The following is a 143,496-nucleotide window of genomic DNA, read 5'->3' on the forward strand; positions in this document are numbered from 1 at the left end:
AGTTGAAATCACCTCAAAGGAATTTAGGTGGGGGAGTGGCCCCATAAAGAGAGAGAGAGAGAGTCACCACTGCAGATGGACCACAGCACGGGTGGAGATGGGCCTGATGTGGCAGAGCAGAGAGGCCATGACAGTGCGCGCCCTGCGGAGACCCTGGGTCCTCACATCTGGGCTGACAGAAGGCAGAGGGAAATGAGCATCTCAAAGTGAGACCAACTAAACATGGCGCCTGCAGCAGAAAGCAGTGTCCTCTGCACCCCCACTCTCCAGGGAGAGGACAGAGAGCCCAGAAATGAGCCATGTGCCCATTGCCGGGGAAGAGAAGGTAGGCTGAGGAGGTGGCCTTTCCTAACACAAAAATTAACTAAGTGGGGAAAACCAGAGAACTAGGTGTTGGCATCCCAGGAAAAAAATAAAGTCTCCACATTTTGGTCTGTAGGGATCCTGCCCCATAATGGCTGGTTACCTCCTGCCTCAAGCTGCAGGGAAGCCAGGGCGTGGCATGGCCATGGCTTCTCCCTCAGAGAGGCCTCTGTGCACGACTTCAGTCACCCAACACTGACAGAACTTAGAACCCAAAAGCCCATTTCTCTCCTTCCATCCAGACCCTGTCTGCTGTTATCTGTAGGAAGACCACAGCCAACTGCTATCATGACCAAAGCTAAAATCCAATGAGGCAGAGAACAATAGTTGTACCCATCTCCTCCTTAGTCTCCAAGGCCAGCGGTGCATGCATTTGTGCATTCAACAATATTTGCCAAGCACTTACTGTATGTCAAGCACAGCAGTGGGTGCTGAGGACAGATGGGTAGAAAAAACAGTCCTGGCCCAGGTGGAGTGACAGGTAAGAAACAAGTAAGTAGCTAAAATAATGTTAGGTAGAAAAAAATAACAAGAATAAAAGCAAGGAAAAGGGAAGGGACCCTCACTTGTGTCTGATACAGCCATAATCTTCTGTATCGGCCATTGCTGTAACCAAAGCTTAACCACCTTTCTTAAGATATTGATCAACCAGATCATTGCAAATACTGTTAATTGATTCCTTTTTATGGCTGAGTAGTATTCCATTGTATATATATACACCACTTGTTGACTGATGGGCATTTGGGTTGGTTCCACGATTTTGCAGTTGTGAATTGTGCTGCTATAAACATGTGCGTGCAAGTATCTTTTTTTGAATAATGACTTCTTTTCCTCTGGGTAGATACCCAGTAATGGGATTGCTGGATCAAATGGTAGTTCTACTTTTAGTTCTAAGGAATTTCCACACTGTTTTCCATGGTGGCTCTAATAGTTTACATTCCCACCAGCAGTGTGGAAATGTTCCCTGATTGCCGCATGCATGCCAACATCTACTGTTTTTTGATTTTTTTGCTTATGGCCATTCTTGCAGGAGTAAGTGGGTATCGCACTGTGGTTTTTATTTGCATTTCCCTGATCATTAGTGATGTTGAGCATTTTTTCATACTTTGCTGGCCATTTGTATATCTTCTTTTGAGAATTGTCTATTCATGTCCTTAACCCACTTTTTGATGGGTTTATTTGTTTTTTTCTTACTGATTTGTTTGAGTTTGTTGTAGATTCTGGATATTAGTCCTTTGTCCGATGTATAGATTGTGAAGATTTTCTCCCACTCTGTGCGTTGTCTGTTTACTCTGCTGACTGTTGCTTTTACCATGCAAAAGCTCTTTAGTTTAATTAAGTCCCATCTATTTATCTTTGTTTTTATTGTTGGAAACTATTATTCTAAGTTAAGTAACTCAGGAATGGAAAACCAAACAACGTATGTTCTCATTGATATGTGGGAGCTAAGCTATGAGGACACAAAGGCATAAGAATGGTACAATGGACTTTGGGGACTTGGGGGGAAGGGCAAGGGGGGGGTGAGGAATAAAAGACAACATATATGGTATAGTATATACTGCTCAGGAGATGGGTGCACCAGGATCCACAAATCACCACTAAAGAATTTACTCAGGTAACCAAATACCACCTGTACCCCCAATAACTCATGGAAAAAAAAGATATTGATCAACCTATTCCAGGCCCTCTCTCCACCACTGAGCCTCCTGGGGACATAAAGAGCTGCCTGCCCTCCCCTGTTCCCCTTGCCTTCTTGCAGCAGGATTCCTGAAAATGTTGACTTACAGAGATACTTTTGAGATATGAACATTTGTTATTTCCTGGTGCTTAGGGAAGAAAATAATTGATGTTGTGAGTTGGGCGGGACTTTAGGGACTATGCTGAACAATCCACTGGCCACTGCAGGCTCCCATTTACGATCTTGGGCCAACAGCCACCAGCTTCTGTTCATGCAGTCTCACTGAGGGCAGTTACTTCTTTGGAGTGGCATGCCTCTGAGCAGATAATTCCAATAATCAATGTCAAACTAGATATTGAAACAGCCCAAGTGTCCTGGTAAAGCTAGCTGTTGATACTCCTGACTGTTGCATTATTTTGTTTTTTGTTTTGTTTTGTTTTGAGACGGAGTCTTGCTCTGTCACCCAGGCTGGAGTGCAATGGTGCGATCTTGGCTCACTGCAAGCTCTGCCTCCCGGGTTCAAACAATTCTTCTGCCTCAGCCTCCCGAGTAGCTGGGATTACAGGTGCATGCCACCATGCCCAGCTAATTTTGTATTTTTAGTAGAGACAGGGTTTCACCATGTTGTCCAGGCTGGTCTTGAACTCCTGACCTCAAGTGATCCGCCCACCTTGGCCTCCCAAGGTGCTGGGATTACAGGCGCAAGCCACAGCTCCCGGCCCAACTGTTGCGTTATTATTTGCAGATGTTGGCTATCCCTGCTGTTGTCTATATATCAATTTTGTCCACCCAACACAGCTGTAAACTTCTCAAGGTGAGGAGTGAGCCATCACTCTTTGCACCTCTTGCTGTGATTGACATGGTATACCTTAAGATATATGTTAATTCCTATGTCTTAATAAATATTGGCTTATGGAGAATTTGTTGGAGCAAGTACAGACCCTATGTTTAACTTCTTTTATTCAACAGAATTATAAAACTAGCTAGTTCTCTCAATAAAATAATACTTTCTTTTCTTTCTTAAAATCTAGCTGATCTGGTCTAAAATACACATGTGGGAGGCGGGATTGTAGAAATATCTCAAATTAATTAGCGTCTAGCTCTTTGTAAGGTAATTGACAGTCTGAGTTAGTTGCTTCCCCCACTGCAAAGCAGCAAAATCTGCTCTCAAAGGCTTCACATAGCTGGGAAAACTCCGTTCCCAATTCAGATCCTCTGGGGAGGGCATCAATTATTTCCTATTGTTTTTAGCACCGATTGTTCTGTCTAATTTGAAAGCATCCAAAAAAGGAAATGATACTTGGCATTAGTATCATTCTCCATCACTTTTGAAAGATATATGAAGGGAATGTTGGCACAATCAGTCTAGAAACATATTTCTCCCATAACAATAAGCCAGTTCTTTTTGCTTTGAATCAGAAATAGCTCCATCAGGCCCATGAAGGAAAGGGAAACAAAACTGAGTGCCAAGCATATGATAACATGCTCAGCATCATATCACATTAGGGGATTGCAAATTGAAATAACAATACCACCACACACCTATCAGAATGGCCAAAATCCAGAAGACTGACATCACCAATGCTAGTGAGAATGTGGAGCAACGGGAACTCTCATTCACTTCTGGTGGGGATGCAAAGTGGTGGAGCCACTTGGGAAGACAGTCTGGCAGATTCCTAAAAAGGTAAACATACTCTTACTAAACAATGTGGTAGATTTGCTCCTAGGTGTTTACCCAAAGGAGTTGAAAACATGTCCACACAGAAAACCTGCACATGAATGTTTATAGCAGCTTTACTCAAAATTGCCAGAAATTGGAAGCAACCAAGATGTCCTTCAATAGGTGGGTGGATAAAGAAATTGTATCCAATTCTATTTCTATGAGGAAAATCTATTCATACAATAGAATACTAGTGTCAGAGATTTTTTTTTAACAAAGAGCTATCAAGCCATCAAAAGATAAGGAAGAACTTTAATGCATATTGGTAAGTGAAAAAAGCCAGTTTGCAAAGGCTAGATACTATATGATCCCAACTGTATAACATTCTGAAAAAGGCACAACTATGGAGACAATAAAAAGATCAGAGTTTTGGATGAAGGGAGGGATGAACAGGCAGAATACAAACAAAGTTTAGGGCAGTGAAACTATTATTATGATACTTTATGGATATAGAATATTATGCATTTTTCAAAACACATAGAATATACAACATGAAGAATGAATGCTAATGTAAACTCTGGATTTTTATTAATAATATATTATTATTTAATTAAAATGATTTATTTTACTTATTTTCATTATTTAAAATGTTATTTAATTATTAAATTTAGATGCTACTTAATTTTTGCTTTATTATTATTATGTTAATATCATCAACTGTAACTAGTGTACAACACTAATGCAAGATGTTAATAGGGGAAATTGTGTTGGAGAGAGAGATATGTGAGAACTCTGTACTTTCTTTTCAATGTTTCTGTAAACATAAAGCTGCTCTAAAAAAATTAAATCTATTAATTAAAAAAGAAACTGAGTGGAAAAAGAGCGTTTTGCTCATTGGATGGACTTTTTGTCCTCCATGTGATGGAGTCAGCTGGCTGGGCGTAAACCTGCAGAAGGTGGGAGAAGGCTCTGCCAGCCTCGCCCCTGAGGTTTCCATCCTCCCGTGCTCTGATTCCTGGGGTTATGCTCTGTTGCCTCTGGTGAGAGGTGGTCAGTAACTCCATGAGCTGCTTCTGGTGCCTTTGTGCTAGACAGATTTTGCAAAGGCAGGTGTGTCAACTACAACCAGAGGCCAATTTCCCTGGAGTCAGATTTCAGACCACATGCTCCTCTCCTCCTCACAATGTAGTCTCCTCCCCAGGCTCAGCCCTGCCAGAGGGGAGAGTTAGGACTGGTGGGAAGGGCTTGCCCCCTTGGCTGCAGGAAGCTCAGGTGGCACCTTGGGGACAATCCTAAAAAGATGCTCTTCTTCAAGATACCTCACATCTACCTGTCAGAAAATTGTCACATTGTTCTGATGTTTCAGAAAACTCACTTTCATCTGCTAGAAAACTGTCTAGATAAATACAAGCTTGTGATGTCTGTACCTCTGATGACGTCCCGTAGACATGGTGTCCTCCTCCACCTATTGTCGGAAGGTGGCCCATCTGACCTCCTGGTGGCCAGTTCCCTCCATCCACTAGGACAGGCAGGCCGCTGGGAAGCGTCCTTCTCCACACCCACAGGCCCTGTCCTTGGGAGCCAGGAGACATCTCAGATGACGTACAGAATCCCTTCGTGCAGGCTCATCACGAGCCCTTTGTTCCTTAGAGTAATAGCAAACAAATGTGCTGTTGTTCCTCATTTCCATGTATTTCCATCAGTTAATTGGAAATGGTTCTGCCTGAATAGGAAATTTTTCTATCTTGGGCTTCTTGAATAGAGAAGCTTTGGGGCACAATCCTAAATCTTCAGAGGACAGAGAGCCCACATGCCACCCTTCCAGTACTGAATAGCAGCTTGGGTCCTGAGAATTTCCAGTACCCACATTTTAGAGACTTTTTGTCTACCAAAAGTAACAGTTTCATTCAGGACAAGAGGTTATTCAAAAATACATAATTAATGGCCTCTACTGAGGACTTACATTGTGTAGAGAATAATGCATTGGGAAATGCTAAACTACCTAGTGAACAGCAAGTATGGGGGCAGGGAGGAGGAACAGGCTTCCCTCTTCATTAAATGAAAAATAAAATAATGATGCTTTCATTTTTATTAGACAGTATGTCATATACAAAACCCCAATTTTTCTCTTACTAATAGAGAAACCCCATCTTGCTCTGTGGAGAGGACTGACTCTCTAGGTCCACTCTAAGCCTGTCCTCCTTCCTATCTCAGCATTTGCTCCACCAGCTCTCATTCAGCACAGAGTCTGGGGCACTGGTGCCATGAATACGGGAGAGATCTTAGCCTTAAGGGGCTCATGGCCTGATAAGTGCATAAACAAAAAATAATTTTTAATACAACACGGTAGGTGCTATGATACAAATTAGGTACAATACACATGTAAGCAGAGAGGGAAATGTCTGATTCTACATGGGGGTTCCAAAGAAATCAGGTGACACTTGAGATGGTCATGGTAGAGTAGGTAATTAGGCAGATATGAGCAGGGCAGCATAGCGCCCCAAAGAACATCAGGTGACTGTCAGGTTACTGTTGGGTGATTGTTGACAGCCAGGGAGCTGGCAATAGGGAGGGGAAATTTTCCTAACAAACAGGAGACATCTTGAGCTTGTGGGCAGCAACTTCCCAAGAAAAACTTAAAATGGTGAAGTTTGATCTTCCTCTGGGACATGTCTAAGCATGCACAGTAAGGGGCAAAATGGCAGCATTTGACCCGTATATGACCTTCCTCTGGGTGTGCTAGACCAGTAAGGGAAAATTGTCCTAAGACAGCATGCACATAGCTTCAACCACCAAATGACACACGTGGTCCCTCATACACTAGCAAGTCACTGTGCACTTGGCAATTAGCCAACAGCCCACCCAAAGGGAAAGATGAGGGGAGAAGATTGGGAGAAACTGGGAAATTATAAATAAGAGCCCTGAGCCAACAATCAGGCAAAGCATTCAAATGTTTTGTTGTCCGCTTGATCCCTTCCAAGTGTACTTCACTTTGCTTCAATAAACTGTCATGTCTGCTTTACATCTACCTCTGTCTCTTGGCTGAATTCTTTCTCCCAAGACAAGGATCAAGGACGAGGGGAGCCCATCCAGACTTGCCACCAGTTAACAGTCATGGCAGAAATAATCCAGAAATAGCTCTAATTATTGCCGATCATTTAATTCTCTTCCTGGACACTCAGGAGGATCACATTTACCCTTATACCCGAGTAGAGCCATGAAACTAATTCTCACCAAGGTGGATATTTGGGCAAATGTGATGTGTGACACTTCCAGGATATCCCATGAAATGTCTCTTACATGCAGTTCTTTCTCCTCCTGTGGCAAATGTGAAGCTACATGTTGGGGACTGCAGTATCCCAAGATGCAAAGAGCCTGGATCTCTGAGTCACTCCACTGCCTGGAGAAGGATGACTCAACTGGAACATCCTCATTAGACAACAGGTGGGTGAGAAATAAACTTTTATTTTGTTAAGTCACTAAAATTTGGAGGTCGTTTGCAACAACTGGCATGATTTATTTAATACTATGGAAATTGGTGTTCTGAAGTGGGTTGCTGCAGTAACAAAAATATCTGGCCATTTTCTTAGCAGTTGAACAAGAGGTGGGGTGGAAACAGCATGCTGGGTGACTGGACATCTATGTTACATAGTGACAAGACATCTGGCAAATGGTCATGTGCAGAAACTTGGAAGGCTGACTCCATCACTATAGGCTCATGGCAGTTATTGGATAATGGAATGTTAGAAATGTGTACAAATTGGAATTTATTCTCTTTGGAAAGGCAAGAAATACAAGAAAGAGATGAGCACAGATGTAATTGGCTATTTTGAAAACAGAAAACCAAAGGTAACAAGAGGTCAGAAATTTAGGGCCTTATAAGGTTGTAAGAGGTAACTGCTTTTGGTCCCCAGACAGTGAAACATGAAAATAAAAAATTATTTGAGCTGACAAAGATCTAGTGAACTTTCTAAGCTAATTAAAGTAACTCAGGGCAAATATGTGAGTAAGCGTATAGACTTCCCACTCAAGCCCAGTGACATGAAAGAAGCTGCCATTCCACTGAGTGGGAGGAACACCGTGGAGAAGAGGTGGGAACCAAAGGAGATTAGAGAACAATGTCCAGGAAAGGTCTTTAAATGTGGTTACTGATATATGAAATTGACTGGGAGCAAATAGATCAGAAGTCACTAAGATTTTGAGACAACTGCACTGCCAAAAAATACAATAACCCTGGACCAAAAAGTTCTTTGACTATTGGAGACTTAAAAAACAATCTTTGAGTACCCAGTCTTTCCTGAACAGAAAGTGACTTCCAAAAGCTGCACTGCCCCAAGCCAAACACATTGGCCAACGTCTATTCTTAGGTGACTGTGGATAATAATGTGGAAAGAAGAGCCCCCAGAGGGTGAATTCTGAAGACACAAGAACAGGATCTAATCAGAATTTTCCCAGCATTAAGAACAGGGAAACATCACCATGCAACATCTACAGGACTCAAGTACAACCGTGGGCTAGAGATGGACATGAGACTTCCATTCCTCCATTCCAAAGGGAAGAATTACACACAGTTCTGTTCTTGAACCATCACTGTCTATCGGAAAGCAGGGTGACAGATAGCACATCACTCAGATCATAGGCGCTCAGACCAACAGGAGCAAGAGCAGTTCAGTTTCTGGTGGAGAGTCCTGAATGGCTCAGGTATCCTGGGCTCCAACTACATACCATGACTGGGTGGGCACCTCTGCTCTCTCCCTTGGGCAGAGTGGGAGCAAGTTTTATCATATGGGAAGAGAAGCAAAACAATTGGTGACCAGAATGGTGGATAACTCTGCCTTCATTAAACTGTTCATTTTCCTCCCAGGCTCCAGAAGACCACATTCCCCAATCCTGTTGCATATGGATGAAGCTATGTGATTGACTTTGAGCAATGTCATATGGGTATTACAGCTGCTGGCGCCTGGCTAGGGCAAACAGGCAGGAAGATTGGTCCTCTTTGCTTTCTCTCTTTCTTCTGGAAAGAGACACTTTTCTCCTCTGGCCTTTGGACATCAGACTCCAGGTTCTCCAACTTTTGGACTCTGAACCTGGCACCAGCAGCCTGCTGGGAGCTCTTAGGGCTCAATGGGGTCTGCACTGTCAGCTTCCCTGGTTCTGAATCTTTGGACTTGGACTGAGCCACTGGCTTCTCTGGTTTTTCAGCTTGTAGTTGGACTATCATGGGACTTTGACTCTGATTATGTGAGCCAGTTCCCCCTAAAAAAAAAATCCCTTTTCATATATCCTGCTGGCTCTATCTCTCTGGGGGAACCCTGACTAAAATAGCCACTGAGACTTGGGAGTTATTATAGCTTCTAACATTACTTGCATGAATAGCATAGTATTGAATAATGATTGTGAGTTCACAAAGTAGACAAGGGGGAAGGAAGAAAAGTATTTCAGGTAAGAAAGGACAACAATGCTCAAACATATTTATTAGAGGGGGTTCAGGATAGTTTCTGGATGGCTGCAGGACTTGGTGATTCCAAAGGCCATGTGCAAAAGAGGAGGAAAGGGCCGGGCGCGGTGGCTCACGCCTGTAATCCCAGCACTTTGGGAGGCCGAGGCGGGCGGATCACGAGGTCAGGAGATCGAGACCATCCTAGCTAACACGGTGAAACCCTGTCTCTACTAAAAATAGAAAAAATTAGCCGGGCGTGGTGGCGGGCGCCTGTAGTCCCAGCTACTCGGGAGGCTGAGGCAGGAGAATGGCGTGAACCCAGGAGGCGGAGCTTGCAGTGAGCTGAGATCGGGCCACTGCACTCCAGCCTGGGTGAAAGAGCAAGACTCCGTCTCAAAAAAAAAAAAAAAAAAAAAGAGGAGGAAAGGACAGCAGGACCACATAATAAGGAGTCCTTATGTCCCGATGGCAAGTTGAAGATGTTATTCTGCAAGTGATACGGAAGCATGGATGTTAGGCCAGAAATACTATGACATAATGTTGTATTTAAAAATACTTCCCAGAACCCAAATGAAGAGGCATTCTAAAATACCTAACCAGTGTTCTTCAACTATGTCAAGGTCATGAAAGACAAGAAAAGAATGAGGAACTTTCACAGCCTGGAGAGGACTAGGGAGACAAGACAGCTAAACAAAATGTGGGATCCTGTATCATACCCTGGGGTAGAAAAATGACATTAATGGAAAAGCTGTCAAAACTTCAATAAGATCTGCAATTTAGTTAAAAGGGCAGTACCGTTGTCGATTTCCTGATTTGATAATTGCCCTAGGGATTTATGGGAACTCTGTACTATTTTGAAACTTTGATCATCTAAAACTATTACAAAATAAAAATAAAACAATAAAAAAATAAAATGCAAAGCATGGGATCCAACTGAAAATCTAAATAGCTATCAGGGAACTCCACCAAAAGACCCCCGGCAAGAGATGAGGGAGAAGGACCTGGTAAGACGAATAGGGAGATGAAGGTGACCAAGAGGATCCTAGCCATCAAGGGACCACACAGGTTGTTAGGGCAAAGCCTCCAACTCCAGGGCACCCAGATGTCCACGCACACATAGAGGGCATGAGTCAGACTCAAGCAAGTGGCAGGGGTGACTTTACACTCAGGCTCAGAGATTGGGCTGGTGCTTCTCCCATCCTTTATGTGTTCAGTCCAGAATCATCCTTGGAGCTGAGACATGGCTAAATCCAGAGATGGAGACCAGTGAGGTAAGTAGGAAAAAAGAGGCTGTCTCTGCCCACAAAAAGATTGAGATGGTCAACACTCAGAATTCTGAACACCTGGAACCTGTTTCTATGAAGCTGTCATGCGCTGGGGAGCCTGAGGGAGACAGATGCACAAGCTTGAGTACAGGACACTTTATGAGCAGCTGGAGTTTTGATCCCAAACCTGTGTGCGTAGGGCCCAGCATCGTGTCGCTTTCTTTCCCTCAGCCCATCCCTGCTTCATTCATTCAGAAATTATTCACAAGCCCGCTCTGTGTCTGGGTCTGTGCTAGGTTCTGAGAATCTCAGAGTGAGCTGAGCAGACATACCTCTGTGTTGACGGATCTTGGAGTCCAAGGGGGAAGACAATACTGTTACTGAACTACTAGGTATACAACTAAAGACCCTGCAATGCTGCCACGTATTTATTCTGTCAGTCTTTCTCCAAGCACTCTCCAAAGGACCAGTGTCCATTCAGTAGGACAAATGTGCAGTGGAGAAAAGGAAATTCTCAGAATTTGGAGAATTGCTAGATGATGGCTCTGAATTGATGCTAATTTCTGGGAATAATGATAACACTGAGCTTCACTAGTGAAAGGGAAGGCTTATGTTGTTTAAATGATAAATGGAGTTTTTGCCTAAGCTCCACAGTGGGTCCAGTTGGCCATGGGTCCACTTTGCTGTTATTTTCCAGTGCCTGCCAAGATTAGTTGGAATACATGCCATCAGAAATGGAAAGATTACACACGTTGCTTCTCTGATGTTTGGAATAAGAGCTAGTATGGGAGGCAAGAGCAGGTAGAATTCCTGAAACTTTTCCTTCCTTCTAGGACAATAAACCCAAAGTAATACCATATTCCTGAGTAGACTGCAGAGATTGGCATGACCCTCAAAGATATAAGAATGGTGGCCCTGGCAGTATTTCTGCAGTAAACTTTGACCAGGTTACTCTCTTTGAGTAACTTGAAAGACTATTACATCCCCATTTAGCTTACCTATTCAGCTTTTTCAGAAGGTATGGGCTGTGGATTACCATAAATTTAATTAGGCAGTGACTCCAAAAGCAGCTGCTCTTCCACGTTTATTGGAAAACATTATCACAGCTCCTGGTATTTGATAGGCAGCTATTGATCTGACAAATGCTTTCAATTTCTTTTCCAATTTGCAAGTACTGTATGCAAAGGGGTTTGTGCTTACCCAGCAGGGCCAACAATACACCTTCACAGTCCTGCCTCAGAGTCATGTTCACCTTTTTTCACTCTGCCATAACCTAGGCTGTGGGGAACTTGATTACTCTGACATCCTGGAAAATGTTTTACCAGCCCTCTATATGGCTGGAATTATGCAGGTTGAATTCGATGATCAGGAAGGAACTTTCGATACTATATTAGCTCAGGCTGCCATAACAAAATCACACACTGGGTAGCTGACACAACTGAAATGTATTTTCTCACAGTTCTGGAGGCTGGGGGTCCAAGATCAAGGTTCCAGCAGGGTTGGTTTCTGGTGAGGTCTCTCTTCCTGGCCTGTGTATGGCACCTTCTCACTGCATCCTCACCATAGCCTTTCCTCTGTGTGCTCAGAGAAAGAGTGGGCTCTGGTGTCTTCTCCTCTTCCTGAAGGACACCAGTCCTATTAGATGAGGGCCCCACCTTCATGGCCTTCTTTAACCCTGAGGGCCTCCTTAATGCTTCCGTCTGTAAATACAGTTACACTGGGGGCAGGGCTTCAATATAGGAACTTGGGGACACAGTTCCATCCATAACAGAGTTGGTGTGTGTGGTGGTGTGTGACTATATCTGTGGTGTATGTGTTTGTGTGTCACTATGTGTGTGTGTGTATGTGTGGTTTGTGTATGTATATCATGTGTGTACATGTGCTGTGTATCTGTGTACCTGTGCAGTGTGTGCATCTGTATGTGTGGTGTGTATGTGGTATGTGTGTGTATGTGTGTCTGTGTGTGCTGTGTGTGGTGTGTGTGTGTGTATGTGGTATGTATGTCTGTGTGGTGTATCTGTGTGGGGTGTGTGTGTATGTGCAGTGTGTATCGTGTGTGTGTGTGGGGGGTGTGTGTGTGTGTGTGTGTGTAGTCAACAAAAGCTGGCTACTACCACAGTGGGGAAATAAGCTTCTTTAACTTTCAACATGAAAAGTCCAGAATCAAGTAGCAAGTGGGTAGGAGCTACTGAAAGCCTGGAAGCCAAATTCAAGGGCTTGCTCAAATCCTCACAGGAGCAGGGCAGCCTCAGAGGAGCAGGGGCCAAGCAGCGGAGCTACAGGGGTGCAGCTAGAGGAGTAGAGCAAGAAGGGTCAGGTTAGGGATGGGGCTAGAGGAGTGGGGCTAGAGGATGGGGCCAGAGTGGCTGGAGCTAGAGGGGTGGGGCTAAAGGGGTGGGTTTGGGGTGGGGTCTAGAGGGGTGGGGTTAGACAAGTGAGGCTAGAAGTGTGGGGTTAGAGCAGTGGGACTACGGAGGTGGAGCTAGAGCGGTGGGGCCAGAGGGGCGGGGCTAGAGGGGTGGGGCTAGAGGGGTGGGTTTGGGGTGGGGTCTAGAGGGGTGGGGTTAGACAAGTGAGGCTAGAAGTGTGGGGTTAGAGCAGTGGGACTACGGAGGTGGAGCTAGAGCGGTGGGGCCAGAGGGGCGGGGCTAGAGGGGTGGGGCTAGAGAGGTGGAGATAGAAGGGCGGGACTAGAGGAATTGGGCTAGAGGGGTGACGCTAGGGCTCAGACCCCAGGACAGACAGAAGTGACGGGGATCGACAGGCTCTGGGAAGTCTCGTGCCTCGTCTGCCTCCCATGGCTGGCTCTGCTGCGCTGCTGGTGATTTGTGAAAGTGAAGATTTTACTTTGAAGTGCAAAAGCTGTTCCATTTGTTGGTCATAAAGACATTTTTAGACAAGTAAATAATAATTAATGACGTTTTGTTTTAATTTTTTAAGAGAATGATTCTATGCCTTACATTTGTATAAAGCAGTGGAAAAAAACGCCGTATCCCCCCCTTAAGAGAACCAATTCAAAAAAAATACAAATGTTTATGCAGTTCACATTTTTATTCATAACGAAAATGCTTTATTAAGTCACATGGAATAAAACGTAGATTCTTACAAATTAGATGACTTATTCAATGAATACAAGAGCATCATTGTCAAAATAAGCCGTGCAATGTTCCTTGTCTAGGGCAAATGAAAAGTTACTGCAGAAAAGCAGGTTTCCAATTTTTTGCCCTGTTGTGTTGCACAGCGTTTCATACACTATCCAGTGTGTGCTGTGTTCAGAAGTCGACACCCAGCACTGTCTTGAATGTTATGAGTCTATATTTCAACAAATAAAACTTACTAGAAATTAAGACAAATAAATTTTATACTCTAGCCAAAACTTAGTAATTTATTCTGTAATATACATAGTAATATAGCTTTTCTGTAACTGGCACAGAATAGCTTCACATTTCATACTTGATGTTGGCAATAAGTAATTATTTTATTTGAGATAAGTTAGCACACTGTGTTCCTTCCTTTCCTTCTACCTTTTGGACACAGAGCAGATGTCACTGGAGCTTTTGGCTTGGACTGTGGCTAGCTCCAGGCTGCCCACCTTGGGTTTGTCATTAACCCTGCACAGGGGTAAGCTTGCCTTGAGGCCTCAGTTCAGTGCACTCGACAAATGGTTATTTGCACCATATGCTGGGCACGTGTGGCCTAAGGACAGAGAGGCTCTGTGGGCTTGCGGAGAGCGGCCAGGCAGGCAGGCAGGTCCTGTGGCTCCTCATAGGTGGAGGTAGATGTGTGGGATGCGAGGTACCCACTCACAGCGGGTCTCACCTGCTTCTCTTGATTCTGCCTCGATTCACTCTCACAGAGGAGATTTATCCCCAGGTATTAGATCCCCTCTACAATAACAACAGCAGGATATTAATTTTCCCTGCAAAATGACACTATTCTGTAAAACAAGTAGTAATCAGATGTTTCATATGCATAGACAATGTAAAGTTAAATGTGATACATTAATACTGTTGTATATCAATAAGTTTCTATAAATAATCAAATCATAACATGTAGCTAAGTAACATTAATTACACATTAGTGATTTGATTTCATCTCAGATTCTTGAGACATAAGAAAAACAAAAATGACAGAAATTTCCCAATTGACTTCATTCAACTGATTGATACAGAAAGTCAACCAGATACCTCTATCAAAAAGCTTATACTTTATATGGGTGTGTTCGTCTATTCCTAATGCAGGTGTTTTGATACCTGTATTATATTTTAAATATGTACATGTATCAGTCAGAGTTTTCCAGAGAGATAGAATGGATAGATGGATAGATAAATATATTTATTTTAAGCATTACCTCACTGAGCTGTGGGGGCTGGCAAGTCTGGAATCTACAGGCCAGCAGGCTAGAAACCCGGGTGGGAGATGATGCTGCCGTCCTGAGGCAGAATTTCTTCTCTGGGAAACTTCAGTTTTTGCTCCTGTGACCTTCAACTGATTGGATGAGGCCCACCACATTATCCGGGGTAATCTCCTTTACTGACATCTACAGAATACCTTCACAGCAACACCTACATTAGTGTTTGACCAAACAAAGGGGCACTGTATCCTAGCCAAGTTGACACCTAAAATTTACCATCACAGTAACCTTTACAAGTTAGCGTCCTACCCTTTTCAGAAGACTTGGAACTGGAAAATATCACGACATACACAAAAAATTACTAATTTCAATGGAGAGTAATTCATAGAAAGGGTTTAAGACCCTCCTGGTTGGAGGCCAGCCTAGCCAACATGGCGAAATGCCGTCTCTACTAAAAATACAAAAATTAGCCGGGCGTGGTGGCTCGCGCTTGTAATACCAGCTACTCAGGAGGCTGAGGCAGGAGAATCACTTGAACTGGGGAGGCGGAGGTTGCAGTGAGCCGAGATCGTGCCACTGCACTCCAGCCTGGGCGACAGAGCAAGACTCCATCTCAAAAAGACCCTCCGGGGCAGGCAGAGACATAGACACTGTGCAGAGGCTGTTGCGGGTGGCCCTGGGGAACCAGACGTGCTTCTTCCCGCAGAGAAGACAGTGTGGGACGCACAGCCTGTGCCTGCTCCACTGTGTTCAGAGCATGACTCCAGGGCCAGGTGAACCTCACGGGTTCTTGGGTTTCCACCTGTGCCATGTGTTGGGGTGGGATAGGAGAGAAGCTGACAGTTCAGATGCTCGTGTTCCTGCCTCCAGGCCCCTGTGCCTGTGCTGCCCCTCCTTTCAAGGTGGATTCACTCCATCTTTGTGCATGCCACTCCTGCTGTGGGCCCTGGAGATGCGAGGATGAGGAAACTGTGGGTTCTACTCCAACAGAGCCCACAGTCTGAAGGGGGTGGCTGCCAGGAAAACCATGACTGAGGGTGGAGGGGTGATTGTGGAGATAGATTAGCCTGGAGGGAGGGCATTGGCAGCTCTGAGGTTGGCTTTTGGGGAGGAAGGAACGACCTTCCCACACTCCAGGAAAGTCAGGGAAGGCTTCTGGGAGGAGGTGACCCTTGGGCAATTTTGAGAATCCTTCAACAACTTCATAAATAAAGATCAAACCACACATGTCTCAAGGCTATTTGTGACAGTTTTGAACTGTTGCAAGTAGTCTCAGGAAAGATGAGTACTGATCCTGAAGACTTTTTCTATAGCATAGATTATAAAAATATGAATTTCTAACCCTGGCTGCTCACTCTTCTCCCCATTCCTGTGTTTCTGACAGGGTCATCAGAAATTATCTCCTGGGGTACCATAAAAACCTCTCCAAAACAAACACATTTAATAGGTAGTGTGATAAAGCACCTTAAAGTTGAGCATGTTAGGGGAAAGTCACTAAAACTCAAACAGGTAACAATGGCATTTCCCATTTCCTAAAGGGATGAAATTCCCATCACAAGTGTGAAGCAAGTCAGATGGCTGCCATGTGTGCCTTTGAAAAATCAGTCAAGATGTGTTCAGGAACCAGAAAACTGACTGACCCAACAGGAGTATTTTTGAGTGTACATTTACTGTCTGAGCCCTTATATCTGAAGGAAATTAACTGCCTCACCACCACGCTACAGTTATTTATGGAACCACTTGCTGGGTAGGCAGTGGAAGCCCCTATTGATGGGCAACTCCTAGATGAGAAAGCCAATGAGCCAGTACCCACAAAAACAAATGTGCAATTAGAATCCAATTCATGCACATGTGAACCTCATGGGGCACAGTGCTGGGAGGGACAGGGAGGCCAAAGAAGGCCTTTCCAAGAAGGTGACATCATAGCAAAGGTGAGGCAGGGCAGGTGAGAAAGGTGGGAAGGAGCCAATCCCTCCAGGGCTTCCAGATAGGAAATAATAGCCTGGTGCTCCAGGCAGGAGGAGCCTGGCCTTCTGGAGGCATTGACAGTGCTCCAAAGTTGAGGGTGGGAGAGGCAGCCACACCAGATCAGCGGGACCACTGTAAGGGGTCTGGGTCAAGCTAGATGGAAATGAAGGGAGGACTCGGTACAGTTTTAACCCATAAGTTTTTCTTACTTTCCTGGTACATATTTGCTATTATGTTTGGCAGAGTTGGGCACCTGGAATGTTCTCTTGGTCAAGTAATTTTGATGAGAGTTCCTTTCTGTCCTCAAGGTCAGCCAGATATGCTCCCTCTTCCCATTTTCCCCAACAGGTCTGCTGAACAAGTGCACTCAACTGCCTGGGTGCAAGTTTTCCCATGACATCAAATGTCTAGCTTGTGAGGGCTGCACTGTCTTGCAGGTGCTTCTATTTCTTGCTCTCAGCAGTACTGTAGCGGGGCCTGTATCTTGATAGAGGCAAGGAAACCTGCGTCCTGGGGCTCAGTGGTTCTTGACACTGGCTTTCCGGTAGGATCACCATGGACACTAGAATGTTTCTGTAAATGCCAGGACCCCCACTCAAACCTGCCTTTCTGGGCTGTCCTGGCCCCAACTGCCTTGTTCAGGTTTTCAGGCATTCAAAGAGAAGAGTCAAGGTCAACCAACATTTATGCCGGCAGATAATCAGATTTCTCTTAGGAGAGTAGGCATTTTCTTTTCTTTCCTGTAAGTCCCGAATTATAAGCTGAAAGTTGTTCCCTGCTGCTCACACACAGCCCCTCTGAAAAGCAGAAAAACTTTCTGAGGTTTGAGCGAGGTGTTTTAACACCATGGACAGCGCCCCTGGTTCTTCGACCCGGATGCGCTTCCTAATAAAACGGCATTCCAGGTTCTAGAAAGCATTTTGGTAAAACAGGCTCAGAAACACCAGATTCAAGAGAATAATCATTATATGCGAATACATTTAAAAATAGATCACACCCTCTAACAACTGAAATGTACAGAAAAGATGAAAGTGCATCCGTTAACGTTTAAATGCCCATTTCTACTGAGAGCATTCATCTGCACGCTCGGCACAGCGGAGCAGCTAACCTTTAGGACAGCGCCCGGGGCAGAGCCAGCTCGGAGCCAGCGCTGCACAGCTGTGAGGGGCCGGCTTTAGGCTCACACCGCCTGTATCTGAAACGCTGGGACGGGTATTTAACCCCCTGAACCTCGCTCCTCTTGCCTGTGAAATGTGGATGCTCCAGCCGGAGTTTCTGAAGATTGGCAGCTTGGCATGTAAAGGCCTTAGCAGAAAGCTGCCCTTGGTTTTAGGACCACTTAAATACGCAATCAGGTTTCCCTTCACCACTTTCATTAAAGCTTTTTAAAAAATATGATGCTTCTTCAATGGAGCTATTTCCTCCTTCTCTCCACACCCAAAATACAAACGAAAACACACCCACCCGCACACATTCGCACATGCACTCACACATTCACAAGCATTCACACACACTCATATCTATGCTCAATATCACTCACACTCAGTCACACCCACCTACACACTCTCTCACTCCCGACGCACATATTCATGCATACGTGCACACACACATTCACTCACGCACCCTCACACACGCACAGCAGGCTCAGATGAATAGGAGATGTCCCTCCAGCTCTCCCACATCTCAGGGATTACGCTCAGAGCTCCTGGCACTGACGTTTGGAAAATCTGAGAGACCTCTGCCTCTAGACCACATTATTATATTATTCATTTTATATTTCTTCTATATTTTTGTTTTATGTTTTTTATTAGAAAAAACATTTTATTAGCTGGGGGACGGGGGAGAGAGAGATTTAAATACTTCTCCTGACTTCAAATCTCTCACCTCTGAGGTAGCTGCTGGTTTGTTTATGTAGTTATTCCTAACTGTGGTCAACTGAAAAATAGCCCCAAATATGTCATTGTCCTAATCTCTGGCACCTGTGATTGTGACCTTACATGGCAAAAGAAATTTTGCAGCTATGATTAAATTAAGGATCTCGAGATTGGGGATTACTTTGGATTTTCCAGGAGGACCCGGTGTCATCTCAAGGGTCCTTTAAGAGGGAGGCAGGCAGGTTGGAGAGGAGAAGGTCACGTGATGCTGGACGCAGAGGACTAGGTGATGCGCTGTGAAGAGGGAGGAACAGGCCACAAGCCAAGGAATACAGGCCACACTGGAAGCTAAAAAAGGCAAGGAAAGGGACCCTCTCTTTAGAACCTTCAGAAGAAAGCAGCCCTACCAACACCTTCACTTTAGCCCAGTGAAACTCATTCTGGACTTCTGACCTCCAGAACTATAATGTAATAAATTTATGTGGTTTTAAGTCACTGAGTTTGAGGTAATTTTTTACAGCAGCAATAGAAAATTAATACACCAAATGTTCTCTATACTCTGTGTGTGTGTGTGTGTGTGTGCGTGTGTGTGTGTGTGTACTTCACTTTTTTGGCCAACTGAAATTATATAAAGTATGTATTTTTAAAAACTTGATCAGGAGGCTGAGGCAGGAGAATGGCATGAACCCGGGAGGCGGTGCTTGAAGTGAGCCAAGATCGCGCAACTGCACTCCAGCCTGGGCGATGGAGCAAGACTCCATCTAAAAAAAAAAAGATTGATATCAATAATTCCTATAACATTATCTTTTTAAAAAGTTTTATGGTAATCCTTTGTATGGGTGAACATATTGTATTTAGTCTATTATCAACATATGCATACTTATTATCTTTGCATTTCCACTACTAGAAATGATCAATGAATACTCATATCCATGTCGCTTTGGCCACATATGGCTGTGTTTCTGTAGGATAGACCCTCAGCGGTAGAAGGATGTCTAGGTTTCATAGACACTGTCGAATGCACTTCACACACAAGATGCTACCCACATCTTAGCAACAATAGATAACATCAAACTTTGCCCACTTTTTTCTACTGGAAATGTTCATTTTTTTCTTATCGATTTGATATAGATCTTTATATATTAAATATATTGCTTATATGTTGGATAAGTTGCAAATATTTTCTCTCTTTGTGTTTGTCTTTTAACTTTTTCCTTTCAGCAAGAAAATGTGCTCAGTATTTATGTCTTAGAAGTAGGAAAGGCTTTTTTAAACCCAAAAGTCTATCAGAAAAAGATTGCCTAATAAACACCCTCCTATAATTACATCTAAACTTTGTAGTTTCACTTTAAAATATCTAATCTCTAATACATCTGAAATTTGGGTGTGCATTGGGAAATAGAGATACAACTTTATTTCTTTTTTCTTAAAGAAAAGCCAATCATTTGTATTTTCCTCAGGTATTTGAAATACTACCTCTTTTCATCTACTAGGTTCCACGGCTATCTGGGTCTGTTTTAGTGTTCTCTGTGTGCTTATTAATTTACTATATATGAAGCCAGGCACGGTGGCTCACGACTTGGTAGGCTGAGGCAGGTGGCTCACCTAAGGTCAGGAGTTCGAGACCAGACTGTCCAACATGGTGAAACCCCATCTCTACTAAAAATACAAATTAGCTGGGCATGGTGGCACATGCCTGTAATCCCAGCTACTCAGGAGGCTAGGGTGGAGAATCGCTTGAACCCGGGAGGTGGAGGTTGCAGTGAGCTGAGATTGTGCCATTGCACTCCAGCCTGGGCGATAAGAGAAAAACTCCATCTCAATATAATCATGATAACAATAATAATAATTTACTAGATATAAGATTCTGGGAATACAACATTCTTACAGTATTTTTGGATCTCTAGAAGGTAAACTCTTCCCTAATTATTTTTCTTTTATTTTTAAAACTTTTTGACTGTTTTAATACACTTATTCTATTATTTTATGTTTTTAGTTTATTTCACTTTAATTTTTAGTCAATGGAAGCAGCCAAAACAACCCATAACAGACTCTGCCAATGTGTACTGAATACTCAAGTTTTCAGCAGAATGAGTTACATGAAAATGTGCTCCTACTGGCTGAGACAAAGCAAAAGCCAGCACTGAGAAAGACAAAGTTGTAGACAAGGCTGGGAGCGAGCACAAGACTGTTAGAATACAAAGAACAAAATTATTCTCAAAAGAGAAGATTTGGAATGTAAAATAAAATAACAGTGCAGTTAAATAACTGCATATGAGATGCCAGATTCTGTTAAACATGTGGAGAAGTGGCAAAGAGAAGACAATTAAAATCATTGTGGAGTATGTGTGTGTGTGTGCAGGTATACAACGGGCAATTGGGTGGATTGGGGCACTAGGTGGTAAATTTGTAAAAGCATTTGAATGTTAACTCTGAAAATTAAGGAAGACGCTTATATTTAAAAATCACCAATATAACCATTTCTAGAATTAAAAGCCAAGATGTATAACTTCAAAGTAGTAGAGAATATAAAGTGCCTCCTCAACACGCAAAAAAATTAATTAATTAAAAGACAAAGGATGAAACCATAAGGAAGTGGAAGATAAATCCAAAGAACAAGATAATAGAAGCAAGCAAAAATGTATCCATAAGATTTTTAAAAAATAGATGGTATAAGTATCCATGTAAGAAAGAAAACTTTCAGAAAGTTCCCTAAAACAAAGCACAAGCAAGTGGCTGGGAGCAGTGGCTCATGCCTGTAATCCCAGCATTTTGGGAGGCTGAGGCAGGAGGATTGCTTGAGTCCAGGAGTTTGAGACTGGTCTGGGTAACATGGCAAGACCCATCTCTACAAAAGCAAACAAACAAAAAAACACCACACACACACACACACACACACACACACACGCACACATACAGGCAAGTGCCATTTATGAGTCATGCCTACAAAAAACTGATACTAACAGGCTGGAAGTTGAAGGGACAGAGGTCCACAATTTTGTTCGTTTAATTCAAGATTCTCTTGGCTAATCTTAGCATTTTGCATTTCTATATGCATTTTAGAATCAGCTTGCTAATTTCCACAATAATAATGTGGGAATTTTACTTAGGACTGCATTTAACCCGTAGATCAATTTGAGGGAATTGCGGCGCCTGTAATCCCAGGTACTCAGGAGGCTGAGGCAGGAGAATCACTTGAACTCAGGAGGCAGAGGTTGCAGTGAGCCGAGATCATGTCACTGAACTCCAGCCTGGGCGACAGATTGCAATATTGGTTTTTCCAATCCATGGAGATGACGTATTCCTCCATTTACATAAATATTCTTTAATTTCTCTAAAGAGTTTTGCAGTTTTCAGTGTAAAAGTCCTATACATCTTTTGATATATCTATTTGTAGGTATTTTACTTTTATGATATTGTAAATAATATATTTTTAAAAATCAATTTTCTACTTATTTATTGTTAGTATGCAGAAATACAATTGATTGTTTTGTGTACTGACTTTGTATTCTGTACCCTTGCTAAATTTGCTTATTGATTTGAATACTGTGTAGATTTCTTTGGATTATCTATGCACACAATTATGTTATCAGCGAATAATGAGTTTTATTTATTTCTTTATAATTCTTTTGCCTTTATTTATTCATTTTTCTTGGCTTATCACACTGGATAGGACCTCCAATACAAGGGTGAATAGAAGTGTGATAATGGATATCTGTGTCTCATTTCTAATTTCATGAGAAAAAGTTTTAATATTTTATCATTAACAGGTTTACTTTGGTTTTTTTGCTAATTTTTAAATTAAATTACAGACGTACCATGCTATTTCTGATTTCCATTAGTTTTTTGTGTTTTCTTTTTAATCACAAATAGGTGTTAAATCTTATTTTTAAAACTTTTCTGTATCTACCTAGATGATAATATATTTTTCCCCTTTTTATGTTAATGTAGAAATTACATAGATCGACTTTCAAATATTAAACCCATCTTATATTGTCATAAACTCACATTAGACCTGATGTATCATCATTTTTATATATCGCTAGATTTAGCTTATATTTTATTTAGGATTTTTGCCTTGATAGTCCTAAAAGAGATTGGCCCATAATTTTCCTTTCTTGTAACATACTTGACAGATTTTGGTTCAAGGTTACATTGGCTTCAAATGTGACTTGGAAGCTGCCTCTTCTTCTTCATTCTCTGAAAGAGTTTGTGTAAGATGGATGGCTGTAGGATGTACAGTAATTTCCCTTTCTCTATTCCTGATGTTGGTTCCTTTTTTCTTTTTCTTGATCAATTTTATTGTATGTGTGTATTCATTTTCAAAGAATGAGCATTTTTTGCTTTGTTGATTATCTGTATTGTACATTTGCCTTCTATTTCATTGATTGCTGCCCTGGTTTTTTATTGCATTCTTTCTTCTATTTTTATTTATTTATTTTATATTTTTTGAGACAGAGTCTTGCACTGTCGCCTGGGCTGGAGTGCAGTGGCTTGATCTCGGCTCACTGCAATCTCCGCCCCCCAGTTTCAAGCAATTCTCGTGCCTCAGCCTCCCGAGCAGCTGGGATTACAGGCGCCCACCACCATGCCTAGGTAATTTTTTTTGTATTTTTAGTAGAGACGGGGTTTCACCATGTTGGCCAGGCTGGTCTCCAACTCCTAACCTTGTGATTCGCCTACCTTGGACTCCCAAAGTGCTGAGATTACAGGCATATGCCATCACGCCCAGCCTCTTCTATTTTTAAAAATTCGTTATTCTTTTTCCAGTTTCTCGAGGTTATGATAAAAACTAAGATTGACTTTTGGTCATTTTTTTTTTCATTGTAATATATGAATTTCAGGTTGTGCATTTTTATTTTAAGAATGGCTGTTTTAGTCCATTCTCACACTGCTATGAAGAAATATTTGAGACTGAGTAATTTATAAAGAAAAGAAGTTTAATTGACTCACAGTTCTGCATGGCTGGGGAGGCCTCAGGAAACTTACAATCATGGCAGAAAGCACCTCTTCATAGGGCAGCAGGAGAGATAAATGAGTGCCAGCAGGGAAATGCCAGAAGCTTATAAAACCATCAGATCTCATGAGACTCCCTCACTATCATGAGAACAGTATGGGGGAAACTGCCCCCATGATTCAATTACCTCCCACTAGGTGCCTCCCACAACACATGAGGATTGTGGGAACTACAACTCAAGATGAGATTTGGGTGGGGACACAACCAAACCTTATCAATGGCTTAAAATCTTTGCGACGTTTTCATATGTCATATAGTCTTTATCACTCAGTTCCAAATATTCTCTAATATTCTTTCTGATATCTTCTTTCACCCACAGGTTATTAGAACTGTATAGCTTAATTTTCAAACAAGTAGGGATTTTCCAGTTTCTTTTTTCCCAAGCTAACTTTCTGAGAAAATTATCTTCATTATTTAAATTTTTTGAAATTTTGGGAGCTTGATTTACTGACCAGCTGTAATCAATTCTGGTAAATGTTTCACATGCAATTAAAAAGAATGTGTATAATATGGATTTAGAGTGCAGTATTCTATAAATGATAATTAGGCCAACCTTGCTAATTGTATTATTCAAATTATCTGCTTTGAAATAAATGTGTTAAAATCTACCATTATGGCTGTGAATTTATTTACTTGTTCTTCATATTTTGTTAGTTTTGCTCTACATATATTTTGAAGTTCTGTTATTAGATTGATGCAGATTAAAATTTATGATATCTTCCTAGTGAACTGACCCCATTATAATTTTCAAATGTTTATCTTCAGTAACACTTCTTGCCTTAAAGTCAACTCTGTCCGATATTAGTATAAATATACTAGCTTTCTATGCCTATAATCCCAGCACTTTGGGAGGCCAAGGTGGCTAGATCACTTGATTCCAGGAGTTCTACACTAGGATGGACAACATGGCAAAACCCCTTTTCTACCAAAAATACAAAAAATTAGCAGAGTGTGGTGGTGCATGCCTGTGGCCCAGCTACTTGAGAGGCTGAGGTTGGAGGATTGCATGAGCCTGGGAGGCAGAGGTTGCAGTGACCTGAGATTGCACCACTGCACTCCAGCCTGGATGACAGAGTGAGAATTTGTCTCAAAAAAAAAAAAAAAAAAAAAAGAATATATATATATGTATATTTATACTAGCTTTGGTTTGGTTTTCCTGGCATACCTTTTCTCCTCATTTTACATTCAATCTTTTTGTGCCTGATATTTAAATTATTATCTCTTGGAAGCAGCATATAGCTGGTTTTAATAGCCTCAACTGACGATCTTAAGTCTTTTTCTTGGAGCATTTAGACCATTTATGTTTAACATAATTACTGATATATTTATATCTACCATGTTACTATTTTCTTTCTGTTTGATTCATCTGCTTTGTGTTCCTTTTTCCTCATTTCATGACTTCTTTTACATTAATCAAATATTTGTATCATTTTATTTTCCCTAAGGTAACATGCCAGCTGCTATATAAACTTGAAATCGCTGATGAAATAGACATTTTGTTATAAAGGTGCAAATAATTCAAATGGATTTTTTAAGAACTAGAACACCAGAAAGGGCTCTTGAAAATTTAAAATTTATCAAAAATCTGTCTTCAATGTTGGGATGGCCAGATAATTCTTACAAATAATCATGATGATACCTTTAAAAACAAATGCCATGATTTAAACTACAGGAGTATCACAGAAGTGAAACTTTTAATAAAATATTACTGTATATTGTCTAGCAGTATAGTCTAGTAATAATATAGCATGCCTAAACAGATTTTATTGCTTGAATGTGAATGTGATTTAACATAAATGAAGCCTCTCTATAATTCTTGAATGAATAAAAAGGTCAGGAGAGAAAGACTAGGATATTTTGATAAATATAATAAAGGTACTTGAGAGTATTTCTTTCTGAATTTTAAAAAGCTTCTAGAACTAGGGATAGAATATCATTTTCTTAATAACATAATAACCCACTGGAACCAGCAACTAAAGAATATTTAATAATTAAAGAATATAATTATTTTCATTAAAATCAAGAACAACAGAAAATGCCTACTATTACTCATATGGTTCATCATTGATTTGCATTTGCATTGTCTAATGATTTTAGATAATGCAATAAGACAAGAAAAATATGAAGCTGCATACTGCAAAGTAGGAAATGATACTATCTGTCTTTGCAGATGATTTGATTGCCTATCTGAAAAATCCAAGGGAATCAATTGATTAACACTACTTTAATTGATAACAAACTCTAATTGGATGGTTGGTTAGCAATCCAAGACACAGAAATCAATATTTTTCCAACATAGCAGAAATAACTTGAAAAGCTAAAAAAACTACATATTTTCATTTAAAAATATGTAAATACTAGCAATAAACTTAAAAAATGTGCAGAGTCACTGAAAAGTAATTAACACTTTACTTCAAGACATAAAATTTTTGAATAAGACAGCATTCTTCTGGATTGGAGACATGTATTCTTTTTTTTAATTATAGAACCACAAAATTTACGTAATAAAATATGATTTGAAGCCTCTCTCATGCTCCGCTCATCGGCAACTTCACATACTTTTAGTTGTACATTTACATCTAAACACAAACATATAATTTTCATAAAAATAGAATCATACTGAATATGCTATTCCCCAGGTTGCTTTCCATTCAAGAACACATTTAGGAGTTCTTTTTACGGTTGTATAGTTATATCTCATTTTTAACTCCTACATAGGATTTCATAGTATGGATATGCATGATTTATTTACATATTTCCTTTCTAATGGATTGTTTATAATCTTTTAATTTATTAAAGCTATTTACATATTATAGATATCAAACCTATGTCTATTTATTTTTTGAATTTATTTTGTGTTTTAACTTTAAATTTTTAATTTCAATAGCTTTAAGAGTCCAAGTGGTTTGGGGTTACACGGATGAACTGTATAGTGGTGAAGTCTGAGATTTTATTGTACCCATCACCCAAGTAGTGTATGTTGTACCTTATAGTTAGTTTTCTATCCCTCACGCTTACCCACCCTCCCCCCTTCTGAGTCTTCAACATCCACTATACCACTCTGTACGCCTTTGCATACCCATAGCTCAGCTTCCACTTATAAGTGAGAACATGTGATATTTGGTTTTCCATTCCATTCCTGAGTTACTTCACATTGGATAATGGCCTGTAGTTCAATCCAAGCTGTTGAAAAAGACATTATTTCATTTTTTTACGGCTAAGTAGTATTTCATGATATATATATATATGGTTATATATATGATATATATATCGTGTATATATATGGTGTATATATACATATCATATTTTCTATATCCATTCATTGTATGATGGGCACTTAGGTTGATTCCATATCTTTGCAATTGTGAATTGTGCTTTGATAAACATACATGTCCAGTTGACTTTTTGATTTAATGACTTCTTTTCCTTCAGGTAGATACACAATAGAGGGATTGCTGGGTTGAATGGTAGATTTACTTTTAGTTCTTTGAGAAATCTCCAAACTGTTTTCCATAGAGAATGTGTTAATTTACATCCCCACTAGCAATGTATGAATGTTCGCTTTTCATCACATCCATTCCAACATCTATTGTTTTTTGACTTTTTAATAATGGCCATTCTGGTTGGGGTAAGGTGGTATCTCACTCTAGTTTGAATTTGTATTTCCCTGATGATTAGTGATGTTGAGCATTTTTTCATATATTTGTTGGCTGCATGAATGTCTTCTTTTGAGAATTGTCTACTCATGGCACTTGTTCACTTCTTAATAAGATTATATTTTTTCTTGCTGATTTGTTTGAGTTCTTGTAGATTCTGGATATTAGTTCTTTGTCAGAGCCATACGTTGCAAATATTTTCTCCCATTGTGTAGGTTGTCTGTTTACTTTGTTATTTCTTTTGTTGTGGAGAAGCTTTTTAGTTTAATTACATCCCATTTATTTATTTTTGTTTTTGTTGCATTTGCTTTTGGGATCTCAGTCTTAAATTCTTTGCCCAGGCCAATGTCCAGAAGAGTTTTTTCTAGGTTTTCTTCTAGAATTTTTTTATGGTTTCAGGTCTTAGATTTAAGTCTTCAATCCTTGTAGAGTTAATTTTTGTATATGGTGAGAGACAGAGATCCAGCTTCATTCTTCCACATGCGGCTATCCGATTTTCCCGGCATCATTTATTGAATAGGGTGTCCTTTCACCAGTTTACGTTTTTGTGTTCTTTGTCAAAGATCAATTGATTGTAAGTATCTGGCTTTATTTATGGTTCTTTATTCTGTTCCATGGGTCTATGTATCTACTTTTATACCAATAACATGCTGTTTTGGTTACTACAGCCCTTGTCGTATAATTTGAACTCAGGTAATATGACGCCTCCAAATTTGCTCTTTTCATTTAGCATTGTTTTGGATATTCAGGCTCTTTTTTAGTTTCATGTGAATTTTAGGATTGTTTTTCTAATTCTATGAAAAATGATGTTGGTATATTAATAGGAATTGCATGGAATCTGTAGATTGCTTTGGGGGGTATGGCCATTTTCAGAATATTGATTTTTCTAATCTATAAGCATGGGATGTACTTCTATTTATTTGTACCATCTATTATTTCTTTTAGCAGTATTTTGTAGTTCTCCTTGTAGACATATTTCACCTTTGTGGTTAAGTATATTCCTAGCTTTTTTGTGGTTATTGTAAAAGGAATTGAGTTCTTAATTTCATTCTCAGCTTGGTCATTGTTGTTGTATAGCATTGCTATGGATTTCCCTACACTGATTTTATAACCTGAGAGTTTACTGAGTTTATTGATGAGATCTAGGAGTCTTTAGGGTTTTCTAGGTATATAATTATATCACCAACAAACAGATAGTTTTGATTTCCTCTTTTCCAATCTGAATGTCTTTTTGTTTCTTTCTTTTGCCTGATTGCTCTGGCTAGGACTTCCTGTATTAATTCTTCTATGTATTTAGCACAAGTTGATAAATTCCATTTATAGAATCTAAAAATGTAATATAATACATTTAAATTTATAGAACTCCGTTGGAGTTTTGTTCTTGAACTTACCAAAATTGTCCTGATTTATCTAGAACAATACATTTGCTTGAATATACAAGATTTTCTCAGTAAAATAACATTTAATTTTGGAGGAGAAGTATCCTCTTACTAGATAGTAAACATCAATTTACAGTCTAATAAGCAAAACAATTTTTTTTGGTCAACAAATAAATAGACCAATCACTGGAACTCAATAGAAACTTTAGAAATGTACTCAAGTTTCTGTAAGAATTTATGATATCATAATCTCAATAACTGGAGAAATAGTATATTGCAATGCATTATCATTTAGAAAAAAATAAATTTCCTATCTTATGTCTTACACAAAATAAATTCAAAATGCATTAAAGTTTTGTTTTGCTTTTTTTCCTCTAGAGACAAGGTCTCGCTCTATTGCCCAGGCTGGAGTACAGCAGTGTGATCATAGTTCACAGCAGTCTCAAACTCCTCAAGCAATCTCCCACTTCAGCCTCTGGAACAGCTGGAACTACAAGTGCATGCCACCACATCTGGCTAATTTTTAAATTTTTATTTTGTAAAGACGCAGTCTCGCTATGTTGCCCAGGCTGGTCTTGAACTCCTGGACTCAAGTGATCCTCCTGCCTCAGCCTCCCAAAGTGCTGAGATTACAGGCATGAGCCACTGCACCTAGCCTGAATTAACGTTTTAAATGTGAAATGTAAAGGCAGATGGTGAATATATGTATTTGATTGGGTAAGGAAATTCTAAGCATGACTCACAGTCAGAAAAAGTACTCTATGAATATTTTTCCCCTTCACAGTGGTTGGTCATTATTCTTAAAATATTATACTAACCCACTGAACCACTGCTTTATGTTTCATGATCCACTAGTTGGAAATTTTTTTGTCTTCACATCTTTCTCGCATAAAAAACTTACATATTTAGAAGATTTATCCAGTAATGGGCTTACATTTACCAAAAATATCATTTTTTTCTCCTGTGAAATTATAGGTCACATTTTAGACATCAGGAGACTTTCAGTCCTAAGAAGTTACAATTTGAAATTAAACTTATCTAGTTTTTAAAAACTTCTAAGCTAGCAGGATATAAATAATGTGCTAGTGTTGGCAATAACTGTTCATAGCTGTTTCAAAAATTTGAATTCTGGAAATGAATTCCCTCAGCAGCATGTTTTGTTTGCTTCAGGCATTTTGCAAATACAATACTTTCAGAACACAGCTTTCTATCTCCCCCATGAAGTAATTTGAGAACCACCTTTATGGTTTGTCATTTTATTGTTTAGACTTGAAATGGATTCATCTGTCTTACTAGTTAAGCCTTTAACTAATAATATAATTACAGCATTTATGCATGTATTTCTTATGACACTCCAATCTTCACAAACTCCTCCTTAGGAATTAGTGTAAAAGAAAGAGGTGAAATTTCTCCCATCTCCCTCCAATAGCTGTGTGCCTTCTGGCAAACACACGCTATGATCTGTGTCTCTAAAATATGCTGAGTGCTTTGTCCTGAAAAGAGTCTGCTTCTCTGGAAAAAAAGTTAGCCAAGATCCCTCTCTAACTTTATGATGAAAAGTATCATTCCAGTTGAGAAGCACAAGTCCCATTCAAAAGGAATGGAAGTGAATTTTACAAAGATTATGTGATTGACCTGAAGAGGAAGACAAAGCAAATTGAATATATCTTCTTGTACCATATGTGACAATTTCTTTGAAAGTTTTAGGGCCATGAATATGACTTTCCTAATAAAGCAACCCATTTCAATTTTTTTTTTTCCTTTTGAGATAAGGTCTCACTCTGTCACCCAGGCTGGAGTGCAGTGGTGCAAACGCAGCTCACTGCAGCCTTCACCTCCCAGGCTCAGGCCATCCTCCCCAGTAGCTGGGATTACAGGTGCACACTACCGTGCCTGGCTAATTTTTAAAAATGTTTTGTAGAGACAGGGTTTTGCTATATTGCCCAGGCTGTCTCAGCTTCCTGGCCTCAAGTGATCCTCCTGCTTCGGCCTCTCAAAGTGCTGGAATGAGCCACCACACCTAGCCAATCATCTTTTAATTTTTACTTAGTAACTGCTTACATTTTCAAGCAAATGTGCAAACCTAAGTCTTTTGTGCTCTACGTTGATCTCTTCCTGAATGTGGTTTGGCTCAGAGCTCAGCATGCTTGGCATTGACTCGGTTACTCCTTAAATATTTACCAGTCGTCAATACTTTTCTTGTCCTCAGCCTTACTCTTTTGCTGTTTGAAGCACTTGGAAGTGAATAATGTCTCTCTCAGTTTAGTTTGAGACTTTTGTGGAGAGTTTCTGCCCTGTGATGCTGGGGATGACTGTTGCAATGCCTGTTGCATTGCCCCTCCTGGGAAGCACAAAGGAGAGGAGAGGCAGGGGGGTGAATTCACACCACGCCAGCATGTGTTCACTGGGGGCTTCCTGTCTGCAGGCCACGGAGCTGGGTCCAGTGAAGGGCTCAGATTCCGGGGGGGTGGCAAGGCTCCTGCTGGGACAAAGCCTCTAGTCCACCGGGGATGCTGAGCAAAAGGGTGAAAATTAAAAAGTGGAAGAGCTAACGTAATTCAAGGCAATAAGAAAAGCCCTATTATTCATTTTCACAATCACCACAGTAATTTCCACAATTGTTACAAATTTCTCTCTCCTACGTTCATTACTTTAAGGTTGATGCGGCCAGGAAAGCTTTACAGAGGTCTTGGTTGGACCTGGGTCTGGAAGGCTGGCACTGCGCCGGGAGAGGCAAAGGTGATGTTAGGGGAGTGTCCAGGAAACACTGCACCCTGAGGCACAGGTCAGAGACAAGGTAGCCCGAGGCTTGCACAGGGGCTATGGGCAAACCAGCTCTGGTAGGTTCCAGGCTTCAGCAAGTGGGTGAGTGGCTAAAAATCAGGCTGGTATGAAGATGAGGGTCTAGGATTAGGGAGAGTCAGCGGCTTTGTTTTTATTCAGTCAACAACTATGCATTGGACACAGCTGTCTGCCAGGCCCTTTGCTGAGCTTTTCCATACAAGAGTGGACAGAGTTGGCATTGTCGCTGTCCCCAGGTACAGGCAGCTAACACAGGGACATAAGTGAGTAAACCTGCAATGAACTGACCATGTGTCAAAGGACCAGAGACACAAGAGAGGGCCTCCCCGAGGACAGCTGAGCCAGATTCCAGGGTTGACAGAAAGTTGGGGGCGGGGGGCTTCAGCGGCTCACGGACAGCTTTCCCAGACAGAGAGGGCAGTGCTCAGGCTCTGCAGCGTGGAAGCAGGCTGCAGCCGAGGGTCTGAAGGGGTTCAGGGTGGCCGGGGTAAGAGTGCCAGCAAGGTGGTGACAACACTAGAACCTAGAGAAGGAGTAGAGAGTGGAATCATGACAAATGGACCCAATGGAGGTGTCCAGGCGGGGGCTGGGCCACTGACGGTAAGGTAGAGGCTGTGGAAAATGCCCCTGAATGAGAAACTGTTTGTGCAATGCACATGACAATTTGTGTCAATGGTGCATCTTTTCCGCTGTTTCCAGTCTCTAGAAACTCTTTTATTACAGAACAATTGAGAAGAACACAAAGGCAGCCTCCCTCCGAGGTGACTCACATTCTACCCGCTGCTCATTCTGTCAGTAACACTGACGTTTTTTTACACAGAATATTGAACACTTGCCCTGAAAATCTTGCCTTTGTGCCTGCTTTCAGGTACAGGAATAACGCTGGGGCCGTGAGGGAGTCTGACCGTCAGTCCTGATTCTGAGCCCGTGACAGGAAGTGCCACGGGGCTGGGTTCCTGCCATCCATCGCTGGCCATGCACCCTGCGCCCACCACACGGGAAGAACCACAGGTAGAGTCATTGAATAACTGAATATTCAACGCACAAGGAGATGTGCGTTAAAGAACCAAGAGGGAGCTGGCCACAAAGACAGGGCAAAATTTTTGACAGTGTTGAAATGTTTTTTTCCTCTTGTTTCTGGACATCTTGAAGTCAGAATATCCAATGCTCTTTAAGCATTTTTATGATAAAAAGCAATCACCTTATTAGTGGCTGTGTTTAAAGCTAGCCAGACTGAGGCGGTAAACAGCACTCCATGTATTCGTGTAGGGGCTACGAACCTGAGCACCAACTGGGACCTCCATGCGTGGACTGGGCCATAGTGAGAGAGAGGCATGGGGCATAGTGCATGGGAGAGGTGTCCTTGGTCCAAAGGATGAGTGAGATGGTATTAGAACCTCCCATTCCTGCTGCATCAAGACATCAAAAAAAGAAGAAAAATAGAGCCTCCCATTTATTCTCAAGTGTTCTGTCTGTCCTCTTAGTCAGAGGCTCACACATCCCACCCTCACCACGTGGCTTGCAGGGCTCCCTGGCATTGCGTTGGCCAATGGTATGGAATTTGGCATGACATTGCTATACCCAGCAGAATCTTGAGGGCAAATGTGTAGTTTCGCCATGTCTCACCTTCCTTTGCCATTGACTGAGATGGGTTGCTACTCCAGCCTGGGTGCCCAAACACGGAAGACAAGATGTGGGGTACTGCCTGGGAGGAGAGCCACCACCAATGTGTGCCATGTCGTTCCTATGAGCCGCTGAGGTCCTGGGGATGTCTGTTACTGCAGCATAAATGAGCAAGAGCTAACTAATAAAGAGATTAACATTTAAACATATAAATATATATATATATAAATATATATAAAAAAACATAGAGTGGGCCAAACAAAGCACACCCTGGGCCAGCATGCTCTTTGACACATGATGATTACTTCCCAGCTTCCAGAGAGGCGCATGGGATCTTCTGCAATGCTAGGCAGGCTGCCCCTTTCCTTTCCTTTTTCCTTTCCTTTTTCCTTTCCTTTTTCCTTTCCTTTTTCCTTTCCTTTCCTTCCCCTCCTCCTCCCTCCCTCTCCCCGTCCCCTCTCACTTCCCTTCCCCTTCCCCCCCTCCTCCTCCCCTCCCCCTCCCCCCTCTTTTTCCAGACAGGGCCTTATTCTGTTGCCCAGGCTGGAGTGCAGCGGTGCCATCATAACTCACCGCAGCCTTGACCTCCTGGGCCCAAATGATTCTCCCACTGCAGCCTCCTGAGCCTGGGATCATAGGCGTGCACCATCACACCTGACAATTTTTTTTTTCTTTTTTTAATAGAGACGGGGTCTTCCTATGTTGTCCAGGCTGGTCTCCAACTCCTGGGAAACATAGGAAGACTCCATCTCTATTAAAAAAAAAAAAAAAGAAAGAAAGAAAATAAAAAGAGGCCGGGCGCAGTGGCTCACGCCTGTAATCCCAGCACTTTGGGAGGCTGAGGTGGGCAGATTACCTGAGGTCAGGAGTTTTGAGACCAGCCTGGCCAGCATGGTGAAACCCCGTCTCTACTAAAAATACAAAAAAAATTAGTCAGGAGTGGTGGTATGCACCTGTAATCCCAGCTACTCAGGAGGCTGAGGCAGGAAAATCACTTGAACCCGGGAGGCAGGGTTGCAGTGAGCCGAGATTGCGCCACTGCACTCCAGCCTGGGTGACAGAGTGCGACTCTGTCTCAAAACAAACAAACAAACGAAAAAAACAAAAAAAGAAAAAAGTGACCCCCCATCTCAGCCTCTGTGCCTGGCCTAAGACAGGTTGCCAAGATCACTACCAGTATGCGCTGTCCTTTCTCAAGGTGTCTTCAAGGAGAAGTAAGTACACTGTGGACAGCCCCCTGGCAGTAACACACCTCCTGCAAGCCTCTTTGTGTAGGAGGATTTGTTCTCCTGGCCCCTCCTTCCAATACCAACATCTTGAACTACAATTGTAAACCAGAGTCCGGACCCAGGGTTGAGGTCCTCAAATACTCCCATGGAAGAGACCACGTTCTCCCAGCTGCATGGAGGCATTTCACAGCTAAAACCACTCTTCCAATTCAAAGAAGTAAACGAATAGACAACAGCTGTGAATAGTGTCTTCTGTGTTTTTCCCTAAACATTGGTTTTGTGGTCATGTCTTCGCTGGTGTTGAAACACTTTTTCACAACCAATGATTATGTATGTGATTAAAACCTCGGAAATGGATTGCCGCGGTCATTCACTCGTTTTCAAGGATGCCACCACCATGTTTAGAATGTGGCTGTCCCACGCTTCTCCCCACCCTTGCCCCTGGCCTTTGTGCTTCTGTGCCCTTTGTGATTTTAGCTATCATCCGTGTAATGGCTAAAATTCAGAAGGAAAGTAAAATTACAAGCAGCATTTTTCTCAACAAACAGCCCACTGGTGACCTCGTGAGGGCACCAGCCATCGCCTATGCCTGTCCTTCTGGTGGCACAGAATTCACTGGAAAGGTCTCGGCCAGCCAGGCTCTGTGTCCAGCCTCTGTCTGTGTCTCTAAGGGGGGCCTGCACCTCCCGGGCTGCCTGGCAGGGCCTGTGAGGCCTCACTGTCATGAGAAAAGAATCCACAGGTCTGTAAACTTGCTATTTTTAGGCCTCAGTGGACTTGCGCCAGTTTCCTGAGTGTAGTAATTACCCAGATATTTTATTGAATAGGGCCTTGAAAACTTACAACACACACCTCAAACCTACTCAGAAATTTAAAGAGGTTTAAAATGCCATGCAGCGAATTCTCAAAGACAAATAACAAGCCCACGTCTCCATCCACCTCCCCCGACACCCTCAGGCTGCTCTTACCCTGCTTCTCTGCGCTTTCCACACCCGTCCCCGCCCGGGTGAGCTCACCCCATGCAGCTCTGCTACATGCCAGCCAGGCAGGGCTTGCTCCGTGACGGCCCTTTCCAGACTGGCTTGTCTTCTAAATGCAAGCCTCTGTGTCCAACTGTCTCCTGGGGATGTACGAGGGACATCTCCAACCTAGCATTTCCTAAAGAGGGAGGCTTCCTGCTCCACCCAGTGTCCCCCATCTCAGGAAATAAGACTTTCATCCATGGCTGAGGCCACCGACCCGAATGGATGCTTTGTTCACTCTTTGCCTCCCTCCCCACTAGCTCCCCATGGCTGGCTCTACTTCAAAATCCATGCTGCATCCAAATCCACGCTGCTCCCCATTCAACCCCCACCTCCAGAATCTCCTGCGGGACTGCCATAGCCCCCTGAGCCCCTGTCCCAGTGGGTCCCCTGCCCAGCACTGTTCCACACGGCATGTAATCTTCTAGAGTATGTCAATTTGACCTTGATTGCCTGACTCACCAATCTCCAAGTCTTCACCTTCTTACCATGGGGGAAGGAAAGCCTGGCCTGCGAAGAAGGCGCACAAGTCTGTGGGTGGTTTCCTTTCCGAGGCCCACGAGGCTGCACTTCCCTCTGGTTGTTAAGTGTGATGTAGAGAAGATAATGACTCAAGTGCCTGGATTAGCAATTGTGGGGACTAGCAATGCCCCCAGCCTACCCTCAAAGTCCAGGCTTGAACAATAGAACAAAACAGACACCCAGAGGGTTTGGCAGGGAATAGAGAATGATTAGAGAAATAGAAAAATTAATTAGTTCATTACAGCTGGGAGCAGGAGAGCCATTCTCTTCCATTAATGGGGAAGTTGGAGCCCGAACCAAGAGCAGAAAGCATGGAGCAGAAGCCATGGACTGATTCTTCCTTCAGTTAGAGGAAGCAACAGGAGAAGCAGAAGACTGAAAGAAAACTCCAGCTTCTTCAAGAGCCACGGAGAAGGAACAGTGGACGGGTAGGATGCACAGAATAGGTACATCGCGCTGGTCCCCCTTGTAAGCACTTCATGGACATGCCTGCTTTTCATCTTCACGTAATCCCAAGCATGAGTTACAACAATTTTCCCCATTCTGAGGCCAGTAAGTTTAATCAGTTTGCCTGAGGCCACATAGCTAGGAAATGGCAGAATGACGGCAAAGTCAGGCAAATTCGTTCCACAGTCCCTGTTCTTAACAAAAACAGAAATCTGAATTTGAGAATGGGCTGTATGACCTGTTGAAAGACTCTTAAAACAGAGAGAAAATCCAGCAAACTTACCCTGAGATGGATGGTCTGGGTTTCTTCCCATTTCCTAGAACTGCTTACCCGTGTGGAGCCATGCTTACTAACCTGCTGCCCTCGATGCCAGTGAGGCTTGGTGCTGGGCTGCCAATGACCTCAGTTATGGGGCACGGCAAACTTGGTGACTTTAGCTGCAGGCAGTGTCAGGGGCGGCGGTGCCTGCAGTCTGGTGTGCTGTAATGTAAACACCCAGGAAGGCTTCTGGTTGTTGCTTTAGGCCTAAGGCAGGTAGCCAGGAGAAATAGAGAAGGGAAGGGGTCTTCATTAGATGAGAAAGGAATATTGAAAAGTGAGGATTTTTCTGTTTCATTTTCATTTTATTTGACCTTTTACATTGTAAATTATATTCATTTAAAAAAATAAAGAAAAAGAAACATTTCTCCAATAAATGGAATGCAGGACACATGTTAAAACAGGCAGTGAATGTTAAGCTACACAGCGATTTTAAAATGAATGCACCATCTTCCTTGCTCAGGCAGTGGCTCCTGCGGTCACCGTCTAAGGCAACCTGTTCCGACCTCCCTGGTGGAAACCTGGAAGCTCTCTGAACTTTCCTCTCTCCTTCTTCCACGTTGAATCAATTACTGAGCCCCCAAAGATTTTACCTCCTAAACATGTTGTGGCAAAGTCAGTGTGCTGTGTTTGCCAGACCCAGTTCCTTTTTGTTCTGGGCTCTCAGCTGGACTATATATTCCAGCCTCCCTCAAGTTAGATGGGGCCACATGTCTGAGTTCTGGCCACCAAAATATGCATGTGAGTGATGTGCTGGCCACCCCCCAGACCTGGACCCTAAACCTCCTGCAGGATGCTCCATCCTATTTCTTCCCCTCACCCCTTTGCTGGTCCTCTGCAGAGAACTAGCTGAAAACTCCAGGGCCCAAGGGAATGGCAGAACTTCTGCCTGAAAGAGCCAGGATTCCTGAATGACTGTGTGGAGCAGAGTTCTCCTTCCCCATACCCCAGGCCCCATGCAGGCCCACAGTGGACTGGGAAGTGAATAAGAAATAAACTCTCAACATGTGATGCCACTCTGATTTGAGATCGCTTCTTATAGCAACTACAATAACTGACCCTAATTTATTTTCTCCTAAATAATCCTTTGCATACCTAATACTGTGCCCATTACTGATTTTCTATTTCTCTCAAAAGGCCATCCCCCCAACCTTTACCTCCATCTTCAATCTTGGCCTCTCATAATTCCATCTGTTAAGACAAAGTGAACTTTTCTTAAAACGCATGTTAGACCCTACCCCTCTTCGGGGTACATCTTTTAATGGTAACCCCAAAAGTGCTGACCATGGCACACCCTTCCTGTGCCTGGCTTTGGCCAACAGCCTCACATTGGATTTCTGCTGCCATGCTTGGCCCCTGGCCACTGAGAGCCCTGGGGAATTTCTGTCCTCAGGGCTGTGTCTCCAGACATTTCTCATCCTGGAATGTCCTTCCTCTGTCAGGCTAATACTCTGCATCTTCTAGGATCAGTCCAGCAACACCTCTGGGTTCCCTTGCCCTGTCTCCCACTAGTACCCTGCACATGTGTGTACATCACACACATCTCCGTTTATTGAGCCGAGAGCTTCTTTGGGCCCTCACTCAGAGACGGAATTTGTCACCTGTATGTGCTTGACGCTGGGGCCCAGCAACTACCCCTAGTCGTGACAATCCAAAGCGTCTCCAGACGTGGCCACATGTGCCCTGGGAGACACAGTCAGTTCTGGTTGACAATCCTGCTCTAGAGTGGTTGGAAAGAAGAGGCATTTCTTGTGGGTTGTATTCTCTTGGTGGGGCTACTCTATTCAAGGTCAAAAACTAGATTTCATCAGAACATTCAAGCCTCTGTAGCAGGCGAAAAAGTGTCCTCCCAAAATTCACATTCACCCAGAATCTCAGAACAAGACCTTGTTTGGAAATAGAGTCTTTGCAGGCTCTCAGAAACAGACTCGTATGGACTGAATTCAGAAGAGATTGCAGGTGGCAGACACTGGCAGGACATGAGACCCACTTCCTGCTTCTTTACTAACAGACCCAGTTTTTTTCAACATGGTCATAAGTCCAGCACAAACAATGGCTCACGATTGGTTTAGGTCATTCATGATCATTCTGTGTCTCATCATGTGTCTTAATTTCTCAGACTCTCTTGCAGTTGGGGTGGCCTTATAACTAGCTCTAATCAACAAGATTTGAGGACAAATCTAACGTGAGGTTTCTTGGAAAAAGTTTGCTTTTCTGATACAAAGGGTCACAGACAGCAGACACTGTCCTTCTTCCCCCACCTCCTTCCTGTGGACATGAGGGATGGACCCAGAGCAGCCTTTAGGTAAAGGCCAGGGGAATGTCAGACAGGTCAGCTCGGACATCCTGGGACACTGGGCCACCATGCCAATGGCCCTTTCTTGCTGGATTTCTTATTACGGGAGCAAAATAACTTTCTTGTTTTATTTAAGCCTCTGTAGTAGGTTGCAAGGTGGTCTTCCCAAAATTCTGGGTGAATTTTGGGAGGAGACTATGCAACCTCCTAGCGTCCACCCAGAATGTCAGAACAAGACCTTATTTGGAAATAGGGTCTTTGGAGGTATAATCAGTTAAGAATCTTCAGATGAAATCATCCTGGATTTAGAGTGGGCCCCAAATCCAATGACTGATGTCCTTACAAGAAGAGAAGGCATAGAGAGATACACAGGGGAGGATGCCATGTGATAACAGAAGTAGAGGTCAGCATAATTCATCCCCCATTCTCCCCCTTCCAGTGCCCCACACCGCTTGCAATATGATGCAGCTCCTTCCATCAAGAGGTGGAGGCTTCTTTCCCACTCCTTGACTTGTCAAGGCCTTGCCACTTGCTTTGTCTCACAGAATGGTAAGGAAGTGATGGCATGCCGGTTCTGAGCCTCGTGCCTGTCTGCTTGCACTCCTGAAACTCTGTTCAGCCACCTGAGAACAAGCCTGAGTCAGCCTGTTGGATAACAAGAGACTGATGGTCCTTGTCAACTCTGTCAACTCCAGTGCCCCAGCTGCCAGCCAGGCTACTCTAGCCCAGCCAGCCTTCAGCTGATTGGCCAGCTGAGTGGAGCAAGATCAGCTGTGTTTGACCCAGAGCAGCAAAACCACCTAGTTGATTTGTAGACTTGTGAGCAATACCAAACACTTATTTTAAGCCACTAAGCTTGGGGTGGCTTCTTACCCAGCAGTAGCTAATACCTACACACTTTCAGTTATTTGGCACCTGTGAGCAATTCAATTTGGGAACCTTGTTTTAGGTAGAGGTTTTCAGAGTTCACTGTGTTTTAGAATTACTCAGAAAATTTACTTAAAATAGAGATTCCTGGGCTTGCTCCTAGAGAGTTTCAGTAAATTGGGTGAGCTCTAGGTATCTGCATTTTGACCAGCATTGCTAATTCTGGCATGGGTAGTCCATGGAATACACTTTGTAAACCATTTTTTTCATGGGAACAAATCACTAAAATCATGGTGTAATCTCTAATATTATTCCTCCTCCAATATCCGAAGAGAGAGAGGAGAGGGTTTCAGCCCAAAACGGGAAAGGGCTGCACTTATCTGTAGAAATTGATAAAGAGAAAGATCTCCCTTGCCCAGCGTCTCAAAAACTGCATTTTACATTCAGTATTGTTTCTTGATTGCATTAAGAAATACACTGCAGCCGGGCACGGTGGCTCATGCCTGTGATCCCAGCACTTTGGGGGGCTGAGGTGGGTGGATCACTGGAGGTCAGGGGTTCAAGGCTAGCCTGGTCAACACAGTGAAACCCCATCTCTACTAAAAATACAAACATTAGCCGGATGAGGTGGCACACACCTGTAACCCCAGCTACTCAGGAGGCTGAGGCATGAGAATCACTTAAACTCTGGAGGCGGAAGTTGCAGTGAGCCAGGATTGCGTTACTGCACTCTAGCCTGGGTGACAGAGTGAGACTCTCTCTCTCTTTCTCTCTCTACACACACATATATATGTGTATATATACATATATATACTGCTTTTAATTTACATAAAAATATTTATGATCATATATAAATAACAAAACCTTGGTTTTAATTACAAAATGTTGTTTGGTGGCTGGTGGATCAAATTAACGAGGATTAGCTAGAGGCAAACTGCAAAGACAGAGTATGAGGCAATCAAGAAAAAGTTAAAATACCTAAACAATGACAACCTGTGTAACAGATCCTGGAAGCTGGACAAGGGCAACTGCCCGTGTCCATTCCTGCTGGGCCAATCAGCTGCCAGTCATTCTGCCAATGTTCACCAAGGACTCATGTGTCAGACAATCCTTGAGCTGGTGCACAGCAGGGACAGGCCATTCCTATCCTCTCTTCACGGAGCGTGCATTCTAATGGGGTGGGGGACACAAATGATAAATGAGATAAAATACATATGACGTGGTATAGTGTCCCCCAAAAAGATATGTTCAAGTCCCAACCCTGGGTGCCTGCGAATATGACCTTATTTGGAAACTCTTTGCAGATGTAATCAGGTTAGGAGGAAGACACTAGGGTGCCCTAATCCAATGCCACTGGTGTCTTTCTGAGAAGAGACATGGACACAGGGAAAATGCCATGCGATGAGGATGACAGAGAGTGGAGCGCTGCATCCACAAATCAAGGACACAGGGAAACGTCATGCGATGACGTGTCAGAGATTGGGGTGATGCACCAACAAGCCAAGGAATGCCACGGTTTGCCAGCAACACCAGAAGCTGAGAGGAGAGCATGGGGCAGACTCCCTTACAGCCTTCAGAGGATACACGGCCTTGCTGACAACTTGATTTTGGACGTTCAGCCTCTAGGACTGTGAGAGCATACATTTGTTGTTTTAAGCCACCCAGTTTGTGACATTTTGTTACTCAGCTCCAGGAAACTAAGGGAGAAAAAGCAAATGGGGAAGGGAAACGGGATGCTGAGGGTTATGTTTGCAGTTTAGACTAAAGAGCCACTTGGACGTCCTCACTAAGATGGGGAGGAGGGAACGCATGTCAGGCAGATGGAACAGCAAGTGCAAAGGCCCTGAGGCAGGAGTGTGCCAGCTGTGCTTTTGGCTGGTATTGTTTGGGTTAGGGAAAGCGCTGGGAGGTGAGGGCAGGGGAAGAGGGGAAGGACCAGGGGATAAGGGACTTGCAGGTCATAGCAAGGTTGTTCCATTTTGCTGAATGAGAAAGCCACTGGAGGGATTTGAGCAGAAGAGTGGCATGGACTGAATTTTTTAAAATGTCAACTTTAAATTCTGGGATACACGTGCAAGACGTGCAGGTTTGTTACATAGGTAAATGTGTGCCATGGTGGTTTGCTGCACTTGTGAACCCATCACCTAGGCATTAAGCCTTGCATGCATTAGCTATTTATCCTGCTCTCCCTTCCCCTAACCCCCAACAGGTCCCGGTGTGTGTTGTTCCCCTCCCTGTGTCGATGTGTTCTCATTGTTCAGCTCCCACTTATTACTGAGAACATGCGGTGTTTGGTTTTCTGTTCCTGTGTTAGTTTGCTGAGGATAGTGGCTTCCACCACCATTCATGTCCCCCCACAAAGGACATGAACTCATTCCTTTTTACAGCTGCATAGTATTCTAAGAGTGGCATGAGATGATTTTTAATAGTAACATCTTTTTTCTTTTTTAAAAAGGATCACACCAGCAGCTGTGCAGAATGTGGGAAACCAGCTAGAAGGCACTGCTTTAAAATGGACGGGTGGCGGGAAGGAGAGTAAAGAGGGGTGGAGGGAGGAGGAGGGGTAGCGGTTGGGTTCTGGATGTTTCGGGCAGTGGAGCCAAGAGGATGTGTTCATTGTGGACAGAGAGAGGAGCCAGGCATGACCAAGGATTTTGAACTGAGCCATTGGAAGCAAAGAGCTCCAGAATAACGGCTGTTTGACTTGTGTGTGATTTTCTGTAGTTTACTGAATGCACGTTCTAATCCTTGGTCATGATTTCCACGTGTACAATATGAAGGTGTTTGAAAACGTCTGAAACATTCATTTTTATTACTAAACACCACCACTTGCCCCAAAGCCTTTGTATGCAACACACGGACCTTTCCTGTTGGGGCGATGTTTGGAGGGTCAAGTGCTTAGTAATGTCTACTCATCTGTGCTGGAGACGAGGGGGTAGCATTTACAACACGCCTGTACGAAGGCCAGGTCCCGTTCTACTTAAAAGGCTTGGAGCCCGGGCGCCACTGGGCTAAGGCAGCTTCAGGGCCCTGGCGCGGGAGTGCATTTGCGGGGACTCCGCCTGAAGACAGGGCAGCAGCCGCGGGGCCTCACGTCCAGGCTCGCGGGGCACCGCGATGATCAACGACACTGGCGTTTGCTTTGGACCTCACAGGATGTGTGGTTGGCGCTGTATTCCAAACAGTGCCACTGTCAACCCGGCTTCCATCGCGCTCGGGACACCGGGATGGCAAACGGCAGGCTGGGGATGGCGGGCGGTTTCCCACTGACTCCTGCCCGCTCGGTGCAGCTGGAAAAACCGAAGCCGGGGGCCGGACGCGCCGCCCACCAGCCGTTCCTCGGCTAGCACTGCCCATTTTGCCCAGGGAATTAACTTGGAAGTTTTCACTTCACTTTTCGCATAGAAAATCATTTTAAAAAGCAAACCAAACGCCTGTAAGCAGACCCGCTAGGGAGCAGGACTCCGCCGCGCGTCCTTCCCGGCTCCGGAGCGGCGGAGCCAGCCACCCGGCACCGCACGCTGGCCGCTCACCCCGCGAGGTGCAGGGAGCACGTGGGCCGACGCGCGGACCCCAGAGAGCGCAGCGTGACCTGCTGCACGGACCCTCGGATGAGAGACCTGGGGTAGGATCTGCGACCGGGGCCCGCCCTTACGTCAGGAGGGAGGGCCGGCCGGCGGGGGAAGCGCCTGCGGTGGCGTCCGCTGCCCCCGCCCGGCTGCTCGGAAACTTCCACCGGCGGCGGTGACGGCCACGCTGCCCTGCGCACGCGCAGCGCGGCTCAGGCGGCAGCCCGGTGACACCGGCCCTAGCGCGCATGTCTGCACGCGGTGGTCTGCGCGCCGCGGCGGGCCGAGGGCGGCGTGCGGGCCTTCCAGCGGCTGCCTATTCCACCCAACGCCGGCCTAGTCAGTAAGGGCTCAACGCCACCGCCTCTCCCTCCAGCCCCTCCCAGTCGCGTAGCTTCTGACGCCGTCCTCACCCCGCCCGCGGCCGACGGGGCCCCAACGCGCAGGCGCGGTAACCACGGCGGCGGTGTCTAGTGAGGATTTGAAATCGGTCGCGCGTGCGCACCGGCGACACGGCCCGGCGACCGAGGCCGCGCTTCCTCCTGCCGCCCCCGTCCCCGCCCCCTCCCCCGCCCCTCATTGGAGCGGACGCGGCGGCGGCCCCCTCCTTCCCCCGCGCTGTCGCCGCCGAGAGTGTCTTTTCACCGCCGCCGCCGCCGCCGCAGGAGCGCCGAGCCAGCGGCGCGAGCGTGACTGAGGGCTAGCCGCACGGGCGGCGGCGCCTCCCGCGGGTCCTTCAGCCGCTCGGCGCCTGGGCCCGCCCCCTCGGCCCCGCCGCCAGCCCCTCTCCGATGGCCTCTCCCCGCGGCCCGAGTGGAACGCCGCCGCCGCCGCCGCGGCCCCCGCGCCCGCCCCGCGCCGCGTGAAGCGGGAGCCCGGAGACCGCAGCCGCCCGCTGGGACGCGCCAAGCGCCGGAGCCGCCTGCCGCGGCCTGCCCGGGCCCATCACCGCCGCCGCCGCCCCACGCCGGAGCCCGACGGGAGCGCGGCTCGAGCAGGAGGCCGGGGCTCGGCCAGCCCGCCGCCGCCTCCACCGGCCCAGGCCCGTCCGTCCGTCCGTGCGCGCGCGGCCGGGCCTCGGGGCGCGGCGGGGGCGGGGCCGCGTCGGGGCGGGCGGGCGCGCGGGCCCCGCGGGGGCGGCGCGTAGATGGATCCGCGCGTGGCCTGGATCCAGCCCGAGCAGAAGGGGCCGGCCAATGCCCTGTGGATGCAGATCTGGGAGACCTCGCAGGGCGTGGGCCGCGGCGGCTCGGGCTTCGCGTCCTATTTCTGCCTCAACTCGCCGGCGCTGGACACGGCGGCCGCGGCGGGGGCGGCCGGGCGGGGCGGTGGCGGCCTGGGCCCCGCGCTGCCCGCCGCGTCGCCCCCGCCGCCCGGCCCCGCCGCGCCCGCCGCGCTGCCCCCCGCGCTGCTGACGGCGCTGGGGCCCGCGGCCGAGGGCGCGCGGCGCTTGCACAAGTCGCCGTCGCTGTCGTCCTCGTCGTCGTCCTCCTCGTCCAACGCGGAGTCGGGCACCGAGAGCCCCGGCTGCTCGTCGTCGTCCTCCAGCAGCGCCTCGCTGGGCCGGCCGGGCGGCGGCCGCGGCGGCGCCTTCTTCAGCTTCGCCGACGGCGCGCCCAGCGCCCCTGGCACAGCCAACGGGCACGCCGGGCCGCGCGGCCCCGCGCCCGCCGGCTCCCCGTCGCAGCACCAGTTCCACCCGGGTCGCCGGAAACGCGAGAACAAGGCCAGCACCTACGGCCTCAACTACCTGCTGTCCGGCAGCCGCGCGGCCGCTCTCAGCGGAGGGGGCGGCCCCGGGGCCCAGGCGCCGCGGCCCGGCACCCCGTGGAAGAGCCGCGCGTACAGCCCGGGCATCCAGGGGTGAGTGCGCGGGGAGGCCGCGGGGGGGGCGGGGGCGGGGACCATGGTCCTGGCCGGCGCCCGCGGTGCAGACACCCGTCCCAGGCGCTCGGGCTTTTGGAGGATGGATGTTGAAGGCGAAGGCCAAGGCCCGACTCTGCACTGAAAGTTTTTTTTTTTTAAACCTCAGACTCATTTATCGTGGAGTGACTTGCCCAGATCCTACAAGTAACAGTCCAAGAAAGGGGCTGCTGGGTAGGACCTGCAGGTATTTGTCTTTTTTACTCTTGAGATTGGAAGGGGAAATCGACTCTCTACCCCTCCACCCCGCCTCCGGGCAAGTGAGGAACCCCTTGTCAAAGTGGGGCGTAGAAAAGTGTGGAGTTTCACGTAAGTTAAGTTGCAGAATAATTTAGCATTGCCAGGAACTCGAATCACGTCGAAGGTAAATATTAACCTTTTTAATTTCATTTTTTAAAAAAATTTAACTGTCAACTTAGAGGTGATTCATTTTTTGGGGGGTGTTGTGTCCTTTAATTTTGTGCTGCAATTACCATAAGCATCGCCTATGGTTTATAAACATTGGCTTAATTCAAAGAAAAAACCTGATTTGTCATATATGTCTATTCTTTGGAAGGTGCCATTTTTATTTTAAATATTTCTCCATCCGCCTAGAGGGAATTAGAGGCTCTACTTAAATTTAGTGCACTTACAGACGGCAAGGAATGAAACGAAAGGTGGTGTGTGTGTCGGGGTTGGAATTGTCCCAGGTGAGGCTGTTCAGGTGTGATGCTGTTGACGCAGCCCCTTTGCCATTTTGGGCTTTTCTGAGCGTCTGGAAGCAATTTATGTGTAGGTTGTATGTCAGTATTTTAAGACTTAAATGATAATTTTTCCTTGCACAATTTTTCCCCCCAATTTAAAAAACAATTAAGGATTTGCCGGGGTATGAGGGTTGTTGCATGCAGTAGAGTCCTACAAATAACCACAATTGCTAGGTGTTGAGAGTTCTTGTAGTAAACTTTTGCTTGTAACTCTGTTTCTCATTTGAAGTATGTTGGGAAACACGAGTTGATACTTCTTTAAAGCGTGTGATACACTGTAATAGCTGCATGTTCTGTAACTTATTTCACCTGGCTTGGGCTACAAGCGATACCTTCTAAATTTCCCGAAGTGTAAACATGCAGTGCAGACGCTGGCGGGAGCGCAGACTCCTCTCCTCTCCCTCCAGTTCTTACCTGTAGAACTTTCTGAAAGCAGGTGGTTGGGAGCAGTTTCTTCTTGATGAATAGCAATATATAGCTAAGGGCTCGCTTGGGGAGGACCTTTAGGTTTCCAGCCTGTTATGTAACTGGAATGGACTCCGTTTCTCTTAGCACTAGAAAAAACAGGAAGACACGTGGTCTCTGCCAGTCTTGGGTTGTACCTCTGCTCTTAGAAAGTGGTAGCGCATCAGGTCCCATGCACTTCACTTGGGCTCCCCGAGCTGTTTCCTCCAGGTAACTCTAGTCAGGCTCAGTAGGTAGTGTTGCTTTTGTTAGTGAATGAGCCCACTAGGACTAGGTGCTGTGCTAGGATCTGGGGATCTGGGGCAGGGACGGCATGGGAGACACAGTCTCATGATCTTGACCCACCCTGAAACCCGCCTGCAAGTGCCCCCTGCCTAGAGCACAAGAGTACCCTGCTCAGTTGTGCAGGTCCCCTCTCACGCTCTTCGTCACCCGCGTCCAGTCTCTCATCACATGCTGTTCGTTCGGCCCTTTTAATCTCTCCACACCTCATCCTCCCTCATGCAGGCTCTTGTTACTTCTGTGGAGATTGCTCAAGCAGCCGGAGGTGCCTTTGATGCACTCTGGTCCTGCTTGAGTCCTTTCCCATCACAGCTAATGGGGCAATCTTCTCTGCCAGCAGGTCTGGTCAGATTCCCCTTCACCCTGTGATGTCACCTCCCCCATCTCCAGTCCCCCACATTAAAGACTAAAGCCTAAAACTCAGCAACACCTCCAGGGCTCTGCTGCTCAGATGCCGCTGGGTCCTGGCTCCTGGCCCCACCCCTTGCCAACCTGTTAGAACCTAGCTGTAAGGCAGTATGGTGTAGGGCATGAGAGGGCTCTGAAGCCCACCAGGAGGTCTGGTTTGATACTGCAGTCATGCTCTTGGAACTTTCCTTTTCCCCTTTGCTGGAGACCTCTCCTTGCCTGTCTCTGGGTGGTGTGTACCATGCCTCCAGTATGGCCTTGGGTGCATCCGCTTCCTGCCGTCTCTGCCCAAAGGGGCCTGTGAGGACCACCTGCTCTGTGCCCAGAAGGGCACGGTGACCTCTGCTTGGGCTGCTATTCCAGCTACTCTTTCAGAAGCAAACCTAAGCTGTGGTAGAGTTGGGCCTGTGGCTAGAGGAGGTAAGGTCCCCCCGGTGATCATTTCCACATGGCCCGTTGGTCCTATATAAACTAACCTTTTTGTATCAAGAAATAGTTCTGTCTAGAACTTGCTTCTGGCCATCAGCTTACCCAGAGTGTTGAGAAAGGCCACCAAAAAGTCTTTCGGTTGTGGCTTAGCTAAGGAAATAACTGAGTTTTAAAAGCTCACCTGGGCTGGCCAATAGTAAAGGACCTTGTTGCTGAGAAGCTGCTTGGGGTTGTGATATAGTCCCAGGACATGCACTTCTGAAAATGCAGTGTGTATTCCTCATGGGAGGATGAGCCTGCTGTGGAGCATTGGCTGAACCCAGTTGGGTCTTTGCCTGGTAGCCCATGTGGCAACCCTCACTATTTGTCCTTTTCTGGGGAGGAGTTTTCTGCCCTTGGACACTTTGCCTGGTGGCTTGGCCTTGTGAGACTGCCAGTCTGCCTTCTGCTTCAAGTAGGATGAAGAAAAAGCAGGTGAAAGAGGACAGGGATTGGTGCAAGAACCTTCAGAGGAGAGGAGGTGAAATGCTTCTTTTGGCTCTGGTTCTTGAATCATTGTTTGATTGAAATCTCAAGCCTTTGTTTTGGGAGTGGTGTGCTTAGCGTGAGCTGTGCTATCTACCTGGGCTTCTGACCTAGAGATGTTGGGCAGGTGTTTGGACAGGCCCTGGGCCCTTTGCATCCCAGCCTCTGGCTGCTGTCACTTGCAAGTGCTCTCATCCCCTGACCCAGCAGGGCTTTGGGCTGTTGTTACTTTGTCATGGTCGTTTTAGCAGCTTTGGAAACCTCTTCAGGTTAAGAGTCTTGCATAAGTGAGAGTGGGAGCATGGCCCTCAGATATTTGGCCACATCCTTACTGGTGTGTTACAGAGACCCAGGAAGAATGTAGTTGAACGAGGACACATGCAGGTGTCCCGGGCCCTGAACAGCTTCTATTCAGAGTTTGGCCTTTCGAAGGCTGTGCCATCTCAGGTGTGCCTGCAGTGTGCAGCAGGTGTATGCAGCTTCCTCTTTGCAGGTTTCTTGGTATTTAATCTCATCTTTTAATATCTTCTATTAACTCAAAGGAAATTCTGTTCTTAGTTTGAAGTCTGAGAGAGACCGACGACTGTCGGCACAGGACATGGTCAGCCATGCCCCGCAAGGCGTCTGGTGAGAGTCGTTTCCAACTTGGTGCATGTTTTTCTCAATTCTTTCTTGCGAAGGAGTCACAGCTTGGAGGCGCAACCAGGTTCCCCCCTCTCCCTCTAGCCTGACCTCACTGACATAAAGTAGAGCAGGTGTGACCTGTCCGGAACATCCTTGTGATGCTCAGCAGGGCCTGCTGCAGAGCACGGGAGGCATCACTCTAGGGGCCTTTCCCTCCCGTACTTTCCTGTGAGTGTCCAGGATGCATGAGAGAGGTTGTTGTGAGACCTGCCTTAAAGGGTGGCAGTGGCACGTGTGGACCTTGCTTTCTGAGTTTCACTCTCTGAGTCCCAGAGGTATAAGCTTGTGAAGAGAAGCGTGTATGTATGATCACACTAAGCAGATACTTGCTCCTGCACTGTTGGAGGAGGAAGAGGAGTTAATTTCATCAATTAACTCTTCCAACACTCCTTGCATTTAGTAATAGCATCACTTGTTCCTGTCTTTTGTTCCATGGCCAAGCTCCACAAGGTGAAATTGAAAATCGAGTGCAAGACACTGGCTGTGCTGGAGTTGAGGAAAGTTTTGCCGGAGACCTGCTTGCACCATATGTCTGGTCACTGATAGATGAGGACTGGCCAGGTCAGGACAGCTGACACTTGGAGAAGGGGCTGCCCAGGAGGGCATGACAGACTCTGGAAAAGGAGGGTCGGAGTATTAAACTGGCTGGGAATGAGAGGCCTCCAATCTTTTCGCAGGAAAAAAAAAAAAAAGGCTTAATGCTTGTGCTGTGGAAGTCAGAATGGAGCAAAGTGGGTTCTGTCTGTCTTGCTGCTGTGAGCGTGTGATGGAACAACAGTGTCATTTGCTTTTTCTCAGAAATATTTAATGCATGTTTGTGACATAATTTTTCAAAGTAATTTTAAGTAAATATTTTAAAGTAAAAAGTTCTAAGATTTGTGTCTCAAGGTAAAGTCTCAAACGTTCTTTGGTCACTGTTTAATATGAGATTTTGTCCTCATTTTAAATGGATTCATGTAAGCGTCCTGTGGAAGAAGAGTTAATAGTTATCCTTGGAAAATAAGAACTTTTTATGCCTCAGTTAGGTCATATGGTTTAGGATCTGATTTTGTAGTTGTGGAGTAAAGGTTAAGAAAAAAAAAACAGCAAACCTTGATATTCAAATTCAGAAACTTGATTTTTGAGGATGCAACCTGAATTTGGACTAAAGGTACAGAGGGGTGGCAGAGTCAGACCACCCAGACTTGCAGAAGATTGAAGAAGCCGCAGTGCTGCCATGAAGAGGCCCTTTCTAGGAGGTGTGGCTGGCTTGTCAGTGCTTCCTCTTCTCTGCAGTGAATTGGATGGCAAGCCTCGCCCTCTTCGAAAGCTGCCACTCTGAACCTGCCTTGAGAAGCACCTCAGGGAGGGCAGTCAGGTGGTCTCAGTCAGCGCTGACAGGTGTCCAAGTTACCTGACCTGTTGCGAACATGTGCCTGAGTGAGGTGGCCGGGATGCCTTTTCTCCCAACACTGGGGATGCACACTCGTCAGCATCCTATTTTTGAGATTTCTATGTTGTGGTAGTTCTCTGTTGCTGTGTAGCAAATTAGCATAAACTCAGAGGCTTAGAAGAACACGCACTTATGGTCTTGCGGATTTTGTGTGTCAGATCAGGGATGGCGGGGCTGGGTTCTCTGCTTAGGCTTTTGCAAGGCTGAAGTCAAGGTGTTGGCCAGCTGTGTTCTCAGCTGGCACTCAGGGTCCTCTTACCAGCACATTCCTGTTATTGTCAGAATTCAGTTCCTTGCAGGATGGAAGTCCTTGATTGCTTGCTAGCTGCCAGCAGGGGAATTGGGTAGGGCGCTGTCAGCTTCTTAAGGCCACCTGCATTCCATCTGCAAAGCAAGGTACTTTGAATTTCTCTGACGTTTTCCGCCAGCTGGAGGAAGCCCCCTGTTTCTATGGGCTTGTGTGATTGAGTCAGGCTCCTGCAGGTAACCTGCCTACCTGAAGGTCACGTAGTAGTACAACATGATCATGGTGTGATAACCTCATCAGAGCCACAGGTTCCAAGGAGTAGGTGTAGGACCTTGAGGGGAGGAGGTTCTTTTGTGGGTAGACTTCCCCTGGCATGGAATCGGTTGATGAGCAGGTTGTGGTTCTTCTTGTCCAACACTTTTCCCCTGACTGGACTCCAGCCCATCGCAATGACTCTTGCAGATTGCCAGTTCCGTCCTCTGGCTTGGTCGTTACTGCTAAACTCAGGCAGCCACCATAACCAGGAGAACCTTTCTGTGCTGTACTCAGATGGACATTCTTTAAAATATGTCATTTAAGAAAAGTTTGCAGGACTACTCGGGAGGCAGAGGCAGGAGAATCCTTTGAACCGGGGAGTTGGAGGTTGCAGTGAGCCGAGATCGCACCACAGCACTCTAGCCTGGCGACAGAGCGAGACTCTGTCCCAAAATAAATAAATAAATAAATAAATAAATAAATAAATAAATAAAAGTTTGCAGGAAAGCCGTGTGAATATATGAAAATACAGTGATTGAGAAGTCCTGTTCACGAGGTGTCCTGCATTGGCTAGCTTAGGAAAGGGGTCTTTCCTATGCAGGTGGGGGTTGATGACTTACCCAAGAGTCACCTCTGGAACCCAGTTCTCTTAAGTTGATAGCAGTTTGTCTTTGCGTTGCAGAAGATGTGGGGAACACTTGTCCTGCAAGCCCAGGTTCGTAGCAATGTTGGCTTCCCCAGAACCTTGGCTTCAGAGCACCGTGCTTCCTTTAGGAGGCACAAGAAAACTCCCACACGGTTCTTCCCTCTGTCCCTTCCTGAGCCCCCTCTGAGTGTTTGGCTCTTGTGGAGTTGCTGCTATTACTAAGTTGACCCCACTGCCCTCCTGAGTCTCCTCAGGGAAGGAGGGGCTGTATTGTAGGCCGCATTCTTAGTGCCAAGCACACGGTAGCCACTAAGTAAGTATCTCCCAAGAAAGAAGAGCAGGAGGAGGATCTGCCAACTCAGGAGAGCAGGTGGGGGATGGCAAGTCTTCGGAGTGTTCATAAACCAAATGCTAAGGGAAACTTTTGTTGTTTGTCTTAGAATTTTAAAAAATAAAGTCTGTTGCAGTTTATCTGCTTTCCTTCCTGGAGAGTGGCTAAACTAGTGTTCTGTTTTATAATGTAGAATGCAAAAGCAGAAAACATTCAAGAAAATTCTATACTGTATTTGAAAAACATCACCATTTAGTTTTAACTGCTCTTTGTTTCTTATTATAAAAATTAATACCTAACTATGAAAAGTTAGAAAGCCTGGAGAAGTATGGAGATGAGTTGTCCACCATTGGGCCACTAGAGAGTGCCCTATGAGCCTGTCCCTGGTGTCCTGGACTCTGGTGGTGTGCACTGCATTTGCTGGCAGTGAGCCAGGGGGTGGGCCACATCTGGGCCTGGGCGGGGTGGATCTCTGCAGAAGTTTATCCATCTCTTGGCTGACAGGGTGGGCGAGATGGGAGCAGCTCTGAGGGTCCCTGTTGGCAGAGAATGTATTTGATTATCAACAACATGCCTTTTTGTTGTGGGCTTGTGATCCTTTTCTTTCCTAAATCAGCTGCTGTGCATAACCAGTTAGGCTCTCCTGTGGCTTCAGATTGGAGTTAGTTTCCCAAGTGCTAGGATGTGGGTGTTAGGTGATTTCTGTCTTTCGGTTTGAAAGAGATTTCAGATCATTGTAACATTTCTGGAATCCTGTCGATCTGAAGGAATGGCTAGGATGTAGTAGTTTAAGGGAAATGAAAAGTCGAATGTATTTTGATGTTTCTGCTTCAGACCTGCTCAGTGGAGTCCATTTCTCAGCTTCGGGAGCCACGTGCTTGGCTCTTGAGAGCCTAGCTCCATCAGCCCGTGTCACACACTCACAGGTCTGGCGTTAGCTGGTTTCGCCATGGTTTCTAACTTGAGCCTCAGTTTCCCCCCCTGTGAAGCAGAGCCTGTGGCACCCACCTCAGAGAGCACATGAAAGACTTGGAAGCACTGTGTGAGTTGTCATGCGAGAGATTAAAAAGGCCACCGCTGCCCTTTTCTCCTCTCTAAGGAAATTGAAACCAAAAATTAAGTCCTTCTTGTTGCCAGCTGGACAGGAAAAGCCTTTTTCTTGGTTTTTGAAAATACAACTTTCACTTTCAGACCAAAGTGAAAACTGCTAAAGACTGAATATTCTGAGTCTTGGGAGTGGGGGGGCTAGAGGGGTGTTGTGAATTGAAAGACACCTTTCTATTTTTAAAACATTTTAACAATGCCTTAATGATGAATAATGTCTGTTCTAGTTTTGCATTTGTTAGTTTTTTTTTTAATTTTTTTTTTAAACTGTTCTGAAGGTACATCAGCACTGTTCTACAGCTTTAAATAAGAATCTCATCTCCCCAGAGGCAAGGGTACTCTTGATGTATTTGCTCAGGGCTGTATGTGCTGCTCCGTGTAACTCATTTAAAGTTGGTTGAGGTTTTTTTATTTCGTGCACATAGTAGAAGGAGTGGATGAAGTGTTTTCTGAACTCTTTGCAGCTTCTAACATAGTGTTCTGTGTATAGTGAAGGAAAACAAAATTAAGGGCCAGGGAACATTAAGTAGGCAACTAGAACAGCACTGTCCAGTAGAACTTCCTGTGGAGATGGAATAATTCTATTTTTGCACTAATACAGTAGCCACTGGCCATATGTGACTTTTGAGCACTTGAAATGTGACAAATGCAACTGAGGAGCTGAATTTTAATTTTATTTACTTTTAATTAAAATTTAAATGGCCATGTATTTAGACAGCTCTGAACTGCGTAACTTTAGGCTCTATTTGAAACAGTGTTTGATTCAGTAACTGTTGCTGAAATAAATTGAAACTCATACAACAGTAAAAGCTGTGTTACTCAGCAAGTTACCACTGTGAAAGCTCTAGAAATTGTTTGAGTTTCCAATGCAAATCCTTTTCAAAAAGCTGCTGTTTTAATAGCGCATGAAGCATAAAATAGGTTCATAGCAGAGCGCAGCACAGAGCAACATGGAACAACTGTTATGACCTGGAGTGTCTCCAGTCCAGCATGCAGGTGATAGGTCTCAGCGTTTTTGCACGCAGGTTAATGATGGTGCAGACGGTCACTTCCTTCTCTCAACAGTCTTCCTGGTCACGAGCACCATTGTGGCTCATGTGTGTGGGGCTCTTTTGGCTTAGCTCTCTGCACGAGTTTGCTCCTTGAGTTCCCAGAGCTGACCCTTGAAATGAGTGATATTACTCCTGTTTTGTAGACAGAAAACTGAAGCCTTGACAGTCTGACGTGACCTGGCAAAAGGTGCTGCAGTTGGAAATGTGAATTCACGGCTGACATCTGGGCACTTTACTCCTAACAGTGTTCAGGGAACAAGATGTCGCTAACATGCGGGGGATGGAACCTAGCAACTCATTCTACAAACATGGTTCAAATATGTTGGTGCAGGGCCTTTTGCTTTGTTTTCCTAAAGAGATTAGATTCAGATGTGGTGGGGTGCTTTGACAGCCACCGCAGGACAAAGTTGACAGCTGTGGGGTTGGGGAGTGTTGAGGATTTCATAGGGAAGCCAGTCCTGCGCAGTAGTACGCTCAGGTTCGTGCTTTCTTGAGGTGTTCCAGAACTGGCCTGGAGGGAGGCTGCAGTGCGGAAGCGGGATTTCTGTCACCTGGAGTATTCTTAGAAGTTGCATTCTGTGAAGAGTGGAGCATCTGATGAGCTGTTTACTCGCTGTTTCATCTGACGGCAGTTCAAAGACAAGGCAGGACTGGCAGCGCAGCTGCCTCAGTCAGCACTGCTGCACTGGGGGCTTGACCTGCAGTCTGGCAATCCTGGACTATAACTCATTTTGAAGAGAGAAAAATTAAGCATTAAGTGATTCAAGCGTCTTGCCCAAGGCGCTAGTAGAAAATAAAGGCACTGGCGCCCAGATGCAGGTCTGCATGGTATGCAAGCCTGGGCTTCTTCCCACCTCCCCCACAGAGAGGGCACTGGTATGTTGGAGTGAAGAGCCACGCAAGACCTCTGTGAATGGGCAGAGATGGGCCTGTGATGCAACACAGTAAAGTGTATTTTGGTTATAGGCATCGTCTCTAAACTTATGTAAAACATTATTAAAAAATGGAAGGACAACGATGAAATGATGGCCAAAAATATAGAAAAGGATACCTTGCATGTCCTGTGAAATGCAAAGAAATTCTAAAGTGTCATTATGAGTTACCTCATGGAAGAAAGCAAAAGGTGAATCTATCTAGAGTTTGTGGTTCTGACTCACAAGAGACTGATGTTCATGCTGAAGGACGAGTGTGACAGGTGGAAGGATAGAGCACCGAGACCACACTCTAAAGGGTAGGAATCTATGGGAACTATTCAGGGAGATGAAAGCATGGAATGAACTGAAGCTTGCAGACTCGTTGAGTAAAAAGGGCGTTTTAGGATTGGTGTTAGAATAAAATAACAAGGCCTGTGGTTGGGGAAGATGACTTGCTGTTCACAGAGCCTCCCTTAATAGGTGGGGACCTCAGCTTTTCCTCTGCTGCCATCAGGTGAGTGGTGTACAGTCCTAGCCACAGTAGTAATCACCACTGGCCTGACTGAGCCCTCACCCTTTATACACTGTCTCCTGCCACCCTCCTCGGAGAGGCTGTTCTCGGCACAGCTGGCCTGGGGTCACACAGCTGGTAAGTGTAAAGCAGGCATTGGAGTCCAGGTAGTCTCATTCCGTAGCCTGTCTCTTTAGCCACTGGAAATGTAGAGCAAAGCGAGAATTGTCCAAAGAGGTAAGCTAATAAAGAGGAAAACAGGCTGGGTGCAATGGCTCATGCCTGTAATCCCAGCACTTTGGGAGGCCAAGGAGGGCGGATCACAAGTTCAGGAGATCGAGACCATCCTGGCTAACACAGTGAAACCCCGTCTCTACTAAAAATACAAAAAATTATCCGGGCGTGATGGCACGCACCCTGTAGTCCCAGCTACTAGGGAGGCTGAGGCAGGAGAATCTCTTGAACCCAGGAGGCGGAGGTTGCAGTGAGCCGAGATCACACTACTGCACTCCAGCCTGCGTGACAGAGCGAGACTCCGTCTCAAAAAAAGAAAAAAAAAAAGAAAACAATTATGCTGAGTTCCAGAGAAGTGATGTCTGTCTTCTCAGGAGAGATGCCGATGCTGTCTGAGGGCCTGCCCAGTCTCCACATGATTCAGAGACTCCAGAGATGGACAGCTAGTGCCCTGATTTTCCCAAGAGGATTCTGAGGGTGACTTCTGTCAACCAAACAGGAGGACCTGGTGCTGTCATCACCAGTTGTAGAGAGGCTGCTTTGTGAGGCTGGGGACCACCTGCTGTGTGTGCCATCTTACACTGCCATTTGCTGATTGCTTCAAAGCTAGAGGTTGTTTCTAAGAGTGCTTCGTGCTAACTAACTAAAACATAATGACATTGTTTTTGTAAAACTGATCCGTGGTTTGTTTTTTAAAGCAGAAAGCTCTAAAGTCACTCAATCCCACCACCCAGAAGCACAAGCAGGTGGCTGCCACTGTAGGACCTCTCTCTCTAGGCTCGTGTAGATGGACACATGGATTGGTCAGTAGAAATACTTTTATTAAAAGTCTTATCTTTACATAAATTTGCCAAATTATTAATTTTGCTTGAAAGGGAAAGGTGTCCAACTTCAGTTGGAAATACTAGTTTCTAAGAGATACTGCTGAGACTAAGAGCATAAAACATGATGAAAACCTTAAGTGGCTAAGTGCAGCAACGTCAGAGTAAAAGCTTTGATGAAGTCTTGGTTTGCTTGGGCTGTGTAGGTTGGAGGCTCAGCCTTTGTTTCTCCCTCCTCTGCTGCCCAGTGGTGGTGTTTCTGTGTCCATGAATTTTCAACCTCTGTAGTTTGTTTGTAGTTATGACCACTGTTGCACCGAGCCCTTACCGAGGGCCAGGCCCTGTGCTAAGCACTTGCCAGTGTGGATTTATTAAGTCCTCATAACAGCACCATGTAGGGGGAGCTGCGTCCCTGTGTTGTACTTGGGACGCGATCTGACCTCAGGCACTTCAGGCTCCTGAAGGGTCTGCAGTCTCGTCTCTGCCTGGGAAACCACGATTTGCAGCATATTCCACAGACCTCATGCTCATCACCAGGAGGCTTCCCGGGACTGCTGCCTGAGATTTCTAAGTTCCTAATGTGGTTCATGCTTCTGGTGAGTTTCTTTGAGGCGACGCCCCCTGCGTTGCCTCTGGTCAGCTCAGTCCTGTGGTCCTGCAGGGCATCCTACAGTGTCCTCTGTCTGTGACTTGTGCCGCGCCACCTTGACCTGGCATCCACTGTCCTCTACCGCGTTTGCAGATAGGAGCCACTGTTGGTGCCTTTTTGTCGTGTGTGTTGAATGGTCAGGGTCCCAAATAGCTGATTGGGAGCACACTCCTTGAATCTGCCATGTGCCTGGGTCTCAGGTGACTGGGCCCCTCCTTGCTTCAGAACCCACGTGTGTTGCCTGTCCTCTCTGGCTTGGAGGGTGGTGTGGAATCAGAGGTGAGACCCAGTCCCCAGGGATGGGCGGTTGCCTTTGATTGCCCAGCTGTCCTCAGCGCCCTCCCTCCTGCGCCCAACTGCTGTCTCAGTTGCTTGCTTGAGGATCCGGATATAGACTGAGGTCGGCCTTAGCGTGGCGGGGGGGTTTCTCTTGAGTCTTGGGTACTTTGTTACTGGTCCCATCTTCCTGTGGGTGGGAGTGTCTGTCTTGCTTGGCCCAGCCTCCCAGAGACCTTAGCTCTCTTAGTACATGGGCTCTGCCTACCTTGGTCCCCAGCTCACCACCCTAGTGCAGTTGCTTCTTCGCTCTTGTTCCACTCCTTGTCGCCGTCCACCCTGTGCTTTCTCGATGTGTCCTTACTCGGTGTTTCTGTGGAGCAGGGCATCCTGGGCTTCCTTTCTGATCCCTGGCTCCTGTGCTCTTCCGTGCTGGGCTCCCTCTTCCCTTCCCTTTTCCACTGTGTTGCCCTCACACAGCTGGCATGCCATGGATGTCGCTCACCCAAGCCCTTCCTAATGTTGCTCACCAAAACCCCTCCCACCTTGCCCCTGGGACCTTCTCCCCTTCCAGGCTGCATGCAGGCCGAGGGCCTGGCGTCTCAGCAGGGGGCAGTGGGGCCTTTGCTGGCACCTGGGCTCTGCATCCTGACCTTCTGAGGGCTGGTCCTTTAGGTCCATCTTGAATCTCCTCCAGGCTTCGGACTCTCTGCTCTGTAGCTGGCCCATGGGGACGGGTACACTCAGGCCTGGTCTTAGACTCCGCTGCTTGGGCTGTGCTGGTGCCTTTGGTGCCCTCTTAGTCCATCCCACCTGGGGGCCCCGTCCTGCTGTCCATTGTGCCAGAGTGCTGTCCCCTTGTCTTTCCGTAACTGGCTGCTCGTTACCTTTCCCATCTCAGCCTCAGTACCAGCCACTTGGTATCAGGGAGGCTCTCACTGACCAACCTAAAGTTCACAGCCATGGTTACCAGTTTAAATTTCTGCATAGCAACTTTTTGGTTTATTTTGGCTACTTATCTTCCCCATCATGCCCCCTGTCCCTCCCATATAAACTCAGTGAGAGGAGGGACCACATCTCATCATCCTGCCCACAGCTCTACTGTCTGGATCAGCCAGGGTGCGCTGCGCAGGGGCTCACGGTAAATAACTGCAGACCACGAATCCCATCTGCTTGCTGTGCTTTAATATTGGCTGACATCTTTGGATCCAGTGAGTTCTTTTCTCTGTCTCCCTCTCTCTCGCTCACTCATACTTACTTTGTGTAATTGGTGATTTCCAGCCTTTTGTATAGTCTTTTCTCGAATAGTTGTTTTCTGTCATCTTGGCGGGGGCCTCAAGGGGTTGACTGTACGGAGGGCAGGGGCTGCAGAGCTGCAGCTGCTGCCTGGGGTCTCACGGCGCCTGTGAGGTGTAGGCAGGTGCTTTGCCTCTGAGCCTTCTGTAGAATGGGGTGACGGTGGTTTCACCAGACTCAGTGAAGCGTGTCATACAGTGAGTGTCTGGTCACAGCAGGCAGATGGTGAATGTCAGCTAATGAGTATTCATCACCAATGAATAGGAACAGTTTTTTCTACTAAGGCTACGTATTGTAGCCTCAGAATCCCACTCAGCACAGCCCCCTGGCAGCGGTGCCTCTGAGAGCTGGCATGATGGAGAGAGCCTGGTTGGCCTTACTGGTGTGGTTGGGGCACTTGGGAGAACACCTTCCTCACAAAGCTCATCTGGAGGGTTTTCGGACTTGTAGGATAGCTTTTTCAGGGGCCTTGCCTTTGGCAGGGCAGGGACGTGTACTGCTGCAGTCTAGGGTATGGGATAACTTTCTAAACCAGACCCAGAACTTCATGGCCGAAGGGGCCTTTTAGCCATGCGGGGCTAGGAGCTGACACAGGGTCAGCAGCATGAGGGCCTGTGGTGCTGGGCGGCAGAGCCCGGAGGGAGCCCCTGCTGGTGTGACTTTAGTGTAAAGGCTGGGGGATACCAGATTCTTACAGAAGACTTAAGACGGGCACAGTGATGTCTACTCTTTGACCCTTGCAGTATGAATTAGTAAAACTGAAATTATTACATTTCCTTTATTAGGATTATAAAAGCAATGATGACTTATTGAAGAAAATTTGGAAAATTCAGAAACTACCTATAATTTTTCCATTGTTAACATTTGAGCATATTTCTTGTCACTTTTAATGGTGCTTTAAATATGTAGCAAATGTATCATTTCGTATTTAAAAAAACGCTAGGTAAGCATTTCCTCCTGTCCTTAAAAAGCTCTTTTAAACAACTTTAAAATATTGTATAGATAGATGTACACAATTTTCTGAATAACTGGAGTTATATTTACATCTTTTCACTCTTTAGGAGAGGACTGGCCTGTTTCTGTGTTGGGTTCCTTCCTGAGTGTGGCTTCCAGCTCAGTGGCTCAGACTCCAAGATGAAGACTTCAGTCCTGGTTGTGTATGGTCTTGGGCCAGTTACCATATGTCTAATGAATACTTAGTTTTGTCATCTATAAAATGAAAATAGTAATATTTGCCTCAAAGACTATTATTTGGGAGGATCTAGTGCGAATGTTAGTAATGTGGATATTGTGTAGTGTCCCAGGATATTAATGTTTTTAGCCTCTTGGCTTTTATTCTGTATTGTTGCCCCAAAAGATGATGCTCACTTATCTTTCATCCAGTGTAAGGATATCTGGAAAGACAACAGAAAGTGTAGCTGTTTTCATTTCAAAAGTGATCAGCTGCTTGAGCTAGCAAGCAAGGCTTGGACTAGCTTCCAGGCGCAGTCACGCAGTTTCACAGCAGGCAGGGTTCCCTCGGAGCACCCAGAGCTGCCCTGCAGTAGTCAGCAGTTGTGCTGTGGCTGCACTGCCAGGCTGGGTGGCAGGTGGATCGGAGCCAGCAGATGTGGCTCAGGAAGTGCCTTCTTGGCCTCTCCTTAATCTCTTTCAGAGTCTGTGGGCCCTTGATTGCACTGTGGGTTGTTTAAGACTCCAGTATTAGGAGACTGAACCCCTTGGTGGTTTTTTTTGTGTGTGTGCTGAGCTGGGTTGAGGACATGTTAAGCAGGTGGGGTGCCTCCCCTGGGTTTGCTCCGGGTGGTACCTGTGGTGTGGGGTGGTTCTGAGTAGTTCTGGCCCCACTGCTGGAGTATCTGCCCACTCAGTTTGTGAGATGGCAGGGCTTCATCCTGGTCTGGTGCCTCATTTTCTTCTTTAGCAGTGGGCTTAGAACCAATGCAGATTCCCAAGTTAAGTATTTTTTCTGTAGCTTAATTATTACAGGCTTCTGGTACCTAAGCCCTTTCTTACTTTCCATTCTGAGGGGAAGAGAAGATTATGTTGTTTCTCCGCCCCCGCCCCCCCACCCCAGAGTGGCCCCAGGACCTTTGCATGGCATTTGCAGCATTTGCAGTGTGCTTGGGTTTGCTTTACCAGGGTGAAAGTGTTGCACCCCCCAGCACCCACAAAGGCACCTCTGCTCACCCTCCGGTGAGGTTCTGACTGGCCCTGGGACATCACCTGCTCCAGGATCCTATGTGGCTCATCCCAGGAGAGATGTGGGAGGGAAGGGGAAAAAAGGCTTACGTTTGCTGAGTGGAATTCATGTAGATCTGAGTTCCGCATTGATTCCTAAGCTGCAGAGCCCTTACGCCTTGGCTGTTTTGTGAATGTAAGTCGGTCTTAACCTTTTTAACCGAGTTAGCATTGGCTGTCTCAGGAGGCTCACAGCTCCTGCTCCTCCTCCAGGGGAGTGCGTCCTCCTCCTCTGTCGGTAGCTGTCAGGTGCCCCTTTCCTCTGCAGCAGACTCTCCTGGGTCCTTGCCTGGCCTTCCCCTTACACGTGAGCCTGCAGCTTCGTTCACAGCCCCTGTGTAGAAAGATAGGCACATCGATAGGTCCCTCCCTGCCCAGAGTGGGCGGAACTGAGGCAGGCACTAAAAGCAGCTGACTGGCAGCCCTAGAAACATCAAGGGTTTCATTTATAGTTTCAGTCCTTTTCCTTCTTTCGAGCCTTAATTAAAAAAAAAAAAAAAAAAGCCTTGAAGTCCTGCTTCTGGGTTTTCTAATTTGTGCAGGTATTAGTTGCCTTGTAACATAATCAAAAATAAATAAAAATGATTTATAATTAGCTTATTAACTGTATCAGTAAATGGATGCTTTAAAGAGGATCATTGATCCCTCAAAATAGAAGCAATGCAGTCATTCCCTCATTATGCTTTACTTGTGATTTGCTTACAACCCACTCTTCCTAGTTAAAGTTAAATATTAATCCAGACCCTATCAGTGCGACGTAGTAGTGTCTGAATCAGTTGTTGTTTTGGTGTAATCGTATCAAAGCATGTTATAAAATCTACAAAATTGCAGGGTTAACTCCAAATATTTTCACTAAGGTATTGTTTTTTTTGGGCAAAAATGCATAGTGAACATTGTGGAGCTGAAGTGAGGGAACTTTGATTTCTGAGAAACCACTAGTTTTAAGGGTTTTGAAGGAAGAGTTGGAGGAGGAGAGGAAGAGAATAAATTCACAGTTAATGAGTTTCCAGTATTTTCTGTCGCATTTTACGTTGTAATGGAAAAGACTGGGAACTGAACTCACATGCAGTTTGTAAAATCACTTTTTCCCTAGCATTCAGGATTGATGAGATTAACGGGGTGTTAAAGGTAAACTGAGGCACATAATTAACATGGACAGAACTGTAGACCTGAGTGTTGAGAGTTGGGAAATTTCAGTGAGTTGGGAAGACTGGAAGCACCTGTTCTTCAGAGTGCAGCTCCTCATATTCAGTGGGTTTAAGGTGCTGAAACTTTTTTTTTTTTTTGAGATGGGGTCTTGCACTGTTGCCCAGACTAGAGTGCAGTGGTGTAATCACCACTCACTGTAGCTTCGAATCCTGGGCTGTCAGCCTATCCTCCCACATCAGCCTCCTGACTAGCTGGACTGCAGGCCTGGGCCAAAACTCCTGGCTTGAAACTTCTTGTAACCAGATTGGAGGAGGAGGGCATGTTCATTTTCGTGACGTTTCCTTTCCCTTAAACATCCAGTGAAATCTGACCTTTGACCATCACTTTGCTTAAAAGAAGCTACTGGATTTAAAGTCTAGGAGAATGTCCTAGACAAGCCCATAGTATGTTCCTGCATGTTCCCCACCCAGAGACCTGCGTTATGAAGTGTTTGGTGTGCTTCTTCCAGCCCCACTGTTCTTTCTAAAGTGTTTTATTTTACATACGCTGTCCTGGCTTCAGGGCTATGACCTTTGCCTTTTTTGCCCTTTAGTTCCTTTGCCCTTTACCTACTGCAGTGCAGCTGCCTGTCCTTGGGTTGACTACAAAGAAGTCACCTTTGAACAACTTAGAAATTGTGCCTTTTGGGGAAGGCAGGGCAGAGCCTTGGGGCTGAGATGGGGGAGGAGCCAGCTCTGCCCTGGGAGGGATACGAAGCGCCCGCCTGGGTGAGGCGGTGCACGGGTGGGGTTGCTTCACCTCTTTGGCCCCAGCTTCAAAACCAGCCAGTCCTCCCTGGCTTTGGCTTTAATTCAAATTTGTACAAACTTGAAAACCAGTTAATCCCATTAGCTCAGCTTCTAAAGCTGAAAATCGTCCCCTAAATGGGTCACCTGTTGTCATCAATAGCTTTATTAGCTATGGAATAATATAGTTTTGTTCTCTAACTGTAGGATCCTTCTTTTGCTCTTAAAATAGCTCAGTAAGTTGGGTCTCATAAATACATACAGCAAGCATATACCAGATACTAAAATACAAAAACATTGCTGATCTTGCTTTTCAGTACTAAAAGCAGAAAATCGGGAATTTACTAAATTGAGAAGTCAGTCATTACCTTTCGATGGGTTTGGACTCTTGCAAGGTAGTGATTGTAAACGAGAGTGATCTTTTGTTGTTTTTCAATGAACTTTAATTCTCTAATTTTTAGTAAAGCACACTAGGAAATAATGCTTCAGAATTCTGTTTTCGAGTAGTTTCCTGACTAAAATAAAAATTCACTAAAAAAAACCTCTGCTGTCACCATTTCCTTTTTTCTTAAGATAACTAGGAAATGAATCATTAAGAGTTTGCTCCGTGGCAATGGATCGGGAAGCTGCCCCTGCTCTGTGTGGGGCTGGAGCCTTGCTAATGTCCCAGGATTTCACTTCGCGGAGACAAGCATCAGAGGCTTGCTTCATTTATAGAATGAAACTTCTTTTCTACACCACAGCCAACTCAAAATGGTGACAGAATCTAAGACGAGGCTAGAAGTCACCATGGAGCAGTTGGAAGTTCTACTTCCGGTTCTGGGGGCAGTGTTCCTGGCGTTGTGTCCTTTGGCCCCACCTCAGTTTGTCCGTTTAGCTCCTTAGCTGAGAATGAGATGTGTATCATATAGGAGTTTCCTGGGCCACTCACAGCCCCAAGCTGGAGAGTGCCAGCCTAATGTGTCAGGAGTAGGGGGTGAGGCCAGAGGGCTGTGTGCCAACTCCTCCCTAAGAAGCCTCCTGGGAAAGCCCTCCCAGGCACTTCCCAGGTCTCACTGGCCGCCTGAGGCTGCAGGGGAGGATGGTCAGGCCGCCTCTTGGCTGGCACTGCTTCCCGGCGTGCCGCCAGCCTTTCTCATGGGGAGGGGAATGATGGCATGCCTGGGGGGCAGCAGGGCCCCAGGGCTGCCTAGGGCTGTCACTGTGTCCTGCTGGTTCTGAGATGCCACCTTTGTGATCCACTGTAGAGGGATTTATTCTATTATGATCGATGCATAGAAATTTCTTTGATTTGGAGACAACACTAGTGAGCAGAACTGAAATTGAGCTTTAAAAGATATTGATGACTGGTCTATGGATAGGAGACTTTAGTGTGGTTTTTATGCAGACGTCCTGCCAGCTGTAAATTCCCTGGAGGTTTGGTATGTGAGACCATAAGACTAAACTTATTTCCATTTTGTTGAGGAGAAATGATTAAAACTTTTCATTGATGTACTTCTGTGGCAGACTTTTGGAGAATTGAACCAGTGGGCATATTCAGTATTTGAAGTCATAGATGAGTAAAGGAGGTATGTTGTAGTTGGCGCTGGCGGCGTGGCCTGTGGTCGGCAGGGCTTATCTGTGAAGGTATGTGCACAGCTTCCTAAGGCAGTGAAAAGTCCTGGCAGTGTTAGTATTGAATGAGATAATCCAAAAAATGTAAAAATGTTTACATTTTTAAAGGGATAGTTGGCGATTTAAATGGTTTCTGCTAACAAATCAAATTATTCATTGCAGAGGTAAAATATTTTCAGAATGTTAATTTTAGATGTCATAGAGAGTGTACATCAGCAATGACAAGGTCAGCAAAATATCTTAGCAAAACTTGATTGATTGATTCCATGCACAGGCAAGCGCTGTTCTGGGCACCGGAGATGGAGCAGTGCGCCGTTGCGTCCATCCACAGATGGCCTCCAGAGTCATGCGGTTGCAGGGAGGCCGAGGGGCCAGGGAGGCCGCTGGGTGGGCACGGCTGGGTGGTGCCCTCACGTGGGTTTTGTTGGGCTACTCTTACTGCGCACTTTTTCTCAGTTTGGTCAGTGTTCCGCCTTGCTGCCCGGCCCCCAACCCTCGCCCTCTGAGGGCCTCACAAAGAGCCAAGCAGAAGGCAGGTTGGGGGCTTTTCAGGCCAGCCCAGAGGATGTAATGATGATGGTTGGCACTGTCCCACGGCCGCCACCAGTCTCACACTCTGCCTCGTGGGCAGTCCTGGAGTCGTGCGGCACCTTGCTGGTCCCTGCTCTCCTTGAAGAAGGGCCAGTGGGGCACTTCGCCAGAGCCTTCTTGTCTGACTCCCTCATCCAAGAGGCATGGATGGCCGGGCCCCCGGCAGTTTCCATTCTGTTCTGAGAAGGCAAAACAAAATTATTCCTGGCTCTTATTATCTAATATTTGTTCCAGCAGTTGCTCACTTTTAGGTGCATTTTATTACAGATTTCAGACAGGTGTGGTTATTAGTGCAGCTTATTGTTTGGACACAATGCCAAGGTCAGGAGGACAGTGTTCCCCTGAGCACCACTTCTGCTAGGAGCATGGGCAGGCCATGCCTCGCCATTAATCTCTCCTGATTTAGGGGAGGAATACCAGGCCACCCCCTCTTCTGCCTGTGCAAGGGAACAGACGTTTGACAAAAACGGATGCTGTGTTACACTGATTTTGTGTGTCTAAGGCAGACTGCAGCAGGTGTTATATCCGTGCTCTTCCTTTCCTGGAGTGTTGAGCATCTCTTGATAGTAGGGGATGCCCCTGAGGGTAGCAAATGTGGCTGCACAGGTCCTGAAAGCTATTTGATGTTGCTGTTACTTCAGGTAGAACTTAAAGTTGACAGTACATTCTACTCTGCAGGTGGAAACGTGGAGTGCCATTTTGACAAATTGGAATGCCCTGTTTACAGTATGCTTTAATGAGTTAAATCTGGGGGATGTGGATAGAATTTTAGCATCCTAGCTTTGGCATTCTTCCATGACTTTGGGCCAATTATTTAATAATTCCAAGCCTGCATCTTTGTTAGAATCTCTCTAAATTTCTCTACTCCTGTTATTATCTTCAGAACAGGCCTGTGAGGTACAGTAGGCCACGTGGTGTAGTGGTTTAGGTGGGCAGACTTCCCAGTGCTGTTCTCATGGATAGCCTAGGACTGTCCCTAGCTCTCTGCAGTGACAGTGATAGTGACTGGTGAAGGTGAAGGGATCCACCCAGACGTTCTTCCTGATGGAGAGAGGCTGGCTTGTGGCTCTTCCCTGGGGTGGATGTTAACCTGCTAACGTGGCATATCTAGTCCTGCTTACATTACTAAGTGGTAGGAAATTTTAGGTAACACCTCAGACTTTAAAGTGGCCTACTGAGCTGGTAGAAAAGTATGTAGTTGGTGCTCAGTAATTGTTGAAAAGATAGAAGCTCTACTTCAAAGCTCTTGTAGTTTGATCAGTTTGGAAAAAATATTTTAATGTTGGGCTCTGTTAACAGCTGGACTGGTGGCTGTCTGAATTGGGACCATGCTTGGGGTGAGGTTTTTTTCTTACTTTTTTTTTTTTTTTTTGGTGAGACGGAGTCTTGCTCTGTCGCCCAGGCTGGAGTACAGTGGTGCAATCTCGGCCCACTGCAGCCTCTGCCTCCTGGGTTCAAGCGATTCTCCTGCCTCAGTTTTCTCAGTAGCTGGGACTACAAGCATGTGCCACCACGCCTGGCTAATTTTTTTCTATTTTTAGCAGAGACGGGGTTTCATCGTTTTAGTCAGGATGGTCTTGATCTCCTGAACTTGTGATCCATCCACCTCAGCCTCCCAAAGTGCTGGGATTACAGGCGTGAGCCACCGCATCTGGCCACATATTTTTTTAAATTAAATGTGATACATAAAATTAGGCTCCAGGCATGGCCTGATTTGCAGGTGCTTCATGAGCAAGCGTGCCCAGCATTTATTTGCTGCTACTGGAGTCTCGTGTGTGCTTGTAGCCTAGCCTTAAGCCCTCTGTGGACGGCTTGGAATGCTTACTCCAAATGACTGTTTTGGCGGGGTGGGAAGTGGCAATACTTTAGGTGAGAGACAGTTGAAATTAACCTTACACAAGAGCCAAACTGTAGGCTGATGCGGGGCCACTCACCTTTTGGACTCACCCCTGGCAGATCCTGTAAGAGGTGCTACTTGCTTCCACTTTGCCAGCTGTTCGTTGGCCCTGTTTTGTCTTCTGCTGTTTGCCTTATTAATGAAACTTAGAATGGAAACAGGCAAGTTTGATTTGTTATAATTCCTAGGAGTCATAGAATGGAAGCAGGTGAGTTTGATTTGTTATAATTCCTAGGATTGGATAATTTGCCTTCCCCTCTCCCCATCTTTAATTAATCCCTTAAAGGAAAAGAGGACGACAGCACTTTTCCTGCAGTCATCTGTGTAGGCCTCAGCCTTAACTCATGACATAGGCTGGTGCCACTGGCCACAGGGCTGACTGACCTCAGCTCTTGGAGCCCATGGGGTGACAGGAGATCAGCACCTTTGAGGTGGCAGCATGAGGCGTCTTCCAGGCCTTGCTCGTGGTGCTTGAAAACACTGCTTTAGAGCTTCAGTAAGAGAGAGAGGCCTTGCTGGTGCGAGATGATATCTCATAAAGTATAATTTAAAAAAATAATAATAATAAAAAAAAAAAAAAAAAGAGAGGCCCTACTTACTCCTGTCCCACAGGCATTTGGGTGTTGACCTCCTTGTTGGCCTCTTAAGGAGAGAATACTTGAGTATTGAATTCGATCAGCTTTTCTGCCTCCAGGGACCCTGTTTCTCTCTGCTGAGACTGTGGCGGATGAAACCAGGATTTAGTGGATGGTCACCAGGTAGCTTGGGCAGACCTGGGCCGCCGGGCCCCTGAGGACTCATACATCTTTTTCCTGTTCACGTGTTCCTTCCCCACACCTTGGCCCATTCTCAGTCCCTCCCATGCTCCTTAGCGTGAGGCACTCAGGGAGGTGCCGATGGGGCCTTGGGGCCTGTGCTGGAGCTGGTTCCCAGCCTCAGAAGTGTGCCTGACTGTGCCACATTCACTGGAAAGCTGCTTTCACACTTCCTGGATGGAATTCTCTCATTTTTTCAATATAAAGTCACTGAGATGATTTTTTTGGATAAGTCTTTAAAGGCCAGTTATACATTTATTGATACTTGGTATTGACAAAGTTCACTTGTTTAGTGTTGCTAAGTCATACTGTGTAAGTTTGTTGAGCACAGAGTTTTCATTTTATACTTTCAGAGGATAAATGAAACTGAATTTCGTGGCCAGAAATATGTTTGAGTGTCATCCTGATGTAAGAACAGAACAGAAAGTGTGGTGACGTTTCATTGTAACTCTAGTATGTTTTCTTTTTTGTCCATTAGACTACATGAGGAAATAATTGACTTTTATAACTTCATGTCCCCTTGTCCTGAAGAAGCAGCTATGAGAAGAGAGGTGGTGAAACGGATCGAAACTGTGGTGAAAGACCTTTGGCCGACGGCTGATGTGAGTATGTTCTTTGGAGTTCTGTGTCGCACGTCACGTGCGAGTAAATTTAAATACCCTGTGATGATGATGTGTCGGCTAGATCCACACAGACCTTTTCTCGTTGGCCCGAGGCAGCAGTTCTCCAAGTGTGCTTTGAGAAGGCCTCCGTCGCCTGGAATGCATGGCCCCCGGCGCACCTGCACCTGCTGTCTTAGACACCTGCGCATCTTTGTGATGCTGGCGCACACTCAAGTGCGAAGACCATCGGCTGAGGGATTTGTTGGGTGTTTTTTTTTTGGAAGGGGGAGAATGGTGTGATTGTTTCTCTTAAGTTCACCTTAAAATTTAGAAATTTCACCCTGTCACCCACCCCTGCTTCCCCACCACCACACATGGTAGCTTATAATGTGCTCATTTTTGTAAAACTTGGAAGTGTTCCCTCATCACACACCGCTCTTGCAGTGAAGGAACAAGTGTTTTTTGACATGTGGAGTGGGGCCTTCTGGAATGCTTGGTGCAGGTGGTGTGAAGCCTGCCCCTGGCCGGCTCTATTCAGCAGCCTTCCCTACTGCTCGCTGGGCTCAGTGGACCAGCAGGGCTGGCCATGCCCCAGCTGTGAGGGGCATGTGTGCTCTTGGTGGGCAAGGGTGACCCAGTTTTCTGCGCCTCTTTTAAAATGATACAGATTTTTGGCTTTAAACTTCAGAGTCCTAGGACAAAGCCCTGCCCCAGTGCCTTAGCTGTGGGTTTAAGAAGAGGTTGAAGGGTTTGAAGCTAGCTCTGAAAAGTCCTCAGCTTTGAAGGGTTATAAGGTGAGGACAAAACTTGTTTCACCTCTTAATTTTGAGTTTTTAAACATTCCTTTTTTGGGCATGTCTTTAACTTAAAGGGAATTTTCTGGTTGATTGTTATATGGTCCCCTCCATCAGTTTCCAAGGTAGTTTTATTTTTTACCCAAGGGTATAGCGAGGGCTTTCTTTTAGTAAGAAATAATGGTAGTGTGACTGCTTGGTTTGTGGTATACATTTTAAGGCAACCACTCTTTCTTTCAGGTACAGATATTTGGCAGCTTTAGTACAGGTCTTTATCTTCCAACTAGGTGAGTACCAGACTGCACGGCATGGGCTAGTGGGGGGCTGGCATGGTGTCTATGCAATATTAAGGGCTACAAATAGATTCTTTGTAATTGAGTCTAAGGCGAGAAATGCCAGCTCTAAAGGAAAAGACTGTGGTTACAGAGGGAAATTGGCAGAAAGATTTAATTTAGTGTTATGATGAATTCATTGCTTTGCATTTTGCCTCTCACACTTAATTTGTTGGGGTGCAAAAATGCTTCATGCTGGAAATATGAAGAAGACAGGTGGGAGGACTGTGGGAAGTAAACGCAATAGAAAACATTCTGCTGATATTTTAGTACATGTGTTTGAAAAATTGATTTACGTTTTGATGAAGATTCAAGCAAAATTCTCTTTAAATAGTATTTTCTAAGTATTTTTACCTGATAGGAAAATGTCAAACAAGTTTGCATTCTAAAATACAAACTAGTATTTTCTCATTAAGGATTCTTGATAGCCAGATAAATTTCCTGTGCACTGTCTCATTAAAAGTTTACCTTCTATTAACCCACTGCTAGTTAGCATTTGGAGGCCAAAGAGGCTATAATCTCAGGATTTGGGGGTTGACGTTAGCAGGGCCAGTGGGTAATTGAACAGGTTCGGGTATCCAGGAATCTCTGGGTCCGCAGGAGTGATCCAGCGTAGGCAGTGCCGGAGTAGGTGCTGGGAGAGCGGGGCCTCAGCCTGGTTTGGGGGCAGGCATTTTCATCTGAATCCCCTCACATACCTAGTGCTGTTGGGAGAATCATTTAACCTTCTTGCTTTCCATCTTATGCTACAAATATGGAAGTCTTCCCTTAAGTTCAGCGAGGACTTGCTGTAGTTCATGAACTGCACTTCACCTCCTTAGGGGCCATAGGCTAGTGGGATTGTGTCTTGGCCTTTGTGGGAGACACAGGCACATGTGCCGTGGTGCTTATCCTCCCCACACGAGTGTGTAGGCTGTGGCGAGGGGAGCAGTGGCTGACGTGCGTTTTCTTCTGTCAGCGACATAGACCTGGTGGTCTTCGGGAAATGGGAGCGTCCTCCTTTACAGCTGCTGGAGCAAGCCCTGCGGAAGCACAACGTGGCTGAGCCGTGTTCCATCAAAGTCCTTGACAAGGCTACGGTGAGTGCCTGGCTTTGGCCCCTCTGACCAGGCAGGAGCCTTGTCACATCCCAGGTGGTCACAGGATACACCTGCGTCACGAGCTTGTGGTATTTTACACAGTTATTGGCTACAGTTTTGAAGATTAATCTGCTTCTGGTATAGACATGTGTTTTATGTTTTTGTTTTATAGTCGTGATCACCAACTGAGAACATGTTTAGTGACAGTCTGAATTTTTGGGATTTGTGAGCCCATTAAACTGTTCTTGGAATGAAAATATATGATTGTGTCTACTTGTGTTAGGATGAATAGGAAAGGAGAGTCATCTGAAACTGGACACTGACATTCAGGTGCTGCCCATTATGGAGAGTGTGGCTCAATGATTAAACCATGGTTTTTATGATTACCATTTGCTATGTTATGTTAAAGAGGAACAACTTAGCTGTTCCTTTCGTGGTTCCAAAAAATATACATATATGAAAAGCCTCTTATGTTTGGGGGAAGTTTGAAGATGAGACTGTTTCTGGTGTGTACTTGCTAAGGTTTATGTCAGTTCAAGATTATAAGCCCCCCAGGGACTATGAGATACTTGCCTGTTGTATGACAGTTCTTAGCTCACCTGTGCGACCGGCTAGCATTTCATTTTTAAATTTGTGTGTCAACTTGTGTGTGATTCACATCCTTATAGTGTTTAGCAGAATGTAAGTTAAGGCAGGAGCTCCCTCCTGCCTGTGTGGTGATAGGGGAGGGGGCATTCACATGTTTCTCATTGTCAGGTGCTTTTGATTGAGGCTGGGGGCAAGTTTTAAAACATGATATATGCGCTGAAAAGTGCACATGTACCAGGTGCACCTCTTGGTGAGAGTTAACGAAGTGCACATGCTCATGTCACTGTCATGTGGACCAGAGCGAGCAGGCAGCACCAGAGGCTCCCTCCAGGCCCAGCTTCCAGAAGGGGCTGTTGGCTCTTCTCATTAGCACGAGACAAGCCCTGGCCGGCCACTTTCTCAAATGCTTACGGGCCTTATTGCACTTAGCTCTCCCAGCCACTCTCATCAGCAGATGCTGTTGCTGTTCACATTTTACAGGTGAGGAAACTGAGATGCGGAGAGGTGAGGTCGTTAGCCCAAGGTGGGTCAGCGGCGTAGTCCAGGCCGCTGTTGTCTGCTGCTCCTCTGTGTGTGCCAAGGGGCAGCGGGGAGGTGGGTGGGAGTCCTGACCAGGCGACCACCTTTGGAGTAGAGGAACTAAGGCGCGGCTGTCCTGAGGCCACACAGTAGGTTGAGCAGTTACAGTAACTGCTTAGTCCAAGTGACCTCGTTACTGTCGCATATTGGCTACTAAGTATCTTTTCCTCTGTTACCTGAGGGCCAGTGTAGACTGTAGGGAGAGCCTGGAGCCTGCCACTGCTCCTTTCTGGGGAGCACCGTGCAGCCGGCCAGTCATGGGCACAAGAGACCCAGGGCGAGGGCTGAGTTTAAGGTGAAATCTTGTCTATTTGGAACAACAACCCAAAACTGTGTTACAGTGTTAACTCATCACCTCCAGGATTTGGGGTTCCTGCAGTGAGTGAGTGTGTGCAAGAGTAGGGCAGGAGAGTGCCAGGAGTGATTGTGGGAAGGAGTCCATGAGATGGAAAGGAAGCTGCTTCCTAAACTGTGGGTGTCAGGGAGGCATAGCCATTGAGTGTTGGCTTCTTCCAAAGCAGTTTCTGATGAGTTCTTTGGGAAAGTATTTTGTTTCTCTGCCTTCTTAAGAACATACTGGCCTCAGGGCTTACCCTGCCTGGTGGTCGCAGTGGTGTCCAGGTGACTCTGGCCCCACTGGCCTGTCCTCACACGCTGAGTCCTTGGTTGTTTGCCCTCAAGTGTAGACATTAAAGCCCAGAATAGGTGTGTATTGAATGCACTGTCCCTACGTTGCCTATCACTGGCATTTGAACTTTTCGTTAGACACTGATTGTTTTGGTTAAAGGAATTCCTTTTTTAATCCTTCAAGGCTGAAGGAAACAAAACATTGCCTTTTCTTCTGGAAGAACGCAGTTTTACTGGTGGGGTGGAGGGTGGGGCATGAGTGTGGTCTGGACAGTTGCTCAGGCAGATTTTGAATGCCATTCGGTGACAGTTCTTGTTGGTGAGAATATTTCTAAAATAGCCTTTTATTTGCTGAATTTTTTAGGGGAAAAATTTTTTTAGTAAAGTTGTCTTAAAGAGTGAAAACCCAAAGTAGAGAAACAATATCAGTATAACATACAATTTAAAAAATGGCTTTGAAGTTACATTAAATGATTTCAAAAATTCTGCCAAATAGAAGTCGGGGGCCAAGCACCTCTCCCCATCCCAGCACATAGGGTGGGCATGGCAGAGACTAATTCCTGTTCCCTGTTGGCTCCCTCCCCTCACTTCTCTTTGATGCTTGGTCACCTCCGGTGCTGATCCAGGGCTGCAGGGGCTGGGCAGAATGTGGGTCCTGCTGTGACGGGCTGGGGCCTGGGAGTCGTCCTGGGTTCAGGGACTACTGATGCTGACAGTGTTCTCTGACCCCCTTTCATTACTAAGAAAAAACACCAAACCTCTGTACAGCTTTGGCAGCATTTTGATGCCTCGCTGTGGAGAGTCCTGCATGTTAAAGCAGTTTTTAAAATGAAATCTTTACAGGTACCAATAATAAAGCTCACAGATCAGGAGACTGAAGTGAAAGTTGACATCAGCTTTAACATGGAGACGGGCGTCCGGGCAGCGGAGTTCATCAAGAATTACATGAAGGTACTGTGCTTGGTGACCCAGCGCGGCGAGAGTGCAGGACTGGAGTGCTTGTGCTTGGTGGCATCCTACGATGTTTACAGCTGTCAGCTGCACACACAAGTCTTTTGTAACACAGACTACACTTACATTATTTCTCCTACAATATTATTTCTAGAGATACTTTGAAATTACATAGCTGTTTTTAAAATTTGCTTTTCCTGAGTAACCATTTTATAAAGTTGACAATTATTTTAGAGAGCTTTGTTAAAATGTTCTTTCTAGTTATTACAGACAGACTTTGCTTCTAGCTCAGTGTGCCTCATTCGCAGGTTTTACCCAGGTGGAAGTTGATAAATCATAGGTGCCTTAAATATACTCACTTTGGGTGGTCTCAGTGCCTGAGGATGGGCAGAGAGACTTGGTTGAGCTGACATGTTTGGGACTCTGACCATGTGCCTGGTCTTAAACGGGTGGTCATGACCTCCTGTTACAGTAGAGGCCGTGCAGTCCTTAGCAGGGGCAGACGCACCCCAGGGTGGTCATGACCTCCTGTTGCTGTAGAGGCCATGCAGTCCTTAGCAGGGGCAGACACACCCCTGGGTGGTCGTGACCTCCTGTTGCTGTAGAGACCGTGCAGTCCTTAGCAGGGGCAGACACACCCCCGGGTGGTCGTGACCTCCTGTTGCAGTAGAGGCCGTTGCAATCCTTAGCAGGGGCAAATCCACCCCTGCAATCTGGTCCCGTCTTGTTCCATTTTCAAGGGCCTTGCCCTTCAGGTTCCCCCTTCCCCCTTGTCATCTGGTCTGAGGGAGCATGTCTGCCCCCAGCGCAACACGAACAGCAGCAGCCAGGCTTTCCCTCCCTCCCACCATCTCCTGCCGCTCTGCCTTCCTTGCCAGCCTCACTCTGCTCTCCTGCTCCGGAGGCCCCCACTGTCCTCATGGCCTGTGTAGCAAGCACATAAATACTCCAGCGAACGCGCTGGTCTCTTCCTGACTTCCTTTGTGCCTGTGGACTCTTCATGGTAGGGGTGCACCCCTGCTGAGTCGTAACCCAGGGAGAGCTCCACAGTCTCGATTTTCACAAGCCCCTCAGGAAATTAATTCTTAGCGTCCCCCAACCAAAGTTTGAGACTTAATGGCTGAGAGCCTTCAGATGGGCAAGAGGATCGAGGAAACTTTCCTTTCTGTCTTGTGTGATTTGCTATGTGAAATCTCTTTGAAAGTATGGTAATTACTCAGTAAATCTTTTTCTTTTGGAATTTACAGAAATATTCATTGCTGCCTTACTTGATTTTAGTATTGAAACAGTTCCTTCTGCAGAGGGACCTGAATGAAGTTTTTACAGGTGGAATTAGCTCATACAGCCTAATTTTAATGGCCATTAGCTTTCTACAGGTATGTATGCTTTCTTGAGACTGTTTCTGTTGAGACATGTGTAAGAGTAGACTCTTCCAACCACTTGCCTAGTGGGTTCCAGCAGCCTTTGCTCTCCTTTTACTGTATTGTTTGAATTTGGTAGAGGCTGATTTCTGATTCTTACAATCAAACCCTCTTGATCAATGCACCTTTCTGGATGCTCATTTTGTACTGAGTGTAACTGTTGGTGCAGGGGTGCCCATCTGGTTCTGTGAGTCCAGCGCACATCAGTCCAAGCTCAGGAAATTCTCTGTATTCAGAAATGTCCATTTCATGGTAAACAATAAACATTTCTTGGTGCTTGTCTGTGATTTATATTGAAAAAAATTTGTCTCAGAATAAAGTTGAGTACCACATATGAGAAAAGGATTTACAAGAGAGCTTTCTCAGACTGATGAAACATCATTATTTTGTCTTAAATTATATGTGGTCCTTATTTTGTTGAGTAACATGGAAAATCTATCAATAGAAAACCTACGTGTTTTAAAAAGTATTGTTAAATGCTGTGATGTATTGATAAACTGTAATTATACTTTTTAAACATATAAAATCATCTCTAATTGGAACAGTAATTATTCCGTTTATATTTTCTTGAGTGAAGAATTCTGTCCTTTACAAAATCTTGCCTATATAATTTAGCCGCACGGCTGTATTTCTCAGTGTTTACCATTAATTTGGTCTTTGTGATTGTGCTGAGATTACCGAATCTGTCCATGATTTGGTAATGTTCTCACTGTCATGAATGCTATGATAGTAGAATCACTGGGTAACTACCTGTGATGATCGCAGCTTCCTTGGTCTGTCTCTGCCAAGATGCTTTAAAAGTAGTGAAAATGGAATTCCATGTCTGTTTTCTTACAGTTCTAGTCACACTGTCCTGTCTTCACTTTGCCCTCTGAGATGTGGCCCTTATATATAGCCTTTCTTCCATAGTTTTTGGACATTAGTTTGAATTAAACATGGGCCTCTGTTCTTTACTGGTATACTCCTGACTTGCACTATTTTCATGGCCTTGTAGTAACAACAGCTACTTAATACTTTGATCATGCATGTGCCATGTGCCAGGCCTGGGTCCAGGGCCTCCTGCCACCCCCTCAGGGGGTCCTTTCAGTGATCCTGTGACCCCACAGGAGGCCACCACAGCATGAGTGGGATTCCTGTGTTCACTGCCACATCCCTGTGCCTTGTCCAGTGCCCAGAGCTTGTCCTGCCTCAGCGGTGTGACTGTGGCAGCATCTGAGTTTCTTGACTAAGTGAGGGGAGGAGGCCCACCCTGGCACCGGCCAGGCTCTTGGATATGTGATTTTGGCTAAAAGACAAGGAATAAGGAAGGGAATAAAGGTCAGGCCAGAATCGGAATCCTCCTCTTGTGTGGTGAAAATATGCAGAGAACTCCGGAATTCTTCTGAACCCTAAAAACATTTGTATGCTTTCTAGCTGCAGCTCCTCCTGGCACTCTGTGTTATAAATAGTTTCAAGCACTGTGCTTCTCTGAGGGCTTTCTCTCATGTGCCCTTGTCCATCCCTTTCGAGTTGGCACTGTCCGATAGAATTCTGTGATGGTGATGGCCACTTCTGCATGGTCCGGCAAGGGGCTGGGCGCCACACGTGGCTACTGAGTATTGCAGTGTGGCTGGTGAGAGCAACAAGCTGGATTTTTAATTAATTTGTTTTAATTCATTTAAATAGACATGTGGGCAATGCAGGTCTGGACAGCTGAGAATTATGACCCTCAGGAGGTGTGGTGGACAGTGGTTTACTTCCGAACAAGCCCAGTGCCTGCTTTTGAAGACGATATGGCACTGAACTGAGAGTGGTGCTCATCTGTGTGACAAGCAGGATGGAAGCTTGCTATAAATATTGTGATATAATGCTAATGACCTTTACACAGCTAAAATCAATCCTTTCACTTTTCCGGTTTTATGTGATACTGCCATACTATTCAGTCTAACACTGACCCCTGTTGGTTGTGCTTCAGCATAACGAAATTAGGATGATGAGAATCTGAAATTACATCTACCATCCAGGTGACTAAGTTATGCAGAATATAGTCCAACTTATTTGCCCATATTTGGTTAATCAGATATCTGTGTTTGCAGGAAGTTTGCTGTATGGATTACCAATTTCAAAAATCAAACTACACTAAAATTCAGATGAGTCCGTTGTGTTCCTTTTGAACACTCCTCATTGAAGAGGCTGCTGTTCAGGCTTCCTCGTGGTGCTGGTGAGTGAGCGAGTGCCACTCACTGGTATTGCCTTGAAGAGGCTGCTGGACAGCAGACTTCGTCGCATGCTATTTTCTTTAGAACATGCCATGAATCCATACAAATGGTGGGTGCATTGCTTTTACAGTTGCATCCAAGAATTGATGCCCGGAGAGCTGATGAAAACCTTGGAATGCTTCTTGTAGAATTTTTTGAACTCTATGGGAGAAATTTTAATTACTTGAAAACCGGTATTAGAATCAAAGAAGGAGGTGCCTATATTGCCAAAGAGGAGATCATGAAAGCCATGACCAGCGGGTACAGACCGTCGATGCTGTGCATTGAGGACCCCCTGCTGCCAGGTAAGGGCACCCTGATCTCCACTGCTGAGAGCTGGGCAGGCCCCGGGGACGTGCTGGTGACGGGGGCTGTGTTGGGGCTCTGAGAGCCCCGGGCAGTTCATTTGCTCTTGATGCAGGTTTCTCTTATACTAACCAGTTAATAATCACACTTTGAGAAATCCTTATTTAATGCTTCTAATTAACTTTTGTCTTACTAACTGTTTACATTCTATAATAAAGCAGAATTAAGGAAAATCTTTTCTTTTTCTGATTACTGAAGTATAACATATCCACCCTAAACCATTTGTTTCTCTGAAGTATGTAATATAGAAGAACCATGGATGCCATAATCCCCTTTTATTTGGACATGTATTTCTCCACTTTTTCCCTATATGGATATTAATGTTTATTATTGTTATCTTGTTGAACACATCCCACAACGCAAACACGTTAGTCACTTGGCTTTTGACTTGCCCTCGACCCTTTCCTATGCGTGTGGGTTGTGTTTTGTTGTGAGGATTGCCGCATTGAAGAGTCTAAGGCTGGGCTAGAGGTTTCCCGGTTTTATTCCCATTGGCGTATTCAAGGGTATTTATGTCCTCATTCCTTTGGTGACAGCCTTTTAAAATCTTTGCCAATCTGATAAAACCATGTGTTAACGCTTTTAAATTTATATTTCTTTAATGATTAGTGGGGTTAAACAGATTGCTATTTATGAATTCCACAAATTTTGATTGAGCATCTGTTAGGTGAGATACCATTCTTACTGTTGGTGATAAAATCGTTGACAGACAGGTGATGGAACAGGTGGTGGAGAGCCCAGCTCCAGGCGCGTGTCCCTGGGCCTTCTCCTCTGTGTGGCTCTGTGTGCTGTCTGCCCGGTTGCTGGCTGCCCTCCTCTGCTGTGTGCAAGGCCTGTGTGTGTTGGGGAAGCCTTTCTCGTCACACATGTCGTACTTTTTCCAATTTGTTTTTTGCATTTGTATTTTTTTATTCAGCTCCTATACATTTAAAAAAACACCTCAGATTTAATGGTTGTTTTTGTTTTATGGCTTCTGGGATGTGAGCTTTATTTATTTCCTAAAGATTGTCTCAAGGAAAACACATTGGCTGATGTGTTTTGTTGTTGTTTGTAGATGGCGTGATTTGTGCAGGCTCTTGAGTGGTTTTCTTGGTAGCACGGTGTGGCAGTGTGTCATCCATTTTTGTCCGTTGGATGAGTCACATTGGAGACATTGGCGTTGTCTTCAAGTGTCTGCTGAAATGTACTCAAAAAACAAAGACCCACATAATCGTTGAGTTATAATATAAATCTAGAAAAGATAAAACTCCAGTACTTAGAACATATGTCCTTTAAAAGAAATCCACACTTAACCTGATTGTGAAGAATGAGTTGTATGTAAATTAAAATTCGAAACAGTGCTTTTCTTATGAAAATTAAGCTTCTCCTGACTGGCTTCCTTGGTGGCTGCTGTGACAGATTCCTTTGATTTGCTGTCCCAGTTTTCCACACGTGAGAATTCACGTTCCGTTCTGAAGGATTTACTTCCTGTAGATTCCATTAGCGTTGACTGAGTTGTGATGCACTTGGGGTGAGCTGCCCTTCTACCCGCCCTGTTGGGGCACTGTGAGGCCTCCTGATTGTCAGACCAGCGATCACAGTGGGTCGGTGCTGCTGGTCTGCACAATGGTAGTCTTTGGCTTCCTCATGTTTCTGCCACCTGGAGAGGTGGCTTTTTGTGGGCTGTCACTCCGTCTGTGAATGGCAGCTGCCTCCGTGAGGTGGGCCATGAGCACAGGGGCACTGATGATGCAGACCAGTCCTCTCGGCACTCACAGACTGTGCCCTGTGCATGGTGATTGACAGGGCCTTTGCCAGTGCCGAGTGCCACGCGTGCCCATTGTGTTCGCCTGTCTGGGCTTTGCTGGTAGGGTCTGGAAGAGATTCAGTGGTGAGGGCCTGCTTCAGAGTCACTTGTAAGAGAAGATCCGAAACATGTGGACGATGGTGTGCATGTGGGGAGGGTCTGACATAGCCTCTTTGCTGCAGGGAATGACGTTGGCCGGAGCTCCTATGGCGCCATGCAGGTGAAGCAGGTCTTCGATTATGCCTACATAGTGCTCAGCCATGCCGTGTCGCCGCTGGCCAGGTCCTATCCAAACAGAGACGCCGAAAGGTAATGGGTTGTGTGTCTGCGTCTGGGCTCAGTGTGCCTGTGGGATGGTACTTACCCCTGTCCTGTGTCATTTACCTCCATGAAATTTATGAAGGGATGTTCTGCCGTATTTCAGTAGAATCTAGATATGTTGGTGAAGGAAGGCCTTCTAGGAATGTGGGATGGCTGTGTGGGATTCATCCATGGTTGAGAGTTGAAAATTTCTTTCTTGGAGATTTGACATTTTCTTCAGGGTCTTTTGTTTTGGGGAGGTGATTTCTGGCTTTTAAAATTCAGTCCCTACCATCTTCTCTTATGGACACTCGTCCCTTGTTCTACATTTTGGGGCATTTTTACAGTCCCAAAATGTAGTCAGAAGTATTTACTTCTCACCCAGATCATGCTGTGGTAGTGGAAAGGGTGGTATTTGAAGGGGTGGGAGATGAGATAGGAATGGGAAGGAAGAGTAACGTGGTCGTCAAGAGTGGAATTCGAAACAGTTTGATAGATCTGTTCCATGGTGGATGATGGAATAAACAGGTTTCGAGGCCTGGCTCAGCAGCCGCTGCAGGTGCTGGTGGTGCTGGAGCTCTGTGTGTTCCTGAGCCGCTGTCTGCTCGGTGTTTTCAGGCGGAGCTCTGGGCCCCATGTAGGGCACTCGTCTCGGTACCGTCTCCATTCTTGTCCGTGCAGTGGGAAGTGAAATGTCAGCACTGTATGATCATCGTGGGTGGGAAGGCCCCGCTCCCCTACTTGGAGCTGCATTTCACAGTGGTCTTCTGTAGGTAGATGTACTGCGATCCCAGGGTATGCTTGAGCTGAATCATTAGAAGTCAGAGATATTTGTCAACGTATTTTAGCTCCTTTCCTACTGTCCTTTACCTAGCGAGGTGATCTGTTAGGGGTATAAGGTAGCTGCTCGAGAGGGGTTCTCAGCTCCCTGACACCTGTTGTACTCTGTTGATCTCCAACAATGTCCCTTTGCAGTACTTTAGGAAGAATCATCAAAGTAACTCAGGAGGTGATTGACTACCGGAGGTGGATCAAAGAGAAGTGGGGCAGCAAAGCCCACCCGTCGCCGGGCATGGGTGAGAGATTAATTCATTTGTGTTCATCCTAACCACTGGCTGGCATATTCATGCAGAAGTGTCTCTATTCCTTTGTGGTAAATTGGTCAAATTAAGAAAATAGCTAGTTTTTCTGATGAGCATTAATTAAGAAGACAATAAGATCTAGAGCAGCACTGTCCAGTAGAAGCAATATAATGCATGCCACACATAGAATTTCAAAGTTTCTAGGCTGTGTCAAATGTGAAAAGAAACAGGTGAAATAATTTTGTTAGATTTTATTCCACTCAAGTCAAAATATTAACATTTCAACATGTAATCAACATAAAAATAATTAAGATATTTTATAGCTGTTTTTTGTACTGTCTGAAATCCGGTGTGTATTTATTCGTACTTATAGTACATCCTAATTAGGATGCTAAATTTTTGTAAAAAATACTTGATCTATATTTAGATTTTAGAAAGTTCACAGTTGAAGATGATTTGCATACCCAAGTTATTACAAACATGTTTAATGTTTTCCAACAACTAATTGAATGTAATTTTAAAAATTAAATTAGACAAAACCTAATGTTGGGTTTGTTAGTCACATTAGCAGCGTTCCTGGCTCAGCAGAGCCCGTGACTGATGCTGCCGGGGCGGCTCCACGCCGCAGTTCTCAGGAGTTATTAACCAAGGCTTTTTCCCTCCACAGACAGCAGGATCAAGATCAAAGAGCGAATAGCCACGTGCAATGGGGAGCAGACGCAGAACCGAGAGCCCGAGTCTCCCTATGGCCAGCGCTTGACTTTGTCGCTGTCCAGCCCCCAGCTCCTGTCTTCAGGCTCCTCGGCCTCTTCTGTGTCTTCACTTTCTGGGAGTGACGTTGTAAGTGCCCTCCCCTCCTCCGTGTGTCTGTTGGACAGTTTGTGTCTCTGGTAAATGTCCATAGCCGCGAGCTTAAAATCTCCCCCTTGGTTTTGCTCAGGTTTTGTTTCCTTGTATGTTCGTGGAGGTAGGTGGGGGGCAGCCCCGTGATGTGGGCACCAGGCTTCCTTTCCCCTGCCGTGAACCTTCAGAACCTGTCTGTGTGACTCATGCGGCTGTCGAGGGCAGTAATCCTCTTCATGGTTGAACTACAGTGGACTTCCTTGAGTAGTTTTTAAAAATTTATTTGAAGATTAAAAAAAAAAAATTAAATCCAAGTATCTCTTCCGTATTTCCTTTAACATTCTTTTTCAGTTGTGATGAAATTACTTGAAGGAAGCCTGGGTAGGTTTGGGCTGCCTGTTCAGAAGTTAGACTTAATTTGAATAACCTTTCATAGCCAGCCTGGATGCAGGCGTTTCTTTTCATAGCTTTAAGGAAGTAGTAGTGCACCTTTGTGGTACAGCTGTCCTTTTTGTTTTTTGTACCGGGTTCAAGGATTCAGACACACCGCCCTGCACAACGCCCAGTGTTTACCAGTTCAGTCTGCAAGCGCCAGCTCCTCTCATGGCCGGCTTACCCACCGCCTTGCCAATGCCCAGTGGCAAACCTCAGCCCACCACTTCCAGAACACTGATCATGACAACCAACAATCAGGTACGTGGCCCTCTGGCACCCTTCCCGCTGGTGGCCCCTGGGAACAGCATCCGAGCTGTGATATGCACTAGAGGAGATTGATGGTCCTTTGAATTAGAAGAGTAACTTTTTGAGTCTTTGGCCATTGGTGTGTTGTTCTAGGAAATCCTCTCTTTTTTGTGGTGTTGAGGTCCCCCATGTATAGTTTCAGCAGCGAGGACACTGTGGTTCTTGAGTGCTGCCGTGGCTTTTCACGGGGCCAGGTTGACTGCCTTCCTGCAAGTTTCCTCACTGGCCCGGCATGAGACTACTGTCGAGGGTCATCTTGAGAGAACGACTCAGTCACGACCCACTTAGCTGGGCGCCAAGCCGTGCCAGACACTTGTCCCTACTTCCTCTCAGAATCTCAATGAAAGTTTTAATGTGAACTTATTAGACTTTTTTCATGTTTTAAATTAGGCATAATTTCTAAGGCTTTTTCTGTTGGAATATACTGTTTTTAAAATTTAGATAAAATTAGAAATCTAAAGGATAATTTTATAAATACTAAATTTTGTATCTACTTGCGATTATACATCACTTGAATATGTGTGGGTATAAAACCCAACATGTTAATTGATTTAAAACCATTTTCTGAAATGCGGGGTATAATTTGAGCATAAAACTATGTAGGTACATGCAAAAGTGTTTTGACTCATTTCTTGGAGTTTTGCACTCTGCTCTGGGGAAGACATTCTCACAGGATCCACCGTGATTCTGGCGGAGCTTCTGGGATGCTGGCTCTGTAATGACCCACAGAGCTGATGAGCAGAGCCATGGCCCAGCCGGACACCGTAACGTGTCTAATTACAGCATAAGTGTAAAATTCAGGGGCAATTATTTACACTCTTAAAATGAATTATACCACAGATAAACTTGGTCGCCTTTTTATGGTCATCACAGTGGCCCTGACGTCCTGGCCATGTGTCACAAAGGTGTTTGTTTTAACCACCCACAAGCCTTGGGGCCCTTGAGAGCCCAGTGCGGCTGCTGAGCTACAGAGCCACACTCTGCGGCTGCTTGTGTGGTTCGAGTGTGAAGTCTAGGGACGCTGAGGGTTTATAGGTTTTTATCTAAGAAGACTCTTGGCCACAGTCGATCTCCAGAGGTTGTTGGGGTAAATGCATGGGATGCCAAGATGCAACCAGGTCAGTATTGCAAGTCTGAGAAAAGGGGTTCTCGTTAGCGCACTTCTGCTGCTGACAGTAACGGGTGATGCTGACATAGAAGCAGCCTGGGACCTGGACAGCAGGCAAGGAAGGAACTGCCAGCCGTCCCACGGCCTCTCAGGCCACCAGTTGGGCCAGCCTCGGGCTGTGACCCCTGAGTTCAGCATGTAAGTAGGGGTTCACCACAGGGGTGACAGTTGTTCTTCCGATGACTCTAATGTCTTGATCGTTTGATCTTCAGTGAGTTTCAAACTTTACGACTTGGATTACTGGGCATACTTTATATGCCAGTTGCTGTTTCAGAATACGAGGTATTTCCAATTCAAAGCACAATATTGTTAGGTTATAGTAAAACAGACTGCTCTATGGAGCCCACATGCAACTGTGCCATTTATCAGCTGCCCTTTGGTGGTGCTGAGCTTAGAAGCCGGATGGTTTTCCTCTGATTGCTTTGGTACCCATGGCTGTCTCTCGTTTTGTTCCTAGACCAGGTTTACTATACCTCCACCGACCCTAGGGGTTGCTCCTGTTCCTTGCAGACAAGCTGGTGTAGAAGGAACTGCGTCTTTGAAAGCCGTCCACCACATGTCTTCCCCGGCCATTCCCTCAGCGTCCCCCAACCCGCTCTCGAGCCCTCATCTGTATCATAAGGTATAGCTCTGTCCTGGTGCATTCACCTGTTCAAGCTGCCATGTGAGAGGCAGTGCTGAATGTTTTCTCCTCCAAAGAGAATTCCAGAGAGATCATTTGAAAACGGAATTTGCTTTGTTGTCATTCAGCCTGTTTGCTTGTCTTTCCAAACAAAACTTTAAAAAGTTAAATTATTTTAAGATGTAATATATAGTTTAATTGGTTGCCACAAACATCTCTTAATTCCTCTGTTGAACTGATTAGCATAAAACTGAAGTTTGAAATAAGGCTCAAAATGAAGACTTTTCCCATTTACATAATTCATTTATATGCTAAATACCTTGGTTTTCAAGAAGCAAATGATAAAACCAAGAGCAGATCTTGCCATGATGTCCCGTGTATGCTGCTGTCATTCCCACGTTGCCTGATCCCCGCCTGGGGCAGGAGCAAGCATCAGGGCGGGCAGAGCTGTGTGCTGGGCCTCAGCAGGGCCCTGGCATGCCTGCCCCTGTGGCTCCTCTCAAGTCCAGCTGTGTGCACGGAGGAAACAGGTCACGTTAAGTCTCTGTATTCTTGAAGTACCTGAATGATTGGGAGAGCCATGGTGAGGATCTTCCAGGTCAGCCCCCATCATGTGTGATGTTCCTTGGGCTCTGCGGATGCTCGGTGCTTTCATCGGTGTCCACACCTCTTTACTCCGCTCCTCCTTTGCTTGTCTAATCCTATTTTGCCAGTAAGTTTTTTATTCTTGAGGCTTTGTTGGCCCTGTGTTGTATGATGATTGTTTTTAGGAGTTAAGTAATAGAACATTTCCTCTTGGATTTATCCATCCCCGATAGACACATTCAGGGTGAAAGAACAACTTCGCACACCGGCCTCTTCTTTGCATTTTGGCTTTGCTTTCCCAGTCTCCTCCTGCTGTTTTTCTTGCTCTGAGACTTTCCTGAAGCCGGCGTGTGTTTCCTCTCAGTCTGCTTGTCCGCGACTTTGCAGTGCAGGGAATGTGCTTTGGGTGTAGCCCAAGCACAGGCTGCTGCATGCTGGGATCGACAGGCTGCTGAGGGCGAGAGCGCCAGGTCCTGGCACGTGTGACTTGCTTGGTTCTTTCTAGAAGGTCACAGCTGGGGGAAGAACATGACAGGGACCTTCTTACTTCTTTTTTTTTGGAGACAGAATCTCACTCCATCACCCAGGCTGGAGTGCAGTGGTGTGATCTCAGCTCACTGCAACCTCCGCCTCTCGGGTTCAAGCAATTCTTGTGCCTCAGCCTCTCAAGTAGCTGGAATTACAGGTGTGTGCCACCACACCCAGCCAATTTTTGTATTTTTAGTAGAGACGGGGTTTCACCATGTTGGTCAGGCTGGTCTCAAGCTCCTGACCTCAAGTGACATGCCTGCCTCAGCCTCCCAAAGTGGTGGAATTACAGGTGCAAGCCATTGGCACCTAGCTAGGGACCTTCTTATTTCTATGGATAAGTGGAACAAGTTAGAAGTGAGGTTCTGCTGAATTTGTGTGGTTTGATCCTGGTACATGGTTCTTGCCTTTAGTCATTCACGGAATGGGAAGAATGCTTTTCTCTCAGATGGAGGAGTTGGGAAGTCCCAGAGGGCAGGTGTCCATCCCTCCTCCCTATGTAACATCACGTCGGTGCTTAGTGTGGTCACTGCCCGAGGACGTGGGCATTGTGCCTGCTGTCTGGCTCCAACACTGCTGTCTCTCTCTTTCTCCAGCAGCACAACGGCATGAAACTGTCCATGAAGGGCTCTCACGGCCACACCCAAGGCGGCGGCTACAGCTCTGTGGGTAGCGGAGGTGTGCGGCCCCCTGTGGGCAACAGGGGACACCACCAGTATAACCGCACCGGCTGGAGGAGGAAAAAACACACACACACACGGGACAGTCTGCCCGTGAGCCTCAGCAGATAATGGCTCCTGGCTGCGTCAGCCTCCCCCACCCCTCCGCAGACTGCCCCGCGGCCTCGGCCACCGGCAGGGGAACCGAGACCAGCACCCCGCACGTCAGCCGGGCTCGCGGCACGCCCGCCGCTGATCACTCTGCATGTTTCTTTGTGTGGTGGTCGCGTCCATCTTCAAGAACAGCTCGTTGTGCTCATCTGTGAAGCCTTATTAAACGTGGACGTTGTTTTCTGCCTTCCCAGGATTCTTCCTTCAGTGCTGAGGCAGGTCGGGCTCAGGAACTGCAGGGACGTGAACATGCGCTTGCGGTTTGAGGTAGCCGTGTCTGTTCCTTCGCGGTTTGCTATTTTCATTTCCTGTTCGTCAAAGCAGCAGAGGAGATCAAACCCCGTTCGTGTGTCTTTCCTCCACGGATAGGCTTGGGAGGTCATTGTTTTACTGCCCTCACATTTTGTTTGAAATTTCAGAACTGTTTTTCTATGTAAATATTGAAAACTTATGATTTGTGCAATAACTCAGATATTTTTTATTTAATTTCCTATTTTCACATAAGTTATATTTAAGGGAGGAGGGAATTTTTTTTAAACAGGCTTAGGTCCTTTCCCGAGCTGCATTTTCTAAGTTGGGTCATCGTGTCGGCTGGTTGTCTGACGAGCATCGTTACAAACACCATGATATGAGGGGTTTGGGGTTTTATTTTGATGTCTTTTCTTTTGGTCGGAAGTGAGTGAAGGAGCCAGGTCGCCCTGAAGGTTTTCCAAAGGGCTTGGCTCCAGAGCCACCTGACAGACTGCCCGTGGCCCTGCTGTCGGGCCCCAGGCCGTTGTCTTGCTCTGACCACAGAGTTTTAATGTTTTGGTTTTCAGTTCTTTTAAACTGGACAACAAATCCAGCATTTCAAGTGCCAGAAGTATAACTTTCTAAGGAGAGAAGGGTTGTCACATTATAAAGTCTTTAGGAAAATGTGAACTGGAAAACGCTTCGGTCAGTTTTAGTGACATAGCCTGTGATGATGGGTCTGGTGACTATTATTGCGGACCGTGGTACCCAGTTTTAGGAATGTGGAGAAAGGAATTCTGTTGATTCCATTGAGGAATCTGTAGCGTATGCATTCGTTCTGTTAAGAGCAAATCTAGGAGAAGTGCTTCAGCTGCCCAGTGCGCCGTGGGGAGTGTTTTAACGGATCGTGTCGCAGGAGAGCACAGCCCAGCGTTGGGGCCGGGACCGCTGGCGCCCGACGTCGAAAGCATACAGGTATACTATGCAAGTGTATTCTGCCACAACAACCACTGTCTTTGTTACCTTTTTTTGAACAAGAATATATCCATCCTGCCTAACCCTGAGTTTTTGGAGCACCACAGTTGTCCTGGGAGTTGGTTGCATCTTGTTGGCCATCTGACTTCCTGTTTTTAAAACGGGGGTCTGGTCTTGCTAAACACTACAGGTAGGTTGGTCTTTGAAGTCCACTAGTGGAGAATGTCGAGACAAGATACTTATTACCATGACATCTGATGGATGTGCAGCAGTGGGGAGTTCTAGATTGATCTCTGAATGTGATCGACGCCCAGCAAGGACAAGCTTTAAAATGTCTGCGGTCTGCCCTTTTGAAGCAGGACTGGCTCACTCTGTCATTGGGAGCTGTCAGCTGCGACTGCAGGTTCTCTAGGAGGCATTCCAGAATAGAGTAGCACACTGTGTCTGCAGTTCTCGATGACCGAAAGTTATCAAAAATATTTAAAATATTTAAATTGTGAACCTATTGATAAAGAATATTTATAAAAACTGATCTGTAGGCCTGTACTAATCTCTACGCATTAGCAATATTGACTGTAAACCCACATTAAGGAAACCACTACGGGTCTGGCAGTGCGTGTCCCGTGGGGTGTGCATTTTAAAACTCGATTCATAGACACAGGTACCATGTTCCATTTCCGTCATGGTGAAGCAAATGAATTGGCCTGGCTACCACTGTGGTCGCGTGCTACAGGTTTGACAAAAAGATATCATGTTTCGATTTTTTTGTGTGTGGACAACAATATGGAAGCTAAAATTGACATATTTTTATGTAAAGTTTTTCTATTCTTTGATTTTTAATAAACTTTGGAAACCAGTTTTGTGTTTGTGTCCAAGTGTATGCTTTCAAGGGCAAGAGTGGCTTCTACATTTTCCGTATTGAATTTCTAAATTAGGGCAGTGCTTTAGCCATTTATTCTAAATAAGATTCAAGAGAAGGCAGATGATTCCAGTCCTATAAAGCAAGTTGCAGCAGAGAGATTATGTTGTCACTGGTCCATTGAAGTAGGAGGAGGTAAAAATACAAAAATTAGCCGGGTGTGGTGGCTCACACCTATAATCCTAGCTATTCGGGAGGGTGAGGCGTGAGAATTGCTCAAACCCGGGAGGCAGAGGTTACAGTGAGCTGAGACCGTGCTACTGCACTCCAGCCTGGGCGACAGAGTAAGACCCTGTCTCAAAAACAAAAAAAAAAAGTGGGTGGAGGTTCTAGACTTTGCATAAGGCCTATGTAACAGTAACAGAAACCTGGCCTCTGTCCTCACATTCTGATGCTAACAGGAATTCAGTAAAACTGTTTAAATGATTCTTATATGAAGTTTCTGGCAAGTTGCTGTGTGATACTATGTACTTAGACCGCCCAGGGGCAACATTTTAGTTTCTTCATTTCTTTTAGGTCAGCATTGCATCACTTGCAAACAAGACATTACAAACCAAACAATCATAATGTAGCTTAAAATGTAACTGACGTTTGGGATTTATTTATTTATTTATTTATTTATTTATTTTGAGACAGAGTCTTGCTCTGTTGCCCAGGCTGGAGTATAGTGGCACCATCTTGTCTCACTGCAGGCTCCGCCTCCCAGGTTCAAGCAATTCTGCTGCCTCAGCCTGCCGAGTAGCTGGGATTAGAGGTACCCACCCCATGCCCGGCTGATTTTTGTATTTTTAGTAGAGGTGGGGTTTCACCATGTCGGCCAGGCTGGTCTCGAACTCCTGACTTCAGGTGATCTGCCCACCTTCGCCTCCCAAAGTGCTGGGATTACAGGCGTGAGCCACTGTGCCCTGCCGACGTTTGGAATTTATGAGGAAAGGTACAAGAATTCTTCTAGGCCAGTAAGTGACAGAACTGCATGTCCCAGCCTGTGCAGCCCCTTGAGTGCATGTTGTAGAGCCATCAGCTCTAGAGTCCTTCCGGTTGTCAAGGTGGGTGTTGTGGGTAAAACACACATTCCTTCCACCTGGAGAACAGAGCAGCCCTATCCTCATGGCACCTGGTTCCTAAGAGTGTGCAGAAGCCGCTGACAGCACCATATGGTGGTGCTGGGGGGAAGACGACAGGCAGCTGGGTGGAACTCCAAAGCCTCTCCAGGGGGCAGAGCCCTGTGCAGCTTCTGCATGAGCTGCGGTGGGCAGGGTGGGGCTGGCAGGAGTTGAGCAGGGCCTCCGAGGGAACTGGAGGGCTTACAGCTAGGGGCATCTGGAGGAGGAGCCCAGGACAGTGCTGAGGTGCAGGGCACTGGAGGCAGGAGATGTGGCTGAGTTAGCCTCTGTGTTGGAGGCGGGACTGATGGGTATCCGGGGGGAGGCACTCTTGACCTGCCCTGGATTTCCCTGTGAGTTGTGATGCTTCCTACTCATCCACTGATACCTGCAGGAGAGCTGCCTTTAAGAGGCTTCCAGAAGCAGCCTCTGGAGCAGCTGTGTTACCAGGGAGCCTGAGGCCCCACAGAGGCACCTGAGGTGTCAAATGGGTCCCGCTTTCCTCGGAAGCTGGGAGTCCTGGAAGGTAAGGGCTTTCTGAGGGCACAGTGAACCTGTCCAGGCCACTACGTGAACATCAGCAAGCCCACCACGTAGTCTTGGGACCCCATGCGCTGGATCTCGTGGTAACAGGTAACCCCCTCGTGACCAGCTTCCGTACGTTCCTTTTGATTTGCCCAGGGTCTCGAGTGCCACCTCTCTACCCTGTGAGATACGCAGAGGACCCTGTAAATGCTGTGCCCCGCATGCTTCGGCCTGGGCGTGAGCCGTACGCGGGGGAGGTGGTGACGTTTGTAATCCAGACGTGGTTTCGTTGTGACTGGGTCACCTGTGATGCCCTAAGCCCTGAGAACTTGTCAGGTGTGTGTCATTATCCTCCTGCTGTTGATAACTTTTGAGGTTCTTGCCAATCCTTAGGTGACTTTGACTACCTTTGGTCAAAGGTAACTGCCTAGAATGGACAGTGGCTCCCGTTCAACAGACACACATCCCAGACACCACGCTGGGGGTTACGCCTGTTGTTTAAGAATGGCCGGAAAATACGTTGCCTGCATTGTGTCTCCAGGACCCGTGTGGGAGGGTTAGCTTGGGAGGGGCGGGGTCCCACTAGCCCTAGATTGCAAGGGTAAACTGCCTGGTGTCCTTCATGGTGAGTCTTAACTCCATGACTTAATCCTAGAGAAGGACCAGCTAAGGACTTCAGAGGTCTTGGAGTGAGTTCCAGGCAAGGGCAAGAAACCAAGGCTTTTCATGGGGTTCTTAGGTAAAGGACGGGGATATGGACCAGTCACACTGGGAGGTTGAGTCCTGTCTCCTGGGAAGCCACGTGGCTGTGGGGTGAGCTTGCCCAGGGTTCCTTCCCGCCAGTGTGGATATGGCGCCCTCTGCCCAGGCCTCTGAGACGGAACGCTTGGAGCTTGGCCAATGCTCAGGTCATCATAGGTGCCGTGGGGTCACTCACACTTGGTTGAGAGGTATGTGACTCGAGGCAGATTCCTGTCATTCCTGCTTGTATTTCATCAAGTCCTGAGTGAGGTTTGTGGGAATGGGTGCAGGTGGCTATGGCCAAATCCAGGTCTCAACAGACAGCAAACCTCCACACATCCTGCCATGTCACTGTTGGAATTTTCAAGTTGGGTGGAATCTTAAGGACCAGCTAGAGCAGCTCAGCCCTGAAAATGAGAAAGTGAAGTCCTGTGACGTGACAGGCTTCTAAAGGTCAGGTGGCACATCCGCCAGGCCCCCGAGAGCGCGCTGGGCCTTGCTCCCACACCACTGCTCTTTGTAAGGTCCTGTGGCCCCTTTTTGTTGTCTGACAACATCTAGAGAAATTGCTGTGAGTTTAGGTGGAACACTGGTGCTTACATTATGATTGAGCCCCACTAGGTTCTGAAGATGTGTCTTGTGCCTGTGGCTCACGTCAGGGGGAGACTTTCAGGGACACAGTGGCATCACCAGCCGGGCCCTGTGTGTTGAAATGGTTATGGTGGAACTACGTGGGCTCATGAAACTTGAGAGGCGTCCTGTTGGACTTTTTGTGGCCAGTGTTTATAGGATCCTGCCAGCAGAGAGCCTGGGCCTAGGGCCCAAAGGCTGGAGTTAGGAGCTGGGGTGCGCAGAGCCCTGGAAGGGTTTGGCAGGGCAGGGGAGAAGGGAGTAACAGTCTCACTCTGTGCTTCAGGCTTTTTCTTGCTGGTTCAAGTGTCCACTAAAAGCAGCTAACGTAATCAGTACAGCTTCTCTATTTTGGGAAGTCAAACCCCAAATCTTTAATTTGATTTACAAAGCTTTCCAGGATCTTGCCTTTGCCTCCCTTTCCAATCGTGCCACTCGAGAGTTATTTCTGTTAGAAAATAGATATTTCCCTCTCAGTGTCCCCAAATGTGAAAGAAAAGTCATCGTCATCAATAGTCTTGGGTATAAGAGGGGGCAGCCCTCACTGGAAGGGGACCAGTGAGCAGGCTGTTCACAGAGCAAAAGGGAGGGTGGATCTCCACGGACAATCACCGGCTTCAAGTCTTGCTTCTGCTGTTTCCTGGCTGTGTGTCCTTGGGCACATCACTTGACTCCTGTGCTCCAGTTTCCTCATCTTCCCAATGGGCCGTTGTACAGACTAAACGAGTAAATGCACATAAAGCACCTGGAGCCATGCCAGGCCCGATGTGAGCACTTGGGCCGCATGGACTCATGTTATTAGACCTGGTAGGCCCGGCGCAGGGAACCAAGCCTGTCAGTTTAAAGGGGAGTGGCGGGAGGAACTCATTTTTAATGACAGGCAAAAAGGGAAAATATTGTAATACATGGCTTCCTATTTTCCTTTCCCCTTTTTCTTGCCTTTGAATTTATAATGTTGCTTATTTGGTATTTAAGATTCTTGCTCTGGAGCTTTGAACATTTTGAAAGAAAAAGAGTCGTTTAATAAATGCTGTCATTTGACATTCTGGTTACTATTTTAGGGCAGCATGGTAGGTAGACACTGCTAGTTACTTACCCAATATCTATTTTCCTTTTTTTCTTCCAGGATTGCCAGATTTAGAAAATGAAAACGCAAAACTCCAAGTTAAATTTGAATTTAAGTAGACAATGAATACTTTTTTGGTATGTGTTCCAAATATTGCATGGGCAATTTAACTGGGTGTCCTGTATTTTATCTGGCTCAACTTTGTTTAGACAGCAGGGTGCACAGCTGAAAAGATAACGTTTATAACATCTTGGCAGCTAGGGGTGGTCACAACAGAGTGCTTTCCTTTGGAATGAAACTTTTCTAGGAGAAAGTACTTTGCTTCCCTCCTTGGATTCTGGCTGGAATTCAAATACAATGCCTGGCGATACAGCAGCCATGTTGTAACCATGAAGTGGCTAGCTGTGTAGTAAGGCTGACAGAGCAGGAAGCTAGAAAGGACCCAGAGTCCTGAGGCTTTGGTCCTTCTTTATATGTTCATATATAACATTTGCATGAAGAAGACACCTACATCTGTTTATGCCACTGATATTCAGGGCTCTCAGCTGAATACAATTTTAACTGATATATACAGGAAACACATATTTCAAACAAAATCTCATGTGAAACTCCATATGGGTTGAAGTTCTGGTTAAAGCAGTCTGGTAGGGAGGAAAAAGGGGACATAGCTTCATTGCTTGAATGTCTGTTCCACTCCTTCTCCCTTCTCCCGGATTTTGGGGGATGCCCTGTGGAGCCCCTCACTTTCCATGGAACACATCTTTTTAAGCCAGGAAACCACCAACTCTTCCCCACTCTTAGTTGTATTTTTCTCAACTCTTTAGGACAGGAGTTGAGGAGGGTGTCCTGCGGATTGCACAAATGCTTGCTGGACTGATCAGAGCCCTGGATCCCATACCTGGAGTCAGGAGCTTCCCCCAGGGCCCTGCAGCTCCCACCCTGGTTGCTGTGCACCGCGGAATGGGCCCGTCAGGAAACAGGAAGGGAGCCTGCTCCACTCAGGTCATTTGTCTGCCTCCTGATCCAGCTAAGGCACAGGCTGGAGACCTCAGTTAGAGAAGTCCCTTCCCTGCCCCCTTGGGAACGCTGGCCCCACCTGGGTGCTGGTTTCACCACTTTGTTACCAAAGTCTGTCACAGACAGGCATCGGGTGAACTTACAGCTCAGCCTGCAGACGTAGCCCCAGGGCAGCATGGCTGGACTGAGCTGTGCACAGATGCCTGCTGCGTGCTGTGGCTCCCCTGCGGGTGGAAGTCTTGGCCCCTGGACCCGGCATTCGAGGCCTTCCGAGACATTCTGCCCTTGGAATGCTTGCCTCTCAATTGATCTGTCCTGAGTGGCTTGTTATTATTTTTTAATATTCAGTCGGTCATGTATCAGTAGTTATGCAAAATTTGGCAAAAATGAATGACTGAAGAAAAATGAAATGGAAAAAGAAAAAATCTGAAAATACACAAAATAAAAGCCCACACTGTTTTGCCATTGGATTCAACAGACCTGAAACTATCCTTGCAGGAGCCCCTCGGTGCCCACCTGTAGGCCACGCTCACCAGCTGCACCAGATCTGTGCTTCCAGCACCCAAAAGCTCCCTCCCTGAGCTGCACCCAGGCCTGCTCCCCACTCTCCTCACCAGCTGCACCCATTTCTCCCACGGCCCACCCAGGGTACTATTGATCCTTTAGTCCTCTTCTGCCAGTGTGCCCCATGGCCCGGGACAACCCCTAGTATGCAATGGCTCTTTCTTGTGGGCAATGCGTGGAGGCACACATCAGGGCCCTGCGTTTAAGAAGGAAGTACTGAGACCTGGGTGCCGCTTCTTCTAGGAGCCATGGATTCCGGGGCTTACCCCCAGAGACGCTGAATTGAACGGTTAGGAGGGAGCCTGCACACACCGGAGAGCTCTGAGCACCAGGCGAGTCTCCCATGTGGCCAGGTTGGGAGCCATCGCTGTTCACGTGGCCAGGGCTGCCTTGCCAGAGGAACTCATCTTACTTTGCCACCGTGAAAATGTAACTGTGTTTATCATGTCCTGACCTCCCTTGCTACAGTCGCTCTTGTCTTTTGTGTTCTATTTAATTTTTTTAAATGCTGGTGGCCCAGTCACTAATTTTTTTTTTTTTTTTTTTTTTTTACCACCACTCATGGGCAGGACCTGTTACATGAGACATGCACCAAAGCACGGAGAGGGACAGCCACGATCCTGCCCAGAACGGGTCTTCAGAACTGGGCAGAGCATGGCTCCTTTTGGTGGGGGCCCCAGAACTCCTTTTCAAAGGCAGTGGCAGGACGGGATCCACAGTGTGTGGCCCTTTGATAAGGAGGCATCCTCCAGCCAGAGTTGACACCACGTGGACAAGGTCTCAATGCTGCTTAACACTTTTGGGTGCAGAACAAAGAGCGGTTGGAACATTTCTCGTCTAGTCTCCCCCTCTGTACGTGTCCTGAGTTTCTAGCTTGTTCAAAGTGGTCAAAGACCCAAGGCTGGTCTGGCACAGAAGGGGTCGTGCCTACATGTAGGGAGGCGCTGACCCTTCTGTCTCCCCTTGTATGTCCCCAGGGACAGGACAGCCCCCTGCCTGTTGTCCCCAGTGTCCTCTGTGAATGGGGACCAGCTGTCTTTCAGGTAACTCCCTCCTCCTTCACCTCTGTCCACTCGCTCCGGTAGCCACCCCTTCCACATGCAGTACGGCTCTGCATCCCTGAGAGCCTCGGTGACTCCTCTCCTCTGCCTCTTCTCTAGTGTTGGGTCCTATATCTGTCAGTTAATTACCTATTCATTATAAGAACATATTTCTCTTGGGTCAATATTTAACTTTTCAAATTTATCTTCTTTACTCAATAAATTGTGACCGTGGGTGTCTGTTCCTCGTGGGCTCAACACTGCCAGGCATGTAGAAATTGCTTGATGCAGTTTCACTGGCTTGTGGACAGGCAGTCCTGCTTCTCTGTGCTTCTGTGATTCCATGCTAAAGAAAGTCAGTAGCAAGCAAACAGCAGAGCTTTAGTGGGTAAGGACAGTATTTTACCTTGAAAAAGGCAGCAGGAAAGAGAGTTAAGACTCAAGTTTCCTTTATTAAGGAAAATTGAAATCTAGGTACCTACAGATGCTCTTTGACTTATATGATATGGTTAGGTCTCGATAAACCCATTGTAAGTCAAAAATGCTTTTAATACACCTAACCTACCGAATGTCTCTGTTACATATGCGTAGAGCAGTTATATTTGCGTTCAGTTGGGCAAAATCATCTAACACAAGCTGATTTTATTAATATTAAAATTGATGTAATATATGTACATATTTTAGTACATGTGATAGTTTAATATGTTCATATAATTTGTATAGGTCAAATCAGAGTAATCGGGAGATCTATCACCTTAAATATTTCTTTATGCTAAAAACATTGGAATTATTCTATCTATTTTGAAATATACAATAGATTGTTATAAACTTTAGTGTCCCTACTGATCTAGAACTACCATGTGATCCAGAAATCTCACTATTGGGCATATATCCAAAAGAAAAAATTATTGAAGAGACATCTGCACTCCATGTTTTTTGCAGCACTATTGACAAGAGCCAAGATGTGGAATCAATCTAAGTGCCCATCAGTGGATGAATGGATAAAGAAAATGCGGTGTAAATACACAGTGGAACACTCTTCAGCCATTTGCAACACAGATAGAACTGGAGGCCATTATGTTAAGTGAAACAAGCCAAACAGAAAGGTAAATACTGTGTGTTCTCGGATGTGGGAGCTGAAGTAGATCTTCTGAAGATAGAGAATGGACTGGTGTTACCAGGGGCTGGGAAGGATTGGGAGTGGGGGGATGAAGAGAGGTTGATTAATGGGTACACAATCTCACATAATGTATTGTATGCTTTACTGCAATAAAAACAGAATGGTTGTATGGGTACTCTTAAGTATGGTTTCTCCTAAACACATATGGCTTCCACACCATCATAAAATTGAAAAATCATTAAGTCAAGCACTGTCTGTAATATAACTTAATACAATGCTAAGGTCCTTCATTTAATTGTAACATAAGTCACTCAAGTGTTGCCATCCTGGATGATTTTCTTGGATTTTTTTTTTTTTTTTAGACAAGATCTTCTTGCTCTGGAGTGCAGTGGTGTGATCACAGCTCATGGCAGCCTCATACTCGTAGGCTCAAGCAATCTTCTCATCTCAGCCTCCAGAGTAGCTGGGACTACTGGCATGTTCCACCATGCCCAGTTAATTATTATTATTGTTTTTTGTAGAGACGGGGTTTTGCCATGTTATCCAGGGTAGTCTCAAACTCTTGGGCTCAAGCGATCCTCCCTCCTCAGCCTCCCAAAGTGCCGTGTGCCACCATACCCGGCCCCTCTTTGGTTTTTTAAAAGTGCCTGCTAGCTCATCAGCACAGGAGCAAGGCGACTTGGAGCCACAATGAGACAGATGATTGCCAGTGTTGTTTCATTTCAGTTCTGAAGTTCCTGCATGGGGCACTTACTGATGAGTCTGTCTCTCCTCTCGGGTACGCCAGGCCTCCATCCACTCCTGCACAGCAGGGAACGCTGCACGGTGGCCCAGGGTTCGTAGTGGGCACGCCGTACCCCTCACCCCCTCCACGTGGAGTCTGGCTGAGGGCTCCCTCCCGCATGCCAGGCCTGGCATTTCGGTGCAGGCCCTTGCATTTCTGGCTGTGCTGCGCAGTCTCACCCTTGAGAAGAAGGGGGCGCTGTTGCCTCAGCCTTGCAGAGTTTCTCTGTGGTCAAACCACCCTGCCAGCCTCCCTGCTGCAGCTGGCAGCACGTCACTCCATGCAGGAGGGGAGCCCCACCTAAGGTAGGCTGTGAATTAATATATTTTAAAGCCCCAGGTATTCAGGTTTAAAAAAGGCCCAGGGACATGAGACTGCAATTTTTTGCTCTATTGAAGAAAAGAAAAACCTGTAGAATTTTAACAGTGACAATGAGGTTGAAGCTACTACAGATGCTGCACCTTGGGGGTCTTGGGGTCCCTCCTGCTCCCCAGGGGAGTCCATCAGTTCCCACAGAGGGTCTGCTAGAATTGCTGAAATCAGACTCGCACCCACCCAGCGAACCTGCACCAAGTTCTGGGGCCAATTCTGGTGTGGGCAGGGGATTGGTGGCCGCTTTGTCATTAGGGTCCCCGATGTTGGACATGAGCTTGATGAGTGGAGGAGCCGGGCCCCCTGAGGATGCTGGTCTGTTCTTCCCCAGAATCTGCCTATGGCTCAGCCTCAGAACCTCAGGAATGGAAACAGGAGCAGAGAGCTGCCTATGCGGGGAGGTCCTGGGTCCAGTTTCCGTCTCACTCCCCGATGGGCTTGTGAACTGAGGCGGTGGCATTCTCTGCCTGGCCCTTTTGTCTGGTTGGAGAATGAGACCTCCTGCCTGGAGCGGTGGGGCCTGGATGCAGGCCTTGGCGCAGGGCGCTTTGCAAACTGCCTGGTGCTTTGCAGGTGCCTCTCACCGCAACCTTCCCCTCCAAGCCCGCAGCCTTTAGGACTTCCTGCTCCTCTGCTGCTCCCTCCCTCCCTCTCCCCTCCCTGGCACTCTCTGTCTGGCTGCCCAGGGCACTGACTCACTGGAGTGCCCCTGGCTCACCGCCAGCAGACATTTCCCTGTCACTGCCAAGGGCTGAGGAGGTGGCTGAGGCTCTGGCCCCGGAGCCTGCAGTCCAGGGCAGCTGCAGAGGAGCAGCTGGGTGCCATGCGGGCCTCTGGAAAATGTCCCAGACACCTGCCTTGGAAGCCCCAGGAGCAAAACAGCCACCGAACTCTACAGGAGCCCCACCCCGAGGCCACTTCTCCCTCAGGGAACCAGTGCGCTGTGTAGGGTGGAGCGAGTGAGGTCGGGAAGCTGGGGCCATGTCCGGTGACAAGGAGGATCCCTCCCGGACATGGGCGAGGCTGGGAGTGGGCAGCCAACTAGCCAGCCATGGGTCCTGGGAGCTGGCTTATTTTGGTTGTTAGGTTTATGGCCATATTAAGAGAACAGCAATTTTGGTGAATGCCCTACAAGTAGACACTCAAAACCTACATTGGTAGAGAATAAATATTTCTTATTTTATCAGTGCAGAATAACACAAAACTGTCTTTTCTCTCCACTCTTTTTTTTTTTTTTTTTTTTTTGAGACGAAGTCTTGCCCTGTCGGCCAGGCTGGATTGCAGTTTGCGATGGCACGATCTCGGCTCACTGCATCCTCTGCCTCCCGGGTTCAATCGATTCTCCTGCCTCAGCCTCCTGAGTAGCTGGGATTACAGACGTGCACCACCACTTCTGGTTAATTTTTTGTATCTTTAGACAAAGTTTCACCATGTCAGCCAGACTGATCTCGAACTCCTGACCTCATGATCTGCCCACCTTGGCCTCCCAAAGTGCTGGGATTACAGGTGTGATCCACCACTCCGGGCCCTCTCTCTCTACTCTTTAAAATAATCCTTGTCTCCCTTTTGCTGTGATTTCACGTCCTGCAGGTGGGAGGTACCAGCAGGTCTGGACAGGCGGGACTTGCCTCGTGTCTTCCAGTCTGGGCTGGCTCCATGGCTACCCTTCCCGCGAGGCCTCCGCGTTGGTGCTGGGGAACGAGGCAGCAACTTGGTCCTCAAGTTGCTCTGATTTGTCCTTACACAGTAGCCCTCTTCTCTAGCAGGCGTGTCAGGGTGGTCAGGAGACAGGAGGCGGGGGCTGGGGAGGGGTTAGGCCTCAGCCCGCATGGGGGGTGTCCTCTGCAGGGAGGTGAGCAGCTTAGCATCTGCCAGCACCAATCATTCTGTGGGCTTCAGGCTGTAGCGGGGCTCTAGTTGCCTGCTTCCTGGCCCTGGAATGACTTGGGTACGGGGAGTGTTGGCTGGATGTGCAAGAGTCAGATAATGGAGGTGGGTGGGAGATAGGGCTGAGATGTTTTGTCCCCTCCACATATGTTGAAATGTGGCCACCAATGCTGGAGGTGGGCCTGCTGGGAGGTGTTTGGCTCATGAGGGCTGATGCCTCCTCAGTGGTTGCTGCTGTCCTCGTGGTAATGAGTTCTCACTACGAGTTCACGCAAGTTCTGGTTGTTTAAAGAGCCTGGCACCTCCTCCCTCTCTCGGGCTCCTTCTCTCGCTAGGTGAGGCGCCTGCTCCCCCTTTGCCTCCTGCCATGAGTGGAAGCTTCCCAAGGCCTCACCAGATGCAAATGTTGGTGCCATGCTTCCTGTACAGCCTGCAGAACTGTGAGCCAAAGAAACCACTTTTCTTTATAAATTACCCAGTTTCAGGTATTTCCTTGCAGCAACATGAAAGACTAATACAGTGGGGCCCACCAAGCTGCCTTGTAGCCGGAGGGAATCTCTTTGGCCAACAGTTGGCCTTGAGAATGTCAAACGGACATGCAGAATCTAAGAAAACACAGAACGGGCAGACAGAGAGCGGGCTTTTCCTTCATGTTGGGTATTAGAAAAGGGGAGATTCCCATTCCTGAGGCTGTGTCAGGGTGTGGGGGGTGTGGCCTGCCCTGGCCTGAGGTGTGCTCCTTTTAAGACTTCCCACCCATTGGTCAAAGCATCCATCCTGAATGGACCAGGTTGCTGGTGGACACTGATCCCTGTGGCCAGGGCCTCCGAGCATTTGGTGTTCAGCTCATCGGGGACTCTGTGGACACCAGAGGGCAGAATGGGGTCTGACTGTCTGCCCCAAAGCCCCGTGGGGAGTGAGCATGAATTACCCCAGAGTCTGTGTAGGGAAGCCTCCTGGAGCCTGGCGCTTTCTCCTTTACGGTGGCTTTCAGTTTGTGGATTTTTCTGAAGTTATTGGCCTTGGAGCTTGTGTCAGGTTTCCCGAAGACCACTCCCGGTGTTGGTGATTTTCTCAGGAGGACTCACAGCCCTCACCACGTGGTGCTATCCTCACAGCATGGTTCATTACTACGAAAGGACACAGAGCAAGCCAGCAGGCGAAAGTCACGTGGGGCAGAGTCCGGGGATCTGGGCGCGAGTTCCCAAGAGCCTGTCCCAGTGCAGCTACACAGGACAAGGTTATTTTCTCCAGTGTCAGGTTATGACAGCACTTGTGAACTGTCAGCTACAGGGATACTCTTAGGGACTCAGCGCCCAGGGTTTTTACTGGGGGCGGGACTCTAGGCACCTTCTGCCTAGCATGTACCCAAATTCCAGGCTCCCTGAGGGAAAGCAGGTGTTCAGTGGAAAGCACACTTGTTAAAAGTGGCTGAGGCACAGGGAGCCACCCTTACCATCTGGGGACGCTGGGGATCCTGCAGCCCACTGTGCAGGGATGGGGGTGCCGTGCTGCATCCCAGGGGTGAGGAGGGTTGTTTGGCTGGGGGGCTCTGTCAGTAGAATGCAGAGGGGAGGGTCCCTCCTGATGTTCCCAGGAGTGAAGGTAGCTCTTCATAGTGAGTCTAATGTTGGGCCCTGCACTAACACAAGCAGGTGCCCGGCAGGCGTTTGCCGAGGGAGGGGAAGAATGAAGCAATGTATGGTGGGGTTTCTAGAACCCTCCCTGGGGATGGCTTCTCCGTGGAGGGTAGTGAATCCCACAGCCCCACAAGGCCCTCAGCTGGGGTGAGTTTCAGGCCACACCGGCTCACTGGCCCTATGACCTGATGTGAGGGCCACCAGGGCAGGGCTTTTAGATGCTTCCCCTGTGCTGTGTTCTCGGAGGCCTGAACGCACAGAGGCTCACTAAATACTTGCTTGTTGAGAAAGGCCAATCCCTAAACAAACCACTGTGATGGGGGCTTAGGAGGTGCCAGTTGACTTAGCTTGTCACCGCTGTCCTTGGAGCCTGAGGCAAAAGGAGCTTCCCCTCATGCACCAGAGACCCTTCCCTTCTGTGGGAAGAGGAAAGGGTTACCTGGGAGACTCTGTCCTGTTCTGGCACAGGAAGGGGGAAAGGACATGGCTAGCAGGCTTGGCGGGGGCCGCTGCATGTGGCTTGGGCTGCTGCCCATAGGCAGGATGTCCTCTGTGGCCAGGGGCTGGCTGATTTCTGCCTTGTGTTTTTCCCTCTTTGCTCTTCTGGGAGGAGGAAGCTGGATCTGGGAGTGGGGCAAGGGGAGGTTAGCGGCTGCAGGAGGGATGCCTGAAACCCAGCCTTCCTTGGTCCGTGGCCTGAGGTGAGGCCACACAGGGTGGTGATGTCCTGCCCTTGCTGGAGCACGTGCAGCTTCTGCGTCATGAGCTTGGAGACTGGGGCCACACTCTGTGTTGTCATCTGTTCTGCTTCCCTGTCCCCAGGGCTACTTAGCCCCTTCAGGAACTGCCCCTTCTGCAGGGGTGACAGGGATCCCTCCCTGAGGCAGAACTCCACCCCCGAGGCCCATGTGGCCCTTCCCTGGCATGTGCTCCCTTGCCAAGGGAGCTGCTATGGAAGGTGTCTCATGGGTTCCTGGGGGCTGCCCCTGAGCTGTGCCAGCTGTTCTCCACATGAGGGCCCTGGCAGAGGGACCACTGGGCTGGAATCCATGCTCTGCACCCTGGGCTGGGGCTGTTCTGTCCAGAGGAAGGGGCTCCCCCTCCCACTTCTCACAAAGGGACCCTGTGGACGAGCAGGGGCAGGGGAGCCTGGCACAGCCCAGGCGGGGCAGGCTCTTCTCCCTGTAGTGCCCAGATTATGATGAGTGACCCGGTTCCTGGGCTGCTGTTACGTGTGCGGGGCTCTGAGCTGCTTCTGCAGGTTCTGGTGCAACCACAGTATTAGGGTGCAAGGAACATGGGGTGAGGGCCTTGGAGCTGCCGGGGCTCTTGGAGCTTTGTCCTTAGCGCTTGCCAGCTTTGGAGAACTTGCCTGCAGTTCCCAGTGTGGCTGAGAGTACAGACTTGAAGGACACACAGAGAAAGGGCAAGGTCGAGCTTGGCCTTTGCATCTGGATGGTGGCCAGGCTGTTGGCCACACCCTGGGGGTAGTTTATGTGACAGCCGTTGCCTCCACTGGTTGGGGCAGGACTGCTGGGTGGTAGCACTGTGGAGAGCTCACGTTGGCTTCACTGCAAGGGCCGCAGTTGCCCCTCATGTCTGTTCCTCTACTTGTCCATCTGGAAACTCTACCCAAGCTCCAAGACTCAGCCCAAAGTCTCTTCCTCTGTGAAACCACCCTGCCCGTAGCCTGACTCTCCAGGGAGAATTAATTACTTTTAGAAGAAACACACACTCATTCCATCTTCCGAGGACAGCATCTTGCTCTAGTGACTCAGTCTGGGAAAGACAAAAACTGTGATTTGATGGAGTGATTGTTGGTGCTCTTGGCAGTGTGTGTGTGTGTGCACGTGGAGGTTGTGTGTGTACATGTGTGTGTATGCATGTGTGTACCAGCACACACACAGGAAAGTGCATGGGTAGGCTTAGTAATCCAGAACCTGTTAAGCATCACCCAGGGCTTGTGATGGGGCCTGTTGATTTATCGTCTTATCATGATGTTTTTACCTGAAACCATTTTCAGCTCGATTTCTGTTTGACAGGGTACTGAGTGAGACCCAGCTGACCTGGAAAATGACAGGGACACTTTTTATCCTTCCAACTTAACCTTTCCGTCCTGACTTAACCTTTCCCTCTTTGACACAAATGAAGAAATTAGGGCTCTTGACTGCTACTGATTTAAGGGGATTACAGAGGCACTGCCAGCGAGCATGAGCACAAGAGTTTAGCGCCTCTCGGCAGCTGAGAGAGGATGCTGCATACTTGGGGCCTGGGAGCTCCGAGAAGACCTTCTTCAGCCGAAACCACACCTTATTCTTGTCCCAGTTGAAGGCTTCCCAACGGTCTTCATGTGGCACTTGCTGTGTGCCAGGCCCCACTCTGGGCACTTGGTTTATTAAATTCTAACCATGGTCCTAGGCGATGGGCGCTGGTATGACTGTGGGAAAGGGACAAGGTGGGAGATGTGAACGAACTTCCGGAGCGCTCCCATGGGCAGCCTAGCTCCCCGCCTCCTCCAACACCTTCTGTTGCTTTTCCAGCACAGCCAGTACTGGGCTCTTGGGTTCGAGCACGGGGCGGGGTGAAGGGTGCTGGGAGGTCACATTCTTGCTTCCCAGCACTGAAGACTGGAAGAATGAATGGCACAGAGGAACAAGGCCGTCCCGCATCCGCCGCTCACTAGAGGCTTCACAGCTGCGTAGGGACACAGGACATCTGTACAATAAGCACCAATGGTATTAGTGCCCTAGGGCTGCAGGAACAAAGACCACAGACTGGGGGTGCTGGAACAGCAGAAACTCAGGCTCTCCCATTTCTGGATGCCGGAAGTCCAAAATCTAGTGTCGGCAGGGCTGTGTCCTCTCTGAGGTTTCCAGGGGAGGAGGCTTCCTTGCTTCTCTGGCTTCTGGTGGTGGCTGGCAACGCTCGGCATTCCTTGGCTTGTGGACGCAGCACTGAAATTGCAGCCCTTATCTTCACGTGGCCTTCCTTGTGGCGCTCTGTGTCCAAATGTCCCTCTCCTCTAAGGACACCAGTCATCGGATTAGGCCAGCTCTAATCCGGTGTGCCTCATCTTGATTTAACTAACTACATCTGCAAAGACACTATTTCCAGATTACGTCACGTTCCGAGGTTCCTGGTGGACGTGAATTTTTGGAAGACGCTGTCCCACCTGGGACACCAGCCAGCCCCTCTCTGGCTCCCTCAGTCCCTCCACCCTTCAGAAGTGGTAAATGGTGGCTTGCTAACAGCGCCTGTAGCAGCCACCTCCTGGTGATGGCAAAGGAAGGGCCCTCTCAGTCATAGGAGCCAATGGTGAGGAGGACCTGGGACGTGGTGTACTGAGCATTTTCCCTTCTTAGCAGCTCACTCCTTTGTGTGTCTGTGATGCGAAGGCTGTGACATCAGTCAGCCTCATGGAGAACTGGAACAACGGGCTCTGTGTCTTTGGAGAACGCGTCAAGACCAGGGCCCCTTCCCCTGCTCCCATGGTTCCCAGCGTTCTTGTCTCCTGAGAGAGGATGTAGTGGGTGTCATGTTCAGCATCGCAACTGGCCTCCGTGGAAAGCAGGGTGGAGCTCAGACGGGTGTGGGGGGAGCATGTGACTGAGCTCCTTCCCACTCTCTCCCAGGCAGACACGGAGTCAGTGTAGGGAGGTGACGGGTAAGGGCTTGAGTTTTGGGGTTGCACAGCTTGTGGGGACCCCACCTCATTTCCTAGCTAGGCAGACCTGGCCCAGTGTCTGACCTTTCCCATCTGTAAATTAGGGGTGCAAATAGCATCCACCTCCCGGGTGTGGTGAAGGTGGAGCCAGTACCCAGCCAGTCCAGCTCTTTTTTGTTAGGATTGCCCCACTGCGGCCACACCCTTCCGTCTGCCCGCTCCTGTTCCCGCAGGTAGACTCAGCCTGTGGGATTCTGGCCTGGCTTCCCGGCAGCGAGCAGGCGCTTCAGATGCTCATTCCCGCCGCGGTCGGCTGTGGCGGCGTCTCATACCCGTTTCTGCTCGAATGATGCCAGCTGTGCTGCTGCGCCACCTTCATCTGTCCTCGCATCCGCTGATGGGATTTCCGGTCGCTTCCACTTTGTGGCTCTTTTGAAGAATGCCGCTAGGAACATTCACACGCAGGTTTTTGGTGTGGACGTATGTTTGTATTTCTCCTGGGCACACCCGGGATGGAGCTGCTGGGTCGCATGGAATTCCACCTGTGACTTACTGAAGAGCTGCCAGGCAGTTTTCCAGAGGGGCTTCATCGCTCTGCCTCCCCCCGCCGCTCCCCACACCCCCCGCCGCTCCTGACACACCCCCCGCCGCTCCCCCCACACCCCCGCCGCTCCCCACCACCGCCTGCCGCTCTCCCCCACACCCCCGCCGCTCCCCACCACCGCCTGCCGCTCCCCCCACACCCCCCGCCGCTCCCCCCACACCCCCCGCCGCTCCCCCCACACCCCCGCCGCTCCCCACACCCCCCGCCGCTCCTGACACCCCCCGCCGCTCCCCCCACACCCCACCGCTCCCCCCACACCCCCCGCCGCTCCCCACCAACCCCCGCCGCTCCCCACACCCCCCGCCGCTCCTGACACACCCCCGCCGCTCCCCACACCCCCCGCCGCTCCCCCCACACCCCCCGCCACTCCCGACACACCCCCCGCCGCTCCCCACACCCCCCGCCGCTCCCCCCACACCCCACCGCTCCCCCCCACACCCCCGCCGCTCCCCACCAACCCCCGCCGCTCCCCCCACACCCCCGCCGCTCCCCACCAACCCCCGCCGCTCCCCACCACACCCCCGCCGCTCCCCACACCCCCCGCCGCTCCTGACACCCCCCGCCGCTCCCCCCACACCCCACCGCTCCCCCCACACCCCCCGCCGCTCCCCACCAACCCCCGCCGCTCCCCACACCCCCCGCCGCTCCCCCCACACCCCCCGCCGCTCCCCCCACACCCCCCGCCACTCCCGACACACCCCCCGCCGCTCCCCCCACCCCCCCCGCCCGCCGCTCCTCACCCCCCGCCTCTCCCCCCCACACCCCCGCCGCTCCTGACACACCCCCCGCCGCTCCCCACACCCCCCGCCGCTCCCCACACCCCCCGCCGCTCCCCCCACACCCCCCACCCCCCCCGCCCGCCGCTCCTCACCCCCCGCCGCTCCCCCCACACCCCCCGCCACTCCCGACACACCCCCCGCCGCTCCCCACACCCCCCGCCGCTCCCCCCACCCCCCCGCCCGCCGCTCCTCACCCCCCGCCTCTCCCCCCCACACCCCCGCCGCTCCTGACACACCCCCCGCCGCTCCCCCCACACCCCCCGCCACTCCCGACACACCCCCCGCCGCTCCCCACACCCCCCGCCGCTCCCCCCACCCCCCCCGCCCGCCGCTCCTCACCCCCCGCCTCTCCCCCCCACACCCCCGCCGCTCCTGACACACCCCCCGCCGCTCCCCACACCCCCCGCCGCTCCCCACACCCCCCGCCGCTCCCCACACCCCCCGCCGCTCCCCACCAACCCCCGCCGCTCCCCCCGCTCCCCCCACCCCCCCGCCCGCCGCTCCTGACACACCCCCCGCCGCTCCCCACACCCCCCGCCGCTCCCCACACCCCCCGCCGCTCCCCACACCCCCCGCCGCTCCCCACCAACCCCCGCCGCTCCCCCCGCTCCCCCCACCCCCCCCGCCCGCCGCTCCTGACACACCCCCCGCCGCTCCCCACACCCCCCGCCGCTCCCCACACCCCCCGCCGCTCCCCACACCCCCCGCCGCTCCCCACCACCCCCCGCCGCTCCCCACACCCCCCGCCGCTCCCCACACCCCCCGCCGCTCCCCACACCCCCCGCCGCTCCCCACACCCCCCGCCGCTCCCCACCACCCCCCGCCGCTCCCCACACCCCCCGCCGCTCCCCACACCCCCCGCCGCTCCCCACACCCCCCGCCGCTCCCCACACCCCCCGCCGCTCCCCACACCCCCCGCCGCTCCCCACCACCCCCGCCGCTCCTCATCCCCCGCCGCTGGTCACAGGTCCACCCTTCAACTGCAGCCATCCCAGGGGGTGTCAAGTGGATCTCACTGTGGTTTTTATTTTCATTTCCCTGATACAGAATCCACAGAGACATAAACAGACGAGTGGTTCTGAGGGGTGGGGTGGGGCGTGAGGCAGGGAGACGAGGGAGAAGGTTCTGGAATTAGATGGTGGTGATGGTCACAGAAGGTGGTGAATTGAACATACTAAAAACCACTGACTTGTACATTTTAAAGTGGTGAATTTTATCCCAATGAAAAAAAACCACCTTGTTCCTCCTTTGAGACCCAGCTCTCGCGCCCACTCCTCCAAGAGCCCGGGGCGTCTCTGCACCTCATTCGTATCACTGGTGTGACTTTTGTATCTTGTGCTGTGATGTGGACAGCAGACCCTTCTCCCTTGTGTGTTTAACACGCGTGTTGTGGTGTGGTGTGGTGTTGGCTGCTCAGGACACACCCTGTCGTCCACCGCACTCGGGGAGTTTCCTGCGTGACACTGGGGTCCGCAGCGTGTTTGGAATCTGGTGATGGAGCTGGCCCCTGCCCACAGCCCCCGCCACCTGCCCACAGCCCCCGCCACATCAGTGGCTTTTCCCGCAGCTCCCCACAAAAGGATGTGCCGCCTAGCAGAGAGGAGAATCAGGTTTTCTTGTAAGAAAGAGTTGCTGAAGGAAAGACGGTCACGTGCAGTGATGTTGTGAAAGAAAGTGATGACAAGCTAAAAAAAAGAAGGACACTGAGGAAACATTATTATCAGCAGAGTATCTGGGCCAGATTTGGGGACCGCAACCCAGGGATGCTACCTCAGGAGTGTTCTGAGTTGCAGCGATTACAAGCAGATTTTTTAAGGACAAAATGAGGAGATGTGGCAAGGTGGTCCCAGCTCCTTCACCTAGAGGGGCCCTTGTTGACAGAGGTGAGCTGATGAATGATCAGTTGAAGACTCCCGTGCTTCTGGGAATAGTCATTGTGAGCATGTGGTCAGCCCGGTTGCTAGAATTCTTCCCATGAGCAGGTGGGGTCCAGGAACTTCAGGGGCTGACTGTGGCCTCATGCCCAGTACCTTTAGCCATTTTAATTTACCGAACCTCATTGTCCCATTCTGTTTTCAGGTTCTTGGCCATAAAATATGGCTTTTGGAAAAATAAAGCTGAGACTTGGAGTTCACGGTGGGGGCTCCCCCATCTGTGAACAGAAGCAGAAGTTTGGAACTGCCTTCTTTACTGCTTGAGAGGGAAAACTTGAGTGAAAACCAGGATGCTGGCGAATGTTGAGTAGCTAAGCTGCACAGGAAATACCACTTGATGACCTGCGATCTGGGGAAGCCGCGCCAGGGCTCTGCAAAGCTGCGGGCGAGGGAGGCGCCGGTGCGGGGGCTGCAGCTCAGCTCCGGGGGGGACGCGCCTTTCTCCACGGGACCTGGGGCTCGGGTGCTCACGAGGCTGGGGCGCTGCAGGCCACCCGCAGGGGAAACTGAGGCCCTCCATTTTGTGGGGCTGGAAGACCTTTCCTTCCAAAAGCAGGTGTAGGCGGGAGCACCTGTGCAGTCCCTCTGTTCAGATGCTCACCCACTTTTAAATCAGGTAATTGCTTTTCTTGTTATTGCATTGAGTTCCTTATGTATTTTAGATATTACCCCCAAGAACATTTATTTTAAACACTAGCTAAAGCTCTCATAAGAACTGATGTCTTATAAGGTAAAATACTGGTTTAAGAAAGAAGTTGATAAAGGGACAGCACCAGACAAAGAGTGGCAGCACCAACAACCGGTGCGAGGGCTCCGTTCAGAAGGATCTGGATGGTCGCCTGGACGTGCTGCCGTGTCGTGTCTTAGGTGGTTAGTCAATCCACATGATGGTTTTAAGTCAAATTCCCAGCTTTGGGACCAACCCTGTCCCCCACGGCAATCCAAGAAACCTGATCCAGGACTCTTTCCACTGGGAGTTGTCAGAACTGTGTCTTCATCCAAGACAATTGGTTTCCCATACTCATACTTAGAGGGAACCCTGGCCCCTTTAAGGTGGGGCTCCCTCAACTTGGGACCCGTTACTCCTCAGTTCAGCTCCCCTGCCATTGCTGGCCTCCTTGACAGAGTTCAGAGGATGCGGCTCCATCCTTCTCCCTCTGTCCCAGCTTCTTGTATGTGAAAACAAACCAGGGAGGCTGGAGGCCCTGAGTACATTTTTTTGAATTCTGGGCAGCAGCGTCGGTGGCCTCGGTGGTGCACTGTGTTCAGGTGGTTAGCGGTCATGCTGATCTGTGGTGATAGTGCTTGTTGGCACCACAGTGAGAGTTCATGCTCTCGCGTGTTTCAGAGATGGTGGGAGGTGCCCACAGGCAGGTGAGGAAACATCCTCCCTGGAGAAAAAGGCAGCAGGAGAGCGTCAGGAAGCTGGCAGAGCTGTCTGCTTCCACTAATCTTTACTATTGAGAGGCCCTGGCTCATTGTACAAATTGGGCACACGGCAACAGTGCTGGGATCAAAGGCAGTTGTATTCTATCATCCCATGGCATCGCCAGGTACCCTTCATTTTACTCCTGAGGCTGTGACTTGGACAAAGCACTTTCTGCTGCTTTGGATTAAAAATTCTTTTCCTCCACAGGAAACAGCAGATGAAATGCACAGTGTGAAGGACAAGGATTCTGCTGAGAGAATTGCTCCAAGGGTTGCTCAGGTGATCATGGGAAATAATGCATCAAACCATTCTTTAGGTATTTTTTTAAATTAGGAGGTAAAAAATCTGTGCTGTTTGCCAAAATGATTCTTACACGGACAAGCTGGGAAAATTGCTCTGAAACATGACACAGACTCCTGATTTGGCCCAACTAGGGTGTGAAGGATGAAATCCATCCTGAGCCCTTCATCCCTCTGCTTTCTCTGGTGCAGATGCAGCTCAGGTGCGCCTTCTCCTCGCCTGTGCCCATCCACCTGAGATGGACCATAACCGTAAAAGTCAGAAGGCACTGACCCTTCAGAACATGACAGGGTTAAAAGATGCTGGAGGGAAAGTCTGTCATTGACTTTTATTCACTTCCTTTCTCCACTCTGCCATTTGGAAGAAGGTAAGCAACTTAACACTATTTTAGACCACATGTTGTAACTAGCAGGAAAATGCCTTTGAGCTGATGATGGTGGCCCCAACACAGTGAACCTGTCTTAAATCCCTGCTTTAAACCCTTAAGGGTGTCACTTACAAGAGATACTATTCGAAGTCTTCCCATGCATGTGTAGGGTGGGGGGAGTACCAACAGCTCATCGAATGGGCTCCATTTGAAAGATCTGGATGGTTGCCTTTATTTGTAACTAGTTTCTTTTTTTTTTTTTTTTTTTTTTTCTTGAGATGGAGCCTTGCTCTATCACCGGGCTGGAGTGCAGTGGCGCGATCTCAGCTCACTGCAACCTCTGCCTCCCAGGTTCAAGCGATTCTCCTGCCTCAGCTTCCCGAGTAGCTGGGACTACAGGCATGTGCCACCATACCCAGCTAGTTTATGTTTTATTTTTTAGTAGAGACAGGGTTTCACCATGTTGGCCAGGATGGTCACGATCTCCTGACCTCATGATCTGCCTGCCTCGGCCTCCCAAAGTGCTGGGATTACAGGCGTGAGCCACCGCGCCCAGCCGTAACTAGTTTCTTAGATGACAGCTCAGTCCACAGGATTGAGTTAAGTCAGCTTCCCAACTTTGGGGCTGATCCCGTCCTCATGGCAACCTAAGAAAGTCCACCAAGGATGTTGTCCATTGGAAGTTGTCAAGACTTTGTCCTCATCCAAGACAATTAGCTTCCCATACTTATATAGAGGGACCCTGTCCCTACCCTCGAAGTGGCTTCACACTCCTTAACTCAGCTGCCTGCCTGGAACAGAAGGAGAGTTGCTGGCCTCACTGACAGAGGATGGGGCTGGTTGACAATTCTAAAAGCCTGGCCTGTTCCTCTGATTGCTTACTCAGATATGAGAACCAGAGCAGTAGCCCAGGCTGATAATCAGGAACCTGGGGGCCTGGAGTTACCTGCTGCTCCTGGTGTCTGCTAGAGCTCCCTAGACATCTTTTTAGATGGAGGTCTGTGGCTCAGTGTGCCATCATGCTGTCCTGTTGGCTGCAGTCTCAAGCTGGGACAGAATGATCAGACTGAATGTTTGTGTCTTCCCAAAACTTGTATGTTGAAACCTAATCCCCAATATCAGTGTGTTTGGAAGTGGAGCCTTTGGGAGGTGGTTAGCTCATGAGGGTGGAGCCCTTATGAGTGGGATTAGTGTTTTTGTTGTTGTTGTTGTTTTTGAGATGGAGTGTCACTCTGTCACCAGGCTGGAGTGCAATGGCGCGATCTCGGCTCACTGCAACTTCCGCCTCCCAGGTTCAAGTGAATCTCCTGCCTCAGCCTTCCGAGTAGCTGGGACTACAGGCACGTGCCACCATGCCCAGCTAATTTTTGTATTTTTAGTAGAGATAGGGTTTCACCATGTTGGCCAGGATGGTCTTGATCTCTTGACCTCATGATCTGCCCGCCTCAGCCTCCCAGAGTGCTGAGATTACAGGCGTGAGCCACCGTGCCTGGCCTTGAATGGGATTAGTGTTTTAAAGAGGCCTGAGAGAGACTCCTGGCCACTTTTGCCGTATGAGGACACAGTGGAAAGGTCCCATCCCTGAACCAGGAAATGGGCACTTACCAGACACTGAATCTGCCTGCAGCTTGACCTTGAACTTCCCAGCCTCCAGAACTCTGAGGAATAAATTTCTGTTATGTGATAAGCCATTCAGTCTGTGGTATTTTGTTATACCAGCCCAAACGGACTAAGACACAGAACAGAGCCTGTGCCTCTTCCAGTTTCTTCAGGATCCTTCTGGGCTCAGAGAATGGAGCTAAGAGGAAGATTCTACCATTAGGGCTGGTCTTCACCTGTCTCTTAAGACTGATGGGCTCCCCATTTGAATGACATTGATCAACCCGACATTAACCCATTGGGTATGGCTGGGGCAACTCCTCTTATCTGTGAGGTGGGAACCAGGTTGGTAATGTTGCATCCTGTTAGCCAGGTTCCTAGTTCAGTTTAGCTGGTGTGCAGGTCAAGGACTCTTAAGGATTGAATTGCATCCCTTCAAAAGATATTGAAGTCCTAACCCCCAGAATCGGTGACTGTGACCTTATTTGGAAATGGGTCTTTGCAGACACAATCAAGTTAAGATGAGTCATGTTGGATTAAAGTGGTGTGTAATTCAATAGCTGATCTCTTTAATGAAAAGGGAAATGTGTACTGAGAAACACAGAGGGAAATGCTATGTGAAGATGGAGGCAGAGATTGGAGTGATTTGGAGCAATGTGTATGTCTGCAAGCCAAGGAACACCAGGTATTGCCAGCCATCACCAGAGCTGGAGGAGGGGCCTGGAACAGATTCCCACTAGAGCCCCCAAAAGGATCCAATCCTGCTGACACTTTGACTTTGGAGTTGTGGCCTTCAGAACTGTGAGAGAATTAATTTCTGTTGTTTTGAGCCACTCAGAGTGTGGTATTTTGTTATAGAAGTCCTTGGATACTAATAAAGACATTAATAGCCAGATCGGAGGCACCCCCTCCAAGGCCTGAGAGAAGGTTGTTTTATGGAACTCTGGTTTAGTAGCTGGGACCACAGATGTGTGCCACCATGCCTGGCTATTTTTTTAAATTTTTTGTACAGATGGCATCTTGCTGTGTTGCCCAGGATTCTGGCTAGGGACTGTGGTTGCAGGTGCTGGGGCTAATGAAAATGGGCAAGAGCAGAATAGCACAGTCACATCTATTCTCTAAATCGACAATCTTTTCCAGACTACGGTTTAAGAATCTGTGCCTGATGAAGCTGAAGGGGGCCTCAGAACTGGTCTCGTGGTCCTCCTCTCAGCTCTGAGGTACTTGTGGCTTGTGGCAGAGCCGCTATGGACGTCGCTGACCTAGTGGTCAGTGCATACATCTGCAGAAAGGTCACTCTACATTCAAGTGAATCAATAGAGTGTCTAGAAATCTCAATTCATGGTGTGTGGGGGCAAGATGCCCATTCTGACCCTTTAAGGGGGCATCAACATTTCAGAGGGTGGTAGGAGTGGTGATGAGTCCTCCTTAGGGTGAAAGCTCACCCCTTTGGGCTACTAGAGGGCAGTCATTGGTATAATTTCTCTATTTTAAGCATTCTGATGTTTGATTACAACTTACCCATGGAAGGCTGGGTTTGTAGTTACTGAACCTTTCCAAGGCTGGGTAGCGTGCCTTCTCTCCCGAATGCTATGGAGTTCTACAGTGTGCCAGCATCTGTTTCTGTAGCTCCTTCTTTCATCACTGATGGACGTTTAGATTGTTTCCAGTTTCTACTACCACAAACAATGCTTCAGTGACCATCCTTAGCTGTGGCTTCTTGTGTATGTGTGAGGATTTCTTCAGAATCAGGTCTCCACCTTGGTCACTGTCCATATATTGGGCCAGATAATTATTTAGTGATGGGGGTGCTGTCCTGTGCACTGGAGAACGCTTAGCAGCACTTAGCAGCATCCCTGGCCTCCACCCACTAGGTGTCAGTAGTGTGCACTACTTATCACGACCAAAAATGTCCCCACATGGTGTCAAATATCCACTGGGGGAAACATTGGCCTTCCCGCCTGTTCAGAACCATTGGGATAGATGAAAAATGTGAGGCAGTGTTTTTGTTGTTGTTGTTTTTTGTTTTGTTTTGTTTTGTTTTAAGACAGGGTCTCGTTCTGTCATCTAGACTGGATCACAGTGGCATGATCACAGCTCACTGCAGCCTCAACCTCCTGGGCTCAAGTGATCTGCCCACTTCAGCCTCCCCAGTAGCTGGGACCACAGGCGTACGCCACCATGCCCAGCTATTCTTTTTTTATTTTTTATAGAATGGCATCTTGCTATGTTGCCCAGGCTGGTCTCAAACTCCTGGACTCAAACAATCCTCCTGCCTCAGCCTTCCAAAGTGCTGCGATTACAGGCATGAGCCACTGTGCCTGGCCAAGAGTGAGATTTATGAATCAAAAGATGCTGTGATTTGAATATTCATCCTCTCCCAAACTCCTGTAGAAATTTAGTTTCCACAATGGCAGTATTGAGAGGTGGGGCCTTTAAGAGATGATTGGAATAATTCATTCATGGATTAATGGATTAATGAACTAATAGATTATCATGGAGTTATAAGAAGAAGAGAACTTGAGCTTATACTCCCAGCCCCTCGCCATGTGGTCTCCTGGGCCAACTCAGGACTCTGCAGAGAGTTCTCCATCAGCAAGAAAGCTCCTCACCAGATGTGGCCCCTTGACCTTGAACTGTCCAGCCTTCATAACTGCAAGAAATAAATTTATTTTCTTATAAATAGCCCAGTTTCAGGTATTCTGTCATAAGTAACAGAAAAGGGACTAAGACAAAGGGAATGCATGTTGAGTGTAGTACACATGCTGAACAGTCATACAGGGGCTAGGCACATTCCACACTCCTGGAGGCAATGTCTAATAGACATTCGACACCATCACCATACTTACAAGCCATGCTGATGGCTGAGACAGGGCGAATCATTTAGTTTTGGGTTTGATTTTCTTAATTATTACCTAAACGTCTTCTCATGTTTATTAGTCATTAGAATTTCGTTTATTATGAGTTACCTATTCAGTGTCTTTGTCTGTTTGTCTATTCTTCTTCTTATTGATGTTCAGAGAAAATATCCAAAATATTTGACAACCATGAGGGCACTGGATCTTCAAATGTCCAAACACCTGCCCCCATAGGGTGGACACCAGCTGTTTACACCAACACAGGAGCCCTGGGTGTGGTGAAAGAACATCTGCCATGTGGATTTGTTGCTGTTCTTAATTTACTATGGAAATTAGCCTCTTGCCTGTGATAGAAATCACACATATTATCTCTGAGTAGTCCCATGTCTTAAAGCTTTGTTTGTTATTTAAATTTCAAAGTAGACAAATTGAGATGTCTTCTCTTCCTTTATACATTTTTATTTTATTTTATTTTATTTTATTTTATTTTATTTTTATTTATTTCATTTTATTTTCAGATGGAGTTTCGCTCTTGTTGCCCAGGCTGGAGTGCCATGGCGAGATCTAGGCTCACTGCAACCTCTGCCGAGTTCAACCAATTCTCCTGCCTCAGCCTCCCAAGTAGCTGAGATTACAGGCATGCACCACCACGCCTGGCTAATTTTTTTCGTATTTTTAATAGAGACAGGGTTTCACCATGTTGGTCAGGCTGGTCTTGAACTCCTGACCTCAAGTGATCCACCTACCTTGGCCTCCAAAGTACTGGGATTACAGGCGTGAGCCACCACACCCAGCCTATACCATATTTAGAATGTCTTTTCTACCTTAACATTCTCTTTTATGTTTTTTCCCTTATTGGCTTTTTTTTTTTTTTGTATTTAGGACTTTAATTGAGGTGAAACATATTTTCTGATGAATGCTGTACTGGTAGGGATTTAACTTGCCAATGCCAAACTTCCAATGCCAAAACCATAGTAGCGGGTCAATTTAACAATCATTATTTATTCTTGGATGAACAAATAAATGAGTTTCTAGGCTTTATCTCTCCGCGGATGGTGTCGCCCCTTCCTGAATTGGCACGTCCCTGTACCTTTTAGGAAGTCTGGTAGGGTGCACAACCATCCCTCTTCATTCTTTTCCTTTAAAGGTTCCGACTATTGTTACATAGTTCCTCTTCCATATTACTCTGAGACTCAGCTTGTCTAGTTCCATTAAAATCTTTGCACTGCTGAATCTTTTCATTTTTGAATACAATAAATCCCACAACATAGTCAGATCTTTTAAATGAGTTTGTCAGTAAGGTTTTATAGTTTTCTCTGTAATCTTGAACATTTCTTGTTAAGTTTCTTTCTCGGTTTATTATAGTTTTTTAATTATATATGAGATTTTTCTATGCATTTCTAATTGGTTCTTTCGGATGCATAGGAAAGTTAATGGTTTTAAAGATATTGATCTTGGCTGGGTGCTGTGGCTCACACCTGTAATCCCAGTGCTTTGGGAGGTCGAGGCGGGTGGATTGTCTGAGGTCAGGAGTTCGAGACCAGCCTGACCAACATGGTGAAACCCTGTCTCTACTAAAAATACAAAATTAGCCGGGCATGGTGGCAGGTGCCTGTAATCCCAGCTACTTGGGAAGCAGGAGAATTGCTTGAACCCAGGAGGCAGAGGTTGCAGTGAGCCGAGATCACGCCATTGCACTCCAGCCTGGGCAACAGAGTGAGACTCTGTCTTAAAAAAAAAAAAAAAAAAAAACAGAAATATGTATATATCTTGTCTAGCACGCTGTTCATAGCCAGTGTTTAAAATATGACACCTTGTTTAACTGCTATTTTCTAAAGACAGTAGCGTAGATTTTTAAGAGGCAGTTGCAGTGGTTCATTTTATATGTTAACCTGACTGGGGCAACGAATGCCCAGATAGCTGGTAAGACAGTATTCTGGATGTGTCTGCAAGGGTATTTCTGGAAGAGATTAGCATTGCAATCTGTAGCCAAATGAAGATTCCCTTCCCCCGTGTGGGCAGGCATTGTGCAATTCACAGAGGGCCCAAGTAGAACAAAAAGGCTGAGAAAGGGGGAGTTCATTCTCTGCTGGAGCTGGAACATCCATCTTCTCCTGCCCTCTGGTATCAGACCTCCTGGCTCCCTCCCTTTCCCCTACCTCACTTCTCAGGCCTTTGGACTCAGAGACTGAATCACATCACCAGCTTTCCTGGTTCCCTGGCTTGTAGATGGCAGACAGTCTGACTTCTGGGCCCCCAGAATCACATGAGCCAATTCCCATAAAAAATTTTTCTCTCTCTCAAACTCTCTTCCTCCTATGTATGTAATATATCCTGTTGATTCTGTTTCTCTGGAGAACCCTGATTAATACACGGTCTGAACTCAGAACATCACGCGTGTCCATACAGTGAAGAGTGTTGCACAAAGTTGCAGAGTGAATGGCACAAGCAGCCAGAAATTGCTTGTCCCTGGGAAAGAGCTGGAATGAAATGCTCCCCCAGGCTGGCCAACTGTGCTGTGGCTACCTGGGCCTCAGGGGAGGAGGGAGCAGTGGGGAGAACCAGGGCCCTGTGAGCAGGGAGGTCCAGGTTTCCTCCAAAAGAGGAATGTGGAGGCAGAATGGAGATCACGTTGGGGCTGTTGCTTCCAGCTCTTCTGGAATCTGGAAGCACTCAAGTTGGTGGCTGTGTCTGGCTAAGGTTTCAGATGAGCTAAGAAGCAGAAGACAGTCCACTGTTGCCGGTCCCTTTAGAGAAGGAGGGAGCCAGGCTGAGAGGGCAAATCTACTGACCCAGGACAGCTGGAAGCTAGGGAAGGACGAGCTCCCGTGCATTGCAGTAGATGCAATGGACGTGACGTGCAATCATCGGAGTCAGGGTTTAAGGCTGGGCTGCTCAACCTCTTCTGAGTGCTAAGAATCCCCTGGAATGTTTTCTAAAAATGAGGTTTCACTCGTTTGATCCTAAAGATTATGATGCTGAGAGTCTGGGGGCAAAGCTCAGAGCACTTTATTTTTAACAAGCATCCCAGGTAACTCGAAATTAGCAAATACTGATTTAATGTGCATTATCTTTGACCATTTGCAAGTGGGTTCTTAAGTTAACATAGTAAATTGAAAGATGAGACAGGTGCGACACATTATTCAGGGAAACCCTTCTGTTTCAAAGAATGACTGCTTGGCCCATCTGACTTGTGGTGGTAAAGGCAGGAAGATGAAATAAAGCACCCAGTGTGTGCAGTGTTTAGCATGAATGAAGTTAGAAGGAATGAAATCTATGTACAATTTGCCTGCATAGCAGCTGCATGAAAGTGAGTTGGCTTGTGATACGGCAGCTTAGAAATAGGGCAGCTTAGAAAGCCAGATTGGTGGGGGCGAGCAGGTGAAGGGAGGCCAGGGGTCCCCCATGACCTATACTTCCTTTTCCCTTTGCAACCCCTAACCCGCTGCTCCTCCAACCCTTGACCAAGGGAGAGGATGGGCTCCCTGGGGAGGGCTGAATGAGGGTGGAGCATGGTGTGTGTGTGTGTGTGTGTGTGTTGGGTGGATGTGTATATGTGAGGTATGTTGTGTGTGTGGTGTGTATTGTGTTTGTAGTGTGTTTATGTGTGCTGTGTGCTCTATATTGTGTGCATGAGCATGTGTGCATGTGTGTAGTATGGTGTGTATTGTGTATATGTGTGTGTTACGTATGGTTTGTATTGTGTATGTAGTTTATGTGTGGTGCGTGCTATGTATTGTGTGTATCAGCATATGTGCATGTGTGTAGTATGGTGTGTATGTATGTGTGTGGTGTGTATTGTATATGCAGGGTGTGAATGTGTGTGGGGCATATTGTGTGTGTATGTATGTAATGTGTGTGTGTTGTGTGTGTATGTGTAGTGTCTGGTGTGTATTGTGTGTGTATGTGTGTAATGTGTGTGTAGTGTGCTGTGTGTGTATGTGTAATGTGTGTGTAGTGTGCTGTGTGTGTGTATTGTGTGAGTGTGTAGTGTGTAAGGTGTATGTGAGTGTGCTTGTGGCATGTATTGTGAGTGTGTGTCTCTAATGTGAGGTTTGAAGGGCCTCACAATTATGCCCACAAAGGTCACTTGGTCTTTCCTGGAGACGCCTCATGGGAGTTTTCACTGTGGCTTCCTGCCACTTGCTGTGGTCTTAAAAAAAGTAAAGAGAGTTACAAATCATTCCTTGTTTGCAGCATAAATTGCAGATGATAATTCAAATTCCTGCATCAGGTGGAAAGTAGCAGATTTAAAACACTGCAAAGAAGGGGCTGAGCAGTGAGACGGATGCTTTGGAACAATCGAGAAAGTAAGAGCCAGCTGTAAGGTTGCCTGCAGCCATGGAGCGATGAAGTGTCAAGGTCAAAGATCCCCCCAGGTCACGCAGTCCTGCCACCCTCCCTCCCTCTATGGCCCTGCGCACTCCCAGTGGCATAGCTAGGGTAGATGAAGGGGACACCTCTGACCATATCTCTCTGCCCTCTGACTCAAGTCCTTCCTGCTATAATGAAATCCCCCATGCTCCCTGAGCTTGGCATCTACTTAATCAAAGAATGTGGAGACTTAGTTCTCAGGAGGGCCGCTACTGAGTGGGTATGCCACTGGTCAAGAGGGTAACAGGAGACAGAAGAGCCAGGAGGAGACTTTGGCCTAAATGGATCAGCAACACCACAGAGCATCCACTCCCCCAGAGCATCACCCGGAAGGACTATCCGTTCGGAGACATCCTGGGAGAACAAGAGGTTTCTTGTCTGACTCTAAAATTTATTTTATCAGTGTATCTAGGATTGGGCTGAGTTTAAACAGAAAACCTTTAAATAAGCACTATATGCCTGCTAGACATATTAATGCAATAAAAGAACCCTGTGTCTTGCTAAACTAAATTCTCAAAAGTTAACATTAAAAAATGATTCACAGCCAGGTGTGGTGGCTTACGCCTGTAACCCCAGCACTTTGGGAGGCCGAGGTGGGCGGATCACTTGATCCCAGGAGTTTCAGACCAGCCTGGACAACATGACAAAACCCTGTCTCTACTAAAACTACAAAAATTAGCTGGACATGGTGGCGCATGCCTGTGGTCCCAGCTACTTGGAAGGCTGGGGTGGGAGGATCACTTGAGCCCGGGAGGTCAAGGCTGCAGTGAGCTGTGATTGCGCCATTGCACTCCAGCCTGGGCAACAGAACAAGACTCTATCTCAACAAAACAAAACAACAGAACAAAACAAAAAAACCAAAACACACACACACACACACACACAGAAAGCGATTCACCTATTTTTTCAATATAGACCACTTTTTAAACTTTTTACTTTGAAAAAAATTATAAATTCACAGGAAGTTGTGGAAAAGCACCCTGTGCCGTTTACTCAGTTTCTGTGATGATTACATTTTACATAACTACACTGCAATGTCAAAACCAGGAAACTAACATTGATACAGTGTGTGTATGGTTTTATGCCATTTTTTTCTCTTAAAATTCTTTTTTCTTTTTAATTATCATGGATATACAAAGAAATGACATGCCATTTCATCACATGTAAATTTGTGGACGTTTTAACTTAGAGCAGGGGTCCACAGACTGTCGCCTGAGTGCCATATCCAGCTGGCCTCTGGCTTTTGCGAATAAAGATAAAGTCTCGGAACACAGCCACGCTCATTCATTTGCATATTGTTCGTGGCTGCTTTTCACTCCGGTGGTGGAGCTGAGTAGTTGTGATGCTTGCAAAGCCTCAAATATTTCCCTTTTGACCCTTTATAGGAAAAGCTTGCTGATCCATGATTTAGAGAATCATTGGAATTTTTTTAATCTAAAAAAATCCTTGGGGTCCCTATAGTCTAGCCCTTTTATTTGATAGAGGAGGAAGCTAAGCTCAGGGCAGACAGAGGACATGTCCCAGGTCACACACCAGTCAGCACCAAGTAAATCTATGGCCAGGGTCTCCTGACCTCCCTGCTGTTCTGGTCTCAGCAGGGCACTCAACTGGTCACTGGACCATTAAGCTGGATTTTATATTTTGAGCATGTTTGGGAGTTGGGTAGTTGGGTAAAGTAGTTTCATGTCCTCAACACAAACATTTCTTCTAAATTTCTTTTGTAGCTTGAATTCCACTGGGCAATCTGTTTGCTTATTTTCTTATTTGACTAAAAGAAAACATGTGTCACAACATTAAAAATGGTGAAATGAGGCCATAGACCAGGGCTGCAACCTCAGTGTCCTCGGGCAGCCGATGTAAATGAGCGAAGCAGGAGAGGAACCTGCCTGGGGGGGCTGCAGGGCAGGGTGGGGACTGTGGCAAAGGGCATGCCCGAGGTGACCCAGCTCCAGTTCATTGTTCCTACATGTGAATGCAAGGCAAGAGTGGCCAGATTGGATTTTCAAGTGACCTTTTCTAATATTTAAATGTTAGCAACTACTTAAAAAATCCACAGACCCTGAGCAGTTCAACCTTGGCCCCAGGTTTCCCATTTACCACAGTTTACTCTTGGTTTGGCCTCAGGGATCTTACGAATTTGAGCCATCAGAATCAAGGGGTTGACTGTGAGAGGACAGGGATGGTGAAGATCCCCATCGCCACTCCAGTTCAATCTCTGGTGGACAAAGGGTCATCTTCATAGGTGCGCCATGGCCCAGCGTTTCTACATGTGCTCACCTACCACTAGGTGAGCTCCCAAGGAAGCCGATGGCTCAGGCTGTACTGACCTCTCCCAGGGAAACAGTTGCTTCCCTGAGACCTTCTTACTAAATACACTTCCTACATACAAGAGCTGTCATACCCTCAGGTATGTAGGCGTGACCAACACTTAGTGTTCTCAGTAGGGGAACACTTGGTAGTACCAAAGACATTTTTGGTTGTCACAACTGGGGGCCTGCTGCCGGCATCCAGGGTGGATCCTGGGAATGCTGCTAAACACCCTACAATGTACAGCACAGCCCCCACCCCCAACAAAAGACAGTTTTTCTCTGGCCCCCAAACTCAGTGGTGCCCAAGTTGAGAGACCTTGATCTAGAGCAATGAACCCGACATTTGTAGTTATCCAAGATGAGGTGCTCCAAAAAATCACCGGCCAGTGTTCAGTGAACATCGAACGTGGTTGGTGGGCTCTAGATATTCTGCCGAATTCAGGATTTCCTAACCTCCTGCTGCGGCTGATGCGTTCAGAGCCCATCAGGAAAGGTTGGTAGAGCGGAGAAACCTGGCCCAGAGGGATTCCGCACTGATACGGGCGCACAGGAGGCCGCACGGAGGAGGGAGTGGCGCCCCTAGCGGGGGCCTCAGGATGTAGCTCCTGAACCCCTTTAGAATTTTAATTCTCTAAATGAAAATGCCTATTATTTTTGAAAGGATTTGCTTAAACTTCTTATCTGAAAACAGTTACATTGCAGGGATCAATTTGTTGAAAGTGAAAGCAAAAACTCCAACACAAAGAGTAAACTGCCTCTTATCTATGTGTGAGCAGAATGCTGGAGGGGGGATTTGACTCTCCTGGCCTCAGTAGCGGCCCTTCTGAGAACTGTGTGCCCAGTTCTGCCTGTCTGCAGGATTTCATCACACTGTGTGCAAGAAACCAAAGTGGGAGGAGAAGAGACATTTCGGTTCAGCCAATTTTTCCATTCTCACTAAGTTTGTAGTGTAAGAAATAATTGTAAATTTTTCTTTGACTTATATACTGCCAGTGAGACAAGGAAGTCACTTGAGGAAAATGTGATGGAAAAAGGAATTTCATCCATTTCCTCAAGAAAATCACTGTGTGTGTGCGTACATGCAGGTGCCTGCACTGATTACAGAAAAGGTGTGAAAGGAAAAAATCTTTCCACTGGAGCTTCAAATAAGCCAAATATTAACTGTTCACTTACTGGCTACTAACAACAGTTTTGGGGTTTTTCAAGGATGGCTGTCTGTTTGGAGGAGTAACTTTAATCAGTACAGCTGACCACGATATCAGCCATTAATTTCCAACATTAGCTTAAATCCTGTTTCTGATTATAAATATAATGTACATGTTCATTATAGCACACTTGGAACATACAGAACAATTATAAAGCAGAGTATCAAAACTACCTGGAATCCTGACATTGACAGATAAACCACTGTTAACCATTGGTATATCTTAGGGCATGGCTTAGTAAACTATGGCCTGTTGGCCAAATCTGACCTGTTGCCTGTTTTTATAAAGTGTTACTGGAACTCAGCTGTGTTCATTACTTTTTGTATGCTGTTTTCAAGATACAATGTCAGAGAGACCATGTGGTTGCAAAGCTTAACATATGTACTATCTGGCCTTTTATAGAAAAACGTTTGCCAGTCTCTGCTTAGGGAAGTCTTTATCATGTGTGTGTGTGTGTGTGCATGTGTGTGTGTGGGGGGCACATATGATAGACCCATTAAGTTGATAGGTTCGGTAATCATAGTGAGGAATCTCTAGGAAGAACAAGTTTCAAGTTTTCTGGGGACATAATGAATGGTTTTGGTTATGCTGAGTGTGGGAGAGCTGGGTGTGTGTTCCCAGGGGAAGCAGGAGCATGGTCTGAGCTGGGGCGGAGGTCCAGGGCTACAGCCTCACTTGGTAATAGTGGAAGCTGTGGACACAGGGGGACAAATGTTCAGGGAGAAAGAAAAAGATCAAAGTTGGCTATGGGGAATATGGTGTGGTGAGCTGTTCTTATGCAGGAGAGGGAGGATGAGAGAGGGAGAAGGCAAGGAGCCTCGCATCCCTTGTGGAGGATGGTGCCCAGCAGTGACAAAGGCTTCAAAGAGGAGGACTGAGCTAGTGGGTGTGAAAGGGCCCCTGGACTTGAAAATCATCAGGTAGTTATAACTCCTGCGCTCACGCACAACAGAAACACAGAAACACTCACCAGAGTGGGGTGGGGAGGGAGTACAGGGGAGCCAGTGTGTTTTGGAAGGTAATGGGTATTTCATGGGATTAAAAGATGGGCTGACAATTTTGTACTCATTTGTTATGCAGCCCTAGGGAACTAACGAAGTCTCCAAAGTAGGCATTTTTCATTTTAGACTTTGTTAGTTATTTGTGTATTTCTGTGATTGCATTTCAACACTGGCATTCTTCACCCGTGAGGACCATCTTCAGGCAGGCCTTCCTTGTTGCTGGCCCATCGTCAGTCCACTCACTCTTATTCTCAGCAATGGCTATTTCCAGCCTTCTCCCTGGACCTCTGCAACCACAACCCCATCTCCTCTCCCTGCTCTGATAACTCTGCTGCAAAGAGAGGAGCAGCAATCAAAATAAAATCCCCGCAGCTCCAGGGCCAAACGCACCAGCCGCCGGGTGTGGTGCCTCATCCCTCCCCTCCCTTAGGGGAAGTGCTGGTCTCACCTGCAGCTGCTTCTCGCGTCCCCACAGCCTCATTCATCCCCTCCTCTGGATCCTTCCCGGGAGCACACACACGTGCTGTCATGTCTTTTATTGCAAAACCAACAACCCTCCCTGGCCCCCGCACCCCTGTCTAGATTGTGCCTATGTTTCCTGCCGCTCTCGCAGCAGCGAGGTGTTCATGCCTCACTGCCCCACTTCTCTCCTTCTCTCTGCAGCCCTGGCCACACTTTCCCCTCACCTCCTCCAGGTGGGTGCGGCAGCAGAAGGAAAGGCTGCTTGAAGTTGGTTCAAAAGAAAAGAGGAGGGGAGGAATGAATTTCTGGCGTTGAGACCTAGTAACTGTTTTCAAGGAAATAGGATGGTTGCTGGAGGGGAGAAGGAGTATCAACAGAAGTCTATTTGGAATTTCTTTTTTGTGTGTGGGAAGATGCATGTAAAATAAAATTTTCCATTTTAATTATTTTTTAGGTGTACAAATTTATTAGCAATAAGGACCTTCACAATATTGTGTACCCATCATTAGTATTTCCAAAACTTTTTAATCATCCCAAATGGAAATTCTGAACTCATTAAGTAATCCCTTTCAGCTGCCTCTCCCCAGTCCCTGGAAACCTCTAATCTACTTTCAATCTCTGAATTCGCCTATTCTAGATATCCCAGGGACATGGAACTGCAGGAAACGTGCATGGATCAGGTGCACCCTGCTCCATCTGCTTGTTCTTCTATGAGGTAAGGGTCGTCCACCTACATAAAACAGAGAGAGGCTCTCTGAAAGCAAAGATGATTATCTGGGAAGAGAGCATTGCGATGGGAATCTGCACATTTTAGTAAACTATGCCCGTATTCAGGGAGAGAAAGGAAGGCAAAGGTTGAGGGAAAAAAATGAGGAGGATTACTTAATTCTTTTGATATAATTATCCTTGGCTACAAAGATCAACAGCAAGGGTGATAGCAGTCTGAGGTTGGACAGGCAGCTGCTGGACAGATGTCCTTGCAGAAGTGTTTTGTTTGTTTGTTTGTTTGTTTTTGCATAAGGTTGCAATGGTCTTTGAGCAAGGTTGTGATTTTTTGGGGGTTTTTGTTTTTTTGTTTGTTTGTTATCAGGCATATGGTTTTAGAACCCACTGTTCATGGCTTCCCTGGCTCTATTTGTGAGAGTTTTCTTAACATTAGTGACTCTGTTTGGATTCTGAGAACTTTCACAGGACAGATGCTTTCCCAGTGGATGGGCTTGCAGATTTGGGGGTCAGTTGTTTCCGAGAAGGGGATGAGCTGCCCCTTTGCTCCCTTGCCTGAGCCGTCTTCTCTCACTCTGCATTTCCAGTACCGTGGCTGGGATCTTCCATCTTTATCCATCTGACTCCAGCAGCTTTTTCTCAGTTCCAAACTGGCCGGGGGTAAAAGTGAGTGTGATGAGCTCTCACAAACCCCAACAATTTAGTGCTTCACACCTGGCGGGTCCTCACTGAAAGATGGCTGAAAAAAAGAAAGGGTGAATGAGCAAAACACAGCTGTATTTTATTTAGTTTTCCATCCTTTATGATTTTAATGAAAGACTATCTAGAAAGCAGCAGAGTAGTTAATAACACACGTGGTCTCTGGAATCCGAAACACCTGTATCCAAACCCAGATGCTCTCTCTAACCTGTGAGATTGCTCAATGGGGCTGAGCCTTTAGTCTCTAGATGGTAAAATATTAGCAAATGGCTTGCACGTGTGATGTGCAAGGACTAAACAAGGCGTGCCTGTAAAGTGCTGAGTGTTCTGTAACTGGTAGGCACTTACTTTGTGTCACCTGCCTGCCTCCAAGGAATCTCATTTCCTAACTTGACAGCTGCCTCCCGGATCCTGCTTGGACACATCCCACTAGGGAGGTCCACGCCTGTGAGAGCGGCAAGTGCATTGTTGTCGAGCTCTTCCTATAGGTAGAGGAAACCGAAGATGGGGCATAACGACTTCCTGGGAGTGGCGGGAAAGGCCCAGACGCTACCTGACATTATTTGTGGCTGCAGTTGAAGATCTGGGTGTGCACCTCCAGCCTGTGCATCGGGACTCATGGCGCAGCCGAGTCAAAGCCGTGCCTCTGCTGCCAGAACGGAGATCTTGACTAAATTTATCCTGAATTTTTTGCTGTGCCAGATCCATTCTGACTTTGAACTTTAAGAAAACAGCTCCTTGGGTTATGCAACTGGCACCACTGAATGTGAGCTGGGAGGAAGTGACAGGAAATCTTGTAAAGAGAACGGAAGAGCATTTCTCCCCAGCTCCGAGGCAGGTGGTGTTGGCAACTGCAGGCAAGGTGGGGGGAGCGGGTGGTGCGGCCCCTCACCCTCACTGAGCCTCTCTTTGGGCTTCTCCTCCTCCCACATCCCCTCTGTGCTGAACAAAACTCACCACTCCTGGGCCCATTGCTTCAGGCTTTGCAAGGGGTCTGGCAGAGTAATCTGAAACAAATTTAAGCAAGATATGGGTGCTGTAATGATTTGATGCAGTCATTAGACTCACCTGGGGAGCTGGTAGAACTATTGATGTGGAGCCTCATTTCCAGAGATTATAAATTAATTAGGCTGGGGGTGAGCCTGGGTATCAATATGTTTTAAAGCTCTCCAGGAGGTTTTGCCGTGCAGCCAGGGCTGAGCTCCATTGATTGGAGGCATTGTCTTCCAGACGATATTTGCAACAACGGAAGCTTGGGAGCCTCATTTCCAGATCTGTAAACTGAGGGGCTTGGCATATATGATTTCCAAGATCTTCTAGTCCCAAAAAGGGTCATGATTCTGGTATTCCAGTGCCTTGAGCCAAGTGTCTTCCCATTGCCTGTGGGTTTCCTAACGGTGTTTGAGGCCACAAAAGCTTCCCCAAAATGGCATTATAATTTTGGCTGTGTTACATTAGCATCCTCCTACAGGGAGATTTATAAATTCCTATTGAGCTCATTTGCTGATTGTTTTCCATGGGCCTATTTATCAAATGTACAGCCCCATGAATTTTCACATGCTAAATGCATCCATGTAACCACCAGCTAGAGCAAGACACAGGATATTGCCAGACCTCAGAACACCTCTTTGGAGTTCTTTTCAGTCACTATCCCCTGCCCCTCAGAATAATGTTTACCCTGACCCCTCTGATATGGTTTGATTGTGTCCCCACCCAAATCTCATTTTATACTTCCTATAATCCTCACATGTCATGGGAGGGACCTGGTGGGAGGTAATTGAATTATGGGGGCAGTTCCCCCATGCTATTCTTGTGATAATGAGTAAGTTCTCACGAGATCTGATGATTTTCTTTTTTTTGAGATGGAGTCTCTCTCTGTCACCCAGGCTGGATTGCAGTGGCACGATCTCGGCTTACTGTAACCTCTGCCTCCCAGGTTCAAGCGATTCTTGAGCCTCAGCCTCCCGAGTAGCTGGGACTACAGGCGTGCACCATGACACCCGGCTAATTTTTGTACTTTTAGTAGAGGTGGAGCTTCACCGCATTGGCCAGGCTGGTCTCGAACTCTTGACCTCAAGTGATCGGCCCGCCTCGACCTCCCAAAGTGCTGGGATTATAGGCATGAGCCACTGCACCCGGTTGATCTGATAGTTTTGTAAGAAGCTTTTCCTGCTTTTGCTTGGCACTTCTCCTTGCTGTCGCCCTGTGAAGAAGGATGTGTTTGTTTCTCCTTCCACCATGATTGTGAATTTCCTGAGGCCTCCTCAGCCCTGTAGAACTCTGAGTCAATTAAACCTCTTTGCTTTATAAATTACCCAGTCTTGGGTATGTCCTTATAGCAGCCTGAGAGTGGACTAATATACCCTGTCACTATAGATTGGCTTTGCTTGGTTTTGAACTTGACATACATGGCATCACACAGCATCTGCTCTTTTTTTTTTTTTTTTTGAGACGGAGTCTCGCTCTGTTGCCCAGGCTGGAGTGCAGTGGCGTGATCTCGGCTCACTGCAAGCTCTGCCTCCTGGGTTCACACCATTCTCCTGCCTCAGCCTCCTGAGTAGCTGGGACCACAGGCGCCCACCACCACGCCCAGCTAATTTTTTTTGTATTTTTAGTAGAGACAGGGTTTCACCGTGTTAGCCAGGATGGTCTCGATCTCCTGACCTCGTGATCCACCTGCCTCGGCCTCCCAAAGTGCTGGGATTACAGGTGTGAGCCACCGCGCCCGGCCAGCATCTGCTCTTTTCTGTGTGGCTTCCTTCACTTATCTATGCCGCTGAAACTGACTCATGTTGTTGCAGCCATCAGGAGTTCATTCTTTTTCGTTGCTGTGTGCTATGGACTGAATATTTGTGTTCCTCTCAAATTCATGTCTTGAAGCCTAAATCCTCATGTGATAGTATCAGGAGGTCATGAGAATAGAGCCTTTATGAATGGGATTAGTGCACTTACAAGGGGATGAAGAGACCAGAGCTCTCTCTCTCTTTGCCATGTGAGGATACAAGAAGATGGCCACCTCCAAACCAGGTGAGAAGCCCTCCTCAGACATGAATCTGCTGGCATCTTGATCTTGGACTTCCCAGCCTCCAGAACTGAGAAATAAATATTTGTTATATAATCTGTCCAGCCTATGATATTCTGCTATAGCAGCCTGAACTGACGTAGATACTGTGTCATACTCCATTGCACGGGAGATGTATCCTTTCTCTTGTTGATACACATTTGGATTGTTTCCAGTTTGGGGGTATTTTAAAGCTGCTAGGAAATTCTTGTTCTCATTTCTAATTTTTAGCAAGTAATATTAACTTGAATTTGTTTCATCAGACCTTTAAAATGCAGGTTTGAACATTTAGGAATATTGTACAGGGAATGGATCCACGAGACATCTGCTTGTTTTTGATGCAGTGTGAAGAATGCATGATCATTGCATTCACATTGAGTTGAGCTGGATGGTTGTGAAGATATGCTTGGCCACTACTGAATTACCTAAAAATTAATTCATACCAGGCAGGAGCAACTGTGGCATTGCCAAGTCTCATTCCCAGCCCTCATGTCCTAGAAGATGAATGGGATGGAGCCAGAAGTGATGTGTAAAATGGGATGGAAGCAGAAGATAGATTCCACTGCTAAAAACTGCATGGATTATGGGTGTGTATTCCATAATACACAAAGGTGACTCCACAGACTCTCAGTTGTGCTTGTTGCTCAGGCCAAATCCTGCCTTTTGAAAAAATAGCATGCGTGTTTACAGATAAATTTTGAAAGCCCGTAGTTAAAGCTAATGACTGTATTATTTTCTAGATTTCTCCGGGCTTGTGGCTGTGTTGGGAAAAGTGGATAGGCCTTGACTCCATAAGCTAAGCTGAGTTACTTGTTTAACACAGGAAATGTGTGGAACATTGTTAGAAGCAAGAGCAGAGCTAAATTTTCTTCTGCTCCCCACACTTCTCATTGCTTCCATTACCACCCATTGGGGCAATGCTGTACCCCATGGTGTTGGCTTCTGATGGTCTCGATCTACGACCCTTCCTCTTCGCTTAGATTTTAATTCTGAGATTGCCTGTATCTTGATCTGAGTAATAGCTCTCCAGTTCAAGGAGAGGGTATTGGAGTGGATTCCCTCAGCGTTGAGTTCATTGGGAGCCATCCAAGGAGCAGCCACCAATAATCTCACTGTGCCTCCCAAGAGCACGATTCTGTTGGGCACCTGCCAGGGATGGCATGGGGATGGCTAGGGCTGGGCATGGTCTAGCACACTCTTTATTCTTCTTTCTAACCCTTTCGCAGTTGAGAGCATCTTGAGGTTATCTGGCCCAACCCCGAGAGCTCTGCATTTCATCTCTACTTGCACACCCACTGTGACAGAAAATTCTCCACTCAGCAAGGAGTAAATTGCATTTTTTTAGATGTCTAATTGCATTTCAAATAACAAGCTTCCGTTCTGCCTTCTGTATCCACACAGAGAAGCCTTGTCCCTTTTCATGAGTTCCTTTTTGGACATTTTCAGCCAATTAAAAAAAATCTCGCTTTCATTTTCTAAATTGTCCCCTATTCAAGTTTATCTTTCCCTGCTCTTTCTATTCCTTCATGGTAGGATTTCTAGACTCAACCTTCTGGGTAGCCCTTTCCTGGATGGATTACGAGTTTTTCAAAATAACTCTGTTAATGAATGTATAGTCTTCTAACCATATCACGCACACAATACACACACAAACACCTTTCACTTACTGCACAGTGCACATATAACACACATACAGTGCAACACAGACATATACCACATATACACCAAAGAATACACACACTACACACACCATGTAATACACTACAATACAATGAAACACAATGCCACATGTGCCACACAATACACACACACCACACATACATACACAACACACAGATATACACAAATATGCACAGACATCCCTCACACACACCAAATGCATATTACACACACTCACATACATAACACAGATCACCTAGAAATAAACACAATCACGTTATACATACACACCCCAAATACACTCCACACACCTTCCTTCCCTCAGTCCTTCTTTGTTTGCATCTCTTCAAATAATTGCAAACTCTCCTATCAAAAAATTGCAAGGCCCATGAGAACATTAAAGATAATATATAACTGCATTGTGATGGGTAAAATAAATTTATGATGTTGGAATCCTATTTGTTCAGCATTCCAGCCATGAAATTGAAGGATGTCACACATTTTTCCCTTACTAAACCTGTAAATGAATCATCTAAAGATAATAAGTCATTTTTATAGAGTAAGACTGCATAGTGTTGCTTCACTTAAATTTAAAGATGATGTGGGACATAATGAATTTCCAGTTGTGAACACAGGTGCAGACACTCATCACAGTTTGAAAAAAATAAGTTCTTAATGGGATTCATGATATTCAGGTTATCTTACTAACTTCTCCAACTTCTTCCCTTTTTATTTACATTTTATTGTAAAATAAATCATAGACACAGAAAAATCCCACTCATAATAAATGTATAGCTTAGCGAATTATTTCAAGATGGAAGCCCTTGCAATGATAACTCATATCAAGAAATAGATCTTTGCCATTTTCCCCAAAGAATCTCCATATATATTGTCCATATTGCTAGTTTGAGTTTTTATAAAAAATCATGAATGAGTGTTGAATTCTGTCTAATGTTTTGCATTAACATGAAAGCATGATTTTTCCCCAGTTTTTTTCCTGATGATGTGATGAATTAGACTGATTGCCTTTAAAAGCAAAACTGTTCTTCCAGTCCTGAAATAAACCCTATTTCTTCATAATATGGTATCTTTTGTATATATCACTGAACTTACTATGCTAATATTTTAAAATAATTTTTGAGTATATGTTCTGAGAGAGATTCATCCATAAAAGTTGGGAAATATTTCCTCTCCTTATAGTCTTTTAATAGTCTAATATATTACTTGTTATTTGTTCCTGTGAAATGAAAAATCCACCTGTGCCTGGGTTTTTTTGTGTGGAAATATTAATAATAAATTCAATAATAATCTGAAAAAACTGAATAATAATTATTGTAAATTATATAATAATTTCTTTAATATATATCACACTATTCACATTTTCTATTCTTCTGTTAGAATTGGTAAATTGTATTTGAGGAATTTATTGATGTAATCCAGATTGCCACACCTTCTGGAGTAAACTTGTTCATAATATTCTTCTATCTTGTTAATGTTTGTAGGATCTGTAGTTATAGTTCATTTTTTCTTTCTTATTAGGTAGTTAGTGTTTTATTCTTGTTCAATTTTCCTAGAGATTTGTCATTTCAAAGCATAACTTTTGACCTTGTTGATTTTTAAAGATTTAAAAAAAAATTTACTGAAATTCTGCTCTGTTCTTTGTTTGTAATTTTCTTCCTTTTTCTTCAATAAAGCATATAAGGTTACAAATTTCCCATTTTCTGTTTCCATGATTTCCCCTCCCACTCCCCGTCCCCTTCCTTCTCCTTTTTTTGATGGAGTCTTGCTCTTTCGCCCAGGCTGGAATGCACTGATGCGATCACGGTTCACTGCAGCCTCTGCCTCCAAGGTTCAAGCAACTCTTCTGCCTCAGCCTCCTGATTAGCTGGGATTACAGGCATCTGCCACCATGCCCGGCTAATTTTTGTATTTTTAGTAGAGACGGGGTTTTGGTGTTTCACTATGTTGGCCAGGCTGGTCTTGAACTCCTGACCTCAAGTGATCTGCCCGTCTTGCCCTCCCAAAGTGCTGGGATTACAGGCATGAGCCACCATGCCTGGCTTGTCTGCTTCTAAGATTTCTTTTGAGAAGTCAGCTATTAATTTTTTTCTTTTTTTTCTCATTCCAAAGGAATGTGTTATTTCTTTGGCTGATTTGAATATTTTCTTCTTGTCCTTGATTTTTAGAAAGCTGACATTGATGATGTATCTAGGTGTGATTTTCTTTATATTTATCTTGCTTGAAGTTTGCTGAACTTCTTGAATGTGTGGGTTGATGTCTTTCATCAGTTTGGAATGTTTTTAGTCATTATCTCTTTGAATATTGTTTCTCATTCTCTCTCCTCCCTGGTAATGCAATTATATATTGTTTAGACATTTTGAATATATCCCATATTTCTCTTAATTTCTTAAAATCATTTTATTCTTTTTAGTTTCTTTCCTTCAGTTTGGGTATTTTTCTATTGCATTGCTTTCCAGTTCACCAGTTTTATGTCCAATCTACTGTTAAAACTATTCATTGCATTCTTAATTTTGGATATTATGATTTTAGTTCTATAGTTTATTTAAAAAATAATTCTAATTCTTAATTGCAAATTGCCATTATTCCATTTATATTGCCTCTCATTTCCTCTATTTTCTTGAATATATTAATCATAATTATTTTAAAATAATTGTCTATTGTATCTAGAATTTGGGTCACTTGAGAACCTAATTCTGTTGTTTGCTTTTAAAAACATTAAAGCACATTGAGCCTATGGTCTTATCTTTTCACAGATCTAATAATTTCTTGTAAGCTGAATATTTTGTATAAAAGACTGTAGAGGTTCCAATGATGTTCTTTTCCACATGAAAGTGTTTTGTGTCTCCTCTCTAAGGCAGAGGAGGTTGATTCCCAAGGGCCAACCATTAGGGATTGGTGTAGTTTTGATCAGACTCAACCTACCTCTGTTCTCAGGGCTTTATCTGAGAGCTTGGAAAGTCTTTGCATCCTGAGTTCTGAATGATTGTGGGTGATTCAGCTTTGCCTTAGAGAAATTTAAGCTCAGTACTCACACTCCTGACCTCATCACCTTCAGAATTTGGCAAAGGTCTTGATGGAGAGAATGCTTGGGTTGGATGCCCTACCCGCTAATTTTGTCCTTCACAAACACTAAAGTCTTTGCTTTGTTTTCTGTCTCCAGCAGCAGCAGCCTCTTGCCAGGGGCTGAGCCTTGATACCCACATTTGTCTGGTGCCCCCAAAAGAGTGGCTGCAGATCCTGGTGTCAATTCACAGGCTTTCATCTTGTGCTGGATTTCTTTTCAGGTTCCTTCCCTGGGAAGTTTTTTGTTTCCTAGTCACAAATATTGACAGAAATTTTACTTTGCCTTTCAGGAACTTTTAGCCTAGCTCTTTAGGCCTCCACTCCCCTGACTACTCAGCTAAAAAAAAAAAAATCAAATGTCTTGTGGGTAAAATCAGCTATGCATTGCAGGGCCCTCACCTGAGATATAATTTGTCACCCTAGCCCTATGGCACCACTGAAAGCTTTTCTGGTTTTCCTTCTTCTAGCGGCATCTTCTACCTGACCTAAATCTGATCACTGGGCTTCTATTTAACAGTACAGAAAGATGTTTCCAGGGAAAAACAGATGCCAACCATCATCTCCCTCTTACTGGCTTTTCTCTCTGAAAGTTTAGTTTATTTATTCTTTGTTGATTCCACATCTCTCCAATGCTTCGAAAATGATTTTTTATTCTTTTGTTTCTTAGTTCCTGAGATCAGGGGCATTGGCTGTTACCTACTACTTAGAAGTGGAAGTTTGGGGCACATGTTTTGACTTTCTTTTTCATAGTTTGTTGACTTGATTTGACATCAGTACACTCTGTACCCTATGGCAGGGAACCCCAAACCCCAGGCCAAGGACCAGTCTGGTATGGTCAGTGGTCTGTTAGGACCTGGGCCACACAGCAGGAGGTGAGAGGCAGGTGAGTAAGCGAAGCTTTGTCTGTCTTTACAGCCACTCCCCATCGGTCACATTCCCACCTGAGCTCCTCCTGTCAGATCAGCAGCAGCATTGGATTCTCACAGGAGCTCGAACCCTATTGTGAACTGTGCATGCCAGAGATCTAGGCTGTGGACTCCTTATGAAAATCTAATGCCTGATGATCTGTCACTGCCTCCTATCACCCCCAGATGGGACCATCTAGTTGCAGGAAAACAAGCTCAGGGTTCCCACTGAATTCTACATTATGGTGAGTTGTCTAATTATTTCATTATATATTAAATGTAATAATAATATAAATAAAGTGCACAATAAATGTAATGTACTTGAATCATCCCGAAACCATCACCCCTGCCCCCAGTCCATGGAAAATTATCTTCCACGAAACCGGTCCCTGGTGCCAAAAAGGCTGGTGACTGCTGCCCTATAGAATCACTCGGGATTTAAAACTTTTACTTGTAAATGTTAAATGTTTTGCATCAGAGGCATCTTCAGTGGCCACAGGCTGGAATGTTTCCTCCTTAAGCTGAGTAGTCCTTAAAACAATGGAACCTGTGTAACTAACTTCATTGCAATTATAGTGGAATTCTCAAACTCTGGGACACTTATAGCACAAATTTGGGGCATGATTTCTTAAAGATTCTCTATGCCATTGTAAAGTAATGGTGTGGCTAAAGTATCCTATCAGGGTCATGTCCTTTGATTACTACAACTCCTGGCATTTAGGAGTTTTTTTTTTTCTTTTTTTTTTTTAAGGCATGAAGGTGAGGGAGGGCTTCAACTGGGAGTTTTGAGCTTTTGGTGTGTGTAACTTACTAAGATTGGTGAGGGATTAAGTATTAGGCTAGGGAAGGAAGAGAGGGAGTCAGATGCAAGTCTTCCCAAGCTTTCTATGTTGATCCAATCAGTTTTCTTTTCCTTTAAGTTTTTTTCTCTCTTCAGGTGGATCATTGAGGCACCAGCATATGCCACTTTTGATTCTGGGTTCCACTGATAGACTGGATAAAGAAAATGTGGTACATATACACCATGGAATACTATGCAACCATAAAAAAGAATGAGATCATGTCCTTTGTAAGGACATGGTTGGAGCTGGAGGCCATTATCCTTAGCAAACTAACGCAGGAACAGAAAACCAAATACTGCATCTTCTCACTTATAAGTGGGAGCTAAATGATGAGAACACATGGACACATGGCGGGAACAACACACACTGGGGTCTAGCAGAGGAGGGCAGAGGGTGGGAGGAGGGAGAGGATCAGGACAAATAACTAATGGGAACTAGGCTTAATACCTAGGTAAGGAAATAATCTGCACAACAAACCCCCATGACATAAGTTTACCTACGTAATAAAACTGCACTTGTACCCCTGAACTTAACAGTTAAAAAAATTTAAAAAGGGTTTTTCTGTTTCAGTTATACGTCAAGAAGAGCTGCTCTCATTACCTGTGTCACAGGCAAATGAAAGCCTTGTTTGATTACTTAAGTAATCCAGGAGAACATGTAACTCATCATTTTCAGGAAGGTGGTCAGTGAAGAGAAGAGGAAGAGAGTAGAAGCTTCTTTTAGGATGGAGGAGAAGAAGACAGTTGGAGTGGGACAAGTCCCATTTGATGGTGTGTGGTCGCTACAGCAGGTACAGTGAAGTGGCTCCTGTTTTGGAAATGAGGGAAGCTCTGATTCCCCTGAGAGAGTAGAAAAAGGTCAGGATGGATGCTAATGGGATGCACTAGGTGGAGGGCAGCTGGGAAGCTACCTCTGTGCTTGCACAGTCTCCTCAGATGGGAATTATTTCTCTACTTCTGTCGTATTTGTCTTGGTGTAACTGAACCCGCATCTTAAAATTCCCTGATTACCTCAGTTGGAAGTGAGTTCTCCTACATTTGCGCTCCTGAAACACGTGAGAATATTAGTTGTTCTGAATGAGCTGTTACTGTACTCACGGGTGGTACAGTTTAGAGAGGGTGACGTGTTTGTTATGAGTATGGGCTCTGGACCTAGCCTCCCTAGGCCCAAATCTCCGTTATCTGCTTTCACTCACTGGACCTAGGGCAAGTTAACTTTTTTCATCTGCAAAATGGACTAGATCTTGAAAGCAATGTCAGTGCATTTTGTGAGGATAAAACAAGTCACTGCATTTATTTGATTAATATGTACAAAGCACTTTGAGTACACTGAGTACTCACTAATGCTAGCTGCTACATTTCCTACTAGTGTAATTGAACGAATACACACACTTAGAGTATATTACACTTTAAATAAACGTTATTGTATGTACTTGATTGTCACTATTTGGTGATAGAGACCCTGTCTTCCTTGCAGTGAAGGGCACCATAGTGGCTAAACTTAGAGTTACTTTAGAAAAACCAGGTGTTAGGGTGCCCCCAAGAGCATCGCCAGTGTGACGGAACAGTATCAAAGAGGACTTCACAGATGACAGTTAAGGTTTCAGGTCCACGTAGGTCTTAACTATAAATTGTGACAGCGTAAGGGCTGAAGGTCTGAGAGTGTGTGTGCTCACTAAGAGGCTAGGGGTTTCAAGTTTCCTGAAATAACTGCAAGAACTGTGCAACACAGAGAGAACCTACAGGGAAAGAAAGGAAGGGGCCGGGAGCTTGGACTCACAGTAAGGACCTGGGATGGGGATTGAAAACCAAAAGCAACTGTGATGACACTCTGCTCCAGCTGGTGGGCAAAGCTGGGAAGAGCCGGAACCCTGGCTTCCTGTTCCACCTCCATAGGACCCATCCCTGCTGCTCCATGCCCTCTCTGAAGATCCACCAGTGCAAATGGTCATCTCAGCCTCCTAAGAGTCAGCCCTCTTGTGAATCCTCCTGCAGATACAAACAAGGCTGGGATGTTGCTTGCCCTGCAGTTGGGGGTTGTCTCAGGCAGAGGCCCTAAGGGATAGTGGTGACACCAGGCCAGACGGGAGAGCCTGGCTGTTTGCCTGAGAGTTCCAGCTTTGCCCCTAACAGCCATGAGACAGCTGTTCTCATGCCAAGAAAATGAATTTATACAGTGAAGTAAATCAAATTGTAAAGAACAATGTGATTAGAGAAAAAAAATCGTTTGTTATCTTGCAGTCCCCGGACATGATATATTCGCGGCCCAGGACCTTTTAAACAAAGAAATAATAAGAAACCATTTAGAAAAACAAATAAACTGGCAAATGTTTGTGAAATATTTATAAGATGCAGAGCCATTTTATATGCAAGAATTTATTAGCTAATTTTTTTTATCTTGTGAAGGACTATTTTTGGAGACAATGAAATTGTTCTGGAAAAATACTTAAATTGGTAAGGATTAAAAACAGACAAGAAAGCCAAGACTTTAATTACTATTATGATTTAGTTATATTTTTTGGGAAAAAATTATGCAAAGCTATTTGTACTTTTAATCTTTTGTCAACATTTTCCCTATATTCATAACTTATCCAACTTATCAAACAGAAAAAAGTCAGATGTATGAGGGGAAGAGATCTGGCTCAGCTGAAATTACTTGGTCTCTAACTCTGTGATGATGTGAGACCTTAGGAATCTCAGACTCGCTGTATTAGTGAGTAAGTAAAAATCCTGGGTTTTAGAACATTTAAAGGAAATGGTGTTTATTCTCCCTTATTTGTCTCACTTGGCAGTGGAATTATTGCAATTTCAGGGCAATGTACTTGAACAGTGATGTTGGCAAAAGGGAGTAAGAGTAGATAGGATAGTGAATGATTAGAAACCATTTTGCAGAGGGAGCAGTTGAAGGAATGGGGTTCTTTACACAGAGAGCAGAATACTGGGTGGGAAGCCATAGGCCAGCCCTCCAATGTATGATGGTTTCAATGTCCTCCTTCTTTCTCTGTCCTCTTCCCAGGAGGGGCTCTTGACCAGATGGGTGAGAGAGTGCAGAGCTTTGTGCATAGCAGTGCAGACAAGTCGTGCAATAGGGTGTGGTCAAAACGACCAAGAAACAGGATTGCGTGTCATGTGGGTGCTTCATCTTGAGGAATCTGGGAATCCTAAAACATCCTTCAATTTTCCAGAGGACTTGAGATGTCTGTCCTTTCTGAGATGGACAGGTTCCCCTGAGAGCTGTCTCACCGTGGTCTACAAAGGGGGCACAGCAAGATGGACTTGGGAGTTTCTGTAGCTCTGCCGGCCAAACTCCAACCAGGGGGAAGTCCATGGAAACTTGCTGGCAGTCCCAGCCTCTTAGAGTGATCCCCTGGGAGCCTCCCAGACTTTGTAAAGGACGAGTTTGAGGAGAAGAAAGACATGTCGCTCCAGATTAGGCCACCAGTTTCTCTGCTAGTTCACTGCAACACTTTGTACATTTCCAGGTCATCTCTTACATATGCTGGAGATGTGTGGTGGAGCTTGATGCTAATTAGCAGGCTAGATCTGTGATGTTTTTATTAAGTTGGGTCACAAAGTGTTCAATGCCTCTCTCTCTAGAATGATGATGCACTCATCAACCTGTCCTAAGTTCTGCGGCTTTAGCCAAGATTCTTAAAGAATAGGAAAAGTCCCACTTCACACCCTGTTCCATCAGGCTTTAACTGGTCACTGTACTGCTCGGTACAACACTCTGTTCATTTGTGTGAGTAAATAGAAGTAAGAGTCATTGAACTCAAGGAGGTATAGCACTCTATTGAGGCTTGAGTCTTAGCAGGTGGTACCTTGGTGGAGAAGTGATTTCATTCTTAGAACTTTTAAAGGAAGTTTCTGGGAGAGTCACCTCTTGGGTGGAGGTTGGGTTTGATCTCAAGGACTTTGTGTTTGAGTTTATAGGACTCTGCCTAAGCAAACATAGAGCTGTCTAGCCTAAGTGGTGTTCTTTGATGCACACTGGGACTTTCTTGATCAGTTATTAAATGTAATTCATTGTTATAAATGTGCCCTTGACAAAAATGGATGTTCTTTAATTTTTGAATATAGAACTCTGTATCCATCCATTAGGGAAGGCTTGTCAATTGTATTGTTCAACTATTCTTGCTGAATTTTTTGTCTGATTGATGTATCAATAATTGTCACAGTAATCCAATATGATGGTGAATTTATCAAACTTCTTTCTGCAGTTTTAACACTTTTTGCTACATCTTGTGAGTGTTTTCTTAGGTCCATACATTTGACAAAATTTCTTTTTGTCATTTCAATAAACTGAATCTTTTCAAATAATGTAATGATAATCTCTATCCCTAACTCTTCATTTTGTCTTAGTATCTCTTTTGTCTAGTATTGATGCAGCTGTATTAGCTTTCTTTCTGTTGGTAGCCATTTATGTCTTTTATTTCTTAAAACATTGAACCATATAAAATTGGCAATATCCATCCTTTTTTGTCCCACAAAAATGGCAATTTCGTATGGCTGAACCAATGCTGTCAAACTGCTTTTGCATGCCCCTATGCTTTAAGTGGGTCTCTTGTATACAATATGTAAACCCTTCTTTTGATCTTTGTCTTTTAACTATGACTTTAGCCCATTTACATTTACTGTAACTACTGGTATAATGGGATCCATTCTACGATACTAATTTATTATTTTTGTTTGCTTACCTTTCTACATTTTAAAAAATTGCTATTTTTTTATTTCTTCGATAATAAGATAGAACTTTTGTGTGCCCTTATATTCACTGGTGTCATCTTCCCTACAAATATTGCCATCCTATTAATATTTTCTATCTTAGGGATGGTGGCTAATGGAACTTTCTGTGATGATGGAAATGTTCTATAGCTATGCTGGTCAATATAGTAGCCACGAAGGGCTATTAAACCCTTGAAATGTGGCTAGTGTGACAAAGGAACACATTTTAGAATTTTATTTAATTTTAATTAACTCAAATTTAAATTTAAATAGCCACATGAGGCTAGTAACTACCATATTGGATAGTGAAGATCTATCTTATTAATTCTGTATATTTTGGGCATATTTATCTCTTCCTTGTCCTAACGACTAAATAAAGATAACAAACTTTGCCAATATATTTGATTACATTTATTTCACATCATTATTATCGCTTGCAACATCTCGGATTTGCTTCTTCAATTTAAGCACTTCATCTACAAACTTTTGTCAATGTGGGCCTCTGGGTGACAATATTTCTAAGGTCTTATAAGTCTGGTGATCATCTTATTTAATGATGTTTTGGCCCGATCTAACAATCTAGGCTATTTAATATTTTGCAAACACCAATCCAGTTTTTATTTTTGCATCCATTCTTCCTATTGAAAAGTCTGGTTTTACCCGAACTTGACCTATTGTGTATAATGTTCTTCACTTCTGGCCGCTTTAAAATTTTTCCTTTTGTATTTTCTATTTTAAAATTTTATTAAAATGTGTTTAACTTATCACTCCTCTCTGGTACTGTATGAGATTTTTAAATATAAAATTCTAGAACATTTATATCTTATGTCTTCAAATAGTTGTGAGTCCCATTTTAATTTTCCTCTTTTCCTCCTGCAACTCCTTTTATTTGGATTTAGTGCGTGTATTTCATTCCTCCATGTTGTTTTCATTTTTTTTGTATTTACCAATTACAAAAGTTTTAATTTTTTTCTTCTTCCTGGGATTGATATTTTTCCAATGCTCTGGTCTTCCAGTTTGCTATTTTGCTCCTCAGCTGCTTCCATTTGATATTTATCCTATTCATTTCATTTTTTAGTCAACTGTAACCTCTTTTATACCAAATGTTTGACTGCTTTCTATGGCTTTCTTTTTGATTCATATTGCTAATATATCCCCTTATCTGTTTTCAAATGTTTATTAGTCTAATTATGAATTCTTGGTTGAATATTTCTGCTTCTGATGGAGGCTGTAATCTAGTAGGTTTTTCTTTTAAAGTGTTATGCCCATCAACAATCTTTCTTTTTTCTTTCTTTTTTTGTCCTGAGAGTGCCTTCCCTTCTGGGATATTGGCTACTCTGTCAGCCATGCACATTGAGGAAGGCCTGACTCCACCACCTCAGCCCCAGTGAGCTCAAAGGATGGGGTGGATGAACTTTGTAGCAGAGACTTGGCACCAGAAAACACAGTCATGGTTAGTCCCCACCCTACAAAACCACTCCTCAGCTTGGAGCTTCACCCACTACCCTGCTGGGAGCAGCAGCATTAGGGAGAAACACAGTTAGATTGGAATTCACCAGCCCCGGGGAAGATGCACGAGCTACCGCCTGAAGTGATCACTCTCCACTTAACTCTTTTCAGCTCCTCATAAGCACACAAAATCTGGACCTCTCTGATGTGCCTTCTGTGGCCATCTGGACCAGGGGCCACAGTTGCCACGGTTTTGGGTGCAGACATGATCTGAGTGAAGAAAATGACTGAAAATTGCAAGTTGAGCTCCGGCTGCTCTTGCCCCAGGCCGAATCCACCTCTCCATGAGTTTAAAATAGCATTGCCCCCTACCTCCATTTCAGGGGGTTTACCTCCAGAGTTCGCCAGCTTAATTTTGGCCAAGGAAGCCGGGCATCATGCTCGTTCAGCATTTGTTGGAATCAGAATCATCCTCTATTCTATACAAATAATATATTTAAAAATTATCTAATGAGAGATTCACTTGTTTGCATATAAATAAGTACTACAAAGCCTTTATTCTCAAACAGGTAAACATATTGAACATCAGTCTAAATCTAGGCTTAATTCAAAATTTATAATAATTTGGATGGAGTTGGAGATGTTTTACCATGTATCATGTTTCTTTTCAACAAAATTGTTCAACAAAATGAAAAAATATTTCATTTCAACAAAATGAAAAAATGTTTTCAACAAAAATGTTTATTTTCAACAAAACTAAAATGGCATATTGGCTGTGGTCCTTCCCAAGGTGATTTAGATGAGATAGTATGAAATGTTTTCCTTTCAGATAAAATTAATGGGAAAATGACTCCCTCTAGGACTCTGACAATAAGGACCTAGAAGTCATTTTGAAATGCAATTAGACAGTTTGGATGTGGTTTTAGCTCCCGGCTGCCATTAGTGAGAGCTTAATTTTGGTCTCATGCAAATAATGCTGTGTCTATGAGAGAATCGCCAAACATGAACTTTGCAGGGCAAGAAGCAGGGATGTATTTCTATTTCTAAATTTAAGCCTTGAGACAGTTAACTCAAGGAAATGATGAAGCATGTATAAAAGACAACTTCAGAGAGTTGTGAAGAGATCGCCATTAAGAGAATTTATCACTTACTGAAGATTATCGGTTTTAAATTTTGAAAGATTTAAAAACACAAAGAAGAATCCCAGAAACATACATATTCATGATTTAACAAATGTTAACATTGGGGCACTTTTCCTTTATGTTATTGTTTTTATATTGTTTTGTATTTTTCTGTACTTAATGCTTTTTAAAAAATAGACACATAGAAAATTACAGAAGTAATCGTGATCATGCATTTGGTGAATATTCTTTAGCACTGCTAAAAGGGAGGAAATAATGGAAGCACACAGAGGCCTAGAAATCTGTCCTTCATTTGTGATGGATGTGTGTCCATCTGCTCGTATCGAGACTGGGTCCATCTCAGTGGCCACCTAAGAACAGAAAATGCACAACCTGGGAAGATTTTAACATAGAATCATATAATCCTAGTTTTGGAAGGGCTTTTAGGCCACCTAGTCTGACACCGTGATTTACAGATGAGGAACCTGAAACTGAGAGATGAAATAACGCTAACAAGGTCTTATCGTTCAAGTAACACATATTTGTTCCCTGGATGTCATCCACTGAATAAATGGAAAATTATAGCTATGGGTCAGGAAAAAGCTCTGAGAAATGAGGACTGCCTGAGCATTTGTGTCATAAATGGGTACTTGGAGCTAATTTATTTCCTAAATAACAACAGTGAAACTGCTCTGCTGCAGGCCTGCAAATGCACGCGCCAGAGTCTAGAATGATTGTTGGCTGATGCCTCTCAACATTCTCTGCATGGAAATTTCGTGGAGTCAGACACAGATTATGAACAGTTGACAACTTCGCCTCCAGCACAAAGGAAGCGGCATGGGATAGTTGACTTGTTAGGGCACACACTTGGTTACAAAAAGTTTTGTTTTGTTTTAAACTGTGGGACTCTCAGATTCTTAAATGTGCCATGTGCAATGTTTCTCAAACTCAATTAGGGCACCCTTTCTCAGAATATGTTACAGGACAATGTCCCATAGAACACGGGGGAGGAAACTCTTGCCTAAAGGTAAGAAAATGTCAGGATGGGAACAGTACAGATTAAAAGAAAATTCTTATGTCTCTGCTGCAAAACAGACCCCCTTTTAGAATGTTTTATGTGCACTCTATGGAGCATTGACTGTTCTGAAGAATGTTGTAAGGTAGATTCTGTCTTGGCCTCCAGTTACGGGTGAAGAAGCTGGACATGGAGGTAGTAAGGAACTCGTCAGTGGTGGCTGCTGCTAAGTGGCAGGTCAGGCTCAGTCTTGGAGCCCAAGCTGCTGCGTGCTGCCCTCTGTGTGTGGCCATTGTTTCCCAGCCCTGGCTCTCTGTTTCCATCTGTTCCTGTACCTTCACTCTCTGAGCTCTGGATTCTTGGCCTCATTTTCATCCCTCCAATGACCTGTGCAGCCTCCACCTCTGGGTCTTTGCACATGCTGTTCCCTCTTCCCTTCTTTTCCAGTTAATACCTACTCACCCTGAGACGTCAGCTCAATGTCACATTCTCAGAACCCTTTTCTGGACCTGTCACACTATGCTTCTCTGTTGCCCAGGATCACGTCCCTTCCCACAGGCCTTGGCATAGGCAGATGAGGATGCCCCTCCTCTCCAGCAAAGGCAGGGCCAGACCGGGCTTGCTGTTGATGTCTGTGTATGGTGCCCAGCAGAAGGCAGGGGCTCAACTCATACAGCAAAGATGAGGGTCCCTTCCCACTGGCTAGCCACTCATATTCACAAGAGTGGAAAAGACTGGACCACTCCCTAGTTGGCTGATGATGTGCTTGCTCTGTATCTTAGAAGAGTTAAAGCATAGTTAGTATTGACTATGGTTTGTGGTGTCAAAGTCTGTCTCTCCGAAATGGAAAATACCCACAAATTTCGAATGTCTCTGCTTTTAAATAACAAAAGTCATGTCTCAAAGTACTAATGAAAGCATTACCTCTTTTGGACCCTTACTGTCAGTGGTATTTTTGTATGTGTATTTTGATTATCTGGCTCTTATA

At 46.3% G+C, this 143,496-nt stretch overlaps 1 protein-coding gene and 2 long non-coding RNA genes across 7 annotated transcripts; 2 read left to right on the top strand and 1 right to left on the bottom strand.

Annotated features, from left to right (window-relative positions):
- Nucleotides 1-13,448: 13,448 nt before the first annotated feature.
- On the bottom strand, nt 13,449-45,209 carry LOC103784337 (uncharacterized). Its single transcript, XR_010112170.1, has 5 exons — nt 45,101-45,209; nt 40,760-40,951; nt 33,083-36,825; nt 14,758-31,979; nt 13,449-14,293 (listed from the first exon to the last, which is right to left on the bottom strand). It is a non-coding gene; the product is annotated as an uncharacterized LOC103784337 (long non-coding RNA).
- On the top strand, nt 42,230-87,790 carry TENT4A (terminal nucleotidyltransferase 4A). 2 transcript variants are annotated; one of them, XM_008960068.6, is made up of 13 exons: nt 42,230-45,213; nt 68,145-68,268; nt 69,303-69,349; nt 70,353-70,473; nt 73,111-73,218; nt 74,466-74,594; nt 76,968-77,181; nt 79,211-79,337; nt 80,304-80,404; nt 81,078-81,250; nt 81,788-81,946; nt 83,620-83,784; nt 85,497-87,790. In XM_008960068.6, exons 1-13 carry the CDS (start codon nt 44,498-44,500, stop codon nt 85,686-85,688), a joined length of 2,376 nt encoding a protein of 791 aa, XP_008958316.2. In that variant the 5' UTR covers nt 42,230-44,497; the 3' UTR covers nt 85,689-87,790. The 2 variants fall into 2 exon arrangements, with proteins under 2 accessions (XP_008958316.2, XP_003808011.2); XM_003807963.7 differs by having other exon boundaries at nt 42,236-45,213; nt 85,494-87,790.
- Nucleotides 87,791-103,908: 16,118 nt separating this feature from the next.
- Nucleotides 103,909-125,037, top strand: LOC106634744 (uncharacterized). 4 transcript variants are annotated; one of them, XR_004671389.2, is made up of 6 exons: nt 103,909-104,005; nt 104,239-104,470; nt 107,468-107,938; nt 108,959-109,030; nt 109,243-109,418; nt 123,864-125,037. It is a non-coding gene; the product is annotated as an uncharacterized LOC106634744 (long non-coding RNA). The 4 variants fall into 4 exon arrangements; XR_004671390.3 differs by having other exon boundaries at nt 103,955-104,470; nt 123,864-123,941; nt 124,537-125,037; XR_001338113.3 differs by having other exon boundaries at nt 103,955-104,470.
- The last annotated feature ends 18,459 nt before the right edge of the window (nt 125,038-143,496 follow it).

This window comes from Pan paniscus, chromosome 4 (genome assembly GCF_029289425.2).
Source record: "Pan paniscus chromosome 4, NHGRI_mPanPan1-v2.0_pri, whole genome shotgun sequence".
Classification (NCBI taxonomy): Eukaryota; Metazoa; Chordata; class Mammalia; order Primates; family Hominidae; genus Pan; species Pan paniscus.

Excerpts from the sequence above, each read along its gene's own strand:
- TENT4A (XM_003807963.7), top strand. The coding sequence starts at position 44,498 with ATGGATCCGCGCGTGGCCTGGATCCAGCCCGAGCAGAAGGGGCCGGCC. Across the intron at positions 68,269-69,302 it reads ACCTTTGGCCGACGGCTGAT|GTACAGATATTTGGCAGCTT; the intron begins GTGAGTATGTTC and ends TCTTTCTTTCAG. Across the intron at positions 79,338-80,303 it reads CCAAACAGAGACGCCGAAAG|TACTTTAGGAAGAATCATCA; the intron begins GTAATGGGTTGT and ends GTCCCTTTGCAG.